Here is a 127,500-nt window from a genome sequence, read left to right as displayed (position 1 = left end):
AAAGTTCAGCTCCAGAAAAGTTCAACTCAACCTTATAATCACCTCTCTTCTAACAGCCTCTGGACACTCTTCCCTCCAGCTCTCCAACTCCACCGGGTCTGCCCGGTACAATCAAAACCAGGCTCAGAAACTGTGTGTTTGTGTGTATACTGCCTGTGTTACTGCCTTAGTGTTTCAGCAGAAGTCTGTCTGTCCATTTGGGTAGAGCCATAGACCTAGAAAGATAAGAAGAGGGACTTAGTCATGGTGACATGTTGTGGACTGCCGCCTTGAGTTCACCGATTTCACCGTTGCCATCTTGGATTACGTTTGTAGCCATGTTGTTCTTTTTTGCAACCAATGAATAGAAGTTACCATATTTGGAATGTGGAGGAGTGACATAGAGATGCGGATTTGGCTCTGGTAGCGGCAGATTGAGACCATAAACTCATGTTTACAATGTTTACTGAGGTAATAAATCAAGTGAAGTAGAATACTTTTTTCATAGACTTCATAGATAACACTGCTGGTCAGTAGAGAGAATGCAAGTTTTAAGACACTTAAAGAGGTTCTGCTTCACGCGGCAGAACCAAAGGATGCCGCTTGGGGTGTGCAGGTCCAAACTATCAGCTTTTGGTCTGACGTCAGATAAGCCGCTGGTAGTAAGAGGCTATGTTTCTTGTGTAGCATTAAAGCATAAAAATTAAAGCAGTAAAATTAAAGCATTCAATTACACTCAAACTTGCAGTATCCTGGACTTGTTTGTAGAAAAAAAGATCCATATCGCAAACTTGGGACTCAGGCCTGAGGCCCAATTTCCCCTGTTGCCCACAAATATACAGAATGGTTGAAACGGTATCAAGGTGATGTGAGAGCCAAGAACCTCTCTGCTGCTCACACACACACACACACACACACACACACACACACACACACACACACACACACACACACACACACACACACACACACACACACACACACACAAATTATCCACTAGCTGTGTGTAGCAATGACCTCACAGCTTTTCACTGCCTTAAGTGCTTTCATTATTTCCCTCATAAAAACTCTTTTAAATGCATAATATTGTAAAACCCAATGGCCACCAACTGCTACATGAGGTGTTTGTGTTTTTTTTAAGTGACTTCAAACTTCAAGAAGCAAATGATTATGACTAAGTTTAGGGGTATTAAGGTCAGGTTCACTGTTGCTTTGAAGTGTTCCTCGCTGTTTCTTTTCCCACTTCAACACATTTGAAAACTAGTAAAGCCAGTGTGGTTTAGGAATACAGCTGTTATCAGTTAGTTGTATTGACTTACGGAATGCCCACTGCCATTAAACAGCTAATCACAGACATGTGAATTATGTTGACAGAAGCAACATTCATCCATGTCCTCAGAACTAGAGGAATTATTGTGGTTATGGTTGATAAACTGGTATGACTAGATTAGGGCAGAGGCGGCCGGCCAATATAGGGCCACGGGGCCTGGCCCCACCCACCTTGAGCCACCAAAAAAGAATATATATATATATATATATAGTTATAAAATTATTTTTAAAAATATCATAATATTAATAAATGATGTCAATATTTGTGTTATTGAGCTATGGAATATATCCAGTAATATTTGTAAAATATGATATCTGCGCAAAATATATGCTTTTCCTGCTTGTACCTCCGCCTCTACTGCTGTGCACGGCTGGGGCTAGATCCATTTTGCCCAAGAAAGACGGGTCTAATAAGCAGTTTAGCCGATCACTAATTAAAGATATAATTGAGTGACATACACGGGGCCATTCTCATTTGGCCCCGTTCCCGTGTCTCGTTCTCGTCAGGGCTAGTCTCTCGAGGCACCAACAACATGACAGTGGCGAGTGCGAGCACCGCTCGTTCTCAACAGGCCTAACGACGCCCCTGGGCACAAGGTTAGTTAAAGTTGTAATAGCTATATATACACACATTATAATATACTGGTTGAGAAACTACAGGTAAAACACAAAAAAAATATATTTAAAAATTAAGAAAACATGAGAACACCAGGAGGACATACATGGATAACTCTGTCAAGCTACTAAGCTAGCAAATCAAGCTGTGGCGAAGAAACACAATGAGGTGGTTAAAAAAATAAATTTTATCTAAAACAATTGATTGTGTTAAGTTTTGTGGCGCTTTTGAGTTGGCCTTGCATGACGAGACTGACTCCTGAGTGCTGGTGGAGCACCGTAACAGACAGCGCTTTTAAAGACACATTAAAAACGGCACAAAAGGAGCTGTTGGAAGGCATGCTTTCGGTATATGATATGTAAGTAACCCAATTTGTGGCTTAAGAAACTGTTTGTCAATCAATGTTGTTGTTTTTGTTGCATCATGTGTTTTTGCTGTGTTAAGATGAGATGCTTTCATTTTTAAGGCGGCTTGTGAAGATAAAAAGGAAGTCTCATTGTATGTCAAAAGCTATGGAAAATATGGTCTTTTTTAATACAAATTAGAAACAGTAATGTATTAACGCTCCGTGGAAGAGGCACAAGGTTAGTTAAAGTTGTCATAACTGTGTGTGTGTGTGTGTGTGTGTGTGTGTGTGTGTGTGTGTGTGTGTGTGTGTGTGTGTGTGTGTGTGTGTGTGTGTGTGTGTGCTATTAATTTAAACGAGGAGTAAGCAAACATAATTATCGTTTTTGTGCCTTTTGTACACAGGTCTTACGTTGGTTTTGGGAATTTATCAATACTGTATTAATAAGATGTCCTTATTATGTCAAAGTGTTGGAATAAATGTTAAATATTTAACTGCAAAGTAGTAATGTGTCTTTGGTCACAAGTCAAAGTCAAGTCTCAAGTCTTTGGTTCCAAGTCTTTGAGTTTGAGACCAAGTCCAAGACTTGTGACAAAAGCCTAGAGACTTGGCTGGACTGTAACTCAATTGAGTCAAGTCCCAAGTTTCTTACGGTTGTGATATACGGTGCATCATCTGCTGCATGCCAGCCAGTCTGCTTCGAACATATCTAAGGAATTCAAAGCATGTAGGCCACTGTATTATCATCACTCCTTTATCTATTTGCATACAGTATTGATTAGTATATGAACACATTAAAGACACCATTCAAGTAAATAAGTGTATTTTTAAAACATCTCTTTGTTGAATTTTCAAAATATTTTGGTATATATATATAAATAACAGATAACAACATGAAATATAGAAGAAGAAGAAGAAAAAAACTCCCATTCCTCAAGACTGGTCTCTCCTACTCATTCTGATCCTATCACCAGTCCCGCCTCAGAATGCCACAACTGTCAATATCTGACATAAAACAAATAATAAAAAAAATAACAATGGCATTATTAAGGAAATTATGTAAAGGTGAAAAAAGAAAACTTACACACACACAAATACAGCTACACTTATTGAGCCACCTATTCTTTCATTACTACATAATGGCAATAATACAATAGCACCTTGAGGCATTCCAATCTGTTATCCCAGAGACAGTAATGAATTAAGATATAAATCGGGTCCAGGTTTGACCCCCTTTGGATAAACCGTTCTAGTTTTAAATGGAACATAACATCACTCAGCCTCGTGAATGTGGTTTTATTTGTGGGTATTTATCATTCATTGTATTATTATTAACTATAGTCTCCATGTTTTTATGGCTGAATGGAGTCTTTGTGTATGTGTATGAAATGTGATCTTTGCAAAAATCTTACAGCCACAACGTAGCGCCACAACGTAGCGCCACAACGTAGCGCCACAACGTAGCGCCCCAACGGAGCGCCACAACGGAGCGCCACAACGTAGCGCCACAACGTAGCGCCACAACGTAGCGCCACAACGTAGCGCCACAACGTAGCGCCACAACGTAGCGCCACAACGTAGCGCCACAACGTAGCGCCACAACGGAGCGCCCCAACGGAGCGCCACAACGTAGCGCCACAACGGAGCGCCACAACGGAGCGCCACAACGGAGCGCCACAACGGAGCGCCACAACGGAGCGCCACAACGTAGCGCCACAACGTAGCGTAGCAATTTAACTAGTGCAATAGCACTGCCCATTATGGACTTTCTTATGTTACTTTAGAAACAAGCATAACAATTTAACATATTTTCAAACAACGGTTCGTATGACTTCTTACAAAACGTTACTCCTCATTTTTCTTGAGTTTTCATCCGAAACCTTGCCACGTGTCAATTTCCGCTTATTACATACATAGTCTTCTGCAGGAAAAGATCCTTGTTTGGGAAAAAATGTGTCATAACCAAAAGTGATGTGACAAATATATCAACACGGACTTCTCGTTTCAAATGGGGAACAAACAGCAGTCTCCTGGCTGAAAGATCACTGGTTGTTTTCTATGAATTACGGCGCATTATTTTTTGTACGTACAGCGAAGAATTAGTTAGTAAGCCAACGTTGACTTTACGCTTGTTACGTATAATTGTTCAGCTGAAAGTCAACGTTGGCTTTCAGTTTCACACGGGACACTAGCGGTCTCCTGGGTGAAAGCCCCCTTCTGGGGGATAAAAACGCTCTGGCTTATTTGTATTTCTTTAACCGATAACGGTTGGTGGCGCTAAGCACAGGATGCAGCGACATTGCTAAATGGATAGCACAGATGGCAGAAAGGGAAGAGAATGCAACTATACCCACACTCTACTGTGTCGGATTAGGTTGCTCCTATCTGATTACTGATGTGTTTTCAGCAGTCAGTTAAACTCAAAGTCAATATTTATTAAAAAAAAAGTATGCCTCTTTATGTTTGTTTATGTTTAACTGTGCTGTTTTCTCCAGGTTCCATATAAGTACCAGCTCTCATTGTTACAATGGTGCAACTTGGTCCAACTAGGCCCACAGCTATGCATGGAATCCTCCCCCTCCTTTTCTCACCAGAGTTCCTCTGAATTCTGTTTTCTTCTTTATTCCATATTCAGCTATGGTGTACACTCTCACTCATCACTTGACATTCTGCTCACTAAAGGTGTTGCAATCTTCCCTTATGACTGTTTTATCATCACCATTGTCGAGTACCATGGTGGACTATGTGAAAATGACAACAGTATCATGATGCATCAGTATCAGATTCCCGCTATTATTCAGGCTTTCTGTTGATGTGATCCAAGAAGTATGATGTAATAACATGCAAAAGTGTACACTCTATGTAAATGACAAGGCTGTGGTACTTTATGGCGCATTGTGGATGCACTTTACATTCCATGTTGCCACAGAGGATAGTTGAACAAGGCAGCTTCTCAGTGATTCCTATGGATGTATGCGTATTCATAAGCAGGGTGCTGCTGGAAAAGCAATTAACAGTTACATTATCAATTTGTACACCCATAACAAAGCTAATCAAAGGTGGAGATTAGGAGCATTTCTACTCCAAAGGCTCTCAACATGGCTACAGCTGAGCGGTTAACGGCGATAACAGTGCAAACCAGCAACATCGCTGTCAGAGCTAACAGTGTTTACCTGAGAGGGAACCGGGGGATTCGTACTGGGCTTCCACCGCGTCAGTCGTGACAGCGTTATCAGCTGTAACCAGTGGGGCCAGTGGGGCACGCTCACGTACACTAACATCCCCTACAGGCCCATGCAGCCTCCATATTAACACTAGAAGGTGTCTCATAATTGCTCTCTATAATTAACTCCCAAATCACACCTAATCATGATTAATAACCAAAATATAAAAATGACAAACTTAGCTACATATGGAACAAGAGTGTTATTTTTGCTTTACAACACATTTCATTAAAATACAAACAAATATTTTTCAGTAATATTTGTCATGGTACATATATTTAGTTACAAGACTTTTTCTCATTGTCACGAACAATCCTGTAAATCTGTCGAATTCATCATATGTAGAATGTAAGTATCCATCTGTTAAAGTCACATATTGCCAGCATCTCCGGTATGCATTAGAATAAGTTAAGAGATAGTGAGCGTTCTAATGGAATAATTAAAGAAATGCAAAATGAAAATGGCCAACATGGGAAGATAGCTTTCTCTCATTTACTAACAACATTTTGGGGAGTTGCAATATGGGAAGTCTTTTGTGCCACATTTTGCAGATCTAATTATTTTATGTGCCAGATATAGACCAGAATTGTACTTAAGTTCCTTGTTCAACAGGCAGCTGAATAACAACACTGATATAAAATATAACATCAGTGTCACAGGGGTGAAGACAAGGCAACAAGGAATAGAACCCAAATGATATCAAGAGAATAGAAAGTATATAGCAGGAACGTGGCAAAGAGAAGTTGACAATCGGTCGGCGAACAAGTGGAAATGGGCCATTTATATACTGACGAGGGAAAGTGGAAACAGGTGAGCAGGTGGACGAGGGAGTCGGGTGACTGGCGCAGGTGGAAAACTCTGAGGGCATCTGGTGGTCCAGCAGAGAATGGCAACTAGCGAGCTAGGGGGATGTGGGAATGTGGCTGGGAGGAGAGGTTAACTTTATCTTAAATGTTTCAGTTTTAAAAAAAGATTTAAAACTTTAATGTCAGCAGGTTGGTCCAAAAATCTATAAATCGAGTCATTGTTTTGTCACTGCATATTACATCTCTCTCTCTCTCTCAGGTATTCCAGAGGGATATTTTAACAAGGGCTGGAAGAGGCCCAGGCCTTCGCATGTCAGATTTCGAGAGAGAGACGGGGAGAAAAGAGAGAAGCCTCCGCCCCCAGTGCCTGACCCTCTCAGTGCTGCTATCACTCCCTTGGTTCCCTCCGAGTCGGCACGGTTTGCTGGCAGGAAATTCGGCCAAGTGGGCTTCCTGAGCGAGCGGGAGAGGAAGTACAGTAATAAGGAATAAAGGAAGGGGGTGTGGGGTTTAAAAATAACCCGCCTATATAAGCCGAGGCAGGAGCCCACTCTCTGTCTCAAACTCAAACTCTCCCTCTCTGTTCCAACACAGCTCTGCTGTGGTCAGAGGCTTGCTCTCTTCGTTCTCTCTCTCTCTCCCTCTCTCTCTCACACACACACACACACACACACACACACACACACACACACACACACCATTGCTTGTGGAGAAGTCAAAGCAGGTGTTTCCAAGAGGTTTAACAAAGACATAAACTATGTGCACCGAGGAGAGCCACTTTATCCCCAAAACGGGCTGCAATAACTTTGACAGAGGGAAAAAGTCCCGTCTGTTTCCAATAAGAAATCGAGGCAGAAACGCATTACTCGGATAAGCCTCAGACAACTGATACTTTTCCTCGGCACATCATGAGCCGGGCTGAATTGATTCCGCGCTGATATTGGATGTGTACAGTGCTGGTGTGCAGCATGAAGTTTTTAAAGGTGTTTTAGCCAGGCTTAAAGACTGTGGCATTTGAACCGAGTATTACTGCCTTCAGCATGTTTTTAACCCCTTTCACAAGACCAGCTTTGCACTCAGTGTGAAGAGCATTTGTAGAGAATCTGAAAATGGATCATTTGCTCTTTGTGACTAGTGAATGATCTTCTTGTTACTGCAAAAACTTTACTCAACATTACCCTTTGATTAAGTCAAGAACTTGACAAAACCAGATCTTATGCAGCATTGTGTTGTGTTTTGTTTTTTTGTCGTGGTCATTTCATATATTTCTGTGAGATCAGGCGGCAAGGCTTCTCTAAATGTCCATATTCTAGTTTGAGAAATCAACAAAAGCCCCGAGCCCTCTGACAAACTCCGTTTTCAGACCTCTGTATCTCTAAAACCCTGTGTACTTCTTGGAAGAATGCTTCCAGAAAACCTGACATCATGCCAACACACGCTTATAACAGCTTTATACAGTTTGTTCTGTCATTTGATCACAAACTCTGTCAAAGCACATATCTACATAATCGCAGGGTAGAGTATGCACCTGACATCGCATTACACAATTAGCACAAACCATTTAGTGTGTTGGCAGACAATATAGTCAAATGGGAAAGGCCAACATCATGAGACACTGTCAATCCAAAAATGTGATTTTGGTGAAGGCAAGTATGTACTTGCTTTGCTGTGACCTAGTCATTGTATCAGGGCTGGACAGGTTTATAATTTAATTAAAAGACATCTAAAAGGCTTAAAATCCCTAATGGCATCCAGGTAGTGGTGCTCAAAGTGCCAAACAAATATACATTTGAAAAACTCTACAGCAATGTCTCTTTACAGAAATAATGACCTGGTTAAATCCGTAGACCTTGGTGTAGTCATGACCCGGTTGCTGTTGAGTTTTTCAAATGTATTTTTTTTGCACCACAAGCCGTATCATCATTTTCACCCGACTGAAATGGAGAGGAGAACATCTCTATGGCTGATATCTATGAAACTAGGCCCTTGATCGCTAAAAAGCCTTTCAAATGTCTGTATCTATATATGCCCACTCAGAAGTGAATGTTTTCATTTGGGAATGTATCTCAAAGAGTCGCAACCTTTGTGTACAGTGAGGTTTGGAATCCTCTAATGGGTCACGTGTTTGCAGCCCATCAGCCTTCATTTTGCCATGATGTAAATCTAAGCCCAAACAATGACACTGAGCCAGATGAGCACATGTGAGAAAATCTCCGAGGCTCGCACAGAGAAACACCCAGCCAGCCAGGACTCACTTCCACATGGAAATGTACACCATGGTGTGACAACAGGCCAACACACACACACACACACACACACACACACACACACACACACACACACACACACACACACACACACACACACACAGAGATTCATCCCCTCAAACACAAATGCGTGCGTACATTTCCATGTGAGATCTAATACTTTCGGCATGTGGAGTAGAGCTGCCACTGCTCGCTGAGGGAGCGCAAACAACAAGCGGCGCAGGTGCACTGTATGCTGTTCACGTCTCAATTAAAGGATCAGATTGCCTAAAACAGTGTGTAAAAACAATTGGGGGCGACGGAGTAAACAGTGCCGCCATGTGTACGAGTCTAACATTCATTGAGTTGTCGCCACGGACACAGGTGACTCCAAGCATCCATGATAAGTGCCGGTTGAATGGTCCAAACGCAAAGGAAAGGAGCTTTATGCTTCCTAACTTAGCTCCTTTAGCAAAGGAACCACTGGACCTTCCTTTACGAAAGGAAAGGAGATACTGCCGACCCACAATTCTTTACGGCGGCAACATTTAAAGTGACGTATCATTCGGCCGTTCACGAGAACATCATCATGTTCATGAAGACAAACGCAGATCATGTTGCTATAACTTGGAAATACTTTCAATAATCTGTTAAACCGGCTGGAAAACTATGAACGTTACGTTTCTGAAAACTGCTGTAAAGTGATGAAACTGACATATTTGATATTCTCTCTGGTGTTGAACTGCAGCTTCAGCCCTCACTCTTTTATTTTATTTGACTTCAGAAGCTTTAATGACAGAGTTAAACTGGACGCACCGGGTTGTTTTTATGTCATTATGACACAACACTGTAAGAAGACGGACGAAGTATCTAAGCTGCGCTTTTTGTAGTCCATCTTTCGAACATTGTAGTTTCACCGCTGCCTGCAGACTGACGTCACTAACATGCGCCTGCAGTCGCGTCATAACTATGTCGCTTAGGAAAGTGGAGTCGGATTTGCCAAACACCGTGGTTGTCTTCTCCTAACTCCTCATGAACTCTCGTTCCCATCTTTTCCTTAACCCCGTGACGTTTTCCACAGAGGTTAAGGAAAAGTGCGTAGGGTTAGACGTTAGGAGGTAATTATTTGACTGTTTGACCGCAGCCCTAAACTATATGTAGAGCACGGACCAATCAGCGTCCTGGAGGAGCTACTGGAAGCTGTGAACTTAAGTGTCTGAGACAACAAAAGAGAGGAGACGGTTTGTTCTAAACATCAATGGTGGCACCTGGAGAAGTTAGCGTAGATGCTACATTAGCATCAGTTATTTTAGAAAAAGAATGACACTGAATCCTTTTCCCTTGTGTAAGAGTTTGATTGATTGATCTCATCAGCTGAAAATACATTTGTGAAGGGCTTGCTCTTTTCCAATAAGTTCCAACCCTCTTCTCAGATGGTTCTGTCAAACAAACCATCTTGTTGTTCAGGTTTGAGGGTTGTAGCGTACTTATAACATTGAATCTAATATGAAAGTTACTCTGCTAAATGCTTCTATTTGGGTTTGTTTACAACATTTTTTACATAAAGCAAAGTTGTGATTGTATATCTCTTCTAGCTGGTTTACCTATTCAAGATCATATGAGGTGATCTGGAAATGGTGGTAAAAATGGTCAGGAATGTTCACTTACGCTCAAATTTGCTAAAAAAAATTCAAACTTACAAATAAGGCCAATTGTGAACTGGGTTCAGTGTTTTGTCACTTTTTAAAGGCAGGCACCCTGAAAGAAATGTTTTAGGAAATACTGCTGTCATACATCCACGGCCACTCTGGGTAAGATAGAACATCCGGCAGTGGTTCCTCCAGTCTGATAAGAGCAGATCACCACGGGGACATCAACCCACTGATAGTTGTTAGTGAACCGCTGGAAGGATCAATGGACCACTCGATCAAAAAGGTCAAAAATCAAAAATTAATCCTTTTCCAGCACCATCAACACAATACTGGGAATGCAGGCTGTCAGTCATACTACTCACTGTGTGACTTGTTCAGCTTTGTCTCGACTGCTTGTAATATGAATCACTGAATACTTTGTGATTATACTTACAAATTGCGACATAGTAAGATATGTTTGGTGCTACATACAACCCCACAGAACAAGGAGTCACTTAGGAGCACATCTAGTCAGAAAATTTGCCACACTGACTACAACACATCACTAGTATACGGATGCACACACTAATACGCTAATGCGCTCTTGCACATATCTACTTCCTGGAAAATATGAATCAGTGATTCACTCAGAATAAGAGGATGGGTTACCGTATTCACTTTTTCTCATTACTTCCATGTTTTCACGACCGCCTCCAAACTCTTGTCAAGCAACATCCTATGGGATGTCTATAGATTTTACTTGCGAAACGTCTTAAAAATCAGGTGCGTCTAAAAATCAAGAAAATGCAGCCCATAGGAATAGTCAAAATTCCCATATATGAGTTTTCCCCCTGTTGTTTCTCAGATGAGGGAGATGTCAATTTAATTTTTGTTTGAGGCTCTTTTAGAGTCAAAACTGACATTTCAATTCAAACCCAGACCTTGTAAATAGCTTTAATAAGGACGGCTTTGTACTGAAAGGATAACCAATACCTGTAAACTGTAAAGGTGTGTACAGAGGCTGGCTTGCACGCGCTTAGTATGCTCAATGGAATGTCATCAAATCCTCAAATGGTGCCAAGCCTTCGAAAGTAATTGGCTGACGATCACAGGCCAGTCAGCCTTTAATTAGCATCTCAAATCGGTGTTCACCAGTGTGCAAAACAATGTGAAAGTACAATATGTTCTTTTTGGCTTCCAACTGGCTCCAACATGGGCGATTTAATACGGTGTTGATTGTTATTTTAAATGTTCGACATCTCTCTTTTCATGTGTTATTGAAGAACTTGAGGAAGCTATTGCACTGGAGAAACACTTTCTGAAATTGTATGCAAATAGGACAAATTTGATCAGTCAATACCTTCTTTGCATATTTAAAAATGACTTTGGGTGGCTTCTCTTAATTCAACAACCAGATTAACAACAACAATCACAAAAAATGTGTAAATATGAATACACTATCCGTATTGAATTATTACCATCTGTGTCCAAATGTACATGCGGTATATCTTGAGTATTATTGTTAGTTGCATTGCTATAAGTATTGCCAATACCATTACTGCTTTTGCTATTATTCTACTACATCCACTATTGCTGTTATTTTTGGTAACTTTTTCATCATGCTGAATTCTCAGCATTCTCACTTTATGAATCAGAGTATATAATATATGGTCAGAGGGATCCTCCTCTGTTGCTCTCCCGAAGGTTTCTTCCCTTTTTCTCCCCATGAAAAGTTTTTTGCAAAACCTATGGCACATGGAATACACAGTCTGCTTGTTTGTATTTTTGCTTGTACTTCAACATGTTGCTGATTATTGCTTTTACGCATGTGATATTTTCAGTTCTACCTTTAAAACCTGTTCAACACCGCCCCGTTTCGCCTCTTTTTCTGCGAAAAAAAGTATGTTTTTAAAAACAGCACCTTGCACATCTCCGCAACCACATTGTTGATTAAATTCATTTAAATTGCTAAAATACATCATCCTTGTGAGATGAGGGCTGTGGTTTAAAAAATAAATCAAATGATCATTAGGTTTAATTATTTACGCAAACTCCCTAACTTGCTGTGGTGATTTTATCGCTTCACTAAAATTAAAATGTATAAGTACCCCTTACAACGTTGGATTTCAGTCAAAGACACATCCCTGTATGCGTACGGGCTTGGGGGAGTCTAATAAAGCAATCAAATCCATAGCTGACCCATATTAGTATCTCTACATTTACAAACACGGCAAGAATTCTCTACGCGGGCGATTCAAAATCCTACTGCCTCATTGTTCCATTATTGCTGCACAGACATGCGAAACAGCTGATCGTTTTGATAGTCGACTGGATCAGACACTAGGCTCGTTCGTTAGAGCTGCGCCTCGCCTGGAATCCAGACATGAGCAGGCGTCCGCAGCAGGAGGCCTTGTCAATAAACTGCGATCAAGTCGGACAGTTTTCAGCTGCCTTCAAAGTATACACAGGAAGTCACAGAACAAATGACTTCCTGTTAGTTCTGAACTTTTGTCTACTTGCAGTTTACAGATCACATTTGGATTTATTCATGTGTTTATAGGATGTTTAAAGGATGCAGCTACACACTCATTTCTACATGTAGAAATGTTCTTTGTATGTCTGCCTGTGAAATACATTACTACTGGTTTTGATGTGTGTTATGTAAGTAAGATTTTGTATTATCAACCACACAAGATGTGTTTTTAGATTAAACATGAGACGAATAGTCAACAATCGAGCGTTAAGTATTACAACTAAGAGCCAATCGGCTCTCTGATGTGGCGACAGCCAGGCGTTTCCCATCATGCGCCATCATGCGCCTGACTCTGAAATTTATCGGCTTGGTCTCATGGGATTATCGTTGACCACGTGTGCATGACGTCAGAGCAAGTCGGGATCAAGTCGGAAACAAATCCAACTAGCATGCATTGCGCGCCGATCGCCACCGGTCGATTCTGCACAGAACTGGCACATCTCAAATTGAGTCTACTTGTCAATTTTTGAACCGAAAAACACGTTTTTTTGACTGAATATGCTTTCAATGCTTTCCTGGATTGTGTTTATTGTTGCAGATGCTTTAGATCATAATCTTTCTAAAAAGGTGCACTATTCGTCTGTGGGATGTTGTTAAAGCACCGAACAATACTTTTTTTTAAACTCGGGAACTCTCGAGGACTCCTTTTTGATACGCCATGCTCACACTCATGCTGGATGTTTATGATCAAAATATTTTTTTAAGTGATTTTTGCAGATATAATTTTTTTCCCCCAAGACTTTGCTGAACAAATAAATCCAATAAACACAAGTATTGGAATTAATTTGGGGTTCCTACGACGACTCGAACACAGGGGGAAAGAGGTCTGCAGTTTATCAGGTTTTAACAGATTTCTTTTCTTTTTTTTTTACATACACAAGTTTTAATTTGATGTGGACACTTCTTCCACTCCTAGGATAATGTTATCTCACTTGTTTAATCGACACTTTGAAGGTTTAATATGGTTGGGCACGGCCCCTTACATTGGCCATGTACTCATGTTCAGATTGGATCCAGCAACTCTCACTGTTCACAAGTTCCATGCAGCCAGATTATATATTAATGAATGGAGGCTTTATTGATGTTCCCGGAGTGTTGTGAAGAAGAAGGAGAGCCGTGGTGTAGCTGGCGCCTGGTGGCGGAAGCCTGCAGCACTAAAACGCGCTGCTCGGGCATGACAGCCTGGAAAGAAGCGAGTCGGAGGCATACTCTCTCGCTCTCTTTCTGCTCATGTTCTGTCAGAAACACACTCCTCTCTCTGACAGAATATGTGTTACATGTAAGTATCAGCAGTTGTGTTGATCAACAACATGCATGTGTTATCAGCAAACCGCTTTTCTTTCTTTGTGCATGCATAAAAGCGCACCGTACCCTGACGCGTATTACCCATGGCAACTGTGGCACCCTCTTTCTGTGTGCTATCTGGGTTCTTTTCGTTGCTCTTTTGACAACAACGTGTTTATTGCTTATTAGTTTTTTAGAGGTGCATGGTCTAGGGGCGGTCTCGTCATGCCAGTTGTTGGCCAGGTTTGTCGGAGGAGGGCGGGCTCTTCCCCGGGAAGGTTAAGTAGCTGCCCGCGTCGGAGCAGAGAGAGCATTCCGCGTCAGTCCTCCTCTCTCGCCACCTCTCTGTCTCTGACTCGCAGGGAAACTCTGACTTTTATACCGAGGCTAAATTTAGGGGGCTTGGCCGGTGCTCCTCATCCTGAACGCGCTTCCTTCCCCCAGCCGCGCATTGGTCTGACTTCTGCTGCGAACAATATTTATAAGAAACGCTGCTCCCTCCAGAAGGCACAGCTTGCGCATGAGTGCAGAGAGCAGCAGCTCATCGGACCGCACTCTGAAGCTTCTTTTTTCCGACTTTTTCTGGAGACTCAGCGGACTCTGGTGATATACTTTTGAAACAGAGAAGTTGCATTTTCTCAATATTTCAGGACTTTTAAAACTTTTTTTTAAAGAACGCATGGAAATGGCCTTGAGTGGGACCATTCTACCATCAATCTCTACATTTGCCACCCAAAAGGAGAAATGTTGGGAAGATGTAAGTTGTGCTTTTCTACATATTTACACGTGTATTTAGTCACAGAGCGTAATACCTCTCTGCTGCTGCGGTCAGTCTGGCATATCAGAAATCACGGTGTTTGATGGCATTTAAAGCTAACTTTGGATGTTTGTATAGTCTTGGTCGTATTCAGCCCGTTCTCTCCACTTGTTTAGCTGTTTTCGAGCTACTGTTTTATTGATTCTCTTTACTCTCCGTTCCAGAGGTGGAAGTGTGACATGAGCGGCGTTGCGCTCAACATGGACAGCAGCTGCCTCGGCAGAAAAGACGAAGAGGACCTGGATAAGTTCTTGGATCTTGAGTTTATTCTCGCTAACACCACCGTGTCCGACAGCGCGCCGGCCGTGGGGACTGGGGGAGAGTCCTACCGGCTCCAGGAGTCCGGGGTGTCCATTTATCACCAGCAGCCGACCACCTACACCTCTGTCCCGGACATGAACAGCCCTCCTCCGCCCTACAACAGCCTGATGGCGGAGCTCCTTCGCTCCGACGTGGATACCAGCTTTCTCCCCGGGAACGGCCCCAGCATCCACGGCAGATTCCAAATCAGCTCCGCGCCTTTCCCGACCACTCAGGATTTATTCCCGGAGCATCTGAACATTAAAGTGGAGCCCGCCTCCATGGACACGTACGGACCCGCCATGGGTCTGGTGCCTCAGAGCTGCGCCAAAGTCAAGCACGAGGGCAGCGTCTCCTGCATGATGTCGTACGAGCAGCAGCCGCGGCTGGCCAACTCCCCGCAGGCCGCGCTGGGCAGCATGACACCGCCGCTGAGCCCGGACGACCTGATGAACTCCGAGTGCCACCAGCCCCAGATGTGCAACTCCGCCTCGCTGACGTTCCCGCAGAGTTTCCACCACGCTCACCACCGCTGCGCTTCCGGGGGATTCCCTCACGCGCACACGGGGATGCAGATACCTTTCCCCGTGGTGGCGCACCACCACCACCAGTTCCCCGGCATGTTCGCGGAGGACGCAGCCATGGGCATGCAGCAGCAGCCGGCGGCCGGTCAGCGGGTCCTGCTCACCCCGCCGTCCTCCCCGCTGGATGTGATGGACGCCAAGCCGAAGAGGGGTCGCCGGTCCTGGCCGAGGAAACGGACGGCGACGCACACCTGCACGTTTGCCGGCTGTGGGAAGACCTACACCAAGAGCTCCCACCTGAAGGCGCATCACAGGACGCACACAGGTAAGAGCCGCACGTTGAATGTAGGCACGCATGCTCTAATAACAAAATATGTATTTAATATTTTTTTTATTTTATTAAAATGTGTACATATCTAATGTTAGTTTTATTGACATTTTATTGACAACATTTAACAAAAAAAAGAAGAAAAACTCTGCTGCATGTAGGCTACTATAATGCACAATACACGACTGTGACGTCACTCACGGCTGTTGTTGTTTTTCACAGGAGAGAAACCGTACCACTGCAGCTGGGAGGGCTGCGGCTGGAAGTTCGCCCGTTCCGACGAGCTGACGCGTCACTTCCGGAAGCACACCGGACACCGGCCGTTCCAGTGCCACCTGTGTGAGCGTGCCTTTTCCCGCTCCGACCACCTCGCCCTGCACATGAAGAGGCACATGTGAGGAACGACAAGGACTCCTGTGCACCTGCAGGGACCCGATTCAAAGAGCTGCAACCATCCTATGATGAGAGACATAGACTCTATGATACACTGCCATACAGCATGATGACTAAACTGTAATACCGAGAGGAATATTAGAGTGATTTGTATTCCAATAGGGCAAAAGGAGCGTCAAGATGAGATGCTCTGAAATTATATTTTTTTGTGAAAAGATTTATTTAAATGTTATTTTTTTTGAGAGAAACAACAAACAAACCACAAAGCAAGGAAGAAAAACAGCCAAATACGACAGAAACGGATGAATTCTGTTCGAATCTTTTTAAACTATGTAGCTGGTACTACTTTGTTTTTGTTTTTTTGTAGGGAATGCTGTTATATAGACGACAGATTAAAGGAACATTCCACTGAACATGTCAGGCACATGCCACTGAAGCAACTGGAAGCAGACAATCCTTTTTGAAGAACATTGATTATATTTTTGTTTTCTTTGTACTTTCACCTATAGTGCCTTTTATAAGACGTTATTACACATCCTTACGAGCGCCATGTTCTCCACTGGCTAAGAAGACAAAGTCTGATCCTGTGTGTTATATCGTGAGTGTACGTGTGCGTGTGCATGTGAGATGAGCTTTTAGACAATGTTTTATTCTGAAACTGCCATTCATTCTGTCTTCCTTGAAGGCTTGAGTAGGATGTCTGTGATTCTGTAGGAAGGCTCACAGAAGTGCAATGCCATCTCAGCGCCACCTGATTGACAAAGGGCTACCCAGTCTTTAGCAACAACAAAAAAACAACCCAAAAATATTTGTTTGTTTGTGTCTTGAAGAAATGTACTGCCTTGTAAATTTTATCTTTTTTTCTAATATAATGTAAATAGTTTATTTTAATGTACATATTAAACTAAATGAATATGATGTCTGAGTCCTGAGTGTGATTGTCAAAGATGATGAAAGAACATGCTTTTGATGGGAAGGCTACACATTACACAAGTTTTAAAAGAACAGCTTTCCCAGGTTCCCAACCTGGAGGCCTGGACCCAAGACAAAACCTTGGGAGTCACATGAGTTTTTTCTTCTTCTCTTCCAAGACTAAAAAGTGTTACATCATCGTAGTGGTGCTGGTTGACCTGTCATGCCATCTCACACATGCATGGGTCTGCTTTACTTAAAACAAAGCTATGTCTACTTTGTTTCCAAATCAACCTGATATTGATTATATTCTGTCTCATAGTTTTATTTGAATAATTTGACATGCCTTCGGAAGTACAGTTATGAAGAAAAAAGACAAACATATATATTTTTCGGCCTACCTCAGAAGTGCAAACCAAAATCGTGAGCAAAATTGAGTGGCTTGTATATAAAATTATGGTTCAGTCCCGGAGGTGACGGTGTGGAGGGTCAGCCAGGTAAGCCGACCTCAGAAGCCGCTTCCATCCAGGGCCCCCGAGACGATGCTTCCCAGCTGGGACAGAGCAACTGCCAGAGCACTGCGGCAACCGCCTATAAATACAAACATTACATTGACATAATTACAGGGGCCTGATATAGAAGGAGGCTGCATCGGGGCAATGCAGGCAAACCGCAATGAGTGGGAGGGATGGAGGGGCGAAAGGAAAAGAGAAAACCCGGTCTCAAATCAACTGACCAGACCCGACTGGGACAAGTGTTGTCAGGCCGCTCATAGGGATGAAGATGTTATCGCTGTTGCATGCAAAGGAGGATTTTGTATCCTGCCTTTATTTTGAACAGTCACAGTTTACAGTTTTTAGACTATGCCACCATGAAACGTGGCATTTCTGCTCAGCAATCTATTAATTCCACATGCATATATCCCACAGGATAGCCATGAAACATATGATTCCTGTAAGCCAGGGGGGGTGTTTGTTGTTTTTACCCTTCTAGAAAGCAAATGTTTAGATGACAAAGATATGGTCGGGTTATGCTGTTGTTACATCAGGAGAGCCACAATATGGAGATTTATATGAAAATGACGTCCATCGGGGCATGACAGAGGCACTCAAGGGGGGAGATGGAATTTGATCAAAAGCTGACAATCCATTTTACTGATACAAATCATAGGAAAAAATAGGAAAAGGCCAATTCTAAGAAACTCGACCGTTTTAACAACAAATTTGTATGCAGGTAAGCCAAGTAGTTAATTTGTGTTGACTAACAAACACAAAGATGAAAGCTGTACATGAAACTCTTTCCCCACCTCGCTGTTTCACACTTGCACTGGTGCAGCAGTCGGAGGCTCTGTGTCTATTTTTGGGTTGTGAAAGGCCTCACATCTCAGAGCCATCTCCAGGGTGGCTCCGTGCCTGAGTAAAAGAGGAACCCCCCACTATCACAGTGCATGTACTCAAGTGAAAAATCAAGCAATTTCATTTCACTTTTCCAGCTGGGTATACAGGGTGGCTGCTGCTGCAGAGCGTGGGAAGCTTCGACCCAAGGGGGGGTCCGATGGTAGACACGTTGACAGCTGGCAGTGTGCGTATGACGGTTCCTAAACACTCCTGTGCACACTGGTCTGGCGGTTTGGCCTGTTGTCAGTCAAAGCCTTACCTGACCTCATTCGACCCCAACGTTTCTGAAGATACTAAATATGTCAGATTGAATTTGGAGAGTGTGTGTATTAAATTATGCACAAGGCATCCAAAACATTTCCATTTGCAGGAAAGGTGCTTTAGATCAGAAGAATTCAAACAAGCTGTTACAGCTGGCGTCAGGATTTCGTCACAGTGTTAGCTGGAGGCAAGCCCGGATCGCCTGAGAGTTGCAATTTGCCGTGTTGTTGGGTGCTGGATTTGATGTTGCATATATTTGAGATGATAACCTGTGAATCTAATTCCACCATGATGTTAACTGAAAAGGTGTTATAAAAAACAAGCCAATAAAACTAGCTCGTCAGCATTAACTAACATGTTCAGAGTATCATTTTGCCTCCATCTATGCTCTGCCCACAAAAACATGTTATCATGCTTAACAGAAAAGAGGTCAAATATATCCAATGAAATCATAATGTACATTTCAAAGACTTTGTTCATCTAAATCACACAAAACATATTTTCAATTGTATCTCACCATGTCGACACTTCAAGTTTATACATCCAGGTTTTGAGACATCTGTCTCTGACATTTCTGCCTCCAGTCCAATGCATTATAAAGTTTTTTATTAATTTCTAGAACACGCTCCCTCACTGTTTTCCCACTTGACAGGTTGATGGGCTTTTATATGGTTCATGAACCGTTTCACACACTTCTAGTGACAGCCACACCAAAAGCTCAGCTCAGCAACGCCTCTACCTCGAGTCTATAAACCTGAGGGATAAAACTCAAACATGTGACATTCTTGAAGCATTCCTCCCGATGACTGTTTCTCCCACCGACCTCGCTATTCAATGATAATATTTTCAGTTGGCAAGGGGCTGTAAACAAGCTCTTGTGCAACAGATCATCTCAGAGTAACTCCCCTCTGGAGTGTTTAACGCCATATTCTTCCCTAACTCCAACATAACACACTTATAAAAGTGTGTAGAATACTTATACCACAGATGTGGAGATAAACAGTGTTTTCCTGTCGCTGGCCACTGGATCAAAAGGCTACAGAGAATCCTCAGTAAAAAAAAAAATCTGGTGAAATTCAGTGGATTGGGGAACTTCATCAGCTGTTGGTATTTTATCTGAATGGATTCCCAGAGCCAAGAGTGTCCAGCACTTTGTGAAGAAAAATGGGAATGTTATTTATGGGAAGAGGATGCCCTCTACTGGGACAGCAGCACCACATGAGGAGCAGGACACACCTGCCGCCGGAATCCAAGTTCCAGAACACCTCCTCATAACTCTACTGGCCGCAGCAATTTCTCAATTAGGAGGTGGATTTTTCTATTTCATCTACTCATTTTTTTCTCTCATTCGGGGTGTTAGGGTGAAAAAGGAGTGAAATGGGGGCGAGGGAACACAGACAGAGGAAAGGTATTTGGCTTCTGTCCCAGGTAAACTAGTTCATTTAGCACCATGGGACATGCATCTTAATTTTCAAATTAGTATTTCTTAAATTTTTGCACTTGAATAGACAGAGTATTATTTCTGTATGGAATTTGAATATATATGTGCCTCGATAGAAATCCCTCTCAGGACAACACAATATAATTCAACAGCAGCATTCCAAACTGCCTCAAAAATGAACACCAGAATCACCAGAAACACTTTCGATTCAAACCTCCTTTATGAAGTTATTATTTATGCATATCTTGGCTGTAAAGGTGTAGAGTGTAAATTATCCTTCATGCAGCCTATCAATATAAATTCTTAAAACCAGTATATTATATATTTTTTTTCTACAAACCCCACAGTAGTCTTGTTTAAAAGAATTCAGTGCACTGTGATTTGTGAACACAGCCTCATACATCCCCACATGGAAGCATCTCTGGAGAAAACCGAAGAAGGGCGTTATGGGTTGTCGTTCACAAAGGCTTGAAGCTGAGACAATGCCGGGACCGGGGAGTTGATGAGGAGATTGCTAACAAGCCTGTGAGTGAGGTGACGAGAAATGGAATATTGATTGCCAGAAATGATTGGAGCAGCTCAGAACACAAGGAAATTCCACCACGCACACACACACTTCTGCATCTGTTGACTGTCCGTCAGTATATCTGTCCTCCTATCACAAGGTCCCTCCCTCCAAGCCGATCACATCCTCCAGGCTGTGATCCCAACTGCTTTCAATCAGCTCAGGTCAGGAAAGATTTCATCCTGTTGTGTGTATGTGACTTCAAGTGAATACCCACCGTCTATTCTGATTTCACCTCACTTGACAAACTGGTTTCTCTCTGTATGCAAATTGCTAACAGACGTATTGCTTCCAACCAGTTCGTTCTCTCTCTCTCTCTCTCTCTCTCTCTCTCTCTCGTGTGTGTGTGTGTGTGTGTGTGTGTGTGTGTGTGTGTGTGTGTGTGTGTGTGTGTGTGTGTGTGTGTGTGTGTGTGTGTGTGTGTGTGTGTGTGTGTGTGTGTGCGCGCGCGCGTATGTCAAATGAAATAATATTTTGTGCAGCCTGCCTGCGTGAAAGGTTTTTATTCACACTCTTGTTACAAAAACAGTGGGATTCTGCTCATTCCATTTTCTGTGCAAACAGATGAAATCAGATATATTTCCAGTGAGTTCTGCACGAGTCTCACATCTCAAACAGATCGGCTGTTTGGGCAGCTGATATCTGTTTGGACAGCCAGATCGGATTTTCGCAGACGTTGCAGAAAAAAGCAGGACTGGTGTTAGAAAGAACAAGAGTCTGCAGCCGTGCGAGCAGCTCCGTGAGGTAAACCCTACTGACAGAATGCCAGCAGGCTCACGGTGACAATAGTAACATGCTGAGGATTTGAAGATACAAGGAGAGTATACATTAAAGGTAACAGCCACTTCACAAGTAATCTTCTTTTAAATACTGAAAAGCCTTTGAAAAGGTGAGGAAATACTTGTATGAGAATACTTGTCTTCAGACTAAAACGTTTCTTTGTTAATAATTTTGCTGGAAAGGAGGCTCCAACCGTTTTTCAAACCTCAGATTCAAGAGGATCAGTGCAGATTTTGTCCCGGTCGTGGAACCAGTGGACCAGTAATGGGACATCCGGAGATGGAGCGGGAAATCGAAAGGCGGATCGGTGCGGCTGCAGCAGTAAAACCCGCTGCCACTGCGACCTGACCCGGGATAAGCGGCTGATAATGAATCTTCCTCCAGATTACAGTTCAGTAAACCTTCTCGGAAATATACATGTTTTTAGGCCTAAATCTAATCAGCTTAAGAATTCTCAGGAAAAAACAGGTGGGTACTTGCAGAATGTGAAGAATAGAAGTTTCAAATGTTTGCTGCAGCAGTAGGTGAGAATAGCCACGGACGGACATAGAGATGCACACTCACTCAGACACACGCGACCGATCACATGATCCTCCCTGCGGAGATAATACATAAGATGTAACACATAACTACAATAAAACACATTGTTTCATCATTATTTATTCTCTGTTCTAGTCATCAGATTGCTTTGGTGCAGCACCTGAGCTCATGTTCAGCAGGGATGGTGGTGGCTCATACTGACGGACATGACAAACACAGACTAACTAAACTGCTCAGCAGCTGGCATTACTTTCAGCAGAGTCTGTATGGTCATGGTCCTCGGGCAGTAAGGGATATTCCACTACTTCCAGAATTTTTTTTTGTAGCAGTGCTGATGAGGCTGAAAAGTGAAAGCCCACTGGTCAGAGGATAGAAGCAGAAGAGCTACAGAACTATTGTGAGGGAAAACCAACATTTATCCTCCAATTCTCTCTGACCCACATTCCCAGTTAAAAAGCCAATAGGCTTTTCATTTCCTACTCTCCATTACCATAGGGTAAACACAAACCTAGCGAGGAATTTCCTGTTATTCCATACGGAGACAGTTAGCATTCGCTAACATAGCAGATTGCTTGGGTTTCAGCTAATATGTCCAGAAATGGCCACTGTGTTTGCACAGCATTCATTTCACACTTCACAGCTGTATCCTTGAAAACGTGGCGGAGCATAATTCACTGCACATTGTGGCCAACTGGGAGGGATGGAGTCGTTACTGCAGGTTGTGTTTAAGCTCTTTGCAAGGCCCTGTCTGCAAGAAGTCCACCAGAGAACACATAAATACAATGTTATGTTGCTAAATTGGGAGACCAGACGAGTTAAGAGTAATACATACATTAAAAACTAACAAAACACATCAGTAATGAAAGCATGTGTGTGAACCAAACAAAACAGCACTTTTCAGAAAAGTCCATCACAGAAAACATTTTTCACATGAACAATTTAAAAAAAAACGTAATAACTAACTGGAATTCAGTCGTCATTTATTTGATTTGTTACACCTGTACATTTCCTACTGTGACATGTCAGTGCTTTCAATCGACTGCATATAAGGAAGTCACTGGGACATCCCCCATCAGTTTGTGGATTGACGTTTTGAAGCCTCCAGTTCAGTATTTCGGTCAGTTGTCTTTTTTTTTTTTTTGGAACAAGAAGTGTCACACAAGGGTGGTTAAAGTTGTACGATTAAAAACACAGACAACTCCCAGCCTGAGTGCGACCTGTCAATCACAAGGTGATGTGACCATTTAAGATGCGTGACAGTCAGTGCCATTGTGTTTGATTGTCCTTTAAATTGTCTACGGTAAGCGTATTGCCTCACTTCTGTTGCCGCAGTGTCTGCTATCCGATAACATACTTTCTCAACCTGCTAAACCAAGCTAATTGTGTGATATTGTTCAGTACATTGTTTGCATCTTGCAATACATAGATATGTTCTTTATCACTTTGTGTCTTTTTTTTCTTCTTTTCTGTTGAGAAGATAACCGAGACTTTTGTTAGCTTTGAGGCACTGCTGGCCTTTTCATGTCATTTATAAATGCTTTGTAAGGCATAGATAGTTCTCACTTTAGATGAGGTCACACAAAATACAATTAGTACATATCTAAATCAATATATGTATGTAATGCATGAATAATTGACATTTAAATCATTTTTTTTATAATTTACTGACACGTTATAAATTATCTTATTAATCATCTATAAGTCCTTAAAAATTGGTTTGTAATATATTACTTAATTTACAAATGGGGAATCCATCATTTATAAAGTATGAAAACCCAATCATGAAAAGTATAATAGTCAAGCTTATTAATAAAAAATAAAACATGTATAACTGTGTATATGAATTGCATACTAAGGAGTGTTAATGTTGGAACAATGCTTTATACATAATGAAGTAAGTGTTTACTCATACTTAACTAATGCTAAATAGCATGTAGTTATTATAAAGTGTTAGCAATAACTCTGATGGTGCTTTTGGAGATTCCCAAAAAATATAGAATTGCAATGTTAAATTACGGAAGTACTCGACTCAAAAACCGTCACGTCTTTTTTTTTTTTTTTTTTTTTTAAAGTTGAGCCTTCTGGTCTAACAGTCTTCAACTTGTCACCTGTAACAAATCAAGCGGAAGTCCATTCTCATTTAACTGAAATGTTTTATTCTAGTAAACAGCACAGACCAGAGAGGATCATCGTTCACTACAAACCAGCGTCTTCTGTCTGCTCTCAGCTATTAGTGTAACTGTAAGCAATCCTCGCAATGGTTCCTCATCAAGTTTACTTTTTCTTCTTCATCTTCACTTTTTTTTTTAATACGACAAATATAACAGACATGATACTATACAGACTGTATACACATCGTATGCATCTTGATAAAGACAGCTCAGAGTAGTTTGCCTACATGGGAGGAAGGGCAGTTCAAGGCAAAAAAAAAAAATAATAATTCGAATGAAGACTGAAACAAGTCCCCTCAAAATCAGTCTGACAGAATTCAAAGGATTTTTGTCCCAAATGAAATATCCAACATTCAGAGAGAAAGAAAATGTGTATTAAAACTGAAGAATATTTAAGTTGTACATTTTTACATTTCTTTAGCCGGAATCCTATACATACCTATTCAACATAGCTGAGAGTTAAAACATATTGAGTAATGAAAATTGCGTGACCATTTTCTTTCCCCAAAATAGATAAAAAGTATTTTGAACTGAAAGGCTTGTAGATTGCAATCAAAGCAGGAACCTCCTACCTAAAGTAGGTGCAGAGGAGTGGGCGGTGACTGGTGCATAAATAAACATATTAAAAACATACGCTAGGTATCTCAAAAAAAAATCTGGTTTCACAGGATACATAAAACAACAATAAAAAGTAAACATCATCTATTGCACAATGGAGGTATCAGACGACAGTATAAATGACGGTACCGGTCTGGAATTGGCCAGTCTCAGCAGTACACTACAGACGGGCTGAGGTCAGAGGCGAGGTTGGACAGAAACACATGAAGAACAGATGGAGAGTCACAGTTTGCGGTAGGCTTGGCGTCAAGTATCAATATATTTTGGTACCAACTGAAATGTGCAAGTGTGGAGAAAAAAAACCATAAGAAGCCATCAGACATCTGGTCAGATTTGTAATGCTGTTACTTACTCTTTGATAATAATATAAATTTGAAAAAGTACATAATTCCATTTCGCCAATTTTAGATAAATTTACAATTGTACATACATTAAACATTTCAGAGCTTTGTCTTTTGTTTCGATTGCTGTTTTGGTGTCTGTACCAAGACTTGGGAATCTTATCGCCACTAGAATCAAAAAGGTCCAAATGACATCCAGCGCTAGTTCTCAGTGAGTGTTGAGCAAAAAATAAATTCCTGAGCTTTCAAACGTGAGATGTGGTTGAAAGCGGCAGAAAAGCCAGTAAGTCCACCTAAAATTACTAGTTTTTTTTTCTAATCAAGTACTGTTTTTTTCTTCTGGGAGGTGGGCAGCATTTGGCATCTTCACATGAAGACTGAACATTTTCTATGAAGCCCTCTGCTTCCTGGATGTTGCCATTTATACCGTGTGAAAATATCACAACGTGTCATATAGGAATAGCCACAAACTGGGCACAGAATGCGAGTCGAGACAGAATTGCCCTATCACCTCCTCCCAGACCAGTGGGTACCATTGCATCCTGCGACACCCTGATCTTTTCTACATTATATATTTCTGTTCCTGATCACAAAAAGGGATTTGTGTCCAACGGAGCATGTCACATTGTTGTAAACAAGTTCAGACCACTGAAAAGCACGTTGTTTTGGTGGCTAATCCATATTTAACTAAGGGTTAACGAATAGGCTACGAGCTAGCTTGTTAGCCGGCAACTAGTGCATGTTACAGTAACAGACACATTTTCTACATAAAAAATGAACTAGTTGGAGCCCCTGTATTTCGGCGAACTAAAATACCTTGTTAGCGAGACATTCCTCATCCAAATGAATGGGTAGTAGCTGACAACAAGCTAGCCTGGTAGCTTGTTGTCAGCTAACAGCACCATTTGGTTCCAATGAGGAATGAAAACAGGCATATGTTACAATATGAGTAACATTTTCACTACAGTGTGACAGCAACGAGGTAAAGACAATGAGTTGTTATGGCTCAGAGGTAGAAAGAAGCTCTTCGGGAGGTGTTAGCCGTGTACAGCATAGAGAAGCTCACTATCCAGGGACACTCCTACAGGTACACACTGTGTAACAGCTACAGCAAAGGAAACATTCATGATATGTAAACAAAACACACACACACAAAAATGGCAAGGGAGAGGCTGTTCACATTTCTATCTGGCAGAAATTGGTGGCTGCACATTAACTTCAGCATTTCTGTCCAATTTGGGTGAATTCACATTATTAGCATTTTTACCCCCCAAGAGAGCACTTCAACACTTGCATAAATAATCTCAGGGGAGAAAAAAAATAAAAAGCTGTTCGATATTTTATCATGCTTCCATCATCTTGTTGAATGTGATGACTGGAGAGGCAAATGTAACACGAAATAACACAAGGGCAGTGCAAAGCCTTCTTCAACACCAAGACTAAATCTACATACTATCTTAGTAGTTACAAATTATGTTTCATTCCAATGTGTTTGTCCCAACTGTTGGATTAAAAGTGACTTAGTTTGTCCTGGAGATCCATTAAAATTACAGTGGGTTAGCATTGCACAGAGGACCTTGCCCTGAAGACCATCATATTACGTATCACAATCCTTGGATGGGTATCCGACAGAACCGAGACACGTCTGTCAACTAGACATTCATAAAGTTGGTTTTAAGAAGGATATTGAAATGATGAACTCCCCCAAACATCAGGCAATCAATTCAGCCACATTTAAAGGAACAGTATGTAGAGTTTAGCAGGATCCGCTAGCTTAAAATTAGCCATGTTTGATCTACTTCTTGGAGATGATGTTTCTACAGTAGTCCAGAGGTCACGTTTTGGCTTCACATGCTTGGCATGCAGAAGAAGTTTCAGTTGGTTGGCAACCTCACCGCTAGATCCTACACACTGCACCTTTAAAAAGGTAAAATACAATTAATTTGACCGGTGCAAAATAAGAAAAAACTGCAATGGAAAGAGGTTAAGTCCTTTGAAGTCAATTCAAACCAAATTATAAAATCAATCATCATTCTGCGGCTCCGGCAGAAATCTACTCAGCAGCAGTAAACTCAGTGCTGCCCTGAGTGCCTGGAAACTATATTTAAAAAAGTGACTAAAACGGTACTATATTTGTCCACCAACACTGGTCACACTGTTGCCCAGAATTTGTCAAATCTAACACTGTTGACAGTTGACAAAATTATGATACTTTTAGAAGTCGTTAAGGGGTGTCCATAATTCAAAATTCTTCCATTCCTCTTAACATAATGAACATCCTACTAATTGAAATGTTCGAGCTCCATCAGAAGACATCCAGCGCTGTATTACCGCGATCCCCAGACCAAAGTACTGCTAATGGTTCCAACTAGTCTCAACGGACACAAACAATGTCAACAAGCTTTAACTAAAGCCTCTTTCTCCTTATTTAAAAAAAAAAAGTTAAAGTAATGAAAAATTAGAAACTTCATGTGTCATCCCTTAAAATTAACGTTTAGGAAAACTTAAGTGCCCTGAACAGAATCTGCCTGCAGAGCACACACAGCAAAACACTGACTGAATGAAGCATATGATTGGTCATGGACACAAAGCGAATACAGACTGACATGTGTAAATATGAAACACTATGCGATATTTGAAACTGCAACAGAGGAGCTCTCAGTGAGACCTAAAGTCTTTAGTGACTTAGTTCAGCGGAATCTTTTCTACTTTAAAGTTGACTTCCGTCCGTCTCACTTGAACATGAGTCACCGCTTCAAGTTAAAAGGGACAATTCAGAGAAAGATAGAGTGGGTTGTTAAGTCCACGATGCAACATCAGAGCATGACATAAGAAATAGCAAATATTTCCCAATTATACCTGATCCAAACCTGTCCAAACTATTTGCAGCTTTTGCTCACTGGTCTGTGGAGCACTGGAGTGACAAAACAACGAGATTCATTTGGATGTTCTTTAAAAAAAAAAAAATCGGTTTGTGAAAATCGCATTAAAAATCCTCAATCTCTAAAAAGATTCAAACAGAAAAAAGGTGATTCCCTCATCTTGCCTTTCATGTGTTGAATATGGTGTGACATCACAGCATCGGGATCAAAAGTACAGCATAGTTAACTTTGTTAATATAATATATACATTTGATAGAGGGTGGCGAGTACTGCACAGTACAGTCTCAAACTACGGACAAAGAAAATAGATCTATTCAATTTGTTTGTCCTTCAAAAGAAAATGTTGACATCGGAAGCTGTTATTTCTATTCATCAGGGATTTATCACATTATAGGGAAACGGTGTAATGGATCTTTATCAGGGTTTTTCCTCGGTGGGTTTTTCTGTGAGTATAGTTCATACACGCAGATGAAAAGTAGTTCCTTTTTCTTTCCTCCAATTATGTGACAAGACTGACATTGATGGTTCAAAGTGTTCCCTTTTTCACACAGGAGGAGCCACTGAGCCAGAGGAGGGAGACTCTCCTGAAAGAGAAAAAGCAGATGCACTGGACTCTGAGGGGTGAGATTAACCCACTAGGGGTCTTTAGGACCTGAAGCGTTTATTATTCAAGCCTATATTTTCATCAATTTACGTGTTAAGGAGAGAGTGACGCCCATTAAAAACATATGGACTAACTGCAGCAATGCACTCCAAATTGTCTGTAGTTTTCAGCTGTGTGTATACTGGTAGGTCTGTTAGTCAAACACACTGTCCAAAAGAAAAAACAGTGAGGGGTGGGCGCGCACACACTCACTCGTTCGTTCACAGCCAATCTCATTATCTCGGCTGGGAGATAGCCGCAAATAATAGAGGCTTTAAAGGAACACGGTCAGTATTGCTCAGCCTGTAAGAAGAAGCGGTATAATGTCTTCTGATTCTTTACAGCACATTACCTCATACCTATGGGTAACGATGCATGCAGTGCTGCGAGGCCCTCATCATATCAGTTTATGATGGTAGGTGCATAGCATATTCCTTAACAAATGTGCAATTGAATAATGGACCACAGTCTAAGTGCCACATAGTGAACCTGGGAATTGGGTCGATAATCCAATCCAAAATCTGGATTTGAGGCGTAAATCCCTAATCTAGTTATAGTACACCCCGGTGTGGTATCAGATAAAAGGGTAAGGTGATATTTGGAGAAATATGCTTCAACTCATCCAGCATCAGATCAAAAGCCTATTTTAGCACAAAGCAGCGGGGAACAAAAAAAAACAAAAAAACATGGAGCTTTTCACTTCTCAACTCAGTCTGGCTTGCTGACAGAAGTTCCTGAGAAAAATAAAACATGAGAAAAGAGATTGAGGAGCGTCATATCCAGTCTTCTCTTTAGAAACAAATTATTATGCATCACCGCATATCCGTAGGGTTTCCATGCCAGCAACACAAATTCAACACTAAACGCTCATACTATCAGCAGCTCAATGATAAAACCACGTTGCTCCTATATATCAGAAAGAAACGAAATCCCTTTAAGAAAACACCCCGGCAGTCTGAATTGTAGTGTTTTTTTCCTGCGCAGCTGCTTGTTGCTACTGGCATTATCCATACCCCCACAGTGTGAGGGGAGCTGGAGGAGGAAAACAACACGCAGAAATTCAAACCGCTGAGGTGTTCTGCCAGCAATAATCAGCTCGGGCCCAGTGAACGGATCCGTCTCATCACTGTCCAGCCACTTTAGTGCATTTACACAGTGCATCTGTTTGTTTCCATCAGGCCCCTCTTCCTCTTTCCTCCTTCAGTCCTCCGTCTCTTCATGTCAGCAGGAGAGTTGCTCTATTTAAATGCAGGGTCAGAGGCCAGACTCGCCTGGAAGTTCTTTCTGTTCCATTCATTGAGTCATTGCGTTGGGGGGAATGTAAATCAGTGAAGGTGCAGATCCTGTGTATGTGTGTGGACCAGAATTTGTATGAACACTTGGTAGAGTTAGTCCAGTGAGTTGCTTCCTGTCTGCATGTTTAGATGTCAGTCATGTTAGCTTGTCTACGCGCTGTGTGTGTGTGAGTATGTGTGTGTGCGGTCGGGGTTCCAAGTCATGCGTTGGACATCTCGGCCTTGCTTAGGGCGATGGCCAGCTCCAGGTCTTCCTGCTCCTGCTGCCTGAGCCTCTTCAGCCGCTCGCGCTCGGCTCGCTCGCTCTCTCGCTTCGCCCACTCCAGCTGCTGAGCCTCGTTCCCAAACTACACACACACACAGAGACAGAGACAGAGAGAGAGGACTATTAAATAAATGTCTGATATGGCTTTATTCACATTGATCCCCAACGGTTCGGTGTGCATGTGAACTGCAGATTAATTACACAGTTTATAGTTAACCATCAGTATAAAATAAAGTTTTACAGGAGAACGTTACGCTGGTAATGTTAGCAGCACTGCTAATGAAAGAAGGATCTGCACGCTTACGGGATGATACCGTCAGGCTCTGTTCAGTGAAAATGAGTGCTGGGCAAAGGTAAATCATAATGTGTTCATATGTTATCTCGTAAAATGTAGTTGTTTGAAAAGATGTTTTCATAGCAACATAAATAGATATTAGAGATGAATTATGAGCTGTTTACGGCTGTTTACAGCTTATAATAAATAATTAAAACTACTAATGACAATTAATTTTTAAATTAAATCAAAATATAAGCTTTTAATTCCGTAACATTTGAATAGTTAGTTTTTAAGAAGAAAAGTAAAAGGAAAACATTTAGATTTGTTGATGGTTTACTGACTTCAGAGCGTTGAAATTATTTTTGCGGCAGTGGATTCTTGTAGACCAGCTGCTATAATGAAACAACAAAGGGATCTGTATCTGCCAATATGGATCATCAATGATCGGATATTATTATCCGCGGCAAACAAACGTGATGGTGATCTCTAAAATGTATATTTACTCCCTTTTTTGTGCTGATCCGATCCGAACCTTGAGTTTTATGTATGTGTACAGATTGTAAAGCCCTCTGAGGCATGCGATTTTGGGCTATACAAAATAAATTAAACTGAATTGATCCGTTGCACCACTACCATGTTCCTCCCAGTGTTGTTTTCGTTAACGAAAACTATGACGAAATATGTGTGCCAACAACCTCACCATCTCCCCGAGATGATGATGAGACGGCACTGACTCCATCTTATGTAATTGACGAACAAAGACGAGACTAAAAGTGGTTTAAAAAAGAAAAACTTTACCAAAATCTCTTTCTCTCCTTTTTCCCCGCCGTCCTCTTCCACTTCCTGTTCCCCTCTCTCGCGCTATAGCAATGCTAAATCTCTGTCCTGGTCTTAGACCTCAGTCCTCAGTCCTGACAATTATGCTACTAAAATTCATCAAGTTGGCGGTTTGAGGGTCCGGTTAGGTTGGTTGGTGGCGGATTGGCACTAATAACGGGCCAGTGGATGCGACTGACCCGCGCATCTCTAATGCGAAAAGTCAGGAGTAAAGCTGTAATCTTAATCATCCAGCCTGCGTTATCATCAGATCATTATAAGATAACATTTTATGTATGTATGTATGTATGTATGTATGTATGTATGTATATATATATATATATATATATATACACACACAATATATATATATATATATATATATATATATATATATATATATATATATATATATAGATTAATCGCGATCAATCGCTTGCTTTGTTCTGCAGTTTCTGTCCTCCGCAAGCAGTGGGTGCTGCCGCGAGCCGCTCCACCTCACAGAGCGCTCAGTCTGCCTTGCTCGCCGCATCCAGAGTGAACATTAATCGCGCATGCGCAAAGCCGCCACTGAGATACCTGTTGGCTGTCTTTCACATCTCCACCTCATTCAACCAGACTTCAGTGCACTTGTTCAAGCCAACACAGACTGGACTTTTCTTACTGAGTAAGAACAACTGAACTGAACAAGATCAAAAGCACTTATTGCTTTTTTAATCAATTGCTGGTCTTTAACATACATCTTTAAAAAAGTAAGCAACATACTGTACATGACAAAAGAAGGAGTGGCTTGTCCCTCACAGGGACCCTTACTACTGAACGGACTGTTTATGTTGTTCCCTGATTAAAGACAAATGTTTCTTCTTCAGCATGATATTAAGCTGTTTTACATTAGAATAAAATAGTCTATAACATCTGAAAATAAATACAATATTTAATTGAATGACCAGTCATATAGAAGCATTAAAAAAATAAATACATCAAATAATACATACAAATAATACATCTTTCTGGGATTAATCGCATTGAGCGCGCTTTGTTCTGTAGTTTCCGTCAGATGTGTGTGTATGTATGCATACATACATAAAAATAAAAAAAATAAAAAAACACAAAAAAAAAAAAAAACACACTAGGAAGTTTTGCCCCATGCAAAAAGACAAAAACAGATCCTCATTTGAAATGTCTTTTTTTACATGTGTATTTTGGTAAAATCCTGATATTGTTAGTGTCCTTATCGTATGGGTGGGTACATAATATGATGACAGTAACGAGCCAGAGGGACACCAGCAACCACTATGTAAAGCATGTTGCCCTTCATTGTGTGCTTGTGTGATTGGCAAGGAATAACGTTGAAAATCGAGGATTTTTACTGGTCTTTTTTTCTTCTTACTTAAACAAAGTGTATTCTGAGTGGCAAAACAAATGTATTCGGTGTTAAAAAAAAAGCACCTGAACAACTTCAGACAAGACTGATGGTTGTGACGTGGCTTATTCATGAGACCCATATTTAAGATTCCCAAAGCATTTACGTAACCTCGCAACAGTGAGGACGAAATGGGATTTCCCATATTCGTACAGATTGAGATTATAAATATATTGCCAACATATCTTTATGTGTCACTTCTTTAAAGCTTTGAGCTCCATTTCCTGTTTCAGCCACACATGATGGAACATCTATCGAACAAATGCTTCAACCTACCCATCTAAAACCTTCCGCCTTAACGGTCTCTCATTATTATTATAAATTGTTTTATGTGAAGTTCACTGCTTGTTCAATCTCTTACCTTGACTTTGTCCGGTCCTGTCAGAGAGGTGGATTACAGAACAGAGGTATTATAAACCAGACGTCCCTGAACTAGGCGTCTGCACAGGACATCACACCACACAGACACTATGAAGGGGACACCTGCACCGGTTCTGCTCAGTCCACTGTCTTCAGCTACTCTTTTTATATTGTTAGCAAGTGATTCTGCTAGCTTCAAACTGCAGGCTAGTTAGCGTTGACTGAAATGACTTACGATGCTAATGTGCTACTGAAGGCGAAGTAGACACTTGTTGCCGATAAGTGTCACAGGTGGGACAAATGGACTGAGGTGAAACAGACTGTTCAGGGAATCCCTTCACATGGGGACAAACAACACCGGGAGGAAAAGGAAGGAGCAGCTAAACAGGAGATATGACATGCAGAGTAAAAATAAAAAGATGTCATCAAACTGCAGAATGAAGAAGCCGAAGAAATCCTGCCATTCAAGGACAAGCCTCGGGCTCCTCCTTTACGCCATGAGGACAAGGTTGTACTCATAGCAGATGGAATTATTGTTTCATCAAAGCTATTTCAATGTATGTAACTAGTCAGATTGTTGTTGGGCTGCTGGGAAAACTGCTAATGAAGCCTAGATCTAAATGTTAAAATGTCACATAATTTCAGCAAGAACCAGTTCACATTATATCAAGTCTGTTTTGGATTTTGTCCCCCATCAATTCCACTGGAAAGCAATTTGAATACCACATCTCAGTGTATTAGACGGTTTAAAGGCCATGAGCTTAAAATAATAAAATGTCTGTTTGAGTGAATGGCTGGAATGAGATGGTTTTGTGTGAGTAGCCTTAGATTTAGCAGCTGATTAAATACATGTATTATTACAAAAGCTAGTTAAAGCTTTTAAAGCTGCAAGAACCTTAAACTGGTAATGCAGAATTGTGTTAATGCTTCATGGTTCAAAAGACGTCTTTGAATGGCTGGCATGTTTTAAATTACATGCTTATTAATTTTTATGTAAAATTATTTAATTTATAGACAGTAAAGCGGTCACTTTATATTTATATAGGAAGCTTGAGAGTGTACTCTTCAAAATAAGGATTCCAAAGGGTTGTTCCTGAAGGGCTTCTGAAGAGGTCTTTGTAAGACTTAGGGTTCCAGTAAGAACCCTTTTCATCCCAAAACCCCCTTTTAGAATAAAGAGTGTCCAAGTGTTCTTTATAAGACTAAGGGTTCCATTAAGAATACTTTTCATAAAGGACCCATTGTGGAAGAAATAATTAATCAAGGATTGTTAAAAGAGGGTGGAGAGCGATCTATGGGATAGAGAAGGGTTCCTCGGTAGAACCCACTACACCATAGAAGGGTTCTCTGGAGAACTGTTTATTGGGGGTTCCGGATGAAACCTTTCAAAGATGGTTCTAGATACAACCCTTTATGTTGGTTTCTAGGTGTGACGATCTGAAAAATGATTATGATTAAATAAATAAATAATTATCAAAAAGGGTTCTCCTGTGAGAACAAGTCAAAAAACCCTATCAGGGTTCTTGTCAGCCCCTTTATTTCTAAGAGTGTGGTGGTGAGAAAACGCAAACCACAGTGACTTAAGACATGCAGAACAAGAACAGAATTAAAGCACCGATCAAAGGAACATCGTAACACACACACACACACACACACACACACACACACACACACACACACACACACACACACACACACACACACACACACACACACAAACAAAGGTCATGCAGGGCAGACAGACTCAAGAGCTAGGAGTTGAGCGGTGATACTGCTGTGTCTCATGTAAATTAAATCAGACTAACAGTTGAACTGAGTAGCACCAGCCAGACAGAAGCCTTATTCTCTCCACCCATCTCTACTGATCCAGACTGTGACCACTATGCCAACGCACTGCTGATATTAGCCCTCAGTCTTTGTGAAACCCTGACAAATGTATGATATTCTTCCCGGCAAAAAAAATAAAAAACTTTACATAGCTTTAAATAAATTAATAATTAAAGGTCATTTCAGACGCAGTCACAGCATCAGGCTGTTGTTAATCAATAAATAGTCCCAGCACATAACCCCTCCACACACACTTTAATACTCTACCTACACGATTGTGTGAATATGAGACACATTTTTGTGAGAACTCCCTGTTTCAGAGCTGTGATGGGGTATTAACAGTGTGAAATGTGTGTGGGTTGTTCACAAACAGGGGAGCTTGTTAGCATGGAGAACAGATACTGGTGGGAGAAGCTAAAGCAGAGGTTGCCTTTTGTGTTGTCCTGCCCTATTAAGTACTTCCATTGTGACACTAATTTTGTAGCTCAGTGAACTGAGCTGTGTGAGCTTATTGTACTATATTGTACTTTTCTCAACTTTACCACGACATATGAAATATTAATGGTGCTGCTGTGTTACGTAAATGGGATTGAACGCAGCGTACTGCCTTGGACACAGGGCTGAAATCACAGTGTTAACTGTCTAATGTATACTGTATATATTTGTGGGCATTAAAGTAAAAAAAGAAAAGATTATTTTCTGGTTGTCTCAGAAAATAGGTAATTCATCATAAATTTGAATTGATAATTTAAACAATTGATAGTTGCAGCCTTAATCTGGACATCTGATTGTGGTCCTCTGCATTTGTTAATAAGAATTCTCCTTCTCCCAACTCTCAATATGCAAACAACAAACATGTCTTTCTTAACTGATTCAGATACCAAGTAGGGAGATGAGATCACTGTTGTAAAATCTGTAATTAGATTCAAACCCCATAAACATGTTTAAAGACCTACAGTCTCGACTGAGATGCATTCATACTACTCCGATATATCCCATGAGCACTTTCAGCCCTTAAAAAGTGACCTTGTCGCATGCTCAGTTCACTAGTGAATGTGCTAGTGTCGGTGTCTAGACGAGGCCACACTGCTCTACGCAGACAGTTTTAACAGTATCACCCATCTCAACTTACAGAACTGAAGTCTGCAAAACCTGAGGCGGGCTCTTTAGGGTCTTTACTTGATGCAGAGGGCGGGGCGAAGGGGTCTTTCCCACTGAACGGGTCTCCCAGGCCCTTTTTACTCTGAAACGGGTCAATGGCGTCGCCGCCGAATGGCTGGAAGGGGTCGCATGGTTTGGAAGGGTCCGCTGTGCCAGACGTACTCACTGGTGTGCTCTTACCTGAAGACATAAAAGACAAGAGGTAAGCATCGTCCCAGGGGAAGAGCGTTTTCATCTGTTTTTTTTTGTTTTGTTTTTTCCAATCATACCGACAGATGCTTGCTGAATAAAACAGCAACTTGTTAAGAGTACTCATCTGACAAACCAATAGAAAACAACACAAATTCGGAAATGCTAATGATCTGTTCGCATGCTGCATTTTTTGCGCCCTAAAATGTATTGTTGTCCATGGAAACGGTGAGAGACACCCTAATGGTGTGCAAGCGCCTATTTTTTTTAATAGCACGAGGGCTGCACCCCAAGATAAAAATATTCAGCCTTTGGAATGCTACAGAACGCACTGCACGTCATGTGACGGGGGAACAACCAATCACAGCCGGCCGATATATTTTGTTTCATCTGTAAATATCCAAAATATATGAAGGAGATGTTAATTATTTTAGTGCAGGGCTACCCGGAGCTTTATGACCAGTCCAACGGACTATTTCACCCTCTTCCCCTTTTCTGTCCAACGACATCACATCCAGTTGAAAGGTCGGCCAGTGGGACAACAGACAAATGGAGCAGTAAAGCTACCGTGAGGGAATTAAAAACTGTATATAAGAAGTGGACGTAGACATAAGTTTTGAAGCCTCGAGCTCTGCGATTTTGCCGTCGCCATCTTGGATTACGTCCGTCGCCATGCTGTTTTTTGCAACCAATGACGGAAGTTATTATATTTGGAATGCAAAAGAGTGACGTAGTGTACAGTGGATAAAATAAGTATTGAACACGTCACCATTTTTCTCAGTAAATATATTTCTAAAAGAGCTATTGACATTTTCACCAGATGTCGGTAACAACCAAAGTAATCCATACATCCAAATAAATTCAGAAATTAAGTTACGCGTAATAAAATGGAATGACACAGGGAAAAAGTATTGAATGTGCTGACTGAAATTTATTTAATACTTTGTACAAAAGCCTTTGTTGGTTCAAGACATCTCCTGTATAGAGAAACTAGTCTTATGCATTGCTTAGGTGTGATTTGGGCCCATTCTTCCACACAAAAAGTCTTCAAATCTTGAAGCTTACGTGGGGACTCTGGAATCAAATAGAAAATCTATGGAAAGAACTAAAGATCAGTCAGAAAAAAAGTAAATGTTATATATATGGTAACATATATATGGTTTATAAGGTTTTGAGCTGCTACTGGTAAAAATATATGTTACAATAAGACTATGAAAATATGTAAAAAATTCCTTTTTTGCTTTTTTAACATACCTTTAAACCTTCACAAAAATACATAAGATGTATGTTAAAGACCAGCAATTGACTAACTTTATATAAAAGCAGTGTGGTGGAAATGTATCAATGTTCTTCTAAATGTAACTATATTGCTGAACTCTGAAAGCAGAGACAGCTCATCTTGACCTAGTCAGATCAGCGCCATCGAAATGGGACAATAACAGAATTTATCTTATTATTGTTTAGGCTACGTTTGTCTTTCTGTCCCTCACTCTTTCCTCTCAGGGCCGCATTCAAACATCTTCCAAACATACAGCCAAGGCCTGCTGTGTGAGGGGAGGAAGGAGGACACTGCAAGGAGGAGCAGGGGGGAGGGGCAAACATTTCCAAAATAATTGTGTGTAAAACTCTGGACTATTTTTCTGGGTCAAACCTCCTCACCATCTGTGGTGAAAGAGCTCTGTATATTCAATTTCATTATTCCAAGTATCTGTTTAATAAATGCTGAAGGACATTTAAGTGTTTCACATCGCATTTGTTTTCTCTAAAGGAGATTGAAAAGGTTAATTTCCATTACAGTCAGTAGCGATAATAAAAGTTTTAAGACACTTCCGCATCGTCTTCACGCAACAGAACTGGAGGTTTCCGTCTGGAGGGAATTTAGGTGCTGGAAATCAATCTATCTTTGTGTTGACTATGTTTAGTTTAGTCAGTGAGGCTCGCAGCTAAATTTCCGTAACTTTATCATCATCATCGCAGCGTCCAGGTTTTAGTTGCTTGGTGACTGCAAGCGAGACAGGAGCGCAAAAAAAAAGAAGAAAGCGCCACGGCTGGTGTTTTCACACCCAACATGTGAACAGCCTCCTAAAGCATTCTTTTAAAATAAATCATTGGTGGGAATATGGACACACAGAGAAGATGCTTCTGGGATAGCAGAGAAATACTCGGCTTTGTGGTGAGGAAGACGTGCTGAGAGAAAAACAAAAACATGTAATATCAAAGGCTTCAGGTCTCGCCGTATCTCAAGAGGAGGAAGTAAAGCAAGTAAAGTGCATGTGTTCACTGATAGCTGAGATATAATGACTCGGCACTGCAGCGTACATGAGTAATTCTCACCTCAGTGAACTAAATTGATAACGCAGCATCTGATTTGATCTGTTGTGGATCTCTCACACACACACACACACACACACACACACACACACACACACACACACACACACACACACACACTCTTTTCATAGCTGTGCCCACGCCCTTCTTCCCTGCCGCTGTCACCTCAAAAGATAGCTACCAGCTTTTGAAAGTCACACGAGTTTCGCCCCCACCCCAAAGCAATGCACATCGAGTTCCAACGAAACGTCACATGCTGAAATACTTGGCTGGTGTAGGAAATAACACGTAGCGAAAAACAGCAGCCAGAGGACGCAAATCAACAGAGATATCCCACAACACACGGAGCATTCTCAACGGTTTCCTGGTGAAACACTTGGTTGGGTTTTGCCCACATTACCAACTGTTGGTTCACCAGTTTACCAACGAGACAAATAAACTTCTGTTGTTCATGTTCTTCGACCACACGTTCACATTCATGGTAATAGTCCACAATGCTAAATTTGCAATTCTGTCAGGATTTATGCATATAAAACTAGATCCCTTGGTCTCTAGAGTTTTTTTTTTTTAAATGAAAAAATAAAAATAGTGCTAAATGACAATCACAATTTCCCAAACCTCAAAGCAACCCCAAACCATACGTTTACAATTATCAGGGTTCATACACATTTTGACCAATGGATTTCCATGATTTTTTCATGACTTTTAACCAAATTTCCATGACCAAACATTTAGGGAAATCTTGGTGTATACATAAATTGCCTTAAAGAGGGGAAAATATGTACAATTGTATGTCAAATTAAAAACCAATTTTAAGTCTTGAGTTTATTTATTTATTCATTCTTCAGGTTGGGATTAGAAATAAGGGTTTCAAACTGTTTTTTTACTGAAGAGTTGCTTTTGATGAACCCTTAAAAAAAAACCTTTTCATCTTAAGAGCACTTCAGTTCTCCAAGTAAAGTTGAAAGCATGGATATTAATAGAGAACGCTCAAAATCCAGACCACAGCCCCCCCAGAAACTGTATTAGTGAACCATGAGCTTTGTGGGTTGCCCCAGCCCTTTGGAGTTCGAGAGGAAACCATTGGATTATAAAATGGTTCTCAGTGGAACCCCCTGGGTCGGTACCAGATGAAACCCATAGAAAAAAAGGGTTCTCTATACAACCTCCTGGGTGTGTTCTTGATAGCACCCTTAGATGGTGGAACGGTTCTGTATAGAACCTCCAGAGAGGGTCTTAGTGGGAACCCTTACATCCTAGAAGGGCTGTCTGTAGAATCTCTCGCAGGGGGTTCTGGATTCTAGATAGCGCCTATAGAGTGTATGTGTGACAAATAATATCAACTGAAAAGAACCATGCTCTGAAAACTAGACAGTCGAGTATTTCCAGGAACACAATAAGAACATGCATTATATAATTCTGTCCTGGTTATCAGCGTCGGTGATGTTGTGCAAAAATTACACATAAAAGACAACAGTTGTCATGGTAATGACAGTAATTATGGAGAGTTGAAGCTTGCCCTGGCAGAGGATCGTGGGAACGTTAAGAGCACACCATGCTGCTTGTATAGGTGTTAAAACCACAGAGCCAATCAAACCGTTGTCATACAACACACACATGCTCATTTAGTTCTATTACCCAAATACCTCGGCCGATCGGGGTGAGCAGTTCATTTCACACACTGAGCAAAACTGCATGCCTGGCAATCAGTTTTTTTCTCTTTCGGTAAACTGCATACGCGCACACACACTTAAGAAACCACAAACGAGCTCCACCCTGTTTTAAAATAATCAACGACATCAGTGGCATCCAATTTTAATGTCTATCACAGGATTGTACCTGCATTATTTGAAGTGGTAGAGCATGCATATCATACACACGTGTGTACTTAAAAGACAAAGAATATAATTGAATAAATTAAGACAATTTGTACAGTGGTTACAATGCTGGCATTCGGCCGCTGCACACAGCCTAACCTTCTATGAACCCGTCAGCCTTGTACACACGTACACACACACCACACACACACACACACACACACACACACACACACACACACACACACACACACACACACGAGAGGAAGCAAGTTTGGGTGTGTCTGCAAACAGGCCAAGCAAACCGCATATCATCGCTCTTACAACATCACCTTCACGTGTGCCTACACATAAACATCAGAGCAGCAGTTTGTGAACAATCATGATATGAAAATAAATAGAAAAACCTGGCATCCACGCTGTAACGGACTTATTTCTCTCTAGCTCAATTCCACAACCACTGACTCAGCAAAGCGTGTGGAGTAGTGTAATAGCAGCACCCGTGGCCACAGCTTATGGTTGGAAAGCGAGATTCTGGAACTATAAGCACCAAGTCCCAAGGGGCCGTGTTGTGCTGTCCCCAAAGATACTGTTTTGATCCTTTGTGATCGTGACATCCATCTGTAAAGGAATCCGCACAATTGGAAGCATTACATCCAACATTTTCCTCAAAGCCCTCCAGTTTGGTCGGACTTCCCTCTTAAGCCTCTGGAGTTCTTTGCATTTGTATCTTAAAAAACTGGAAACACCGTAGTTGCATCCCTCCACCACCAAGTTTAAATCCACGTCTTTTCAAAATGTCATTGCGTCATCATTTTATCCTATTATGTTTCATTCTAGTGTGGCGATAAGAGAGCCTTGTGCAGCAAGCACACTGCATGGACTCCTGCGGGCTTAATAATAATAATTCCTCATTTGATTCATTTTGCGATATACCGCACCCGAGCAGCCCAGGCGTTCGTATATTTTTCTGTTTGTGGCCCTCGGTGAAAAAAGTTTGGACACCCCTGCTCTGATGCCGTGTTCACACCAAAATAGTTATGAAATATTTGCGCGTCCAGATTACATGTTAAGTCAATGCACAGACGCGTTAGGTTGCGAAAAAGCGGATTTTTCGCCGGGCGTCGCGATAGAGGCGAAACGGCGTTGCGAATATTCGCAACTCCGCTTTTCCGCCGGCGTTCAAATATTTCAACTCCAGCGAATAATTCAAGCCAATCAGTGTTGAGAAGCTCCGCCCAGCATCACCGCCGTTACTGAATCAAACTGCTGGTCCGCTGAAGGAGCGCTGGAAGCGGCTTCATTCAGACACTCGTCCTGGAGGAGTCGAGCTGTGTGCGACTACGGATAATATTATGAACCCAGACACGGGGGCGGTTGATGTTCCGACGTCTATGAGACTTCCTCAACAAGTATAAAGCAGAACTAGTGGTTATTTCAATGCTGAATGGCGGAAATAGTAAATACTTTCACAAACACGGAGATAGAAGCTCCGCCCGGCATCACCGCCGTCCTGCCATTACTGAATGAAACTGCTGGTCCGCTGAAGGACCGCTGGAAGCGGCTTCATTCAGACACTCGTCCTGGAGGAGTCGGAGCTGTGTGTGACTACGGATAATATTATGAACCCAGACACGGGGGTGGTTGATGTTCCGACGTGTGTGGGACTTTCTCAACAAGTATAAAGCAGAACTAGTGGTTATTTACCTGGTGGATGAAGGAAATAGTAAATGTTTTCAAGACACAGAGATAAGCCCCGCCCCCTTTCCCCAGCGATGGTTGTGAAAAAAACAGATTAACCACAGAGCGAATTTTTCACCTGCGATAAAGGCGAAGTGGCGTTGCGAAAATTCGCAACTGTTTTGGTGTGAACACGGCATAAGGATTCCAAAACTGTATGGTAATCCTGTGTAGCTTCATGCTATCGATATGAAAAGTCATATTTTCAAAAATCGGGGGGTGCTCTCCCAAGTCACTGTCATGGTTTATGTTCATATTTATTGTGGAATAGTGTCATAAACATGAACAATTTACTTATATTGACTTGTAAGGCCATGATGTACCGTTTTTTTTTGCTGCATCACACCCATTTTGGGGGGCTGTGGGGTTCAGTTAACACAACATGACATCATTCACACACTGATGGGAGGGACTAAGGTGCCACCTGCCCATCAGGACTAGAACATTCACACACTCTCTCTCTCTCTCTCACACACACACACTCACACACACACACACACACAGTAGGCACACCTACGTGAGTCTTGCCCAAGGACACGTCGACCTGGACTAGCGGAGGATGAAGGACGACCCTGCTTACCACTGAGCCACAGTCGCCCCGCAGTTGTAGTACAAGTATTATTAGTAGTATAGGTATTAGTAGCAGTAGTGGTAATTGTAGTAGTAGTAGCAGTAGTAGTAATAATATAAATATTAGCAGAAGTAGTCACAGTATTAGTATTAATTAAAAAAGTTTAAAAGTTAGAAACAGGAAAAGTCTCCTGAAAGAGCTGAACATTTTGGTGTACTTCCAACAAATCAGACCCATTAGAAGTGTGTGTCTACTGCAGAGGCTTTGCCCTCTGCCTGAATTTTATATATATTTTGCTGTTGGGGAGTTTATACAAATGCAGCATCCAAGTGACAGATCGCAAGCTGCAAAAATGGCGGACACAGGAAATCTAAAAAAAAAAAAAAAAATACACAAATATAGTGACGCAAAATGCAGAGCACCGTGGCCATGGGCTTCTTGTGTCATCGAGCCGGGGCCAACTTTGAATGTTGGTTTACAAACTACAATTGTCATTTTGATTTTAAAAAGGGCCCATATTTAAAATATATATATATATTTGTGTACAGACTTTTGTGTTATGCATCTAGTAAGTGCGTTATTAAGATTTTAGTTATACGTGTGCAAATCTAATTTTGACAACGTCAGACAAATCCTGGAGCACCCCTGTGATTTAGACCGTACAGAAGACATTCAAAGCCGATCACCTCGTTATTTAAGACAGATTCTAAAGCCTCTATGTGACACTCACCACTGGGTGGTTTGGGCCTTGGGGGAACACTTTTCTTCGGTGGTAGAGCTGGTGTGTCATTGTTCCTGCTGAAAGGGTCATCCACAAACACCGACTAAAGAAAGCGTGAGAGGAAGAACATGTGGTTGATTAGCAGTCAGCTGTAATTTCAATATACTAGAATCTGGCAGGAAGTGACACAACTCAAGAAATGATGGCATCAGGAAACACTTCAACTTATCAGTTAAAAAAACTAAACAGTTTGTGCCAATTATGCATTTTACAGGTAATATCTGGCCTAAAAAGTGATTTCAGGATGAGTGCTGGCCTCTGGTACCTTCTGGTAGTCTGGCAGCCAGCTGGCCCTGCCTTCAAAAGGGTCTCGGGGCTTCGACATGAGGCTGAAGTCTGCAAATCCAGCGGAGCTGTTGCTGCTGCTGTTGCTGTTGAACGAACTACTGCCGAACGGGTCCAGTGTGCCAAATAGGTCTGAAACAAGTAACAATGAATTCACGTCAACAAGCACATTTACATTCCACAAGCTAAACTCTCACTTGGACTAATTATATCGTTCGCACTATCAACATAGTGTATGGCTAAAAAAGAGACCAAAACAAATCTCAAATGACATCGCGATACCCCAATTTTTAATAACTGTCTATTACCCACTGTCTGGCCCATTTTCTTCATCAACATGGGCAAGCAAAAAGATACACAAACTAGCAGATATCTTTAATGAGAATGGTTTGAGGTCATGTAATGATATACGTACTACCTATTACATAACTGCCTCATCTTTTTTTCTATATCTACAACTAAGATCTTCACTTAAAGCATACGCGTACCATGGAATGACCCATTCTATTTTGCATACACAAGGCCAAACCAAGGGATTAGTATCCAAACTAAACTCACTCTTTTCTATATCATCTTACAAACCCCGACATATTGAACAGGTCTGGGCCAAAGACCTCGAACACATGACGGAGAATGTGCAGCTGGACTGGGATTATATTTGGAAAGGTATACCTGGAACCTCGAAAAACCCCAACCATCAGCAGATTCACCTACATTTTACAACAATATGTACCCTGTGTACAGGAGGACTTTGTGGGCTCTTTCATGCACATGTTTTGGTTTTGTAAAGATGTAAATCTTTTTTGGAAAATGGTACGTTTCTTTTTGACAACGATCCTGAACTATGTGTAGTTCCATGCACTCCTGCCGTGCTGCTTCTAAATGACTTTCCCGCACTGGAATGATCACAGCATCAAAAACGCATCTTACTAACCGACCTGACAGCCGCAAAAGAAATGCTAGCAATGCGTTGGAGTCCACCTCATACCCTTACAAAACCCCAGTGGTTAGCTAGTTATCTTGATGTGGTGAACATGGAACTCTGAATAGCTAGAATACACTGTGCTGAAAGAAAAAACAATTTTATGCTGGTCTACGGCTTTAAGCAAAATTCAACAATGTATGTAAATGTATCATAATATAATACATTCCCTTGTATAATATTTGTAATGTATGAAGGGTGGAGGGGGGTAATTAACACTGTGTGTGTGTGTGTGTGTGTGTGTGTGTGTGCATATATGCATTTGTGTGTGTATATGCAGGTATACCCCTATGTATTTTACATTTTTTGTATGATTATGTGCATCGTTATGTACATGTATTGTACACATCTTTTCTTTACATGCATATCTAGAAAATCAATAAAATTGTGATAAAAAAAAAAGGCACATTTACACGTAGTGACCACAATCACCAGTATTGTTGAGACCACTATTCTTCTACTCCGGCATGTTGGACACTAAAGCTGACTAACATCTTTTTGTTTTTAAATTCAGCCAGGTTAATGTTCCCAGGAATTTGAAGCAAGTGGGAGTTGCACCCAAATGAAGGAGCGGGTCGCAAAGTCAATTCTTCTTGTGCTATAAAAAAATATGAATATGAAATAGTTCCCTTTCAATGAAACCTACTTACTTTGGTGCTTAGGTTGAGATTTGTGTCTATGAACAATTCTCTCAACAAGCATTAGATGGATTGCCAGGAAATCTGGTGCACTTTAGGAATAAGCGATATTAGCTCTTCTAGTACGGATCCTAAAGTAACATGGAACATTCTAATTACCGTAACTCTTCGAAAATTCACGCTATTGACTTAATTCCAACGGCTTCTGAACATTACGGTAATGGTGAAAAACAGTTGCGAGCTTGCCTGTGGGGGAGGGGTGAAAGTTTTGCCACTAGCTGGCCCACCTAAATCCCCCACTAACGGCCACTTTCCTGTCCCCACAAACAAGAAGGACACTGGGAAAAGAACAGACAGAAGGCCAGCCTGGGGTGAAAACAATGTACTCTCTTCCATAAAAGCACTCCCTGGATGTGTGGGGAGTGCAAGACTGGGTTCTGTCTTCAGCTGGACAGGAATTGCTTCAGGGAGCTAAAACTATCACTAGAACGCCTGTAACATGGACACTGACAGCTCTACGCAAAAACAACTGTTTGAAATAATGTAAAATAGGATAAATTTCATTTTTGTAATCTCAAAAGTTTTCTTCATGTTCATTTACAATTGTTTATGAAGAGAAACCTGATGACAATTCAAATATGTTTTTTTTAATGTTTTTGTTATTAAACACTGTTTTAAGCATTTATAACATAATAATGACAAATATTTGCCAGATTTTGAATGTTACATTTCTCCTGAAAAAAGGAGCAAAATAATATAGCCAAAATACATTTTTGGAAACATTTATTGATAAAAGACAAAGGACTAGGCGGACTGTCATAATTACAGATGTAAAAGGACACATTTTAATTTAAACACATTAAACTAAGATGGTAAATATAGTTAACAATAAGCCTGCTAGGGTACGAAATATTTAAATTATTGTGTCATAAATGCCAGACTGCACCACAGCTAGTGTGGGTGCTGTGTAGCTGTATTTGAATCGGGAGGCGAGTAAGCAAACAGGATACCTTCCCTCTCCAGACATCGTTTTAATAGGCAAACCAACATGGTAACCTCAGGCTGAGCAAAAACAGTGGCCCCGCCGTGGTGACAGGCTCCAGTTACCTCCAATCACTGAGGCATTCAGGCCGATCCACACCGTGTACGTGTTTGCACCGACTACATTGATATCTTGGAGGAAATGAAAGAGCTTTTCGCCTGCCAAGGTGAACAAACAGCTGACTGAGAAGCTGACGTCAGATATTAATTCGTACAAGGGTTATGCCACTACAAAACAGACTAAACCCCTCTGAGACAGACTGAAGGATGTCACAGAACTGACTCCAATCTAACCCCAAAATAGGGGTGGGAAAAGTGTCTAGTTCTCTAAACTGTTGTGCCAAGGTTTACCACGGTCACTATCGCTTCAATATCTATGATTGCATTAAGACATTCTAGAAAATGCTATAAATAAATGAGCAATGTTGGATATTGGAGAGCCCAAAGATTGACAGATTCCATTAATTCTTTTGAATTTCAAAGAAAAGCCATGATATTCACTGTGGATGTGAGGGAATACAGAAAACTACCATACCAGGTCCTTTGGGTTTTGGGTTGCTTGAAGAGAATGGGTCATTGCTTGTGAAGTGACTGGCTTGCTGCTGGAAGCAGAAGAAGATTGAATAAATTAATGGTACCCACATTTCGATTTTACACTGTTTTGAGTGAACTCCTGAACAGGTGATACCAAAACTCTCAAGACATTCTCGGAGAACCCCAAAGAAAAACCTGAACTCAGCGGGTGTGACTTAGTGCTTTCAAATAAGCAAACAATGAGCAGTCATCTTAAAATCTGAAGGAATTTCATATAAAATGCCATGTTCTGGTCTTCAATCTTGAACAGGTACCTTGGAAGGTAACGTGGCGCTTTTACTGAAGGGGTCTGGTGTGGAGAAGGGATCCATCTTTGTGGTCTTCTTGAAGAAATCTTCCGACGAAGCCTTGAACGGATCGGTCTCTTTGAACGGGTCGCCTCCAAAAGGATCTGCAGCGGAAAATGACGGACAACTTCAGTTATCGGAGACTCTCACTGTGGCGTTTTCTTAAACTCTTTTAGTAACCAGAGAACAGGATCAGGCCTTGCTTTGTGACAGCGTGAGAAATACTGCAGTAGCTCCACATTGGTTTCAACTTTGTCAACGCAATTTTAATGTGCAATCAATGAGAATCAGCTGTTTGTTGCGGAAGGTAAAAAACAGAAATTTTGTATTTTGTATTTTTATGTTTTACAGTGGCGGGCCGTCAGGGCCTGCTAAGCCTTCTCTGCTGGCCTAAACAGAATCACAAAGTTATAGCTATTTTATAATTTAATTTTAAAATTCTTAATTTTTTTTATAATTAAAAGTGATATCTATTATATAATTTAATTGTTTTTCTCAAATACACTACATGTATTATAATTCTTTTCCCCTAATAGCTTATTTTCTCATTGCACAAGCTCCTGTCTTGTTCCTCAGCTTCTGGCTGCTCAGGCAGCTTTGCAGCTGGGTAAGCAGATTTCGTATCCAATCAGATTTCACCACCCAGCTGTTAAACAGCTGATCCACTGAAGGCACAGGTAGAAAATCCACGGCCCGCCACTGTTGTTTCGTAAAGTCTGGAGTTCACATCCACCTATGGATTGTGGGAGATTTGATTGAGTGGGCCAAAAAGAAGTCACCAATTAAAAACTTGTAAGCAGCACTTAATTCAATTCAGTTTATTTTATATAGCCCAACATCACAAATACAAGTTTGCCTCGGAGGCCTTTACAATCTGTACACCGGACATCCCGGTCCCGGGACCTCCCATCGGATCGGAACTTAATAACTTGAATAACTAACGATTGTATTCCAGTGACAGCACACAATCTCCTGTTCTGCCAATAACCATCGCAAAAGATTTTTTTGCGGAGAGTAAAATAAATACAATTATTGTATCACGACATGTACAGCTTTTTTTTTTATCTGCTGATGTTATGGATGTGCTTCGGAATGCTTTTGTTTTGACATAAAAGTACTATTTTTTTCTTCTTTTTATACCTTGAGTGACCAGACTAAAACATTTCGGAAAAAAATGTGTCACATGAAAGAAGTTAAAAACACTTTTCTCGAGACATCAGAAATGTTCTATTTTCACGAGCAATAACAGGCTTTATACAGTGGAGTAGTTTCACTGCTGTGTGAAAAAGGGTGATTTCTATCACTGATCTCCATCTACCGAGCTGAGAAGTGAAACTCCACAATATCGCTGAAGGGGGAAGTGTAACTGAAGTCACGGTTGCACACACTGCCGTTTCACATATGTGGAGTGACGTTGGCTAAAGACACAGCAGCCACCACAAGCATGGGTCTTTGGGAGCATTATTTGAGAGTTAAGGCACAATTTGTCAAAGAACTGTACCGAACTGTGCGATTGTTTTTTTTACAGTAAACCACCAAAATATGACTTAAAAAAACAACTTAAAAAAAGCATCATCATATCATAAAATATAACATGCATTGTATTTTTTTCATGACTTTATCTTATGCCCTTCACAGTCACAAATGGGAATTAGAAAACTCCTGATGAGTACATGTATTTTCAAAGGGCAGGGGAGAATATCCCACAGCATATAACAAAGCATGGTACAATCTTTGTTATATGCACAATCATGTATAAAAAAGGTGGATTGATAGAGCAGAGAAATAATACTAAAACCAGGTTTTGATTTATGGAATACTAATATTAAAACATATTATGCACTGAACCCTGTTTGCAGCAGCAGTCAACATCGTTACTAATCTGTTTATGTGAAACAATATAATCTCAACTCAAGGGCCACTTACTAACTTTACTTTGTTCAAGCGAGTCAACAGACTGACTGCCGTTAAAATGAAGTAATCTTTAAATGCTGGATTGATGGCATCCGAAAGCAATAAATCTGAGCCCCCTGAGCAAATACCTGTAGATGTCGCTGGCTGCTTTGCAAAAGGGTCATTTTGGAAAGGGTCACCTACAGGAGAGGAATGCAGCAGAGACGGAGGAGCAGGAGGAAAACAAAGAGGAAGACATAGAAGACCGTTAGAGAGCAACTCAAGCTAAAAACAACATAAGCTGCCTGGAGTTGAAAGAAAGACATTAATAAATGAAGGATGGCGAATCAAGAACGGGAAGAGAACATTATTCTGAAGGGGGAGGTCACCTTTGAAGGGGTCTGTTTTGAAGGGGTCTTCGGAGTGGAAAGGGTCAGTGTGGAGCTCCTCAGGCTGGCTGTTGAACACTAATGGCTTCACTTTGAATGGATCCTCCTGTGGTAAGGAGATAATATTTGACTCAGTCTTATAAAACACACACACACAAAACATCAGCCAGAAGTCATCACATTGAATTCACACACAGAGCCAGAATCTCCCAGACTTTTGGGCCCATTTTAAGGCATTCTGATACAGAGAATACAGAGTATGTCCATTTAGTGACTATTTGCTCTTTTTTGCAAGTGCGTGAAATAATAAAAATTAAGCAGTAAAATTATTATTACAACAATAACAACAATAAACAGGGGTTGCTGTGGTCTGTGTATTGAAATGAAGTAAACTATTTGGGTGCATGCACCTCAGTATTCTAGTCTAATCTGACTGACTCCTCAACCTACACGGCTTTAGCGTGCTGATGTCCTTCTGTTCCCAGAACAGCAGCAGTTCATCTGGCGAATATCATGATATCCTAACTGGTAGAAAAAAGATGGACTCAACTACAAGTTGACCAAAGTTGAAACAAACCACAATTATCCTTTAATAATTTTCCACAGCAAGACGTGCTGGAATTAACCTCAAGAGCTCTTTTATAAGAATGTCTAGCAAGAGCTCTAGTTACACACACACACACACACACACACACACACACACACACACACACACACACACACACACACACACACACACACACACACACACACACACACACACACACACACACGATTGAATTTCACTTTGAAAACAAAGGAAATTTAATTTTTCTTGTGGAGAGGAAGCCCAAGTCTGGACTGCAACATTCCTCAGAGTGTAAGTGTGTGTTTTAATACATTTCCTCACGTGCCATCCTGACTACCCTGTTCATAAAAACAACCTGCACCAGCGTTTTGTAGGCCACCGTTGATCACGAGAGTGGTCCGCCAGGTGTGAACGGGACCAGACCGAGGTCAATGTATTATTACAAGTTTAAGTGAACGTATTGTGGGATGGGATCAGTGCGGCCTCCAGGGAACGCCATGGCGAGTTGGGGAGAGAGAAAAGAATTCAGAGTGTGTATTTTTCTTTTTTAAATATTTCTCCATCGCCGTTCTTCACCACAACCTAATCCTAAAGTAATTATTGCACTACCTACAGCCACCGACTGGCATGAAAGAGTATGTAATTACTCGGCCAGCCCCTATTGCAGGCTCAGATGCTCAACAATGGCAAATTATTTGCGGCAACTAAATAATATTTTTGGGACCAATTAAGTGAAATTGGACATTTTCCCACGGCACACCTGACGATCTCTGAGAGGGGCACAGTAGTTGAAAATCACTGGTCTAGATGATAATAGGCCTGGGCAAAGAGGAGGAGGAGGAGTGGAACAACGTTTCTGGGAGAAACGTTGTTAGGAGCTGTACAACATGCACCTCGGCATGTTGTATAGCTGAGGAGCATGCTGTACAACATTTCAGGAGAGGAGAATTCACCGTACAATAAAAAACGTGACTTGTGAAATTTCTTTTTCACAGATTCCTTTTTCAGCTCCTGTCCTCAGTGTATGTATGGGTGAATGATGACATGTAGAGTTAAAGAGCTTTGAGTAGAGTTATTAAATCCAACTGCCATTTTGTTTAGAATTTCCCATCGGACCACATTGATCGGGTGACAACAGAGCTCAACTGGAGATCCTGACCTGTGGAGTTCTCACCATAGCCGGGAATCCTCCATTCTCTCTGTCGCTGAAGCCCTCACTCATGTCGGCCAGGTTGGTCATGCTGCCTCCGTGGGTTCCGTTCAAGGTGCTGTTGTACTGCTCGATGCTTTTGGATACTTCTTGTTGGCTGTCCTGAATCTGAGACAACTTGCTGCGAGCCTATAGGACGGACGCACACGCGGACGCGGACGCGCACACACACACACACACACACACACACACACACACACACACACACACACACACACACACACACACACACACACACACACACACACACACACACACACACACACACTTCAGCGGGCGTTTGGATACTACGCTGCATGGTCTTTTGAATAGGGCAGCTTGCTTCTTTAACACCTGCTGGAGTTGAACTTGAGCTTTTCATGCAAGTTTAATGAATTTAAGGTTAAGTTAAGGTATGTAGTCCGTTATAAATTCCGTATTTATCACAGTGCCATGTTAGTTCTTCTTCTAACTTTGTTCGGTGTTTCACTATGGGAAGCGCTCAGCGTGACCAACTAAGGAAGCTCCAATGACACCAAGTCTGTCAGTGACAGACAGGTCGAACTGGTCTGGTTCGACAGGTCGAACTGCTAGTCGAGCCGAGTGCCCGGAGTTCTGCTAACGTGTCACAACGAGCGAACTCTCATGGTACACTATTAGTGGGCTAAACCCCCGTTTGCTAGTGCAATTCACCGTCAGGCTAACGCTAAGTGCAGCTAATCGTTCATATATTTCCCTTCCTTCTCAGTTGCCATGTTGGCCGCTACCCCCACCAAAGGGTCGGAACCGAAGATTAAAGAGGCTACATCCCACCTGTGCCCCACGTCATGCGGGGCATCCATCTCAGGCAGGGACCCTCACCCGACGTGCATAGCATGCATGGGCGCTAAACACGCTAAGACGTCGCTGGCTGACCCACAGTCATGTCTGCACTGTGCGTCAATGCCGGAGAAGGTCCTGGAAAGGAGGCTCAGAGTAGCGGTATCCCCTAAGCAGGACCCGTGCCTGTCGGGAACCGCCCCAAGAGCCACGACCAGCACACATCTGCCGCAAGCCTCTTTGAGCTGGGCGGACATGATGGACGCTGAGTCCCCGGATATGCCTCCAATTTTCGAGGAGCTCCTCGAACTGGAGCCGGGTGGTGAGGACGCAGAGGGCGATGCCAACTCTGACCTCCTCAACATGGACGACATGCATGATGAGGAGGATGACTCCACATTTCCTGTCCAGCTGTCCAGACCCCCTTAGTGCATCCAAAGTTGCTACCTCAGGGGACAACAACTTGTATGATGTCTGCAAGCGAGCCGCGTCCAAATTGGGCATACAATGGCCAGCAGCCCAAGATGCTACAGAGGGAATGACAGTATGACGGTAAAAGGCTGCCACCAGCCCAACCGCCATCAAAACAACTTCTGCCAGCAGTGCCTATCTGCATGAAGGCAATGGCCAGGTTCTGGTCCAGTCCATTTAAAAGCAAGCTTCCCACCAAGGGCTAATCTAAACTGGAAGTCGAAGGGATGGGAGAGCTGGGTCTGGCTGGACCACCAGGAGTGGAGCCATCTGTGGTTTATCATCTCCACCCGGACCACCGCTCTCTCTCTCAGCTTCCTCAAACATTTCTTTGCCTAATAAAACGGAGCGCCTGACCGCCTCCATTTTGCAGAGAATGTACCGCTATGCAGCACAGTCAGTGTTGCTAAACGCGATGACTCTGCTGTCCGCGTACCAGGGAGAAATCGTGGAGGAGATGGGCAGGCAGCTGGACTCAGGTTCACCTAATCCAGCCCTATGGGATGAGATTTGTGTGGTGAATGATCTCATCCTCCGCTCCTCACGCGGTGCAGTGCAAGGCTGCGGTCTCAGGTGAGAGGGCCCTGTGGCTAAATCTCTCAGGCCTCAGTGACATGCAGAGAACAGAGGTGATGGATGCGGCGTATGACCCAACCAAAGGTCTGTTCGGTCCTGCTCTGGAAAAAATGAGGGAACGCCTACAGGGGGAGCTCACATGTACTCAGGGGAGGCCGCTCCCTCCAGGTGAGGGAGATGACGTCACCCCACGGTGTCGTCAGCTCGGTGGTCGCATGCGCAGTGCATCCATAGGTTCTGTTCACTATTTCTCAAGGGTACAGACTACAATTTGCTATGAAACCACCCAGATTCAATGGTGTGTTAGTTTCAGTAGCAACAGGCGATTCAGCCAGAGTCATAAAGGACGAAAAAGGGTCGCTGTTAAACAAACAGGCGATCAGAGCTGTCCCGAGCGAGGAAGCTCAGTTTTTACTCCCGTTACTTCCTCATTCCAAAAAAGGGAAGCGCATTCCTGCACCCCATTTTAGACCTACGTTTGTTAAACAGACATCTTCGCAAATACACATTCAGGATGTTAACACACAAAGGGCTCTGTCGCTCGATTCGTCCGGGGGATCGGTTTACAACAATTGATCTCGCGGACACTTATTTTCATATCGCCATTTATCCGGCGCACCGGACGTTTCTCAGGTTTGCCTATCAGGGCAGAGCCTACGAGTACCAAGCCATTCCGTTTGGGCTCTCATTAGCCCCTAGGGTGTTCAGCAAGTGTGTAGAGGCCGCTCCGTCTCCGTTACGGAACAGCGGCATCAGGATATTCTCGTACATAGACGACTATCTGATATGCTTCCACTCACGGGAGCAGGCGGTCAAAGACTCCGCTACGGTGATAAATCATCTCACGGATCTTGGGTTCAATGTAAACTGGACAAAGAGTCGTGTCGAACCGGCTCAATGTACAGATTACTTGGGTCTCAACGTAAACTCCCTCTCTTATCGCGTCACGGTATCGGAGTGTCTCGCACTCTTCCGGCTGGGGGAAGCGGAGTCGTTCAGACTATGCCTTCGCCTGCTCGGCCTAATGGCGTCAGTGATATCTGTGGTACATTTGGGGCTTCTACGGATGAGGAATTTTCAGTGCTGGGTCGCCGCATTACGCCTATGCTCACGCCGTCACCTCAACCGCAGAGTGAAAGTATCACCGGCGTGGGAGGACGCGACGGCTCTCGCGTCAGTTGTCCCGCTGGGGACGGTGTCATCCAGGGTAACCTTGACAACGGATGCCTCCCTATCAGGGTGGGGGGCAGCCATGTTGGGCAGAACAGTAAACGGCACCTGGGACCCGAGGCTGGCTCAGAGTCACATAAACATATTGGAACTCTGGGCAGTGTTTTATGCACTAAAGCATTTTCTGGCATTTCTCCAGGGACGCCACGTCCCGGTGAAAACAGACAACACCACTGTGGCAGCGTACATCAACCGCCAAGGAGGCACTCGCTCACTACAGTTACACAGGTTGGCTCAAAAGTTGATCATGTGGAGCAGCACCAGGCTCCTGTCCCTTCGAGCAACACACGTGTTGAACAGGGGTGCAGATCTTCTGTCCGGATGAAACCCTCTGTACGGAGAGTGGACTCTTCACCCGCAGGTGGTGAAGCAAGTCTGGCAGAAATACGGCTAAGCAGACGTAGATCTCTTCGTCTCACGAGAAAACACTCACTGTCCACTGTTTTTCTCCCTGTTGGACAAGAATGCACCACTGGGGATAGATGCGCTGACCCACTCGTGGCCAAATGTGCTGCTCCATGCATTCCCCCCGCTCAGCCTGATCTCCCCGACTCTAGACAGGGTGAGAGAACAGGGCTTGTCGCTAATCCTGATAGTGCCACGGTGGCCGTCCAAGCATTGGGTGGTAGAAATAATACAGCTCCTGGCGGACGAGCCGTGGCCTCTCCCCTTATGCAGGGACCTTCTTTCCCAAGCAGGCGGGGATATCTACCACCCTCACCCAGACCGAATAGCGCTCTGGGCTTGGCCTGTGAGAGGTGGAACCTGAACGCAGCAGGCCTGCCTGAACGGGTCATCGACACCATTCAGAGTGCAAGGGCCGCCTCCACTCGCTCTCTTTACAGTTGTAAATGGCGAGTTTTTGAGGAATGGTGCCGTTTGAGGCACACCATTGCTTTCCAGTGCTCAGTAGTGGACCTACTGTGTTTCTTGCAAGATTTAGTAGACAAGGGTAAGGCCTTTTCTACTATTAAAGTGTATTTAGCGGCTATCTCAGCCTGTCATTTAGGCTTTGAGAGAAGCCGGTAGGGCAGCCTTTTAATATGTCGTTTCATGAAAGGTGCTCGTCGTAAACTCCCAGTTTCAAGGCCCCTGGTTCCTCTGTGGGATATATTGGTGGTGTTGGAGGCCCTCTCTCAACACCCATTTGAGCCTATGGAGGCGGTGGAGATGAAGTTTATTTCACTCGAAACAGTGTTGCTGTTGGCTTTAAGTGACTTACAGGCTTTATCCATTCGCCCTTCCTGCTTGCAGTTTGCTCCAGGGCTTGCCAAGGTCTGTATGCGGCCCAACCCGGCCTTTGTGCCTAAGGTGGTGGAGTCAGCGTACAGATGTCCCACGGTGGAGCTCGCAGCTTTTCACCCACCTCCTTTTTCCTCCGCAGAGGAGCAAAGGCTTAACACATTATGTCCGGTGCGAGCACTGCATATTTATGTGAGTAGATCAGCAGTTTTCAGGAAAGCAGATCAACTGTTCGTGTCCTGGGCCACTCCTCACAAAGGTAAGCCATTGTTCCGCCAAAAGCTGTCCCACTGGATTGTAGAGGCCATATCTCTAGCCTATAGTTGTAGGGGTCTGCAGCCGCCCAAGGGTTTGAGGGCTCATTCCACAAGGAGTATGGCCACTTCATGGGCCCTGTTCAAGGGTGTTCCAGTGCAGGATATTTGTGCTGCAGCGAGCTGGGCTACGCCTCACACTTTTGTAAGGTTTTACAGGCTCGATGTCTTAGGGCCGTCCTTTGCACATGCTGTGCTAGAGGCCAACGCGCGAGAGTCCCTGTGATAGTCATTACCGGGCTAAACAATTTTGGCTTCGGGAATTTCATGCAATCCGGGAGCGGTCTATATCTCCCATAGTGAAACACCAAACGAAGTTAGAAGAAGAACTTTGGGTTGCTTAACGTAACCCCCGTTCTTTGATAACAGAGTGAGGTGTTTCACCAACACACCCTTCCTTGCATTGACATGGAAATAAATCGGTCTAGAATGATTTACGAGGGGCGGTCGACTGAGAGGGGGCGGGGCCCCAGCACAGTTCGACCTGTCTGTCACTGACAGACGTGGTGTCATTGGAGCTTCCTTAGTTGGTCACGCCGAGCGCTTCCCATAGTGAAACACCTCAGTCTGTTATCAAAGAATGGGGGTTACGTTAAGTAACCCAAAGTTCTTTTGTCATCTATTTAAGTTAATTTAAAAAATCATTTTCATTCAGCTCCATTTGTATTGGAAGTGGAGGCAGAAATCTGGGAGACATATGTAAATAAATAAATCCAAAACTATCTACATGGACAGACACCACTAGAGGAAAGTGGGAAAATAAGTTGTTTTAGTAATTTGGGGGAAACAATGCTTTTTCACATGAATGATGTTTTTGGGATATGGCATGAACTACTGGTACTTCCCTGGGCGGCAAAATGTATGTGTTTTTATACGTGCTTTATAATAAAAAAAAAGGTGAAAGGGTACTGTGTCAAAACCAACACGACTGTTATTAGAAGCAATGATTATTGCAGGTCAGTGAGGAAATGATACAGTGCTGAGACTCCTCAATTCTCCATGTGACCTTCTGACAAGAGTAGGGCGAAGCAGAGAACAGATGAAAAGCTGAGATTAAATGGAACTCCAGTTCCTCAAGTGGTGCAAGGAGGAGCAAGTACTGGCTTCAATAGCAATACATAAGTAGATTATACAGTGCAATGATGCCCTCTGCTGACCCTTTTCTCACTCTCTCACACCAACCCACACGCAAGCACGCACCCTACCTGGTTGATCTCGTCCTGCGTGGCCTTAAGAGACTTGATGATAGTCTCCAGTTGGATCTTGCCGGCGGACAGGCTCTGCTCCAGCTGGTTCTCCTCCTGCTGTAGCCGGCCCAGGTCGGCCTTTGCCCGGCTGAGCTCCTCCTCCTGGGTCAGCAGATCAGACTCCTGTGAGTGGATCTGACTCTGGAGGGTTGAGATCTGGAGGCAGATGAGAGCGAAATGAACGAGTGACAATGGCCCAATGCATCTGGTGACTTATTAAAAACTAAACACCACACTTGGACACTGTAGTGTAGCTACCGTAATGTGACAGCAATGCGCTTTTTGAAGGTACACCCATTGTTTTAAAACGGCCGAACGCGCAGCAGAAGAGTAAGAAGAAGAAGAGGAGTAAGCTTAAGAAGAGTAAGAAGAAGAGTAATTCTGTGTTCACACCGAACGCGACACGATTTTGTCGCGCGACCAGATTACATGCAATCAATGTACAGACGTGACAGGTTCCGCCGGGCGACGTGACTGACGCGTTTGAGGCGGCGCAAACAGAACGTTTGACGTGGGGCAAATGGAGCAAAGGACGCGGTGCGACGCGACAAGAGTTGAAATTTCCCAACTCCGCCGACAAAATCGCGCGAGTCATAGTTGCGTCAGCCAAACAGCGTTGAGAATCAGCGTTGAGAAGCTCCGTCCATCACCACCGCCGTCTTGCCGTTGCTGAATCAAACTGCTGCTGCTACGCCAGAAGTAGCGCTGATAGCGGCTTCATTCAGACGTTGTTGTGAGACTACGGATAATATTATGAACCCAGACACCATGGAGTTTGATGTTTCGACGTATGTGGAGTTTACACAACAAGTATAAAGCAGAACTAGTGGTTATTTCCATGGTGGATGGCAGAATCGGTATCCGTTTTACGGAGATAAGCCAGACACAGTTCCTGGAGGAGTCTGTGTGCGGCTACGGATGATGTTATGAACCCAAACACGAGGGCGTTTGATGTTCCAACATTTTTGGGACTTCCATAACAAGTATAAAGTGGTTATTTATTCCATAGTCGATACCGGAAAATATAACTATTTCATGGAGAGAAGCGACGGTGATAAGCCACGCCCCCTTTGTCGCGGCACGATTTGTCTTTGTCGTGTTTGGTGTGAACATCCTCTTTTCACTCGCACGACGAATCTGAAGCGGTCAGCGTGACGCGACAAATAGTGTCGCGTTCAGTGTAAACACAGCATAAGGCTAGTAAGAAGAGGAAGAGGAAGTAGAAGAAGAAGAAGAAGAAGAAGAAGAAGCGTTTTCGCCTCCGGTTCCTCACTCTCCCTCTGTCCCTCTCCTCTTTTATTACTGATAGCAGCACTGATTTCAGTGCGTTTGGCCTGCTCACCATCTGAGACTCCTCCTGACACTTTATCCGGACTTCGTTCAGCATGTCCTCTAATTTGTGTTTCTGCTGGTCCATCTCCTCCAGGCGGTCCTGGGCATCTTGTTTCTGAGCCTCCAGCTCCTGCAGGCTGGCTGTCTCTCTGTCTAGGTCATTCTGCATCTCCTGAGGGGACGAAAAAATAAAAATAAAGTATCATGTGGTAAATGAACCCGTATTTGTGTAGCGCTTTTCTAGTCCGACCACTCAAAGCGCTTTAACACTACATAACATCATTCACCCATTCATCAGATAATCAACCATTCATACACCGTAGGTGCAGCTACGGGAGCAACTTAGGGTTCAGTGTCTTGCTCAAGGACACATCGACATGGACTAGCGGAGCCGGGGATCAAACCGCCGATCCTCTGATTGAAGGACAACCCTGCTCACCACTAAGACGCCCTCTGTGCCAAAGCCATGACTGACCAGCGAGCAAGTTGCCCTCACCTGCACCTCTGCACTCTTGTGTCTGATCGCCTCCTCCGTCTCCCTGATGTCCTGCTCCAGGGTGTACTTCTCCCTGAGACACAAAAAAAACATAGAAATAATCATGATCAACCAGCCCCCTGCTGTGTACACACATGGACATGTCAAGAGTAACTATACACTGGACTGAGTTTCTATCAAGTCCACAATGTCCACAACCTTATATGGAAATAAGACTCCCTTTCTAATATATTTTAAATTAATTATTTGTATTTTTATTTCATTTTTCAAGGTCTGTGCGTTGGTTGGCAGGGGGGGACGTTTACATTTTCTTTTCTTTGTAATTAACTGTCCCGACATTGTGATGGTCCCAAAGTAAATACTGATTTTTGTTTCATGCTATAGGAATGAGACATTTATCAATCTATTCACAGCATTTGATTCCATCTGAGGACAATCCTGTTCCTTTGTTATGACTCAGTGAGATGACCTAAGATCCCTCCAACTATCCTCTACACACACATTAAAGATGGATTAAATCATCTTTTTTTGAATGTTAGGCAGATTTATTTTAGGAAGGTTTTTATCATTTTTGAAGTTTGTCTAAAAAATAAAAATAGGCAGGTGCTCAAATGAATATTCATAAAAAGGGAATTTTGGACCAAACTTTGTTAGACATGCACTTGGTTGATCTAACAGACCACAAGAGCCTCATAATAGCTTCAAATAAACTGTGGGATGTTTATAACACAGAACAAGGACTGTAAATTGTGTTTTCCCATCACTTGATTTGAGAACTGATCTTGTTTAGTGCCAGCATGGAAATGAGGAACGATAACAGCAAATCAATTTTGTTTCATCCTGGTGATACAAATAGAACAATCAGAACATATGTGAATCCCGCTGGTAACCTCAACGCGAGAAGAAAAAAAAGTAGGAGGCAGCGCCTGTGCTCCTTGTGTGTGTGTGTCACAGTAGATTAGACAGAAGGCCAGCCCAGCAGCTGGGGTGTTTACCTGAGAGTATTCCACTGGGTAAAGGCAAGAGTGCTGACGCAGCATGGAGAATAAGTGGTGGACAAACAAAAAGTTGATAAAATACACACATCAAAAGAAGAGTGGACGGTTGGCTGGATGGATGGAGGAAGAGAGCAAGTAGGATGAGACAAAGCCAAAAGGTAAGATGTGAAGCTCATACATGGCAATATATATATATATATATATATATATATATATATATATATATATATATATATATATATATATATAAATAATATCACTTTTTTTTTTCATTTATTTTTTTGGTGACACTATTATATCACGGTATTACAAAATGATTTTCCACTCTAAACATGATTTTAAATCAATTTTCACTCTATGGCAATGTAAAGGAACATATCTTAAGAAAGAAAATACATATTTTTTAAAAACATGTGCGTTTATTGGCTCCAAATAAGAATAAAAATGAGGTTTAGACCTACACGGGTTTTGGGAGGAGGTGGAGCCTGCCCCATGATCTAAATGTCATGTGATTCAGTTGTTTTGAGTTGTGACCATAAATCTTAGCAATAAAGAAAATTGTTATATACCATTTTTATATCTTAACCCACATGAAGAAACATGTAGACGTTGTTGGACCAGAATTGTACAAAAGACACGTGGACCGTGAGCCGCACGGCTCGGCTGCAGGCGGCTGATCTAGAGAAGCGACGGGAATCACCTATTTTTTCTGAGCAAATGTCTACATAACCAAAGACAGTATAAATTGTGTGAAAAATCAGCAAACTCGAGGCTTCAAAACATCAGTCCACACACCAATGGGTGATGTCACGATGAAAATGTCCACTTATAAACAGTCTATGTGTGGGAGTGACGTAGTTCATAGGGAGTTGTTTCTCCATTGTCCTTGTGTGTGCGTGCTAAAACCAAAAAGGGTATTTATCGCAGTAAAAAAAAAAGACTGTATGCAAATCCACCGAACGTGATCCCCTAGTGCCGGTGATGACACTGGTACACAACCCACCCCTAGCTCATCAGCATTTATTACTGTGCATTTCCTTTTCAAATGTGCATTTTATCACAGACTAGTGATGTGTCCTTTCGTGTCGAGGCTTCGATGCGCGTGTCGAGTAATCCAGGTAGATTTTGGTGAAGCGCATATCGAGGCTTGTGTTGATGACGTATGTGGTGACGTTCGAAGCCTCGCGAGCCGGCCGTACCACGTGACTGATTCAGAAAATGGTTCGTGGGTTTGCCGTGCGATTTGAAATATAAGGGGCAGGGAAACTCAATGGATTTCCCCCCTTCCTCTCTGTACGCAGTTTCATGTGTGCCTGTGAAAGGGTATTTTATAAAGCAGGCGAAATAGTCTCAAAAAGCCCAGCACTGTGGAAAAGTTCTTATTTTTACTTAAATTGGACACATCAACATGGACTAACGAAGCCGAGGCTCGAAACACCGATCCTCTGACTGAAAGTCGGACATTCTAACCTCTGACCCACAGTCACATCACAACCCTCTCCTAATTTGTTTCGAGTTTTGATTTTGACCCCGCCATTATATCATAAAGATAGACACAATATTAATAAGTTAATAATTGATGTATTGGCGTCACAAACATAATTTATTCAATTTAAAGCTTCACACACCAAAGCCATGGTGTCGTTATGATCACTGCCTGTTTTACATGTATTGTCCACTTGGTGGCGCAGTAGAGCAAATGAAGCTCCATGAAGCTTCGGCACATGAGCGAACCAATTGGATGGAAAGCTTCAATGCTTCAGGAAGCTTCATCTCGCCATTACTATCACAGACCATAGTCTATTCAGTGCTACGTCTGTAGCTGTGTCCACACAATTTGCATGACAACACCCTTTAATAAAAGAAACATTCCACTTAAATGCAAACAATTCTGACAGTTAATCCGCCAGTTTCATCAGTGTAACAGACACTGAGGTTTCACTAAAGACACACTGGTTAATGAGATTTCAAAAGAACACATGTTGAAAGACTCTGGGGATCTTGCTAGTTTGCAAAAAGAACAACTTCATAATGAAAAAAAAAAACAGTGAACTATTTAAATAATAATAATAATAATAATAATAATAATAATAATAATACACAGATAGTATATGCAGAGGCAGGATAACAAATTAAGTGTGCCCTGTAGTTTTGGATATTGCATTATCAAATGCTTTTAAGGTTAATGAATCTTTCTTAATGAAAGCCTCTCTATATAATATTCAGAGCGTTAATGTATAACATATATGTAAAGATTTAGAGGAGTAATGTCTACAGGAGAGCATGAAGTCTCTCACCATCTGTGTGTGTTCTAATCCAAGCTTCTCCTTGATTTGTATACATGGTCGGGCCGTGCACGCTTTTAATGCACGTGAGCGTGCCACTCTTGCTCGCTCACAGCCGCACTGCTCTCATATTTCGTTAGTTGTTTTTTTTACGTTTGAAAAGACATGACAAAGAAAATTCAGGGTGCAATAAACCAGGATTGTGCTTATATTGGTGTCTCATTATTACTTGAGAAGAGAAGCCTGGACATGGATGAAGATGATGGATGGAGAGAAAGCTCACGTTAAAAGGTTAACAGAGAAGGTGTGTAGGCTGCTTACAAGTGAAAGTTTTGGCAGAACTCAAAGCTTTGAAACAGCGTCACTCGTCGAGAAGCTGACAAACTATGATCATTATGGGTTTTATTTCTTCTTTTGACAATACACAAACACACACATGTATATGTACACACACACACACACACACACACACACACACACACACACACACAGGTTTGGGGTCACCCAGACAAATGTTCAGTTTCTTCTCAGTTTCCTGCATGGAATAGCCTTCATTTCTAAGAACAAGAACAGACTGGCGAGTTTCACATGAAAGTTCTCTATTTCTGGCCATTTTGAGAGTATAATGAACCCACAAATGTGATGCTATGCATAGGAAGGCCAGTTGTAAAGCTTCTCTCACCAGCATAACTGTTTTAAGTTGTGCTAACATAATTGCACAAGGGTTTTCTAATCATCCATTAGTCTTCTATGCGATGAGCAAACACAATGTACCACTGAGTGATAGTTGCTGGAAATGGGCCTCTATACACCTATGTAGATATTTCATTAAAAACCAGACGTTTCACCTAGACGTCATTTACCACATTAACAATGTATAGTGTATTACTGATTAATTTAACGTTATCTTCATTGAAAAAAACAGTGCTTTTCTTTGAAAAATAAGGAAATTTCAAAGTGTCCCCAAACTGTTGAACGGTAGTGTGTGTGTGTGTGTGTGTGTGTGTGTGTGTGTGTGTGTATGTATATATATATATATATATATATATATATATATATATATATATATATATATATTTTTTAGCCTTAATACTTACAATATGCAATACTACTGTACTATACTGAATATTGTTTTGCTACTACTACATTTCACTTCATAATATTACACTTATATGCAATAATATGTATAATGTACCAGCCTTTTTATTTTATTTGACCATGTTATGGCATACTGTTATACCACTTTACTCTGAGGAGACAGCACTGTTAGTCTAGAACAGGGATTCCCAAAGTGTGGTGACAAGGGGTGCGCGAGCTGCCTCTAGGGGGTGCGCGAGAAGAAAAATGTAATGGTGGTCTAATGGTGTAATAATTAATATTAAACATAATTTTAAAAAAATTAAGTAGGATTTTTTAATTATAAAAATTCCCTTTGTAAGATTTAAATTTCAAATTAAAAACGTACAATTTAATAAATAAATGCACTTCCGGTCCGGCCGCCAGACTGTCTTTTACGTACACACTAGCTAGCCTAGCTTGTGCACCTAACGTCATTTCATTCATTCAGCAACATCCATGAAAATATGTTAAACTGGCTGAAATCTGGGAAGCTGTCAGGTGGGACATCTGAAGCTATCAGTAATAAAAGAGGAGAGGGACAGAGGGAGAGTGAGGAACTGGAGGCGAGAGAAACGGAGAGGTGCGTTGGGGAGAGACCGGGAGAAGAAATCAACCGGGAGTCGGAGAAAGAGGAGACGGAGGAGACCGAGAAGGAGGAAGGGATATCACAGACAAACCGGGAGCACAGAGGCCCATCGCGGAGTCAAGGTGAAAAAAGAGGAAATGAGAGTGAGCATCAGACAAAAAAGAGGAAATATGACGACAATTATCTGGGTCTGGGCTTCACTTGAATTGGCAATGCAGATTGCCCGAAGCCACAGTGCGTGTTGTGCAGTGAGGTTCTGGCTAATAGCTGTCTGAAGCCCTCTTATTTGCGCCGCCACCTGAACACCAAGCATGCCAGTGCAAGTCAGAAGCCCCAAATTGGAAGTTACAAAACAGCCAAAAACAATTGCAGTCTCATTCACGTGAGTCTCTCACTTTCTCCCCCTTCCTCGCTATCTCTCTTGCTGCAGGCTGAGCCACCTGCGCGGCATGTGAAAATCCTCATATGGACTCCCCTTTTTTTATTTATATCTATTTCTGAGCCTATGCATGTGCGACTCTTTGTTCTTTACGTGATTACTGTGTTTAACCCTTGTGTTGTCTTGGGGGTCAAAATGACCCGTGTACGAGTGTATATGTATGTGTGTTGATGGGTCATTTTGACCCCAAGACAACACGAGGGTTAAGTAAATAAATGTGAAATGCAATCTGCCTCTGAGCCTGTGCGTGTGTCCTCGCCATCCTTATTGCTCTTTAAAAGTGACGCCTTGTGTAACTGAAATGTATACAGCGGACTAAATCTTGTAACAAACGCCACTCGCGAGCAAACAGTTCTCGCACTGGTCCGATTTTATGCGGCTATAAATAGGCTCTGTTGCATTTTTTTTTAAGGTGTGGGGGATTAGGGGTGCGTGAACCCGGTCGGGATGCAGAAGGGGGTGCGTGGCCTAAAAAGTTTGGGAACCGCTGGTCTAGAACACTGAATAATGTTTCCACCAGTAAACCAGAACATCTCTCTATCTCGAGTGTGACAGCGATTATAACCGCATAACTATATAAATTATAATTAACTGGAGGACACACTTTTTTCTACACATAGATCTTAAACTCTTAAATATAAACAGTAGCCCGGCCACCCTAAAATAAATAAAATGTCCTCTCCTTATATGTAGTGAGGTGTCGGTAGGTAGAACTTATATGTAGTGAAGTGCCGGTAGGTAGAACTTATATGTAGTGAGGTGCCGGTAGGTAGAACTTATATGTAGTCAGGTGTCGGTAGGTAGAACTTATATGTAGTGAAGTGTCGGTAGGTAGAACTGCAGTGCCGCTGACTCGCCACTCTCCTAGATGACGTCACACGCTGCCACGGACTCTCCGCTGCCAGTAATCTCACTCGCTGTCTCTCCAACAAGGTTAGCTAACGTGTTAGCAAGGTGACTAGCTTGCTATTAAAAAACTGGTGGGAGGGAAATAAAGCCGCAGTAGACATCTTAATGCTGATTGGTCAAGACTCGACACGTCAAAGATCTTCTATTGCTAAGATGATCACGACCTCAGTTTTTTTCCGTGTCCCACTCCAATCTCAGAAACGCCGGTCAGTTGACCCCCTCCCAAAAACAAAAACTCTTCGGATCTACACGATTCACGTGGATGACATATTTTCATTTCAAAACGACGAATTTCGCCGAAAGGTGACAAGTTTGCAGGTATGTTAATGAGATGTTCTATGAAATGAAAGCTTTACATAAAGATAAGCGTTACTCTGATGCTTAAAATAAAGTAGTTTTTGTGTTTATCACCCATTCGTGTTTCTATTAAAGCAGCAGACGGTGCTGCCGATATTGTTGGTTACCTCTGCAGCTGTGCTATCTCCTGGCTAATATCGTCCAGCTCCTTGATACCAGTGAACTCCCCTGAACCCACTGAGCTCGAGCTGTCCTGTAAAGAGAGAGAGAGAGAGAGAGAGAGAGAGACACGGAGAGAGGGAAGACAAGAAAGAAAAAAAAAGAGGTTGGCAAAGTTAACTTTATTTTGGTGGGAGAAGTGAAGTGGGATAAGGAATTGGTACCAATGGAGCTGTGGCAGAACCAGGACGAAGATAGGAGGAGAAAGAGAAGGAAAAGAGAGGAGTGGAGAGAAACTGGTGCTCGATGAGAGGAGCAGCACAGAGGTTGAATCAGTGGGTGGGGGCGGGGTCAGTCACTAACATGTGGAGGAGGAGGGGCCTCACCACCTGACAAACTGTATAGAAAAGGAAAGATTCCAGATTTTGCTACTGCATGTATAAAATGGAGCCCTCTGAGAACATTTTGAATGTTTTCATGAAGGTGGTTTTCAGTGAGGAGACAAAAAAACAACAAACAAAAAACACAACCTTCCACAAGCTATTCCCTGTGACGATTTGAAAAGAACCTTGATTGCCAACTACAAGCGAGCAATCTCGAATCTTCCCTTGATCAGCAGACAGTTGACAGGGTGAGACAATGTCACTTGCACTGGAATGGAGAGAAAAGTCAAATGCTTTCCAGTCATCAGCCTGAACGGCCAGCCCACTGAAAGCATTTAAAGTTGAATACACTGGAGGTCCATGTTACCTACCCACAACTTCAACATTAGGGCCTGAGAGAGGAGGAAGAGGGGGAAGTTAGAAACATCAGCAGTAAAAAATTAAGTTGGGATGAGAGAAGAACAATGGGCAGTAAATCTCTTTGATAAGGTTACGTGCAAAGGGTTTTACTCCCCGTTGGTGATCTTCCTGTTTTGTTGCATTACAACATGGAATTGAAATGGATTTATATTTCATGGGATGGCCCTGCTCAAAATAATCAAAATTGGTGAAGGGAAATTAAAAAAGAAATTGTGTGTTAAAAAAATACAATGCATCACTTTTACACATTTAATTTTTCTTAAATGTTTGAATTGCTTCACCTCTCCTCAATCTTTACATTTTCAAGTTGTCTTCCATCAAATACGCAGATTTTTGCAGATTGGGAAATCTGTACAGCTCAAGGAACAGGCCGTCTCGCAGACAAATCTGAACTCCTTTATGTGCAAATATGCCAAGAGCAGGAGAATCGTGAGGAGAGAAGAGAAGTATTGACTCACCCGTCTCATCTCCGACAGAGCCGCCATCTCTGATCCCACTGGGGTCATGTATCCTGACAAGCTCTGCAGCCATAGAGAAAACACTTAGTCAATGACGATGATGATAAAAAAGCTGTTTTAAATAAGGTCAAAAGAGATTGTACATTTTGAAAAACTAAAATGCCTTGTTACTTGTTCTTTTTCTCTGTTATCTAATATTAGTATTATGCTATGCTGTGAAGACCAACAGTTTATCATAGTGGTCAAATATAATATATACAGTTTATAGTCATATCTGGTTGCATTTGGCAAATGCCAACCCAAAGATTAGTGTGTGTGGGACCTACAGGTACAGGAGTGCTTCTCTCTGAGGGGGGGATCATGTCGGCGGTCAGCGCCTGTGGGGGGTCGATGCCCTTGCTGACTTTCTGCTGAATGAGATACATGGCGAGGGCGAACTGCTCCCTAGTCAGCTTGCCTATTTGCCTGGTGTCTGCAAGAGCCCTGCGGGGAGGAACAGACATTCAGCAGACGTACATTCGGTTAACTCGAGAAAAGAAGCGGAAGAAGAAATGAAGAACGTTTTCACTCCACCAAGTGAAACATGCAGAAGATTTTGTGGCTGAAATATATTGCACACCACAAGTTTACCAAAAGTGTCCGTCATACATGTATTTTAATGAATATCCTATATAAAAGCAACAAACTAAACTAAAAATCCCCTTGTCTGACTCAAAAAATACCAAATGACCACTTACTTTCGGCAAAGAGCAAATTTGTTTTCATTATTGGTTTATAACTGATCTATGATTTATCACCCACTTATAAAGCCATTAGTCATAATGTATGAGCCATCAATAAAGACTGACTTTTTAGAAAGTGGTACCCATCCAATAATAAGCTTAGCCAAGAAATAAATATTAGCATTAACTGTTGAGCATGAAACATGCGTTGGAGACTACCATATGTGGGCCAGGGCGTTTTGAGAAAGTCCAGAATGCATGAAGATCTCCTTCACTTCATGTCCGCTGACAAAACCGTCCAGATCAGCGTCGGTCTTCAGAAAGATGTCGTCGTAGCGACCGCGGTCTGACAATGGGACCACCCAGTTCAACGAATACTGAGAGCGAGAAAGAAAGAGAGAGAGAGATTTTCCCACTTAAAAATATTTCGATGGGTGTTCTACAAAAAGTTACTTTAACAGAGATCTATTCAGTATCCCATTGCTAGGTAGATGGTGCTGTCTATAGGTTCAGTTTAGTACTAATATGTGAATCACTCAATAAAATCAAAATGTTGCCCATTTGGTATTTTACCCACAGTGTAAAAATCCACTTCTATCAAGAGTTTAGACACCTTCCAGCTACAGTGTGTCTATCTGTCCACGCCTAAGTATATTATTATTATTATAAACATGTCCGGACAAGTTCACAAGTGCGAGCTCCACCTGAAACCTTTTAGCTGTACACTGTTAGCAACTTGGATTAGGTTTTACAAAACCGATACTGATCGATAACACGTAAAACATTATACAGTGTATTTGCTCCAGTGTGATTTCTAGTTATGGATTATTGTGGGCTGTACTGTCCGCAGTGTGTGTGTGTGCATATACGCTCAAAACTACGCCGAACAGTGATCAAAGTGATCAATAACTTGCATGTGACACGGGGAGCACGATGTTTTGAAGGGTCAGTTCATCCAAACTGCAAAACATCCCACCTGGTTGGATAGTTTCACATTAATCGTGATCGTGAAACATCGTGATATATATATATATATATATATATATATATATATATCACGATGTTTCACGAAGTGCCGTGCATTACCTGTCCAGACTTGAGTGTGTGTTTGGGCGACAGGCTGCCGGTGCTGTTGAGTGAGTTCATGCTGCCGTGGGAGGGTGTGGAGCGTAGCGAGTCTTTTGGTGGTGGAGGGCTTGTTGCGGGGAGTCCGGGCATAGACCCGGCCACTGAGCCCAGACTCTTCTTCCTCTTAGACGGAGGGATGAGGGCAGAGGGGAGGAGTGCAGGAACAGGCTCCTTCTCCAGGGCCCGGTACACCAGGTGCATGGCCTAAGGGAGCACATCCTGCTGTTAATGCACACTTTGGCTGCCTTTAGAAAAGTGATCATGTCAGACACAAGTTCTTGTATTGAGCACTGAGACCAATCCATCTTTTTTATTAATGCTCTTAAATGTCGGCTTGTGACCGATATATCATATTCATATCGGAAAAAAACACTCAATGGTCACTTTATCAGGTATATCTGCACAGCTACTAGTTAATGCAAATATTTAAACCAGCCAGAAACATCAAAGCCTGCAGATATGCTCAAGAGATTCAGTTTTTCAGATAAAACATTGAAATGGGGAAGAAATGTGATTTAAGTGACGTTAAACGTGGAATGATTGTTTGAGGATCTCAGAAATTGCTGATCTCTTGGGATTTCGGCGCATAGCAGTCTTTAGAGAGCTGACAAAGCCAGGTGCTCAGATAATTAGGCTTTAAGAGTCCTATGTGCAAGAGCATCTCTAACGCACAACCCGTCAAACCTTGACTTGTCTGAGCTACAGCAGCAGAAGACCACACGGTCTTCTTTGCCACTCGTGTTGGCTAAGGACAGGAAACTGAAGGGGCAGTTTGGATAAACGTTTCCTTGTCTAGAAAATATCAATGTCTGCTGACACAGGCAGACTACATATTCAGAATATGACGTCAACATCATGAATCCATGAATCCAGCCTGTTCAGGCTGCTGCTACAGGTGGTGAAATGGTGAGAGGAATACCAATACCACCTGAGCATGGTTTAAATGCCCAAGCCTATCTGTGTATTGTTAATGACCATGTGGAATTTATTTTATTGCCAGTCTACTCATCTTCTAATGGCTTCCACAGCCGTATAACACACATTTAGCAAAGACCAAGTTACGTCAAGCTGGTTCCACCAACATGACAATGAGTTCAGTGAACTCCAATAGCCTCAACATTCACCTGATGTCAATCCATCAGACCACCTTTGGGTCGTAGAGTTTGCAGCCGCCAAATCTGCAGCAACTGCGTGATGCTATCATGTATGGCTGTACGGTATACCGGTATACCGGTTTCAGTAAGGTATGAATTTTTCATATACTGTCATACCGGTCGCTGCTGTTTGGCAAGCAACAACATTTAATGTTCACAGCTTGAATCTGAAGGAGCAGCGGACTGAGCTACTTATGTCTCATGTTAACTCATTTGACTCATGGTGTGCACAAAATGACATCGCCAAAAGGCATGCTGGGTAAATGACACCGCCCATACAGGAAGACTTTTCTTGTGCAGGAAGAAGTCTTTTCCTGTGCAGCAAAGTGGGCGGACTTTACCCATCATGCATTTTGGCGATGTCATTTCTTGCACACCATGAGTCAACTTCTATCCATGAGACGTAAGTAGCTCAGACCGCTGTACATGTATCTGTGACTGTAAACATTAAATGTTGCTGCCTGCCGAAGAATGCCAATAGTCGTTACGGCAGCGCGAGAGATTCCCCTGGGTCCATAAATCCTTCCATGTTTATCTCCCTGTGTACCAATCAAAACAGCTGCTGGCCAGTTGCGAGCCAGTGGTGAATAACGATGGCGGTCATTTTCGGCGTCAATAAATTAATGTGTTTAATTTTTGGCCATACCGCCTAGCCCTACTATCATGTCAACATGGAGCAGAATCTCTCAGGAATGTTTCCAGCACCTCGTTAAATCCATGCCACAAACAAGTCAGGATGTTCTGGGGGCAAAGGAGGGGTCCTACCCAGTGTTAAGATGTTGTATGTAACAAATCAGCAACGGAGTGTACAGTTATGTCAGGCAATAGAGTATCAAAAAGACATATGGTAATAAGGGAGAAGATAACACTCACCACTGCAAACTCGTCTCTGTCCAGATGGCCATCTTTATCTATATCACTCAGGTCCCAAACCTAACAGCAAGAAATACACGAGGCCAGTCATAGAAATGAATGTAGTGACTAAACTAGGGTTTGATTATATCACCAAAAAGCCACTTTGGGGAAAAACCTGCCACAATTTTATTCATGTCACTTCATATTTATGTTAAACAAAATGAAGGCTACAAAGGTAGCTACGGTTCTATGAATCCTGGATGACCGCCAGAGGCAGTGTTTCACACTGGATATCTTCCGTCTTGCGCTTGCGCAGTTCGAGTATAACCACAAAGTAACAACAAAGTCTTGTGTGACCTCGGATGACTCCCCCCCACCCCCCCCGGTGTCATCCTCAGTCCTGCGGAATCTTCTTGCGAAATCACGAGATACCGAGTAACCAAGAACTCTGACGGTCATCCAGGATTCATAGAACCGTAGCTACCTTCGGAACTTTTGTTCTATTTCATCCTTACTGACCACCAGAGGCAGTGTTTCATACTGGATGACTTATACCAACAGTCACGAGGAATCCCACGGGAACTACCTCATATGGCTCAAGCAGAGGAATTTGGGTTAAACAGTGAAAGCTGGATCGGCTGGTTGAGATACAAGTGTTCCCACATCATACCCATGGGGGAAAACGCTGCATTAGGCCACAGTGTGGCACCCGAGCTGAGTTCCACCTCAGACAGGATTCACTCACCAACAGGGCGTGTAGGTCACCTACTCTCATGCCGAAGTGATGGCAAGGAGAAAAAACAGTCTTTGCCGACAGCCATCTCAGCTCTGCCAAGGTTTCCAGAGACGAACATAGGGCGTCCAGTACCACGGACAAGTCCCGAGGAGCCTTCAGGTTGCTCGAAGGCACAGTCGCTGAGCCTCCTTTTAAGGAGAGGGACACCAGCCTGTGGCTCAATACCGTGTCATTGTCGACCTTAGTATGCAGTATGCTGAAATAGCAGCTATGTACATCCTCAGGGTAGAGGGAGACTGGCCCTCATCTAGGAGGGACCGCAGAAACTCTAGTACAGTAGGCACGGGTTACTGTACTGAGTCCTCGTTGTGAACCGCACATCAGTCGGAAATCCGCCTTGGTCTACCTTCGTACTGTAGACGGCGCTCTGGCATTTAGAATAGTCCTCCTGACTGGCTCTGTGTAGCCGCTCAGCAGGAGGTCGAGTCCGGCAATGGCCGGATCCATAGTTGACGGCGGCTGGGATCGGAATGCTAGATTCGACCACCTAGCCACAATAGGAGGTTTCTCCTGTGAGGGAGGCACCATGGCGTCCCGCAGCAGACCAGTGGAAACGGGGGGAAAGCATAAAGCAGGCCAGCAAGCCCAAAGGAACGACAGCTAAAGCAGTTTGTCAATTTACGCTACGAGTGACAGGAAGTCCACTCGTAGCGTAAATTGACAAACTGCCGCTGCTCTCACAGCTGTTGCGCAACACACAGGACAACATGCGCGACACGCCGCTGCTCAAAGACTTTAGAAAAAGCATCAAACTGGCTACGGGTCCTCTAGCAGCACTGGAAGCGGCCGCCATTCAGAGGCACTTCCTCGCGTGAAATCCACCGAGCTGTGTGGCTACGGATAATATTATGAGCGCAGACACGAGGGCGCTTGACGCATTGATGTTTTTGGGGATTTCCACAACAATTATAAAGCAGAAAGAGTGGTTATTTCCATGGTGGAAGGAGTAAATGAAAACTGCACAGAGATAAGCTCCGCCCCCTCTTCGGCACATCCAGCTCAATGACAACATCTATGACATGTTGGTCAGTTTGTCTGCTTGACAATCACATTTTGCTGCAATAAAAAAAGATTGAAGTGAGATGAAACTTGATCTTCTTAGATACAATATGTTGACGAAGTTTTCCTTTGGGGACAATTCGCGGTGGAAAAAAGGGAATAAATCGCAATATTCAATATATCGCAGTATAAAATGGAATCGTATCGATTCCATTTTTCGATTCCATTTTATCACGATACTTGGGTCCCGATTCGATACAATCACGATACTGCGATACTATCACGATTCTGCGATATATTGAGTATTGCGATTTTATTCCCTTTTTTTCACCGCAAATTGTCCCCATGGAAAACTTTGTCAACATATTGTATCAAAGAAAATAACGTTTTCAGTCTGTTCATCTCACTTCAACCATGAAAATAACTACTATTTCTGCTTTATATTTGTTGTGGAAATCCCAAAGACGTCGGTGCATTAAACGCCGTTGTGTCTGGGTTCATAATATTACTTCTCCAGGAACTGCGTCGGGATGACGGTGTTACGGATAAACAGGCGGCTGTGTTAACTGCCGACTTTCGGCCGGAAGTCACCAGTTAACACGGCCGTCTGTTAATCCGTAACACCGGCCGCTTCTAGCGCTACGAGAGTACCAGCAGCCAGTTTGATTTATGCTTGAGTTAACGTCTTTGACTAGCACCGTGTCGTGGACTTTGTCCTGTGCGCCGTGCAACAGCGCCGCTTTGAGTGACAGGAAGTCCAGACGTTTGATTTACATGCGGACGGCGCATTTCTCAATGTTTTTCTCTGATGTCCCATCAGGCCACCTGATTGGCCACCGGTATCGTTTTAAAAGTATCGGTTTAGCACCGGTATCGGAAAAAACCCAAACGATACCCATCCCTACTCATGAGACAGTGAGGCGTCCGTTAGTAAAAATGGATCCGTCCTCCGTTTGCGGTGCTCTAGTGAGGAGGACGCTCAGTGTAAACGTAGCAAAAGATATGCGTTTAAAATGTAAAACTCAGTGAAGAGGACAGGTATTGAACCTGCTACCTTGCAGTTTCAGGGCAAACACTCTACCACATGAGCCACAAATATAGATAGTACTGAAGGTCTGCATAGTTGTGTTTTTAATTAACCTTAATGTAGCCGACACATGACTATTTTTTGTTTGATAGTTATGAACAGGTAAAATAGCAATACAATGTAAAAAAATGTCTTTATTCTTGTTCTATAATTTCATAAATACAACAAACTATAGTTTTTTGTATATATAATATGACTATATATAAAACTTCAGAAGCTGTGATATCAAATCATTTTTGCGGCTCCAGACAATTTTTTTTTGGTGGAAAAAGGTCAAAATGGCTCTTTGGATACGAAAGGTTGCTGACCCCTGGTCTAGTGAGACGGGCGTCTATAGCGAAGGCACTCTTCACTAGTCTGGTAGCTGTCAGAATTAGCGTGGTCTCAGTTAGCCTGAGTGGGGACACGCCGCTACCTATAACAGCCGCGATGTTTACCGACGTTGACGTACACGCTGTCAGTACAGTCATCGCTGTTAATACCGTCATCGACGTAACCTCGGTAGCGTCCCACCAGTTAGCCTGCGTGGGGAAACTCCGCTACCTATAACAGCCGAAATGTTTACCTGACGTCGCTCTCGTTAGCGTCCCCTCAGTCAGCCTCAACGGGACGCTGCTCACTGAAAGCCGGCCGCGACAGTAGCGATGTAGCCACGCCGAGCAGTGCGCTTCCGTTAGCACTCCACTTAGTTAGCAGAGAGAGAGCGCTGCCCGCCGTGGAATCTGCTGTTGCAGAAACAATATTAGTCAATCTCACCCGGTGATGCTTCACGGTGTGAAGATAGCCGACCTGGTGATGACCGAAGATAGGTACGCCGTCCGGCTCGATATGGTCTGGACGTAGAAAGCGCACCATCTCCTCCTCAGAAGGTACAGCTTGTCGCAGCCTTTGGAGGGCGAGAGACCTGCGACTCCGACCGGAGGTCACAAAGCTACAGGCGACGAGCTCTTTTTACACAAGTTCAGCTTTAGCTGATGCTAACATACTAGTTTGCCTGCATAGCGAGAAGATGAAAAAGGACTGATCTCAGGATGACGCAAGCGCGAGACGGAAGATATCCAGTGTGAAACACTGCCTCTGGTCGGTCAGTAAGGATGAAATAGAACACATTCTTTTCAGCTAGACCAAAATTGAAGTCAATACCTTCCCAAGGATATCCAGAGGTAGCTTTGAGTTGATGAGGACTGGTCTGACCTTCTCTCCCGACAGCAGGCCGTTGACTGGAGCCAAACTCTCAAAAATCCCATCAAACTTACTCTTCTCCTCATGCTGCAAAGGAAAACACACAGGAGTAATGTAAAAAGCCTGATTTGAAAATGACAATAGGTCTGAGCCTGACTGTCTGGAAGAGCCAAAATGAAAGGTTTACTCAACTGCAATCTGGGAGAGCGAACAACACCAGATTTTTGAGGCAATATCAATATTTGAGAATTAAAAACATTTCATGTAGTGAGCGGGACATTTTACAATGTAAAAAAATAAAGTTTGTTGAGCTTTCTGCTGGACTAATACTAATAGATCAGTGAAAACCTTAAACAATGTGTTAGTAACAAGGGCGTAGGTTTGCATAGGGTCCATAGGGACTAGTCACGACCAAAGTTTGGAAAAGACACAATTGTCCCCACCAATACGAAAAAAATATCTTGCATAATATATTTGGACACGTATTTTTATTATTATCTATACCATGTTCGTCGCCCAGAAGAGAGAAAAAAACATTTCCACGTTTTCCAATGCGCCTTCGAGCCTCGAGACAAGATGCTGTCATTTAATTGGCTGAAGTGGCGAGTCAGAAACACTACGTGATTCTTGACATGCAGAAAGAGATGCAGCAGGTTGAGAAAGCGGGGTCGGCAACCCGCGACTCCGGAGCCGCAAACTCCACTCCTGCTGCTGGGTCTGTGGCAGCTCATGAGACACTGAGGCGTCCGCTAGTAAAAACGGATCCGTCCTCCTCCGTTTGCGGTGCTCTAAAAGTCCGGCGTAGTGTGGACGCTCAGTATAAACGTAGCAAAAGATATGCGTTTAAAATATAAACCTCAAGTGGGGATCGAACCTCCTACCTTGCAGTCCAAGGATGAGCACCCTACCAGAATAGCCACAAATATTGATAGGACTTTGGCTCCGCATAGTTTTGTGTACTCTCATAAGTCAACACATGACAGTATTTTTGTTCTCCTCTTTCTAAGGATTTGATAATTATAACAGGTAAAATAGCAATACAATGTCAATAATTGTCTTTATTCTTGTTATGATTTCATAAATACAACAAACTATATTTTGTGTATATATAATATGACTTTATATACACAACTTTATAAGCTGTGATATCAAATAGCTTTTGGCGGCTCCAGACACATTTTTGGGGTGTAAAAAGGGGGGTCCTACCAATGCTGAGAACAAACCTACGCCCTTGGTTAGTAAGCCTCTATGCAATATCTCTGTTTATATGTTGTCATCAAACTAACAAAAATAAAATGCATTTGTGTTTTAATAGATACACGTCAGTGGCCGATGTCCTCTGGAAATATAAGGTCAATAATTGTTAAAATGGTCTTTTGGACTCTAAAAACAAACAGAGGTTGGGTAATTTAATTTATTTCTTTTTTTTCTCTCCGAGTCAGTGACAGACATCTGTAATGATGGCTTTATTGTGGTGTGTGTGTGTGTGTGTGTGTGTGTGTGTGTGTGTGTGTGTGTTTCAACACACCCTGACAGCCCAGTGTAATTCGCAGGACGCAGATGCTGTGCTGCTTAGAGATGGACTGCTGGTGTCCTTCTGAAATCAGACAAACAAAGATGGCTGCCACACATTTTCTTTTCTCATAAAGAGCTTTCGATACAAGTTCAATAACGTGGTAACATGACTATAATTACATAAAGTATTCTAAAAAATAATAATAAAGGATTTGAGCTTTCATGATGAAGTCATACTCACAAACTTGGGGGGAGGGATTGTGAGGTTGAGGCTGGAGAGACTAACTTCCTGACCACTCTGGGCACAAGCCACTAGCCGCAGAGCTACGTAAAATCCCTGAGAGCGAAAACACATAGAATCACTCATCCAGTCTGTCTCATTCTCTAGTTGTGATAACTAATACTGATGTAGCGCCCCAAAGGCATGCAACTCTTGTCATACATTAACACTAATACTGAGAAACTAGAAAAGGTAAATAAAGGCAATGTTCACATAAATAAATACACATCTATCTTTGCCTAGAGAGGTTACTGTTGGCTGGTTTACCCGTGTTCTTATTTGAACTGCAAGTATGAGAATATTCTTTACAACCGGGGTTAACTTATAACATCAACTTGTAGAGATTTGGTTTCACTTGTCAGTTTTTGTCATGAATACTTTTGCATAATTACATCCATAGTAATTTTCGCTTCTCTCTATAAAGTACATTCAGCACATCGTCAAAGACAGAGCACTGTTCCAATCCCTACCTGTTTGTCCAGATAGCCTTTGCTATCTGGATCGGCCAAATCCCAGATCTGAAACACAAGACACAAACACACAGCATTAATAAAAGACAGAATGAGATTGATTCTTGTGGCCTGGTGTTTATTGATCTATTTTTATATCAAAATGCCTCTTTTCTTTTCCTGTAAAACAGCAGAAAGATTTCTGATGACTTAACTTCAACTCAAGGGCGGTTATATAAATGTGTCCACTGAAATATGATTTGGGGTATTGCGTGGACAGATGAAGCTACAGCTGCTCTACAGCACTGTTTTGGATGTACTGATTGGTACATGATCTGGGGTGCTACCACCCGGTATAACCACATTAATCTTGAGGAGCAGATGAGTTGATGATGTGGCGATCACAAAGACAATGAAATCATCCCCAAATCAGAAAGCTTGAATAAGTGGATGGTTGAGAGCACTATCCAGAGTATTAGAGTGCACACGTTTTCTGACTGCAAGCACAGGATGTGAATTTTTCCCATTGTCCTTTGTCATTAAATTATAGTATAACAAACATTTTAGGGTTTTGGGACTGTTAGTCAGACAAAACAAAACATCTGATGACATCACCCTGTGCCCTAAATTAATATGATGGACATTTCTCACTGTTTTGTTATGTTTTATGAAAATTGAGAACATGCTCTGCAGATTAATCTACAGTGAAAATAATCATTAGTTGCAGACCTACAATGCATGTTTGATCTATTACAGAACGGTTCTGCAAGTATTTCATGGAGGGAGGAAATGCATTTGCTTGTCCAACTGGGATTAAATTGAATTTTGCATTATTTGTTTTAAACATACATCTGTAGATAGGAAAAAATGATCGGAAACCAAAAGAGAAAATGCATTCATTTTGGATGACGACGGGTAAATCGAACCTTTCACCCAAAAGACAAACTGATTTTGCATCGCATCGTTTTTCTGTTAAAAAGTAGTTGCCACAGATAGCAAACCAAAGCCGAGAATTGGTTGCCAATTTAAAAAATGTTTTGCCACAGTCCCTTAGTCACAATCTCACTGTAACTGCATCAACAGTAATCTGTCCATCTTCTCCCCAAGAGCAATCACAACAACAGAAGCAGCTAGCGCTTATAGCTGTTACAAACCAAAGCATGTGAGAGACAAGTTATGAAGATGCAACACAGGTTCATCCACAGGCAGTAAACTACAGTGAAAATGCACAGCTGACACTTCAGTTATCAGGCACACAAGACGGACGATAAAAGAAAACAAAAGATAAAAAAAAAGTGCGGGTGGGGACACAAACACTTAAAGCAGTGGTTCTCAAACTTTTTCTGTTAATAACATAATTTTGTGAATCCATCTGTGCTTTTATAAATAATAGAATAAAGAAATTTACAATCACTTTCAAGTAAACCAGCTTGCTCCATCAGACCACAAATAAATAAATTGCAATCACGTAGAACAATGAAAATCAAGATCTATCTCTGCCAAAAATGACTAATATTTAGTGGTGGAGCATTCACTATTTTTATAATTAAATTGTTTTTCACAAATACACTACATGTATTATAATTATTTTCCCTATCAGCTTATTTTCTCATTGCACAGATCCTGTCTTCCTCTGACTCCAGCCTTGAGCCTGCAGCACTGCTTTTCAGGGCAGCAGGCTTTCATTCAATCCGATTTTTTCTCTCCGGTGTCTATGTCAGCAAAGCAGTTTAAGCAGGCCTTTGCAGTTTAAGTACACAGAGTGGACGTTGTGGTTGATTTTCATGGTCTTCAACAAATCAGATCTTTAGTTTGACAAGCTGGGTGTATTCTTTGATGTGTAGGGCCTGCAAAATGGCGTGGATGTATATGATTGGTCAGTGGCCCAGCGTGACCATTAACATGCGTTGTGATTGGTCAGTAGGGTACGAAGCTACTAGAAACTTCTAGCTTCTACCTAGAACCAAAAAGCTACCTTGCTGGTGGATTAACTGATGACGCCTTTCGCACAGAGGATTATGGGCATGTGGTAAGTGAAATGATGTCGGTGTAACTTTCTTTTTACATCTGCAGTCGTATTTAATCATACACAGCGCTGTTGATGCTGCTGGTCAGCCAGGACTGGGGCCGCGCCTCTCCCCTCCACTGTGCAGCAGCTTCTGGAGATGTGGTTGTGCACTGTGCAAGGTTTTAATTTAGTTAGATTGTTTTGTTATTACTAAATGTGACTGGTTGTTTGGTGGTTATTTGGACAGCATGCAGTGTTGTTGTTGACCTGACGGGTTTGGGCTGGGCAAGTCAGTCAGTCAGCTAGGATGCACAACATCGCGAGCGCTGCGTAATTGAACATTGCTCCATGAGTGGCTGCACCTTTTCCCCCAAGGAGTCCAGACACTGCATCTGCGCTGTTGACGGACGGACGGACATGTGGCGCTTTTAAACAGCTGATAGAGTGATTAGGTTTTTCAGCTGTAGAGATGCATTGAAGGTGCACGGCCCGCCACTGATAATATTTAGTCTGATTGAAGGACGACCCTGCTCACCACTGAGCCACAGTCACCCAGTTCACTTTATTTTTATTTTTTTTTAACTTCTGGACAGTTTAAAACCATGTTGGCAGCAGACTGGCATAACCACAAACCAGAGGTTGACCTTCAGTCCACTATAAACGCAGTGCGCCCAATTAAGATCCATCAGCAGCCAGTACATATAATTAAAACAAACTAACTAATAACTTATTCTACCTACCTTTCCTAATGTAATGTCAGGGAGTCCAGACTTCTTTAAGAACAAGGCAGCTTCCGTTGGTCCCACTCTCCCTGTATTCCCAGGGTCCACCTTGTGTAACACACACACACACACACACACACACACACACACACACACACACATTACAATAGTTGCATCATTCATGCTTCCGTGTCGTGTAATTAGCAATAAAAAGGAACATACCTGTCTGTAATAGTTCTCATAAACAGGATTCCCACTCGACAGCTGTGGCAGAGAGAGGATGTCATTGCACTATAAATCAACCCCCCGTCCACGTCTCTCCATACGCGAGCTTCCTTCTAGGAAAACTTTAGCTCAAAATAACCCGCGTCGGGCGAAGCCTAATAAATGCCCGTTTCACGCTAATGTCGGTTCCTAAGTTCACAGCAAGGGAGCCAGCCGCATTTCCACAGTATTTGACGGTTGCGCAACCACAGGTGACAAGAACCGCTACCGTGGGTGCTCTTCAGCCTTAATGTGTTGGGAGACGTGGGTCTCCGTAGAACATGGTAGACGAGGGTGGCAACGCACCGCAACGGCATTAATCGAGGCTTAGCCCAGGTTAAACCTGCCTTCCAGCCTCACGAGCAGAGTCTATAAGAAGCTCACGAGCGTGTTTATCTCCATCCTCGTTCTGCCTGGCATCACGGCTAGGCTAGCTACGGGTTTGCTAGCTAAAGGGCTGAGCGTTATAATAGTTTGTAGTGCTTTCTTAAATACACACACTCGTGCCAGCCTGTCCATAACTTTAGATACAGGTACCGCGGCTCTTGTTGCGTTTCAAGGTATAATTAAATGGAAATGAGAATGTTGCGTCGGAGGTAAATAGCTAGCGTACACGGCTAGCTTTCCTCCAGCTGAGGCTAACAAGCCCGCTACCTAACGGTACCGTTAGAAGGCCCTGGTCGACCGACTGGTCTTATTTCTAGCGGCTTTTCAAAGCGAGCTCGTGTTTTGTTTAAACTTGTATTAAAATACAATGCCACGTGTAAGACACGCTGTGCCGTGCTATTACAAGAGCTTAGACTCGAGATGAAGTGAGGACTCGTAAATCGCTGTATCTTTACCTGGGTGAGAGATGCGAGAGCTGCCATCTTCCCTGTTGCTGCGGGAACGCGCCCACCCTGCTTTGCTCTCTCTCCAAGGCAACACTCCCCTTAGCGGACAAACCCAGGCTTCACACTCCAATAGGTTTAGAACGGCTCATTTTACATTGCCAGCGTTGTTCTGCAAAATTGTGAATTTCTTCAGTCACAAAATGTGACACTTGTTTTGTCGTCATGGTAAGCTCTTTAATTCGACAGCTATAGTTGTGTGCAAACAACCAAGCAATCGCAGTTTAACCAATCCCACCCTAGGGGGGGAGACAGCGATTGTTATATAGCTTGTTTTTAGAAGAAAAAAAGGCCAAAACTCCTGTATTTGGATGTAGTGAACACCATAAGTAATATACAAGTGAAATATATAGTTTGGTACATGAAAAAATTCAAATGCCACAGATGTGCGCAAATATGCGCCAATACCAATTTTGGAGACCTCGTTCTCTGTACTAAACCCTCTCTAACTTTGTTCTGCTTCACTTTATCAAAGTCAACCTTTGCAGAGAGAATGTTCATATATTGTGCTATGATTTGGGAGAGGTTTAGACCTTACTGCTGCATAATTTCAAAGAAATACTCATCCTGAAAGTGATTTATTTTCTAGGCGGACCTGAAACCGTTTAATTTTGTGTGTCATCTTCATTTACTCTTAACCAGTAATATATAGACTGATATTTACACATCTGAACAAAATCTCACATGTGTACCTTTTATCATAACACCAAAAGTATTCAAATAGCCCTAATGGTTTCAGAGATACTCTTTTTAGTTTGGGTATGCAATTTTCGAGGAAAGGGCATAACAATAGGTTGGTTTTTAAGAGGTTAAATTGGTTTCTATTTAATTGATGTTGTGCTGGGGACCACGTTGCGGTCTGTAGAATCACAAATCCCTGTGGCTGCACCGAAATTATTTTAAATAATGATAATTATAATCATAATAATAATGAATAGGATACATCCAATGAACAATTGTTTTCATAAAGTTGCAAGTGTTGTCAAGAAATGAAGATAATTAGAATTAACAAAAATTATATTAATTTTAAAAGTTTAAAAAAATATATTCCTGGCTTGTAAATTGTAAATATCTCTGATGTTTATGTAAATCTGTAATCTACAACAGTAAATATGGCGCTATTCCACTGCTTCATATCATCGTCTTAAACTAACCACATAGGTGCACCCAACAGTGAAATACGAGGTCTGCATTCACTCAGATAAATCATGATGAAAGACCACATTTTATCACCCACTTTGTAAAGCAAATTCATTTTTACACAAAGCTTTAATAAAAAAATGTCCACAACAATTTGGCAAAACCTTAACTGATGTATTCGAAGTTGTATTATATGTTTTTTATGAATCCAAAAGAAAAGATTGGTAAAATACCACAACACCCCACTGGTGGTTTCATCATTCTAACCCACTGCCATGCTAAAAATAACTATGTAACAATTGCATGCAACCAACAAGCCCTCACAGCTAAGGAATAGCATTTGTAACAGTAAAGTGCCTTTTTTTCACCACGAAGTGTGTATACCACATTTACATTATAATACCAAACTTCCAGTCGTTTCCAGTTCAAACACAATAAAGAGAAGTAAAAGAAGACCACAAAGTACATGCTAAAAGATGATATATATATATAGCCTTTTTTTGGCTTCAAGTACTTATTCAAATTCCCTCTAAACCACTTAAAAAAAATGTAATTTATAGATATCACTCGGAAGCTTCCCCAGTTGATGACTTACATTAAGGTTGTTATTTTTTGTATTCAATGTCTTCAGAAATGTTTTATTTAAATATGCCAAATAGGTATTATCTAGTCAAATATGTGCTAATTTTCATAAATAAGGAAAATAACTAAAGTCTGCCTAAAAAGAATAGTTTTAAAAATAAAATGTTGTATAAATCAGGCTATGAATGATATACAAACAAACCCCTCTTAAAAACCTTTTAGAATATAGTGAGAAATGAAACTGGAGAGTGTGGTGTATAGTGCTGCTGAAGTGGAGATTTCTGGATAATTTAGAGAAACAGCCCTTTGAGATATGTATCAAAAAATACTTTTTGAAGATACCTCAGGCGAATAAAAAAAAATTAAAAAAATCAATAGATATCACCATGACACTTCCTCAGTTGATTACTGACATCAAGAGAAGATTTTTTTGTATTTTTGGTGCTTCCCCATTAGTAAAAAATAATGACACAAAGAAAAAAATACACGATAGTAAGTCAAAATGATAGTCATTTTGAAAATTAGGAGTTATTATCGTAACATTTCCTCCTGTTTTTCTGCATGCTTTTCTTCATTCTTTCACCATGCAATGTTGTGTTTTATCTGATAGAACCACACAGAACCACATCTGCTCATTAAATAAAATGTAAGAATACCACCAGGTTTTGTGCCATGTGTTAGCTAAGCGTTTGATATTTTACCAAGGCTAAAACAAGCAGAATAACTGAAATGATCCGACCTGAACTTTAATATAAAGCGGTGCTAGCTCTCAGACAGCAAAGTCAATAGTTTGCATCACATTTATCAGGTGAACCCAACATGGAGGGGTTTTTGGAGGGGTTTTTGCCTTTATCTCATATCTATGATTTTATATCTCATAATTTAGACTTCGTATTTTGTAATTTATATTTTAAAATTTCATAATTTAGTTTTTTTCCATCTAATAATTATGATTTTTTTTGCCATAATTATGACTTTATATCTCATAATTTTGACATCATGTCGACTAGACTTTTTGATCTATGTTTAAAGTATGACTTGGCAAGGGGTATTGTTATTATCAAGGCTAGGTTCCCATCTCTTTTTTTTTGACTGGCGAAAATGGGCTTCCTCATAGAGCCAGCTCGGCGGGATCACTCGGCACAAGCAGCGGCAGTAATGATATAGCAGCAGTGAGGCGCAGCTCGCTCGAGGTGCTATGACGATCATCACGGCTGTATGGAGGGGCTGTATAGTCGCCTGCTCTGCAGCCCACTGGTGAACGGCGACACGTCAGGCGATGCTTGGCTACTCGTCATCCCATGTTTGCTGCAGCAGGAAGTTAGCGGCTAGATTCTCGTTCTTCTCGCAGGCGAAGTAGGCCTGGATGACCAAGCCTTCAGGGAAGCCCAGTGCTTTTAACTGGAACATAACACACATGTTCAAAACTCTCAAAAGATATCTCTCTCTCTCTCTCTCTCTCTCTCTCTCTCTCTCTCTCTCTCTCTCTCTCTCTCTCTCTCTCTCTCTCTCTCTCTCTCTCTCTCTCTCTCTCTCTCTCTCTCTCTCTCTCTCTCTCTCTCTCTCTCTCTCTCTGCTCGGAGTGAATTTGAGCTCCCTCTGGTAAACAGTTATACAGTGGATATAACTGGTCTGCGTTGCCTTTCGTCAAGGTTAAAAGAATTAATAAAGTTTGCCACCTTAGTTCAGTTCTTAAACGTGCATTCTCTCTACTGACCAGCAAGGGGCGACTCCTTGTTGTAAAGAAGTCTATGAGAAAATAACTCTTCTTCTCTTAATTTTTTTTCCCTCAGTAAACATTGTAAACATGAGTTTATGGTCTCAATCTCTAGTTTCAATTCTTTTTCAATACAGCATAATGTTCAGTAGTAAATTATTGTTGTTGTACACTATAGTGTATGTCTTGAACAGGTCTGTGCTGCACAACACAATTGGTTGATGCCTTTATGAACCTTGTTTTAAACATGCAAACACAACGCAACAAGAAATAGGTATACAGCAGATTTTTTACAAATAAATCCCAGGGCTCAGTTCACTCATTACAGTTATGTGTCGCAAAGCTCCGTGACTGCCCACCATACCCTACAACCAAAATAAAAGGAGGTAACTGACCCTCTCAATAGCCTCCTTCTCCTGTGGGGTGACCTGGATGTAGTTTGTCTGAGGGGTCCGCTCAGCCTCGGCCCCCTCCCCTGCCGTGTCTCCACCTCGTGGGTCATTCAGCATCTGCACAAAACGCTCCTGGTGCTGCGTGATTTGCTGTAAGTCATACATCCAATGTTAATACTACAAATAGCTAATATACAGGTTCTCAGTCCCGACGCTCTAAGAAATAAAAGTTACAAACGGGTTCTTCCTGAACGACTGAGGTCTACCCAGAACCATTTGCTTCCAAAGATCCTTTTTTTAAAGAAAGGTTTTTTTAAGAGTTCTTTGTAAGGGTTCAACAAATAACCATTTTCATAAGAAAACCCCTTTTTGGAAGAGTGAGTTCTTCAAGGATTTTTGAAAGCATGGGTATTAAAAGGGAACGCCCACAATCCAGCCCACACAACATTAGAAACTGTGATTGGGATTGGGAACCCCGTGAGCCAAAAATTAAAATGTCTCTGTTACTACGACATAAATCCATTTAATTTAGGGTTAAGAAACCAACATTACTCTATCAAAGATTAACTTTGTTCAAAGCTTTTTTGTCACAGTTGAGAAGGACATAACTCTAAGAACATGCATGTGGTCTGGGGCAGTGGTTTAACTGATCTGGCTGCAGGACCCACCATCACCCTGAATGACAAGCCGCGACCAAAGCGAGGAACATTTTCAACTTCTCAATTTGATTTAATGAAAATATGGCACCTAGGTTTGAACCTGAGATAGTATCACAGTATGCCAAACAGAAATATTCCCTTTCACACTCAATTAAAAACCCCAAAGTGCTTCTTAAGGATACAAGGTAATACAACACACATAATAATGTTATAACTTCAGCCTTTTTGAACATAACAAAAAAAAGGTTGGGAATGAAGCAAACTATCACAAATAGTCCGATGTGTAAACTCACGCAAGTAAAGTGTGTTGTGAACGCAGCATTGAGGAGTGTGTGAATATTCAATTCAATTCAGTTTATTTTATATAGGCCAAAATCACAAATTAAAATGTGCAATCTGTACAAATAACATCCTGTCCCGGGACCTCACATCAGATCAGGAAAAACTCCCCAAATAAAGATAGTAAAAACCATTTCACAGGGAAAACAGGAAGAACCCTTCAGGAGAGCAACAGAGGAGGATCCCTCTCCCCGGATGGACAGAAGCAATAGATGTCATGTGACCATAATGAACAACGTAACAGAGTTAGAACACATGACATCAATATGACTGAAATTGAATAAATTGCACTCTGCCGCATTAAAAAATCCCTTCAAAATAAAAGCACAGGATTTTTTATTTTTTTTTGCCCATGTAAAATGACCGTCCTGACGGACTGAAAACGTGTCCGCGAAAGACTGAAAACGGGTCCGTGAATGACTAAAAACGGGTCCGCGAATGACTGAAAACGGGTCCGCGAATGACTGAAAACGGGTCCGCGAATGACTGAAAACGGGTCCGCGAATGACTGAAAACGGGTCCGCAAATGACTGAAAACGGGTCCGCGATTTCATGGCTTTCAAGCCGTCGCGCCTTGATTTCGACACCAGTGGTCTAAAGTATTTGCAAAATCAATAATCCGATATGAACGCAAGAGCCGCATGAAACCAGGCAAAGAGCCGGGAGCCGCGGGTTGGCCAGGCCTGCCCTAGAATATAGCATGGTTCTTAGTATTCTGGGTGGATTCTAGATGAAAATCTTGGACTATAGAAGGGTTCTCGGTAGAAGCCCTGGGTGGGTTCTTCTTCGCATGTTTAGAATGTGGAAAGGCTCTGAATAGAACCGTCAGAAAGGGTTCTGGGCAGAACCATTACAGCAGAAGGTTCCACCATTTTGTGAAACCTTTCACAGATGGCTCAAGGTACAACCCTTTCCGTTGGGTTCCAGGTAGAAGCCAAAGGGATCAATTGCAACCTCTATTGCTAAGAGTGTAGCACAAATGATACAGAACAGCTGATTACTATTATAGATCAACGAACTATTCAAACAGTAGACATGGCTAACAGGATAAGATCATTTTGTCAAATGTTTTATATCAGACTTCAGCAGGGGTGGAACAAGTATTCCGGTCCTTTGCTGAAGTAAAAGTATGAATACCACACAGTACAAGAATTATTAAATTAAATTATGTGGAAAAATGTTCCCTGTCAGTGTTTTCTAACTATATATGTTTCTGGATTAATATTACTGCTGCATTATTGTGCATGTTGCATTTTAACTCCTTTATATCCTGTTGGCTGGTTGTCATCATATTTTCCTGGGAGAACCACTTGTCTCTACAAAGAAAAACAGCCTGTTTTTTGTCCTGATGCAAGAGTCTTTTTAAATACTTTATTTAGCTGAAGAAGTAGGAGGACTTTCTCAACAAACAAGGGCCTCAAATTTGTCCTCTAGTGAAAAATAGTCATTTAAATAAAATAGATAGCGGCGAGTATGCCGGTGTGGTACCTGCAGCAGCTGCGGGTTGTCTCTGCCGAGCTGCTGCAGAAGGGCCGGTAGGAGGGCCGGGTTCTGCTGGATGATCTGTCTCATCTGCTGGAACTGAGGCTGGTTCCTCAGAAACTCCAGAGGGTTCCCTGTGGAGACAAAGCCGCCGCCACCACCGCCAGAAGGAGGCTGGCTGCCGGACACTGGCACTGCTGGAGAGGGGGCGCACTGGTTACTGCCGGTGTCGTTTAGTGTGACAGAGAGCATTTGTCTGGGAGACCGATTGCAAATACAAAATAGCCAGATGGGAAAGTCTGTCACTGAATAGCTCAGTGCATTAAGTAAAAACCCACTGTTGCCATGAAGCAGTCCTGCGCACTGATCTGCAACATCGCCCACAATTGGGAATGATCCAACTGCAGCCATCTCTTGTGGGGACCCGAGTTCTGAGAGCCAATAGGGAGAGCCCATCGTCCCCAGGAGGGACGTATAGCAGCCCTTTTTAATTGTTTGGCTGTTCACACATTGTTTATTAAATGTGGCCAATATCACATTCCAGCATGAACTGATCAGTTTTTTCTTTTACTAACTATGAAAAAAGTTAGCCGGACCATAACGCCAACCATCTACTCCCTTCTAGCATGTTATCTTTCTAACGTTGGCGACAATGCGTCCACTACTGTTTAAACTTTTTATAACTATTAGGTTATTCCAATTACAGCATGCATTGTCCAACCGATGTTACTGTACTTTTGCCCCTTAATGAAAAACAAAATGACAGTGACGACTGCAAAGACACTTGAGAGCCCTGAGGTAGTAAACAGGCCTAATCCCTAACCCCAGGCCCCGGATTGAGATTATTTTGTCAGACCACAAGGAATGTCTGTCCATCTACCTCCAAGTGACAGTGAAAGGACTGTTTACTGTGTGAATGTACTTGCAGCAGCCTGAGATTCATTGTAGACCAGTGAGCAGAGTCCACCCCGACAGTTCCTGGACCATGTGCGAGTACTAGATCCAGAGTAGGGGTCCATGTGGCCGAGTATGGATGGGTATCGCTTTAATCAATACTACTACTCCTACCAATACTCTTATCTAGGGCTGCAACAACGAATCAATAAAATTCGATTATTAAAAGAGTTGGCAACGAATTTCATTATCGATTCGTTATGTCGCGCGACTATTACCCCACTTAATAAATCGAGGAGATGATTGAGTATAATTTTTTTTTTATCCTTCCCACTGCGTGGTCGAATTGCTTGCTACAATAACTTAGCAGCTAGGCTAACCATTGTCGTTAGCTTGCTAACTAGTCATTCATTCCCTGTGTTTGAGCCAGGCTGTTGGGTTAGATAACGACTTATTGAAACCACGTTTCTTCGTTTAAAAACACTGCGGGGGCAATGTGTAAATAAAGCCTCTGAGGTACGGTGCAGAACGCCTAACTGCGTTCAACAAGTCCAGTATTATGTGGCTTTATAACATGCAGAGTAATTGTTGCTTGGATCTACAGAATGTAAGTATTTAGTTAACCCCTTCAATTTATGCTGATTTGTTTTGTATGATATATGGTTAAACTGGAATTCTCATCTCTCGTTCTCTGAGTTCTCAGTGTGTGTGTCTGTGAGTGTAATGTAGAGAACAAGTTCTGATGTTCAAACAAATCCTGTTAAGTTTTCTGATTTGTATTTTTCTTTATTTTTTATAAATTATTAATATTGTTGGGTAAAGTTAAGTTAATCGTCCATACATAGCATCAATAGAGGTGATAATGGTGTGCTCTTACTGTTTGAGGTTGCTGGGGGCTGTTGGGGTTCTTGCGTAGCCTGGGGGTTGGACGGAGCACTGGGTCCAACTGGCTCCTGGTGTGGTGGATCACTGGCCTCTGCTGGAATACCCTGCAGTTCATAAACATTCACTTCACACCTCTGGAATACAGCAGGAATGGACCCCAACCCGGGCTGGTTAAACCCTCACTGTGAGTAGATACTCCACTGCTCGGTCGGGGTTGTTGTAACTGGCTCTTAGCGCGGCGACAACCTGCTCCCGCTCGTAACCCATGGACATGATCTCCGACACCAGGTTCTCGTAGGCTGGACCCGTCACTGTGGAGACCACAGGGGAGGGAGGGGCAGGGGCAAATGAGGTACAATCAGTGAGAAACGTGTCCTATATTATGGGAAATGTCCCATAAGGCTATGAAAACAGTGAGATCATTTGAGCCCTGTTAACATTTTGGTAAATTTGTCGCACGAAAGCTCACGCTGCATTAGCTGCTAGTACTTCCCATAACAACCCGAGTTATTGTGACACTAAATATGACATCTGATATGAACGACGTAAACATACGCCAGGTTATTCTTTAAAACCAGGTAACGCAGGTTAAAGAATACTTCTACATGCCCTGTAGTGACCTAGTTACTGTAAGTCCCCATATACATGCAACAGATCCACAATCAGGGTCACCTCTGCCCTTTACCAGAAACCACGGCCTACGGATTGTAACGGCTTTTAACGGCATTAGTGATAGAAGACTATGGCGTGAAAGAGCTCGGCTTATTTTTTTACTGCGCAAATATATCTGAATTTCACGATCAGTCAAAGATCTCTTGTCGGATCATGAATGGAATCGCTTTTAACGCACGGACGTCATTATCTTTCCTTTCATCCAGCTGCTCTGCTGCCAGTGATACTTTCCCTCTCTGCTCACATGTAAAAATATAAAAAATTTAAATAATTTTGTAAAGCGGTCACATACTGTATTAACATTGTCCAACAAAAACCTAGATGGAGAACTCCTGTTTCATTAATGCTCTACCCCCTCTAAAAAAAAAAAAAAACTGCCGGACATCTCCCTTGTCCATTGGTGACATTTAAGACTCCTTTCCGACTGTGTGCTTTGTCCTTCCACGTGGTCGGACAACATGTCCTACTGGCAAGTTCTTTTACACTTTATAAACCAAACAATATTCTGTTAAGACAGAAGAGCATAAAATCACAGAGGCGTTACCCAGTATAGACGCTGCTTCTTCAAGGAGACCCAGTTCATCGACGAGGCTTTGAGAGAAATAAGACACATACGGTTACAGTGAGCATTCTTTTTTTTGTCGACAAGAAGTCGATTGTAAAAAAATTCGACAGCAAGTTTTGTTTTTGCAGGTATTTCGTGCTAAACCAAAGTATTTCTCAAATAATGATAATTAAAGAAATATCCGTTGAAGACACACACACACACACACCAATCTCTCTCTGTAGAAAGCTGCATTTAAGTCCAGCTAACCGGACTACCAGATAACATAGTGTACGTAAACATAGGTTTCCTCTCAACCTGGCAGCAGTGGAAAGGACTTCGGAAGTGGCGCATGGTTCGTTCTCGGGGTCATTCTTCGGCTTTTTTTCTGGCTGGGTAGTAAGGGCGGGCGGGTCCGCAACGGCCGAGGCCGGGGACGTCTGGGCAGCCTTGGGAGCTTGGGCTGGGGCAGAGGCCGAGGTGGCAGCTGAAGTCGAGGCCGAGGCCGGGGCCAAGTCCGGGTCCGGAGCTGCTGTTGCTTTGACAGTAGCCGTGGGGATGTTGTCTGGGACTGAGGGCGGAGGCTCGGAGCAAGGTACTGACTGTGGGGCGGGCGTGGGTACAGACACCGCACGTGACGCCATGGAGGGCCCTTGTGTTGACGGTGGTGCTGGAGCTGCTGCAGCCGGCTGTGGCGTTGGCTGTGGGGCTGCTTGAGGAGAAGGGGCTGGTTTAGGCTGCGAAGACATTTGAGAACTGATCACTGTAGTGCTGACACGACAAGACCAATGGTGGAAGCACGGCATTGTTTATTTCACTCAACTTGACCGGGCTGTTAAGTTTGAAAAATCCCAAGTAATATTTCCAATGCAATGGTTGTTAATGCAGCAGCTGACAAGGAACTGTAACAAGAAATAAACTGGGACACTTTAGAATGTTTATGTTCACAGCTTTGAAACACGTTGTGGCCTGTCGGTACAGCCGGAATTCAATCCCCATCCATACGTTTTACAAGTACTACCAACAGTACCTGTGCTGTGACATTACACATCACTGTGTTTCTCTTTTCAAACACAAACAATAAGATAATAAATTAATATAGTTGAGAGTTGAGTGACACTAACCTTGGTAACCATGACCACCATAAAGTTTTTCTCATCGATTTTGTACTCTTTTAGCAGGGTGTTGTCGTTCAGGATTTTGCCTTTGGCATTAGAGGAGAAATCAGAAATGAGAAAAGATTCATGACACAATTTTTTATTAGGACAATAGTCCTCTATATGGGAAAACGTACGTAAATATACGTATGAGGGGCGTATTGTAAGGTAAAAAAGACAAAACATTTTGTGTGAGGTGATTATCCCCTTATGAAAACAGTTGTGAATATTATAGTCCATTTCTAAAAATAAATCCTCCATCCTACAAACTGGAACATAATGTGCTGCAATGACTTGAATGGTATTTTTTTTTAAACAATGTATTTATTGATTTTCAGTCTGCAAGTCACATCAAATTGAATATCAACAAAACAATACACAGCAAACATTTTCACCCTGTTCCCCCTCCCATAATAATAAAGTAACTAAATAATAGTTAAATTAAATTAAAAACAGATAATAAAAAGAAACATAAAAATATACTTTACAAACTGAATAATGGGTGTTTTTTGTTGTTGTTTTTCCTACTAGTCAATGTACATAATCAGACAGTTGTCCTGCTCCCCCTGAGCCTGTTCTTGCTGAAGCAAGTCACCAACATTAGTATTATGCCTTAAGAAATACCTAAAAGGTCCCCAGATATTATCAAAAACATTTTGTTTACGTCTAACAATATACATCATCTTTTCCATTGACATGTTTGAGGCCATTTCTTTAACCCACATACCAATTCTTGGGCCATCAACACTTCTCCAATTAAGGGCAATTATACGTTTAGCTTGTAATATACACATATCTATGAATCTGAACTCTTTGCTTTGTAGAAGTGGCATGATAGGATATACACGAAGAATAAAAAGCTTGGGAGTCAATGGTAATTTCTTTGATAAAATTTGATCAATCATATTAACAACATCTTCAAAGGTTTTCACTTTCCCACATTCCCATATACAGTGAAACAGTGTCCCCCTTGCCTCATCACACTTAATACAGGTATAAGGAATATTATCATTAAACTTATGCAATTTCACAGGAGTTATATATGTACGCATCAGCCATTTATACTGTAGAAGTTTTAGGTTGCTGCTGACTGTCTGCCTCTGTGCACTTGAATGGTATTTACTATAATGCACATCGTGACAACAAATGTGACACAAACTCCTGTCCAAAGAAGGTTGGGTGTTATGGGGAACATCACCAACAACTGTGGACTATTAATAACCCAATACTGCAGTGAGTATTCTCAACAATAATATTTTTTTTAAAAGCATTTGGTAATCCAGTCCATCATTTAATTTTGAAGTGCTTTGAAAGTTAAAAGTAAACGAGTAAAAAGTTTAAGGTAATGTGTGTTGAGCTGTCCCCATATATCATTTTAACAAATACTATGCAATAGAACAAACGAGGCATTTTGTGGGGCCTCGATGTAACAGAATATGATAATACTGTACTAATAATAAGTCTGTATCTCTTTCAAAGTCATCCTACGGCTCACCTGCATAGATTAGTTTTTGTCCTGCAGCAGGAAATTCATCTTTTCCTCTGTCCTTCTCTATTTTCTCCTTCAGGGCTTCCACCTGACAAACATTGATATTACATTAAACATTGATATTACCATATATTGATATTGGCAAAAAGTTGAGATTCTGTTCTTTTCTAACATCAGATTTTTTGTGAATCCATTTGTGTCCATTCAGTGCCCGACGCAAATAGACTAACCTTATATTTTCATTTTGTATACATTCTCTTTTGTGTGCAAGTTGTTTTATTTTTTGTTTTACAATTTTATTTTTTCCAAAATCTGAGGTCCAATGTTTTAAGACTAGAGTTAAAATATTACACATTGAGGATTCTATAACGTGTCCAGCTAAGATCCTATATGCCTGTACCTGTTTGGGGTTATTATGAGTCAAGTGATACCACTTCCCATGGTGCATTATTAGATCGATACGCCTAATATTAAGGACTGTATGGTATTTACTTTGTGATAAGAAAAATCCTAAAAAGTCTTAGCTCTTTACTAACTAGCATTAATATAGTTAAAAATATTGCATAGTCATTCAAGGTGAGACTGAAAGAAGTCAAACATTGTCATGCTCAAAGAAAGTACAAAGGACATTTCCGGTCGATGTTTTCAATATAAACCCGCATTGTAAAATGTAAAACCAATAAGAAGAGCTAGGCAACCAGTGGAATACAGACTATATATTTCATGTCTCTTATGTAAAATTAAAGCATAGGTTTGGTTACAATTTTCTTTCTAGAGAGTGTATGGCGTGCTTTGGTATACGTGTCATTACATGACAGGTGTTACGCTTTTACTTTGAAGGGACACTTGCTCCAGTCCGCTCCTACTACCTCCGACTACGCTCCCCACATGAATTCAGTGAGACCCTGCAGAATTTCTTACGTCTCAGACCGCCACACATATTTGTGTCACATATACATCACGCTATTTTAATTAGCTGAATAAGTCGCCTCTCTCTTTTAAAGAGTATGCTACGGTCTCTGTGCCCGCCTCCCCCAGCCTCACCGTGTTTACTTCATTCCCGTTAACTTCTACCGTTACTCACCGTCAGTTCTGGGTCTATCTCTACTTTGAATGTCTGCTGTTGGAGGGTCTTCAGCGTTATCGTCAGCATCTTTCGACGCAGTGTCAGAGGCAGCTGGGGGCAGAAACGAGAGGACTGACGGCAATTTGTCGCATGTATCCGCTCTTTTTTTTCGCACAGGACTGACTCAAATGAACGTGTGACTCAGCTGTCTCTGAGCCGCGGAACAGAGCGTAGAGGGGCGCCATCTACTGCCGGAAGCGAGGCACGCCACGCTGCCGCCTTCATGCGGAAATACCCCAACGCGGAGAAATCTTAGCAAATAAAACAGTGTCTTTTCTGTCCGTTTGTATCTCTTCGTGTCTCGGTTTATCTTACCCCATTTGCTTTCAACGTCTTTCAAAAAGAGGTACCAGGTTTTCAAGGATATTCTGACTTTTGGTCCCTTGTATGTTTTTTATTTTTTATTGAGCAAATGAAATGACCCCCATCTAAAACAAAACACAGAATGCCCATGCCGTATGCCCACAGACCAGCTCCCCTCCTCTCCATATTATTATTAGCTTTATTTTCATTGGTTGCTGGATTACATTTCATCCAGATACAACAGATACGTTTTTCTGATTGGCTATTCGTGTAGCCCATTTATTTTTTTTGATTGGCTGATGAGTGGCACCTCGCGGCAAGACCTCCAGGGAATTCGGGGGAGACGTGCTTGATTCCTCCATGGTGAGTGCAGCGCGACCAGGTCATGTTTGCGCGCTGCAGCACATTAAATAGCCTAGAGTTTTTTTTCAGCGTGAGAATACGATGTGTGGCGGGAGGGCGTGACTTAAGACCGAAATGCGTGACAGTCACGCTCAATGCGTGACACTTGAGAGCCCTGTCAATAGCATATTTTTTTATCGGATTTATATTTTTACAGAAGTACCGATTACTGACAGATAGCGTCAAATCCAGTTATCCGACTTATTTTACATATCTTAACACTGAAATATCAGTGAACAGGGGTGCTGATAAAAATAAATAAACTGGGCCTTTCAAGGGCTACCCACCTTGGATTATGGCATCATCCTAGACATGTGCTAAACGGCAAAATCCTGCATTTAACTCGTTTATCCCCCCCGCCATTTTTCAAAAGAATTCCGAATGGTTTGCATACCCATACTAAATACACACAAGGGCTATTTGAATACTTTCAAAAGGTTTAATATACAGGAAACACTTTTGAGACCAGTTAAGAGGCCCATATAGCAGTATATGTGTTACTGGTTTATTGGTTGCTGATAGAACACAGAAAAGAAAAAACGTCAAAAAAAAAGAAGCTTCCAGGATGTATTTCCTCTTTTTAATTATGCATATCATCTCTTTTTTCTGCTATAAAATAACACTGTGTTAACAGTATCTCTGCAAAGTTTGACTTTGATTACCTAAAGTTAAATATGTCTAGTAATTACTTTAGTGCAGATTTCATGAACTGTAGGTTTAGGTCCGCTGAAAGCAAAAAAATCCTAACTTTCCTCCTGTTATCTGGATCGTGGTCGTGGACCATGCCTACTACTTATTATATGAATAATTTCTGTCATATTCATTGAATGTGCTGTAACTCCGTTACGTTATTCATTCTGGTCACATGACATCTATTGCCTCTGTCCATCCGGGGAGAGGGATCCTCCTCTGTTGCTCTCTTTGTGATGTTGGGCTATGCAAAATAAACTGAATTGAATTGAATATTTTGCTTAGGCTTTGTCTGTCAGTGTTTTTTGGCAATTGGTGGATTCTGTAGGTCCAGGTTGCTATGTCACATCATTGTGTGTTTGGTATCGATTCATGGGAGTACGAGGACTTGGAGAGTGAGGAAGAGCTCCTGATGGAGAATTCTGCCCCCATTTTGGGGGCACCTGGGGTTAGGCACCGGAGAAAATACACCACCCAAGACTGAAGCATTCAAGCGCTTCTTTGTGCGTCTGCATCAGGAATGAAGGAATTCATACAAAGGGAACCATTTTCTCATCTAAGGCGTGACTCATTTGTTGGTTTCACATTAAACTTGTGCTTTGTTCTCGCTCCACAGACATGATGCTTCACTGTATCTCGTTAAAAGGTAAAAATGTAACCTCAATACTTTTATTGAGTACTGATCAAAATATATTTGCACCATAAATGATGAAAAAGTGTCAAGTATTAGAAAGTTGACATCAAATGCTTGGGCTGATTCAAAGGATTACGTGATTATCGTTGGATCAGACATTTCCCCGATCTCAATTCAGAAACACTTCTATGACTTGATTGGGAAAGATTTTCTTTTTTCTCAACGCAGTTTAAAAACAAAGTGCTATACAAAAGATTCAGAGCATATCTAACAGAGGCTAACAGTGCTGACAGAGCTAACAGTATAGGGGGACTTCTTTGTCTGCTTACCCCACTATATCTTTACAGAGGCAATAGTCGTTTCCTGCCATCAACACTCCAGATCTTGTATATTGCACCTTTAAATAAAGAAGCCGGTTTAGGTGGGTGAACGGCTGGAGAAAGATTAAGACATCTGAGACCATTTTCATACCGAGACAGGAGTGACCACCTTCCCCGATACAAAAATACCTGTTATCATGTGACCAACGTCCAATACTATGATCATGTGACAAAAACTGAGCCAAATTGGGATATGGTTAAAAGTCCCAAGATCACAAATACATGTATTCAACGGTATACAAGTAGTTTACAGTGCATTAACTAAAATAAGGTATTGGAAAAATATTGTTTCGGTGCACTGAAGCTCGGGTATCATGTGGTACGGATACCGAAAATGTAGAAACAAGGCTGGACAGTGCACATTTGAGTCTGCCACGATTCTATTGCTTGTAAAATGTGTCCTTTAATAAAAACAGACCAAAATCATTGAAAAACAGGCATCAGATTGTAGAGCGGCTTCAATTTTATTCACTGAAACTGAGCAGTGTGAGCCCACAGGACAGTCACTCATTCAGAACAATGAGGAAAATGGCAATAGTAAGAATCACAGTTTGTTTAATGCAGTCTCACTCTCACACACAAAACACACAGAGTTGGAGGAAGGAGTACGGCCCAAAATCAGAGCTTTAGAAACTGATGTGTTTTCAGGGAATCAATGTAACGATTGAATAAATTATGAAGGGGGTCAATAAAAAATAAAAGTATTAAATCACACAGGAGGAATAAAAAGTGCATGAACCAGACATCACAGACCCTCGATTTACTGGACATCCCAACAAAGGCAATAATAAGAATGGATTGAGTAACCCGCAGGATGCACACGCGCATACACACACACACACACCGCGAGACCGTACAGTGAGTCACATTAAATTAGAACATTCTCAACCAAAGCAGACCCACAAAAAGGGAAATAAACAACATGTCAACCCTTCTCTAATTTGAAAGCTAAAAAAAAATATAAATCTGACCTGACCCCACCTTCCATCCCTCCCCCACCCCTACACCTGAATAAAAGGCTGCTGTATTAAAGGCCAGAGTCCATAGGGTTTTCACTGATTTTCTGTCGGTTTAGAAGCGCACAGCAGTCCGCCAACCGGCTCCTCTCCTTTACAACTCGTCCTTCTTTTTGGCGTCGCTGTCCTCTCCCTCTGTCTCTGCGTCCTCATCCGTCTCCTCATTGTGCTCGCCCTCTTCCTCATCATTGCCGTCGTCTTCTTCTTCTTCTTCTTCCTCCTCCTCCTCTTCCTCTTCCTCCTCAGCGCCACCATCAGTGTCCTTCTTCTTGCTCTTGTCCTCCTCCTCCCTCAGTTTCCTCTCAATGTCCTCCTGCTCCTCCTTCATCTTCTTCTCTGGTCCCTGGTGGGCAAAGAAGAAAAGTTGGGTTTGAGTTGACAACGCAGAATACTCTTTGATGGCTCATCTCAAAACACGTGCAGGTAATTCAAAACACTTTATTCAAGTCACTGTCGAACTTATTTGGGATTCCATAAAGGAATATGTCTTCTTCATGTCCAACATAATGCATTTCTTTCACTCAAAAATACTATTCTGTCTAGCCTGTCAGCTAGGCCCATCTTAATCCCTCTAGGACAGGGGTGTCCAAACTACGGCCCGCGGGCCAACTGTGGCCCATGTTTTATTGGCCCGCGGCAAGTTCTACAAATATAATGAAGTGAAAGTCAAGCAAATGGCAGCTAGCTCAATCGTATTTTTGCCGTCCAAACAAAAAACACAATAAAATGCCTCACGAGCATCTGTGAGGTCGCTCAGCTCACAGCGCGACACGAAAACCTCTCAGTTGAGACTTCATAACACAGAGCCTCACTGAAGCCGCAGGAATAATGTGCCCGAAAAAGATGCCTGATGTTGAAGCTGAACATGGGACCTGCTCTCTCACCCTGAGGTGCCCTGCTCAGTCGCGGCTCCAGCTGCAGCGGATTTATTCCCTGAGGTCAGAATTGACCAGTTTTTGAAAGAGGACCGACCTCTTCATGAGCTGAGTGACCCTCTATGGTTGGCAGACCTGGCATTTCTAGTCTATATCTTATTCATCACCTCAACACACTGAGCAAGAGCCTGCAGGACAAAGAGCAGGTACCCAAACCTCACGTACACATGAAGGCCTTCTGTGTGAAGCTTCGTCTCTATGGAGGCACAACTACACAACGTCAGCGCTGCGCTCTTCCTAATGCTGTCGGACATCAAATGAGCTTTTCCAGAGGTCATCACTAAAAGGGGAAATATGTGTTTGTCATCACAGAACTCAGTGCTTCCTTTTTTTAAAATCAAGCTATTCTCGACTCCCTTCCTGATGGATGCAGAAGAAATGAAGAGAGTCTGAACTAGAACTGATGGAGATGCAGTGTGATGATTCTCTGAAATAATTGACCTCATTGGATTAATTTTGCGATATACCTCACCCGAGCGGCCCAGGCGTTCGTATATTTTTCTGTTTGTGGCCCTCGGTGAAAAAGGTTTGGACACCCCTGCTCTAGGAGCTAGCTAGGACTGGCTTCACCCTCTAGGACAGGGGTATTCAACTAAAATTCAGCGAGGTCCAGTTAGAGAGAATTTCCTCATGCAAAGGTCCGGAACATCACAATAATGTCAAATTTGCGCAATATGATTTTGTGTCAAATGTATTGAAGTAGCCAAAAATTAAAGAAAGTTCAATTGAATAACATCTAAACAATATTAATTACAGATTTACAATTGAATTAATTATAAATAATACATACTCTAATAATAAATACATTGAAAAATGTGACTTAAAATAAAGTACTTAATTTTAGAATAATGAAATTAACCGAATTGTCCTGCAGCTTTAAATTCAGTTCGGGCGTCAAGCAATGTCAATCAAAAGAGCCAAGATCAGTGTTGGGGGTAACGAGTTACGGTAACGATATTACTATTATAGGTAATGAAGTAAAATAACGCATTACACTCAAAATATTGGTAACTACACTACTTTACTAGACCTCAGGAACGCGCGTTCTTGCGTTACTCAAGCCATTTTTACCAGTCCAAAAAGTTCTCTTTTAGTTGCGCGCGAGTCACACTTCCTGCATGAACAATCTATCACAGAACTCCGATTTGAGTGACGTAGCTGCTGCTGGTGCATAGAAAGAGGGAAGCGGAAAATGGATGAGATGGAGACAGGAGGGTTCAGTGTCTTTCAACTGTCCAGTCACACTGACTTTTTTGATTTTGAAGAGGAGTTTTCCTACACGGCAGAAACAGAAGTCATGGAGTACTTAATAATGCCCGTATCCAACTGGGAGGTTCTCTCCAGGTTCCCTAGGATTAAGGATATTGCAAAGCAATACAACATTCCAATACCATCAAGTGCACCTGTCTGTAATGAAGTGGAGCTTCTAATGAGGAAAAAGACACGTCTGGTATGAACGAAATCACTTTACTGGTGAACTGCAGTATTACAACTGTTAAAGCGATTGAGAACGCGCTCTTGCACCCGACATGTATATTTTTTCCACACGTAACATCAACATTAGTTAGCGTCAACAAGCACGTATCATTGTACTTTCAGCCTTCAAAGTAAAAGCACTTCCTGTTTACATGCTCTTCACAATAAGAGTAAATCATGTAATAAAACAAGTTACACTGTCAAAAGGCTTTTCAGCCTGGGCAGTATTGTTCTGACCCCAAGGAGGAACAGGCTGTCGGTAAAAGATTCGAGAGACTTTTACTCATGCGATACAGTCGCTATTTTGAAGAATAGAGAAAACTGATAAACTTCATAGGATATAGTGCACTTTCTGTTCATTTAGGCAATGATGAAGTGGATTTTCTGTTTCTATTTTAATGAGAAAAAAAGTGCCATTTATGTTTCTATTTTTCTTAAACCACTACAATGATTCCTATAACAAGCTGGTTTTGTTCTTAGGAGTAGGCCCCCATTTGGCTTAGTGGGGTCTCATATTTCCAAAAGCCTGTTTTTGGCCTGTTTTTAATGTGTTACTGCTGTTTGACCGACCTGAATGTCCCCACCATACTAGCCTCATGTATCCTGTTTGGATTTTAAAGTGAGGCATATTTCTTTGGTCAGACAGTGTGAACAGGGTTAATGTTCGTTCAAGTTAGTGGCTGAGTTTTATATGCCATTTTGTTTTACATGTTTACAATACACTATGTGGAAAGGCTAAGAGATGCCCTTTCTTGAAAATTGAAAATAAAGGGATGAAAGTGATGTTTGGCCATGTATCTTTGCGGTTAATTTGGACATTTGCTTAAAAAAAAAGTAAAGTAAAGTAACTAGTAGTGAAGTTACTTTTCAAATACAGTAACTAGTAAAGTAATCTATTTACGATTTTCAGAAGTAACTAGTAACTTTTTCTGAGTAACTACCCCAACACTGGCCAAGATATTATAATCTTGTCATCTAAAAAAATAAGTGTGCAGGGACTTTATCTGTGGTTAAAACACAAGTTTAATTTTTCTGTGCCTTAATTTCAGATAAGAGTCGGTACGTTTGCTCAAAAGATCTGTGCTTTGCTTTTGAACTGGTTGTGGGAATAATAAACATACAAGAGTCTGTCCATTCTTGGTTCTGGTTAAGCGGTCTATATTTCTCTTTTTGGAGCACCAAGTGAAATAACTTCTGACTCATTTACTTTCTTCCAACTACCGGGTCCCTCTCCTGTCGCTCCCGTGTGGTGTGAATACGGCAATCGAGTCGAGGGCGACGCTCATCGGAATAAACACATGTGATTGGTGATTAGTCAAATCATGCAAGATGATTTACAACGCATGCAATTGGTCGGTGTGTTTCCTGACAGGTAAACGAGAGCCGTAAAGCCAGAAAATCTGCGCCGGTTAAATAGAAGTGATCCATGAACATTATAATTCTCAATTACCTATCGGTTTACGGTCCAGAGACAACGGCGTCTGGGTCCGGACCTGGACTGTGGTCCGCCTGTTAGTGACCCCCTGCTCGCGAAGCTAGCATGTGAGCTTGGACTGGTTGTCACCCTCCATTAGCTAGCCTGCCAGCTAGGACAGGCTTCACCCTCCATTAGCTAGCCTGCGAGCTAGGACAGGCTTCACCCTCCATTAGCTGGCCTGTGAACTAGGATTACCTTAACGTTCTATGATCTAGTTTGAGACTAGGAATAGCTCAACCCGCTAGGGCAGGGGTCGGCAACCCGCGGCTCCGGAGCCGCATGCAGCTCTTTAGCCCCTCTGTTGTGGCTCCCTGAGGCTTTGACGAAACAAAAACAAAAGAATTCACATCCTGTCAAGTCGCTGTCAAGCCTCTTCCCCTGCAGGTGGCTACTCGTGATTCACAGACCTCCGCCCTTGCTAAACTATCAACGGATAAGTAAAAAATATAAAAAAGTCGCGGAGAAAAGTAGTTTGAGGCTGACCAGTCTGCTGATATGTGGGGAGAAGTTAGCAAACGATAAAACATTTCATGTTGAAAGACTCTTCCAAAACAAACACAAAGCATTTGATGAAAAAGCATCAAGCTGCAGAAGAGCGATTCCTCAACTGCTGCAGCAAACTGAGCAAAGTAGATATACTCTCAGGAAGTGGATCAAGTCTCCAAACTCAACTACTGCTGCTGGTTCTGTGGCAGCTCGTGAGAGAGTGAGGTGTCCGCTAGTAAAGACGGATCCGTCCTCCTCCGTTTGCGGTGCTCTAAAAGTCTGTAGTGAGGACGCTCAGTGTAAACGTAGCAAAAGATATGCGTTTTAAAAAAGGAAACCTCACGTGAGGAGGACAGGTATCGAACCTGCTACCTTGTGATTACAGGACGAACACCAGACACATTTGTGGGTGGAAAAAAGGGCAAAATGTCTCATTGGATATGAAAGGTTGCTGACCCCTGCGCTAAGGGCTTGCCTGTGAGCTAGAACTAGCTCAACATGTTATGCTAGGAGGCCATCCCATCCCTGAAATCAGAGCAATTTTCAAGATGGCAATTATTTTTTTTATTATGATCACCTTTTTATATGTAAAATCTGGAATGTCAGTTCCTACACACGGCTCTACTCGTCACACCCAACAATTACTGCTTCGCAATGTACTTTACCAGGCAACCCTACAGGTACAAGTTGGTAGCGCAAAATCAACCGAGCAGGGAGTAGTGCTACTGGGAATTAAACCCACACTGCATTCTAAAGTGCATACATTTTTCTTTATGCTTTTTAGTACATACTGTACACTGTAAATGCACTGTTAAATTTGGACAAACTGCTTCCTCATAACACCTTAAACGTTGAGCATCTTGCTTGTTGGGTCAGAATATACAGAGCAGCCAGATGGATGCAGTTGGACATCCTGGTATTTTTGGCATGCTACACTAAACATACTAAGTATTAGGACACACCAAATCTAAACAGTATGGTGGTATTGAGTATTGGAACACGGCCCAGTGTCGTTTTAGTGGTTGGCGAGAACTTTGGACTGCTTTTCTTCACTTTTAACAGAATAGCTCCGGGTACTTACAAAGAGTCATTGGTTTTATAAGCATTAGTCATTATTTTTGACATTTGAAAATAACTAAGTCAACAAAAATCCAAAGATAAATTGTTCATGAAAATGTTGCGTTTTCTGTCTAGAATACACAGTATAGTGTATAATAGGCTCTACATACAGCATTGATATACAGTCCTACCATAGTAGCTCCCCAGGTTTCCTTCCCGAACTCTTCTGCCTCTTTGACGTCGTCAGTGATCAGGAAGTTGTCAAAGATGGTGCCAGATTTAACCTGAACAAAGACAATCACATGAGCGTTAATTCCTCAACGAGTCCATATACAAAACAAGTCTTTGTTTTATACATGCGTTTGGTGATTCAGTTATTACAACTCTCATTGGGCGAGTATAATCCTTACCTGCCACAGATCCAGGCCCAGTACGCCAATGTTATTGAACTTGTACATTGCGGCGTCCTGAGTGTACTCTGGGTTGTCAATCTCAGGGTGGACCCAGGTTCCTTTGTAGTCAGGGTTGTCAATCTGCTTGGGTTTCCACTCGCCCTGCAAAGGCAACACAAGAGAGGTTAGGACTAGTGATGGTACAGATTATTAGACCAATTCTATCACTAAAGTCTAAAAAATACAAACACTACTAAAAGGATTTTAATTGGTGAGCAAATTTTTTTTCTATTAAAGGCTCCAGCCCTGCCTCCTCCTGTGTCCTCAGCTATGAGAGCGGACCTTGTACTCTGGGTTGGTGATCATGGGAGGTTCCCAATCGCCGTCCATGTCCACGTCCCAGTCATCAGGCTTCGTGGCATCAGGGTCAGGGATGGTCTCTGGCTTGTCCCATTCCTGGGAAGGGACCAGAAATAGAGTTACCACTCAAGTCCTAAATTGTAAAAAATAAATAAAAATGCTATAACAGTGTGCACATCATGAAGCAGGGATGTGACCTGAGCCCTGTACATGAAAAGCCCAATTAGCATAATTTGATTGTTGATTATTTGACACAAGCCTGGATTTCCTGGAACTCTTCAAAAGGTGGGTTGAAATGTATTTGGAACTACTGCCATCCCTCAGCCAAACAGTCGAGTGCTGATCATGGGTATGCCCTTCTACTCAAGCTGCATTTTTTTTTCTAAATAAGGGCACACTGATTAAGAAAATTAAAACAGCCAACTATGTTAAAAAAAAAAAAACTTAAGACTTTCAATCTACAATATGCGGAGTGACTAACTAAAAGGCTAAGCAAACTATTAGCAATATTTTCTCGAATCAGTTTATTATCTCAAATGAAGACGATATTGATTCGGCCTCCTAACACAGCTAAATAATATTTTTTGTATGTACAACTTTAGCGTGATTTGTGTTTCCCCTCAAGATAACAATGTGATGTGATCATGACAAAAGCTTAGATTTTGGAGAACTTTCTCCATCTGCCTCAGCGAAGTGTAAGCTGGGTCTGGAAAGTAACCAAGAATCCTCTTCATGGAGTTATTGGGATAACTTTAGGGCAACAGAGAACGGGGGTCTGATTTTCTACCTCAGACTTGGTGTCGTTGGGGTCGTCGATCTTGGCCCTGTCGTCCCAGTCACTGGGTTTCTTGGCATCTGGGTCTTTGATCTTCTTCGCAGGCAGCATGTCCCAGTCGTCCTCCAGGGAGCCGGACTCCACCTTCTCGTTGTTGATCCTCACCTCGTATGTCTGGTCCGGATTCAGGATCAGCGTGTACATGTGGGTTAGCTCGTCATCCTTGCATTTGATGTCTTTCTTGACGAGGTGGTTCTGGCCCTTGTAGTTGAAGATCACGTGAACCTTCTTTGTGCTGTATCCACAGATGTCAGGCCCTGGAGACAATACAGTATTTATTTAATTCCTTTATTCAACACTAGCTCACGCCCTGCGCTACATTTCAAAACAGCCGTGTGAAAATGCCTTGAGCATCCTTTCAAGTTCACGCCTTAAACAGTTGTGTTCCGTGGTCGGGGCCTCTAGCGTGACTCACCGAACATGATGTAATACTGAGAGTCTCCATGCATGTTGCTCTGGTCGAGGTCAGAGGGGAAGATCTTGACGTAGCCGCCGCCGCAGTCGATCTTCTGCTCGTGCTTGATGGTGAACTGGATGACCAGGGGCTTCCCCTCGTTACTAAAGGGCTCAAAGCGGGCCGACGTGGCGTAAAAGTGGGCGTCCTGGCTGGTCTGGAGACCTGGAAAAATAGGCGCAAACCGGCGTTAGAGACAAGCGCTCAAAGCTTTTCGTGGCTTTTGTATTCTTGACCAGGTTTTTATACGGTTCTATAGGTATTATAAAATCAGATGAATCATGATTTTTTTGTAAGCCAGATACTGTCTTACTGTAGTGCTTACAGTCATAACCAAGGAGCCCAAAACATTCCAGGATTACTTAAAATGTAAATGAGTAAACCTGGGGCCAGCACAGAAAACAGGAAGAGTCGGGGGTGTTAACTTTTGCCACAGGTTATTCCAGTTTGGGATCTAATCTCAGCACATACAAGTCCTTGTCTTTGTAGTGGCTGTACCTGGAGCAGGTCATATACACAAACCTCTTTTGCCTACATTTGCACAATGCAAATAATTTGCATGGATATGCACATTTGCATGGATATGCAATTGATGCATATCTCTGCTAGTGACAGATGATGATCTGTCACTAGCAGATATGCATCAATTGTCTGCATGACAATAGAAGAAGAAAAAATAATTACCTTTATCAGCCTCCGCGTCCCCATAGAACTTCCCAGCGGTCAGTTTCCACTGACCGTAGTCTGACTTGTGCTTGGACTCGGCCCACCGGCTCTGCCATCCATCTGAAACGCAGCAATCAAACTCAACTGGTTACTGATAGGCTCTTCCTGTTGGCCAATACATTGCAATACTACAACACACATCCATTATGCTGCTGGATCCAGACACACACTTGCGTTACTGAGTTTGAAGAGGACTTCACAATAAAACCACACATTTTCAACCAATACCGTTTTACTGCACATTTTAATAGTTTATAATACTTAAATATGTTTCCAATGCCAGGGGCTACAGCCTCTCATTTCCATCGAAGTTCAGCTTTTATTTCAACTGGTTCGACACGTTGAGGACATTTACTAATTTGAACAGAAAAGGGGTTAAACAGCACAGCGACCTAGTTGAAGTCCTCAATACGGCTCAGTGCAATATCAAAAGTGAAAGAATATGTGGACTATACGAGGGCAACAGATAGGTTAACGCACTCATCTGGTATTCCCATTCCAGTTGGACTATAATATTGCAGCATTTACGTTGCTGTACTGCGCTAAAGTCACTTTCGTTTGACGTTTTATTCGTTTAAAAAGCCAGGTAATTAAAGAAACTATACCGAGCGACGCAGTTTAAAAAGGCAGTTGAGGCAGCCACTTCCACAAAACGACCATTCACACATAGAACAAGAAAGACGTGGAATTGTTGAGTTACCGCACCTCCGTCCAAAAACTGCTCCTTGAAGTACACGGTAGCATCAACGGTGACAGCTATCGATGCAAACACTGCGAGAATAGCCGCTGGCAGCTTCATGTTGGCAGCTTCTCACCGGCGCCCAGGAGGTTGAAGAGAGCAGGATTGAGAGTGAAAACGGCTAATAAAGGCTCGAGGAGATGTAACCTGAGTATTTCAACAGTGACAAGCCCTGCACAGATGGCCGCGGCTCATTGGACGAGCGTCTCGCCAATGAAATGAGACCACGAGTTTCTTTTCGGAGAGGCTCGGCTCGCGTCGGACGAGGATCGGAAAAGGGGGCGGAGGCAGGAGACGACTTGGTTTATGTGACAAGTTAGAAAATCACTCTCTGGGTGAGGTAGAAGTGACGTTGGTGATCCACGGAAACCCCGGCGGGGAGAGTGACGCTGTCGGTGTGCGACGAATCCAGAGAACGGCTGCGGTAGAATAGTCAAAAAATTACCTCCTAACGTCTAACCCTACGCACTTTTCCTTAACCTCGATGGAAAACGTCACGGGGTTAAGGAAAGATGGGAAGGAGAATTCATGAGGAGTTAGGAGAAGACAACCGCAGTGTTTGGCAAATCCGACTCCACTTTCCCTAAGCGACGTAGTTATGACGAGACGGCAGGCGCATGTTAGTGACGTCGGTCTGCAGCCAGCGGTGAAACTGCAATATTCCGAAGATGGACTACATAGTTCATAGTATTACTTTAATAACGCGGTTGGAATATAAATGAACGAAGGAATATGAAAGTGAATCCAAGGTATTTTTCACAGAGTACAAAGCTACGAAACTGTCTCTTAAATTTGTTCAGTTTCAAACATGCTGAATTAAATACGTTATCCCACTAACGATGTGTGTCATATATGTGTGTCTCATATCCCTTTTTGTTGTTATAGTTTATATGCAGATTATAATCTGATCATAAAAATATGCAGACAACAGTTTATTAAACACCACACAACTCGTGTTGACTTGATATGTTTTATTGTAATGTAACAAAATAGTTGACTAGATGATAATCAGAAACGTGACTCAGACTCAAGAGCTCGTCCAGTTGAACTCTTTCATGAAAGCTTCTGTAACTGAAGTCAAATAAAATAAAATAATGAGGGTTGAAGCTGCAGTTCCACACCAGAGAGAATATCAAATACGTCAGTTTCATCACTTTACAGCAGTTTTCAGCAACGTAACTTTCGTAGTTTGCCAGCCGGTTTAACAGATTATTGAAAGTATTTCCAAGTTATAGCAACGGTTATTTACATGATCTGCGTTTGTCTTCATGATCGCTTGTTCTCGTGAACGGCCGAATGATACGCCACTTTAATGTTGCCGCCGCAAGAAATGTGGGTCGGCATTATCTCCTTTCCTTTCGCAAAGGCAGGTCCAAGTGGTTCCTATGCCAAAGGAGCTAAGTTAGGAAGCATTGAAGCTCCTTTCCTTTGCGTTTGGACAATTCGACCGGCACTTATCATGTCGGCCACTTAGGTACTTACGGGTCATTTCACTCAGTTAGGAAGGTTTCTAACCAAAGAGGACTATTCGACCGCAGCCAAAGTTTATTGGAAAGTTTGTGGGCTTCGAGAGGAGAGCAGAATTTTGCGGTTGAGCAACAACTGTACCGTGAATGCAGAAAGCATGGGTGACAGTATAGATGGTGAGAGAGATGATATGCAATGGCAATAAGTTTCCAGAAAGAGGAGAGACTGGAGCGAGAGTTCTGGCCACTCCGGAAATGAGTTCAGCAAGGAGAGTAAAAAAGTCTAATGGAGCAAGCATGAGGAAAGTGGATGATAAGTGCATTTTGTTGTCGAACACTTAGATTCTATGATTTCCTGCATTTAATGCATGATAGAATACCAGACATTCATGTTTCATTGTAATATTGTACCTGATGCTCTCATCACGTTTTACTGCTTTAAGTTGAATTTATAACTTTTTATGCTCCGAAAAGACGTTTCAGCCTCAACAGAGTCCAAAAGTGCATTTTGTTGTCAAACACTTAGATTCCATGATTTCCTGCATTTAATGCATCATAGAATACCAGACATTAATGTTTCATTGTAATATAAGAGAACCTGATGCTCTCATCACGTTTTACTGCTTTAAGTTGCATTTCCAACTTTTATGCTCCGAAAAGACGTTTCAGCCTCAACAGAGTCCAAAAGTGCATTTTGTTGTCAAACACTTAGATTCTATGATTTCCTGCATTTAATGCATCATAGAATACCAGACATTCAAGTTGTACTATAGAGTAAGAGTCCCTGATGCTCTCATCACGTTTTACTGCTTTAAGTTGCATTTCCATCTTTTATGCTCCGAAAAGACGTTTCAGCCTCAACAGAGTCCAAAAGTGCTTTTTGTTGTCGAACACTTAGATTCTATGATTTCCTGCATTTAATGCATCATAGAATACGAGACATTCATGTTTCATTGTAACATTAATGCAACTTAAAGCAGTAAAACGTGATGAGAGCATCAGGTACTCTTACACTAAAGTACAACTTGAATGTCTGGTATTCAATGATGCACTAAATGCAGGAAATCATAGAATTTAAATGTTTGACAACAAAATGCACTTTTGGACTCTGGTGAGGCTGAAACGTCTTTTCGGAGCATAAAAAGTTATAAACGCAACTTAAAGCAGTAAAACGTGATGAGAGCATCAGGGACTCTTACACTATAGTCCAACTTGAATGTCTGGTATTCTATGATGCATTAAATGCAGGAAATCATAGAATCTAAGTGTTTGACAACAAAATTCACTTTTGGACTCTGTTGAGGCTGAAACGTCTTTTCGGAGCATAAAAGTTGGAAATGCAACTTAAAGCAGTAAAACGTGATAAGAGCATCAGGTACTCTTATATTACAATGAAACATGAATGGCTGGTATTCTATGATGCATTAAATGCAGGAAATAATAGAACCTAAGTGTTTGACAACAAAATGCACTTTTGGACTCTGTTAAGGCTGAAACGTCTTTTCGGAGCATAAAAGTTGAAAATGCAACTTAAAGCAGTAAAACGTGATGAGAGCATCAGGGATTCTTACACTATAGTTCAACTTGAATGGCTGGTATTCTATCATGCATTAAATGCAGGAAATCATAGAATCTAAGTTTTTGACAACAAAATGCACTTTTGGACTCTGTTAAGGTTGAAACGTCTTTTCGGAGCATAAAAGTTGAAAATGCAACTTAAAGCAGTAAAACGTGATGAGAGCATCAGGGACTCTTACACTATAGTACAACTTGAATGGCTGGTATTCTATCATGCATTAAATGCAGGAAATCATAGAATCTAAGTGTTTGACAACAAAATGCACTTTTGGACTCTGTTGAGGCTGAAACGTCTTTTCGGAGCATAAAAGTTGGAAATGCAACTTAAAGCAGTAAAACGTGATGAGAGCATCAGGGACTCTTACTCTATAGTACAACTTGAATGTCTGGTATTCTATGATGCATTAAATGCAGGAAATCATAGAATCTAAGTGTTTGACAACAAAATGCACTTTTGGACTCTGTTGAGGCTGAAACGTCTTTTCGGAGCATAAAAGTTGAAAATGCAACTTAAAGCAGTAAAACGTGATGAGAGCATCAGGGACTCTTACACTATAGTATAACTTGAATGGCTGGTATTCTATCATGCATTAAATGCAGGAAATCATAGAATCTAAGTGTTTGACAACAAAATGCACTTTTGGACTCTGTTGAGGCTGAAACGTCTTTTCGGAGCATACAAGTTGGAAATGTAACTTAAAGCAGGAAAACTTGATGAGATTATCAGGGACTCTTACACTATAGTACAACTTGAATGGCTGGTATTCTATCATGCATTAAATGCAGGAAATCATAGAATCTAAGTGTTTGACAACAAAATGCACTTTTGGACTCTGTTGAGGCTGAAACGTCTTTTCGGAGCATAAAAGTTGGAAATGCAACTTAAAGCAGTAAAACGTGATGAGAGCATCAGGTACTCTTATATTACAATGAAACATAACTGGCTGGTATTCTATGATGCATTAAATGCAGTAAATCATAGAATCTAAGTGTTTGACAACAAAATGCACTTTTGGACTCTGTTGAGGCTGAAACGTCTTTTCGGAGCATACAAGTTGGAAATGTAACTTAAAGCAGTAAAACGTGATGATAGCATCAGGGACTCTTACACTATAGTACAATTTGAATGGATGGTATTCTATCATGCATTAAATGCAGGAAATCATAGAATCTAAGTGTTTGACAACAAAATACACTTTTGGACTCTGTTGAGGCTGAAACGTCTTTTCGGAGCATAAAAGTTGGAAATGCAACTTAAAGCAGTAAAACGTGATAAGAGCATCAGGTACTCTTATATTACAATGAAACATGAATGGCTGGTATTCTATGATGCATTAAATGCAGGAAATAATAGAACCTAAGTGTTTGACAACAAAATGCACTTTTGGACTCTGTTAAGGCTGAAACGTCTTTTCGGAGCATAAAAGTTGAAAATGCAACTTAAAGCAGTAAAACGTGATGAGAGCATCAGGGATTCTTACACTATAGTTCAACTTGAATGGCTGGTATTCTATCATGCATTAAATGCAGGAAATCATAGAATCTAAGTGTTTGACAACAAAATGCACTTTTGGACTCTGTTGAGGCTAAAACGTCTTTTCGGAGCATAAAAGTTGGAAATGCAACTTAAAGCAGTAAAACGTGATGAGAGCACCAGGTACTCTTATATTACAATGAAACATAAATGGCTGGTATTCTATGATGCATTAAATGCAGTAAATCATAGAATCTAAGTGTTTGACAACAAAATGCACTTTTGAACTCTGTTGAGGCTGAAACGTCTTTTCGGAGCATAAAAGTCGGAAATGTAACTTAAAGCAGTAAAACGTGATGAGAGCATCAGGTACTCTTACACTATAGTACAACTTGAATGTCTGGTATTCTATGATGAATTAAATGCAGGAAATCATAGAATCTAAGTGTTTGACAACAAAATGCACTTTTGGACTCTGTTGAGGCTGAAATGTCTTTTCGGAGCATACAAGTTGGAAATGCAACTTAAAGCAGTAAAACGTGATGAGAGCATCAGGTACTCTTATATTACAATGAAACATGAATGGTTGGTATTCTATGATGCATTAAATGCAGTAAATCATAGAATCTAAGTGTTTGACAACAAAATGCACTTTTGGACTCTGTTGAGGCTGAAATGTCTTTTCGGAGCATACAAGTTGGAAATGTAACTTAAAGAAGTAAAACGTGATGAGAGCATCAGGTACTCTTACACTATAGTACAACTTGAATGTCTGGTATTCTATCATGCATTAAATGCAGGAAATCATAGAATCTAAGTGTTTGACAACAAAATGCACTTTTGGACTCTGTTGAGGCTGAAATGTCTTTTCGGATCATACAAGTTGGAAATGTAACTTAAAGCAGTAAAACGTGATGAGAGCATCAGGGACTCTTATATTACAATTAAACATGAATGACTGGTATTCTATGATGCATTAAATGCAGTAAATCATAGAATCTAAGTGTTTGACAACAAAATGCACTTTTGGACTCTGTTGAGGCTGAAACGTCTTTTCGGAGCATACAAGTTGGAAATGTAACTTAAAGCAGTAAAACGTGATGAGAGCATCAGGGACTCTTACACTATAGTACAACTTGAATGGCTGGTATTCTATCATGCATTAAATGCAGGAAATCATACAATCTAAGTGTTTGACAACAAAATGCACTTTTGGACTCTGTTGAGGCTGAAACGTCTTTTCGGAGCATAAAAGTTGGAAATGCAACTTAAAGCAGTAAAACGTGATGAGAGCATCAGGTACTCTTATATTACAATGAAACATGAATGGTTGGTTTTCTATGATGCATTAAATGCAGTAAATCATAGAATCTAAGTGTTTGACAACAAAATGCACTTTTGGACTCTGTTGAGGCTGAAATGTCTTTTCGGAGCATACAAGTTGGAAATGTAACTTAAAGCAGTAAAACGTGATGAGAGCATCAGGGACTCTTACACTATAGTACAACTTGAATGGCTGGTATTCTATCATGCATTAAATGCAGGAAATCATACAATCTAAGTGTTTGACAACAAAATGCACTTTTGGACTCTGTTGAGGCTGAAACGTCTTTTCGGAGCAGAAAAGTTGGAAATGCAACTTAAAGCAGTAAAACGTGATGAGAGCATCAGGGACTCTTACACTATAGTACAACTTGAATGGCTGGTATTCTATCATGCATTAAATGCAGGAAATCATAGAATCTAAGTGTTTGACAACAAAATGCACTTTTGGACTCTGTTGAGGCTGAAACGTCTTTTCGGAGCATAAAAGTTGGAAATGCAACTTAAAGCAGTAAAACGTGATGAGAGCACCAGGTACTCTTATATTACAATGAAACATGAATGGTTGGTATTCTATGATGCATTAAATGCAGTAAATCATAGAATCTAAGTGTTTGACAACAAAATGCACTTTTGGACTCTGTTGAGGCTGAAATGTCTTTTCGGAGCATACAAGTTGGAAATGTAACTTAAAGAAGTAAAACGTGATGAGAGCATCAGGTACTCTTACACTATAGTACAACTTGAATGTCTGGTATTCTATCATGCATTAAATGCAGTAAATCATAGAATCTAAGTGTTTGACAACAAAATGCACTTTTGGACTCTGTTGAGGCTGAAATGTCTTTTCGGAGCATACAAGTTGGAAATGTAACTTAAAGAAGTAAAACGTGATGAGAGCATCAGGTACTCTTACACTATAGTACAACTTGAATGTCTGGTATTCTATCATGCATTAAATGCAGGAAATCATAGAATCTAAGTGTTTGACAACAAAATGCACTTTTGGACTCTGTTGAGTCTGAAACGTCTTTTCGGAGCATAAAAGTTGGAAATGCAACTTAAAGCAGTAAAACGTGATGAGAGCATCAGGGACTCTTACACTATAGTACAACTTGAATGGCTGGTATTCTATCATGCAATAAATGCAGGAAATCATACAATCTAAGTGTTTGACAACAAAATGCACTTTTGGACTCTGTTGAGGCTAAAACGTCTTTTCGGAGCATAAAAGTTGGAAATGCAACTTAAAGCAGTAAAACGTGATGAGAGCATCAGGTACTCTTATATTACAATGAAACATGAATGGCTGGTATTCTATGATGCATTAAATGCAGTAAATCATAGAATCTAAGTGTTTGACAACAAAATGCACTTTTGGACTCTGTTGAGGCTGAAATGTCTTTTCGGATCATACAAGTTGGAAATGTAACTTAAAGCAGTAAAACGTGATGAGAGCATCAGGTACTCTTATATTACAATGAAACATGAATGGTTGGTATTCTATGATGCATTAAATGCAGTAAATCATAGAATCTAAGTGTTTGACAACAAAATGCACTTTTGGACTCTGTTGAGGCTGAAACGTCTTTTCGGAGCATACAAGTTGGAAATGTAACTTAAAGCAGTAAAACGTGATGAGAGCATCAGGGACTCTTACACTATAGTACAACTTGAATGTCTGGTATTCTATCATGCATTAAATGCAGGAAATCATACAATCTAAGTGTTTGACAACAAAATGCACTTTTGGACTCTGTTGAGGCTGAAACGTCTTTTCGGAGCATAAAAGTTGGAAATGCAACTTAAAGCAGTAAAACGTGATGAGAGCATCAGGGACTCTTACACTATAGTACAACTTGAATGGCTGGTATTCTATCATGCAATAAATGCAGGAAATCATACAATCTAAGTGTTTAAAACAAAATGCACTTTTGGACTCTGTTGAGGCTAAAACGTCTTTTCGGAGCATAAAAGTTGGAAATGCAACTTAAAGCAGTAAAACGTGATGAGAGCACCAGGTACTCTTATATTACAATGAAACATAAATGGCTGGTATTCTATGATGCAATAAATGCAGTAAATCATAGAATCTAAGTGTTTGACAACAAAATGCACTTTTGGACTCTGTTGAGGCTGAAATGTCTTTTCGGAGCATACAAGTTGGAAATGTAACTTAAAGCAGTAAAACGTGATGAGAGCATCAGGGACTCTTACACTATAGTACAACTTGAATGGCTGGTATTCTATCATGCATTAAATGCAGGAAATCATAGAATCTAAGTGTTTGACAACAAAATGCACTTTTGGACTCTGTTGAGGCTGAAACGTCTTTTCGGAGCATAAAAGTTGGAAATGCAACTTAAAGCAGTAAAACGTGATGAGAGCATCAGGTACTCTTATATTACAATGAAACATGAATGGTTGGTATTCTATGATGCATTAAATGCAGTAAATCATAGAATCTAAGTGTTTGACAACAAAATGCACTTTTGGACTCTGTTGAGGCTGAAACGTCTTTTCGGAGCATAAAAGTCGGAAATGTAACTTAAAGCAGTAAAACGTGATGAGAGCATCAGGGACTCTTACACTATAGTACAACTTGAATGGCTGGTATTCTATCATGCATTAAATGCAGGAAATCATAGAATCTAAGTGTTTGACAACAAAATGCACTTTTGGACTCTGTTGAGGCTGAAACGTCTTTTCGGAGCATAAAAGTTGGAAATGCAACTTAAAGCAGTAAAACGTGATGAGAGCATCAGGGACTCTTACACTATAGTACAACTTGAATGGCTGGTATTCTATCATGCAATAAATGCAGGAAATCATACAATCTAAGTGTTTGACAACAAAATGCACTTTTGGACTCTGTGGAGGCTAAAACGTCTTTTCGGAGCATAAAAGTTGGAAATGCAACTTAAAGCAGTAAAACGTGATGAGAGCACCAGGTACTCTTATATTACAATGAAACATAAATGGCTGGTATTCTATGATGCATTAAATGCAGTAAATCATAGAATCTAAGTGTTTGACAACAAAATGCACTTTTGGACTCTGTTGAGGCTGAAACGTCTTTTCGGAGCATAAAAGTTGGAAATGCAACTTAAAGCAGTAAAACGTGATGAGAGCATCAGGGACTCTTACACTATAGTACAACTTGAATGGCTGGTATTCTATCATGCATTAAATGCAGGAAATCATAGAATCTAAGTGTTTGACAACAAAATGCACTTTTGGACTCTGTTGAGGCTGAAACGTCTTTTCGGAGCATAAAAGTTGGAAATGCAACTTAAAGCAGTAAAACGTGATGAGAGCATCAGGGACTCTTACACTATAGTACAACTTGAATGGCTGGTATTCTATCATGCAATAAATGCAGTAAATCATACAATCTAAGTGTTTGACAACAAAATGCACTTTTGGACTCTGTTGAGGCTAAAACGTCTTTTCGGAGCATAAAAGTTGGAAATGCAACTTAAAGCAGTAAAACGTGATGAGAGCACCAGGTACTCTTATATTACAATGAAACATAAATGGCTGGTATTCTATGATGCATTAAATGCAGTAAATCATAGAATCTAAGTGTTTGACAACAAAATGCACTTTTGGACTCTGTTGAGGCTGAAACGTCTTTTCGGAGCATAAAAGTTGGAAATGCAACTTAAAGCAGTAAAACGTGATGAGAGCATCAGGGACTCTTACACTATAGTACAACTTGAATGGCTGGTATTCTATCATGCATTAAATGCAGGAAATCATAGAATCTAAGTGTTTGACAACAACATGCACTTTTGGACTCTGTTAAGGCTGAAACGTCTTTTCGGAGCATAAAAGTTGAAAATGCAACTTAAAGCAGTAAAACGTGATGAGAGCATCAGGGACTCTTACACTATAGTACAACTTGAATGTCTGGTATTATATCATGCATTAAATGCAGGAAATCATAGAATCTAAGTGTTTGACAACAAAATGCACTTTTGGACTCTGTTGAGGCTGAAACGTCTTTTCGGAGCATAAAAGTTGGAAATGCAACTTAAAGCAGTAAAACGTGATGAGAGCATCAGGGACTCTTACACTATAGTACAACTTGAATGGCTGGTATTCTATCATAAATTAAATGCAGGAAATCATAGAACCTAAGTGTTTGACAACAAAATGCACTTTTGGACTCTGTTAAGGCTGAAACGTCTTTTCGGAGCATAAAAGTTGAAAATGCAACTTAAAGCAGTAAAACGTGATGAGAGCATCAGGGACTCTTACACTATAGTACAACTTGAATGTCTGGTATTATATCATGCATTAAATGCAGGAAATTATAGAATCTAAGTGTTTGACAACAAAATGCACTTTTGGACTCTGTTGAGGCTGAAACGTCTTTTCGGAGCATAAAAGTCGGAAATGTAACTTAAAGCAGTAAAACGTGATGAGAGCATCAGGTACTCTTACACTATAGTACAACTTGAATGTCTGGTATTCTATGATGAATTAAATGCAGGAAATCATAGAATCTAAGTGTTTGACAACAAAATGTAATTTTGTACTCTGTTGAGGCTGAAACGTCTTTTCGGAGCATACAAGTTGGAAATGTAACTTAAAGCAGTAAAACGTTATGAGATTATCAGGGACTCTTACAATATAGTACAACTTGAATGTCTGGTATTCTATCATGCATTAAATGCAGGAAATCATACAATCTAAGTGTTTGACAACAAAATGCACTTTTGGACTCTGTTGAGGCTGAAACGTCTTTTCGGAGGATAAAAGTTGGAAATGCAACTTAAAGCAGTAAAACGTGATGAGAGCATCAGGGACTCTTACACTATAGTACAACTTGAATGTCTGGTATTATATCATGCATTAAATGCAGGAAATCATAGAATCTAAGTGTTTGACAACAAAATGCACTTTTGGACTCTGTTGAGGCTGAAACGTCTTTTCGGAGCATAAAAGTTGGAAATGCAACTTAAAGCAGTAAAACGTGATGAGAGCATCAGGTACTCTTATATTACAATGAAACATGAATGGCTGGTATTCTATGATGCATTAAATGCAGGAAATCATAGAACCTAAGTGTTTGACAACAAAATGCACTTTTGGACTCTGTTAAGGCTGAAACGTCTTTTCGGAGCATAAAAGTTGAAAATGCAACTTAAAGCAGTAAAACGTGATGAGAGCATCAGGGACTCTTACACTATAGTACAACTTGAATGTCTGGTATTATATAATGCATTAAATGCAGGAAATCATAGAATCTAAGTGTTTGACAACAAAATGCACTTTTGGACTCTGTTGAGGCTGAAACGTGTTTTCGGAGCATAAAAGTTGGAAATGCAACTTAAAGCAGTAAAACGTGATGAGAGCATCAGGGACTCTTACACTATAGTACAACTTGAATGGCTGGTATTCTATCATGCAATAAATGCAGGAAATCATAGAACCTAAGTGTTTGACAACAAAATGCACTTTTGGACTCTGTTAAGGCTGAAACGTCTTTTCGAAGCATAAAAGTTGAAAATGCAACTTAAAGCAGTAAAACGTGATGAGAGCATCAGGGACTCTTACACTATAGTACAACTTGAATGTCTGGTATTCTATCATGCATTAAATGCAGGAAATCATAGAATCTAAGTGTTTGACAACAAAATGCACTTTTGGACTCTGTTGAGGCTGAAACGTCTTTTCGGAGCATAAAAGTTGGAAATGTAACTCAAAGCAGTAAAACGTGATGAGAGCACCAGGTACTCTTATATTACAATGAAACATAAATGGCTGGTATTCTATGATGCATTAAATGCAGTAAATCATAGAATCTAAGTGTTTGACAACAAAATGCACTTTTGGACTCTGTTGAGGCTGAAACGTCTTTTCGGAGCATACAAGTTGGAAATGTAACTTAAAGCAGTAAAACGTGATGAGAGCATCAGGGACTCTTACACTATAGTACAACTTGAATGGCTGGTATTCTATCATGCATTAAATGCAGGAAATCATACAATCTAAGTGTTTGACAACAAAATGCACTTTTGGACTCTGTCGAGGCTGAAACGTCTTTTCGGAGCATAAAAGTTGGAAATGCAACTTAAAGCAGTAAAACGTGATGAGAGCATCAGGGACTCTTACACTATAGTACAACTTGAATGTCTGGTACTATATCATGGATTAAATGTAGGAAATCATAGAATCTAAGTGTTTGACAACAAAATGCACTTTTGGACTCTGTTGAGGCTGAAACTTCTTTTCGGAGCATAAAAGTCGGAAATGTAACTTAAAGCAGTAAAACGTGATGAGAGCATCAGGTACTCTTACACTATAGTACAACTTGAATGTCTGGTATTCTATGATGAATTAAATGCAGGAAATCATAGAATCTAAGTGTTTGACAACAAAATGCACTTTTGACTCTGTTAAGGCTGAAACGTCTTTTCGGAGCATAAAAGTTGAAAATGCAACTTAAAGCAGTAAAACGTGATGAGAGCATCAGGGACTCTTACACTATAGTACAACTTGAATGTCTGGTATTCTATCATGCATTAAATGCAGGAAATCATAGAATCTAAGTGTTTGACAACAAAATGCACTTTTGGACTCTGTTGAGGCTGAAACGTCTTTTCGGAGCATACGAGTTGGAAATGTAACTTAAAGCAGTAAAACGTGATGAGATTATCAGGGACTCTTACACTATAGTACAACTTGAATGGCTGGTATTCTGTCATGCATTAAATGCAGGAAATCATAGAATCTAAGTGTTTGACAACAAAATGCACTTTTGGACTCTGTTGAGGCTGAAACGTCTTTTCGGAGCATAAAAGTTGGAAATGCAACTTAAAGCAGTAAAACGTGATGAGAGCATCAGGTACTCTTATATTACAATGAAACATGAATGGTTGGTATTCTATGATGCATTAAATGCAGTAAATCATAGAATCTAAGTGTTTGACAACAAAATGCACTTTTGGACTCTGTTGAGGCTGAAATGTCTTTTCGGAGCATACAAGTTGGAAATGTAACTTAAAGAAGTAAAACGTGATGAGAGCATCAGGGACTCTTACACTATAGTACAACTTGAATGTCTGGTATTCTATCATGCATTAAATGCAGGAAATCCTACAATCTAAGTGTTTGACAACAAAATGCACTTTTGGACTCTGTTGAGGCTGAAACGTCTTTTCGGAGCATAAAAGTTGGAAATGCAACTTAAAGCAGTAAAACGTGATGAGAGCATCAGGGACTCTTACACTATAGTACAACTTGAATGGCTTGTATTCTATCATGCAATAAATGCAGGAAATCATACAATCTAAGTGTTTGACAACAAAATGCACTTTTGGACTCTGTTGAGGCTAAAACGTCTTTTCGGAGCATAAAAGTTGGAAATGCAACTTAAAGCAGTAAAACGTGATGAGAGCATCAGGTACTCTTATATTACAATGAAACATGAATGGCTGGTATTCTATGATGCATTAAATGCAGTAAATCATAGAATCTAAGTGTTTGACAACAAAATGCACTTTTGGACTCTGTTGAGGCTGAAACGTCTTTTCGGAGCATAAAAGTTGGAAATGCAACTTAAAGCAGTAAAACGTGATGAGAGCATCAGGGACTCTTACACTATAGTACAACTTGAATGTCTGGTATTCTATCATGCATTAAATGCAGGAAATCATAGAATCTAAGTGTTTGACAACAAAATGCACTTTTGGACTCTGTTGAGGCTGAAACGTCTTTTCGGAGCATAAAAGTTGGAAATGTAACTCAAAGCAGTAAAACGTGATGAGAGCACCAGGTACTCTTATATTACAATGAAACATAAATGGCTGGTATTCTATGATGCATTAAATGCAGTAAATCATAGAATCTAAGTGTTTGACAACAAAATGCACTTTTGGACTCTGTTGAGGCTGAAACGTCTTTTCGGAGCATACAAGTTGGAAATGTAACTTAAAGCAGTAAAACGTGATGAGAGCATCAGGGACTCTTACACTATAGTACAACTTGAATGTCTGGTATTATATCATGGATTAAATGTAGGAAATCATAGAATCTAAGTGTTTGACAACAAAATGCACTTTTGGACTCTGTTGAGGCTGAAACTTCTTTTCGGAGCATAAAAGTCGGAAATGTAACTTAAAGCAGTAAAACGTGATGAGAGCATCAGGGACTCTTACACTATAGTACAACTTGAATGTCTGGTATTCTATCATGCATTAAATGCAGGAAATCATACAATCTAAGTGTTTGACAACAAAATGCACTTTTGGACTCTGTTGAGGCTGAAACGTCTTTTCGGAGCATAAAAGTTGGAAATGCAACTTAAAGCAGTAAAACGTGATGAGAGCATCAGGGACTCTTACACTATAGTACAACTTGAATGGCTGGTATTCTATCATGCATTAAATGCAGGAAATCATAGAATCTAAGTGTTTAACAACAAAATGCACTTTTGGACTCTGTTGAGGCTGAAACGTCTTTTCGGAGCATAAAAGTTGGAAATGCAACTTAAAGCAGTAAAACGTGATGAGAGCACCAGGTACTCTTATATTACAATGAAACATAAATGGCTGGTATTCTATGATGCATTAAATGCAGTAAATCATAGAATCTAAGTGTTTGACAACAAAATGCACTTTTGGACTCTGTTGAGGCTGAAACGTCTTTTCGGAGCATAAAAGTTGGAAATGCAACTTAAAGCAGTAAAACGTGATGAGAGCATCAGGGACTCTTACACTATAGTACAACTTGAATGTCTGGTATTCTATCATGCATTAAATGCAGGAAATCATAGAATCTAAGTGTTTGACAACAAAATGCACTTTTGGACTCTGTTGAGGCTGAAACGTCTTTTCGGAGCATAAAAGTTGGAAATGTAACTCAAAGCAGTAAAACGTGATGAGAGCACCAGGTACTCTTATATTACAATGAAACATAAATGGCTGGTATTCTATGATGCATTAAATGCAGTAAATCATAGAATCTAAGTGTTTGACAACAAAATGCACTTTTGGACTCTGTTGAGGCTGAAACGTCTTTTCGGAGCATACAAGTTGGAAATGTAACTTAAAGCAGTAAAACGTGATGAGAGCATCAGGGACTCTTACACTATAGTACAACTTGAATGGCTGGTATTCTATCATGCATTAAATGCAGGAAATCATACAATCTAAGTGTTTGACAACAAAATGCACTTTTGGACTCTGTTGAGGCTGAAACGTCTTTTCGGAGCATAAAAGTTGGAAATGCAACTTAAAGCAGTAAAACGTGATGAGAGCATCAGGGACTCTTACACTATAGTACAACTTGAATGTCTGGTATTATATCATGGATTAAATGTAGGAAATCATAGAATCTAAGTGTTTGACAACAAAATGCACTTTTGGACTCTGTTGAGGCTGAAACTTCTTTTCGGAGCATAAAAGTCGGAAATGTAACTTAAATCAGTAAAACGTGATGAGAGCATCAGGTACTCTTACACTATAGTACAACTTGAATGTCTGGTATTCTATGATGAATTAAATGCAGGAAATCATAGAATCTAAGTGTTTGACAACAAAATGCACTTTTGACTCTGTTAAGGCTGAAACGTCTTTTCGGAGCATAAAAGTTGAAAATGCAACTTAAAGCAGTAAAACGTGATGAGAGCATCAGGGACTCTTACACTATAGTACAACTTGAATGTCTGGTAATCTATCATGCATTAAATGCAGGAAATCATACAATCTAAGTGTTTGACAACAAAATGCACTTTTGGACTCTGTTGAGGCTGAAACGTCTTTTCGGAGCATAAAAGTTGGAAATGCAACTTAAAGCAGTAAAACGTGATGAGAGCATCAGGTACTCTTATATTACAATGAAACATGAATGGCTGGTATTCTATGATGCATTAAATGCAGTAAATCATAGAATCTAAGTGTTTGACAACAAAATGCACTTTTGGACTCTGTTGAGGCTGAAACGTCTTTTCGGAGCATACAAGTTGGAAATGTAACTTAAAGCAGTAAAACGTGATGAGAGCATCAGGGACTCTTACACTATAGTACAACTTGAATGGCTGGTATTCTATCATGCATTAAATGCAGGAAATCATACAATCTAAGTGTTTGACAACAAAATGCACTTTTGGACTCTGTTGAGGCTGAAACGTCTTTTCGGAGCATAAAAGTTGGAAATGCAACTTAAAGCAGTAAAACGTGATGAGAGCATCAGGGACTCTTACACTATAGTACAACTTGAATGTCTGGTATTATATCATGGATTAAATGTAGGAAATCATAGAATCTAAGTGTTTGACAACAAAATGCACTTTTGGACTCTGTTGAGGCTGAAACTTCTTTTCGGAGCATAAAAGTCGGAAATGTAACTTAAAGCAGTAAAACGTGATGAGAGCATCAGGTACTCTTACACTATAGTACAACTTGAATGTCTGGTATTCTATGATGAATTAAATGCAGGAAGTCATAGAATCTAAGTGTTTGACAACAAAATGCACTTTTGACTCTGTTAAGGCTGAAACGTCTTTTCGGAGCATAAAAGTTGAAAATGCAACTTAAAGCAGTAAAACGTGATGAGAGCATCAGGGACTCTTACACTATAGTACAACTTGAATGTCTGGTATTCTATCATGCATTAAATGCAGGAAATCATAGAATCTAAGTGTTTGACAACAAAATGCACTTTTGGACTCTGTTGAGGCTGAAACGTCTTTTCGGAGCATACGAGTTGGAAATGTAACTTAAAGCAGTAAAACGTGATGAGATTATCAGGGACTCTTACACTATAGTACAACTTGAATGGCTGGTATTCTGTCATGCATTAAATGCAGGAAATCATAGAATCTAAGTGTTTGACAACAAAATGCACTTTTGGACTCTGTTGAGGCTGAAACGTCTTTCGGAGCATAAAAGTTGGAAATGCAACTTAAAGCAGTAAAACGTGATGAGAGCATCAGGTACTCTTATATTACAATGAAACATGAATGGTTGGTATTCTATGATGCATTAAATGCAGTAAATCATAGAATCTAAGTGTTTGACAACAAAATGCACTTTTGGACTCTGTTGAGGCTGAAACGTCTTTTCGGAGCATAAAAGTTGGAAATGCAACTTAAAGCAGTAAAACGTGATGAGAGCATCAGGGACTCTTACACTATAGTACAACTTGAATGGCTTGTATTCTATCATGCAATAAATGCAGGAAATCATACAATCTAAGTGTTTGACAACAAAATGCACTTTTGGACTCTGTTGAGGCTAAAACGTCTTTTCGGAGCATAAAAGTTGGAAATGCAACTTAAAGCAGTAAAACGTGATGAGAGCACCAGGTACTCTTATATTACAATGAAACATAAATGGCTGGTATTCTATGATGCATTAAATGCAGTAAATCATAGAATCTAAGTGTTTGACAACAAAATGCACTTTTGGACTCTGTTGAGGCTGAAACGTCTTTTCGGAGCATAAAAGTTGGAAATGCAACTTAAAGCAGTAAAACGTGATGAGAGCATCAGGGACTCTTACACTATAGTACAACTTGAATGTCTGGTATTCTATCATGCATTAAATGCAGGAAATCATAGAATCTAAGTGTTTGACAACAAAATGCACTTTTGGACTCTGTTGAGGCTGAAACGTCTTTTCGGAGCATAAAAGTTGGAAATGCAACTTAAAGCAGTAAAACGTGATGAGAGCATCAGGTACTCTTATATTACAATGAAACATGAATGGCTGGTATTCTATGATGCATTAAATGCAGGAAATCATAGAACCTAAGTGTTTGACAACAAAATGCACTTTTGGACTCTGTTGAGGCTGAAACGTCTTTTCGGAGCATAAAAGTTGGAAATGCAACTTAAAGCAGTAAAACGTGATGAGAGCATCAGGGACTCTTACACTATAGTACAACTTGAATGTCTGGTATTATATAATGGATTAAATGTAGGAAATCATAGAATCTAAGTGTTTGACAACAAAATGCACTTTTGGACTCTGTTGAGGCTGAAACGTCTTTTTCGGAGCATAAAAGTTGAAAATGCAACTTAAAGCAGTAAAAACGTGATGAGAGCATCAGGGACTCTTACAATATAGTACAACTTGAATGTCTGGTATTATATCATGCATTAAATGCAGGAAATCATAGAATCTAAGTGTTTGACAACAAAATGCACTTTTGGACTCTGTTGAGGCTGAAACGTCTTTTCGGAGCATAAAAGTTGGAAATGCAACTTAAAGCAGTAAAACGTGATGAGAGCATCAGGGACTCTTACACTATAGTACAACTTGAATGGCTGGTATTCTATCATGCATTAAATGCAGGAAATCATAGAATCTAAGTGTTTGACAACAAAATGCACTTTTGGACTCTGTTGAGGCTGAAATGTCTTTTCGGAGCATGAAAGTTGGAAATGCAACTTAAAGCAGTAAAACGTGATGAGAGCATCAGGTACTCTTATATTACAATGAAACATGAATGGCTGGTATTCTATGATGCATTAAATGCAGGAAATCATAGAACCTAAGTGTTTGACAACAAAATGCACTTTTGGACTCTGTTGAGGCTGAAACGTCTTTTCGGAGCATAAAAGTTGGAAATGCAACTTAAAGCAGTAAAACGTGATGAGAGCATCAGGGACTCTTACACTATAGTACAACTTGAATGTCTGGTATTATATAATGGATTAAATGTAGGAAATCATAGAATCTAAGTGTTTGACAACAAAATGCACTTTTGGACTCTGTTGAGGCTGAAACGTCTTTTCGGAGCATAAAAGTTGAAAATGCAACTTAAAGCAGTAAAACGTGATGAGAGCATCAGGGACTCTTACAATATAGTACAACTTGAATGTCTGGTATTATATCATGCATTAAATGCAGGAAATCATAGAATCTAAGTGTTTGACAACAAAATGCACTTTTGGACTCTGTTAAGGCTGAAACGTCTTTTCGGAGCATAAAAGTTGGAAATGCAACTTAAAGCAGTAAAACGTGATGAGAGCATCAGGGACTCTTACACTATAGTACAACTTGAATGTCTGGTATTCTATCATGCATTAAATGCAGGAAATCATACAATCTAAGTGTTTGACAACAAAATGCACTTTTGGACTCTGTTGAGGCTGAAACGTCTTTTCGGAGCATAAAAGTTGGAAATGCAACTTAAAGCAGCAAAACGTGATGAGAGCATCAGGGACTCTTACACTATAGTACAACTTGAATGGCTGGTATTCTATCATGCAATAAATGCAGGAAATCATACAATCTAAGTGTTTGACAACAAAATGCACTTTTGGACTCTGTTGAGGCTGAAATGTCTTTTCGGAGCATACAAGTTGGAAATGTAACTTAAAGCAGTAAAACGTGATGAGAGCATCAGGGACTCTTACACTATAGTACAACTTGAATGGCTGGTATTCTATCATGCATTAAATGCAGGAAATCATAGAACCTAAGTGTTTGACAACAAAATGCACTTTTGGACTCTGTTAAGGCTGAAACGTCTTTTCGGAGCATAAAAGTTAAAAATGCAACTTAAAGCAGTAAAACGTGATGAGAGCATCAGGGACTCTTACACTATAGTACAACTTGAATGTCTGGTATTATATCATGGATTAAATGCAGGAAATCATAGAATCTAAGTGTTTGACAACAAAATGCACTTTTGGACTCTGTTGAGGCTGAAACGTCTTTTCGGAGCATAAAAGTTGGAAATGCAACTTAAAGCAGTAAAACGTGATGAGAGCATCAGGTACTCTTATATTACAATGAAACATGAATGGTTGCTATTCTATGATGCATTAAATGCAGGAAATCATAGAATCTAAGTGTTTGACAACAAAATGCACTTTTGGACTCTGTTGAGGCTTAAATGTCTTTTCGGAGCATACAAGTTGGAAATGTAACTTAAAGCAGTAAAACGTGATGAGAGCATCAGGGACTCTTACACTATAGTACAACTTGAATGTCTGGTATTCTATCATGCATTAAATGCAGGAAATCATACAATCTAAGTGTTTGACAACAAAATGCACTTTTGGACTCTGTTAAGGCTGAAACGTCTTTTCGGAGCATAAAAGTTGAAAATGCAACTTAAAGCAGTAAAACGTGATGAGAGCATCAGGGACTCTTACACTATAGTACAACTTGAATGGCTGGTATTCTATCATGCATTAAATGCAGGAAATCATAGAACCTAAGTGTTTGACAACAAAATGCACTTTTGGACTCTGTTAAGGCTGAAACGTCTTTTCGGAGCATAAAAGTTGGAAATGCAACTTAAAGCAGTAAAACGTGATGAGAGCATCAGGGACTCTTACACTATAGTACAACTTGAATGTCTGGTATTATATCATGCATTAAATGCAGGAAATCATAGAACCTAAGTGTTTGACAACAAAATGCACTTTTGACTCTGTTAAGGCTGAAACGTCTTTTCGGAGCATAAAAGTTGAAAATGCAACTTAAAGCAGTAAAACGTGATGAGAGCATCAGGGACTCTTACACTGTAGTACAACTTGAATGTCTGGTATTGTATCATGCATTCAATGCAGGAAATCATACAATCTAAGTGTTTGACAACAAAATGCACTTTTGGACTCTGTTGAGGCTGAAACGTCTTTTCGGAGCATAAAAGTTGGAAATGCAACTTAAAGCAGTAAAACGTGATGAGAGCATCAGGGACTCTTACACTATAGTACAACTTGAATGGCTGGTATTCTATCATGCAATAAATGCAGGAAATCATACAATCTAAGTGTTTGACAACAAAATG

The 127,500-nt window shown here is 41.3% G+C and overlaps 4 protein-coding genes across 4 annotated transcripts; 1 reads left to right on the top strand and 3 right to left on the bottom strand.

The window, feature by feature from the left end:
- Window positions 1–14,481: 14,481 nt before the first annotated feature.
- LOC306738984 (Krueppel-like factor 2) lies at window positions 14,482–17,274 on the top strand. Its single transcript, XM_079220919.1, has 3 exons — window positions 14,482–14,751; window positions 14,976–15,960; window positions 16,186–17,274. The coding sequence occupies exons 1-3, from the start codon at window positions 14,674–14,676 to the stop codon at window positions 16,359–16,361; spliced, it is 1,239 nt and encodes a 412-aa protein (XP_079077045.1). The 5' UTR covers window positions 14,482–14,673; the 3' UTR covers window positions 16,362–17,274.
- A 13,128-nt stretch (window positions 17,275–30,402) lies between these two features.
- Window positions 30,403–81,436, bottom strand: eps15l1a (epidermal growth factor receptor pathway substrate 15-like 1a; the record flags this gene model as incomplete). Its single annotated transcript, XM_079220998.1, has 24 exons — window positions 30,403–30,549; window positions 36,303–36,511; window positions 43,710–43,803; window positions 44,026–44,177; window positions 47,242–47,308; window positions 47,555–47,691; window positions 49,630–49,680; window positions 49,849–49,975; window positions 51,612–51,776; window positions 57,484–57,681; window positions 58,868–59,029; window positions 59,354–59,426; window positions 66,154–66,239; window positions 67,733–67,889; window positions 68,348–68,505; window positions 69,215–69,460; window positions 71,284–71,343; window positions 75,291–75,416; window positions 76,858–76,926; window positions 77,086–77,181; window positions 77,595–77,642; window positions 80,322–80,411; window positions 80,526–80,567; window positions 81,410–81,436. The coding sequence occupies 24 exons, from the start codon at window positions 81,434–81,436 to the stop codon at window positions 30,403–30,405; spliced, it is 2,787 nt and encodes a 928-aa protein (XP_079077124.1).
- Window positions 81,437–82,707: 1,271 nt separating this feature from the next.
- On the bottom strand, window positions 82,708–94,562 carry rad23ab (RAD23 homolog A, nucleotide excision repair protein b; the record flags this gene model as incomplete). Its single annotated transcript, XM_079221478.1, has 10 exons — window positions 82,708–84,580; window positions 85,292–85,438; window positions 87,775–87,965; window positions 89,540–89,651; window positions 89,731–89,858; window positions 90,764–90,810; window positions 91,082–91,500; window positions 91,888–91,967; window positions 93,416–93,497; window positions 94,494–94,562. 10 exons carry the CDS (start codon window positions 94,560–94,562, stop codon window positions 84,467–84,469), a joined length of 1,389 nt encoding a protein of 462 aa, XP_079077604.1. The 3' UTR covers window positions 82,708–84,466.
- A 2,822-nt stretch (window positions 94,563–97,384) lies between these two features.
- LOC306739284 (calreticulin-like) lies at window positions 97,385–106,987 on the bottom strand. Its single transcript, XM_079221263.1, has 8 exons — window positions 106,866–106,987; window positions 106,119–106,220; window positions 105,396–105,599; window positions 104,933–105,237; window positions 104,128–104,241; window positions 103,804–103,947; window positions 103,585–103,677; window positions 97,385–98,303 (listed from the first exon to the last, which is right to left on the bottom strand). Exons 1-8 carry the CDS (start codon window positions 106,957–106,959, stop codon window positions 98,055–98,057), a joined length of 1,305 nt encoding a protein of 434 aa, XP_079077389.1. The 5' UTR covers window positions 106,960–106,987; the 3' UTR covers window positions 97,385–98,054.
- Window positions 106,988–127,500: the final 20,513 nt, after the last annotated feature.

This window comes from Taurulus bubalis, assembly GCF_910589615.1.
Source record: "Taurulus bubalis genome assembly, chromosome: 7".
NCBI lineage: Eukaryota > Metazoa > Chordata > Actinopteri > Perciformes > Cottidae > Taurulus > Taurulus bubalis.
Note: the sequence above shows the minus strand (reverse complement) of the source record. Positions and strands in the feature narration are given on the sequence as shown.

What these genes read in the sequence shown, in the direction of transcription:
- LOC306738984 (XM_079220919.1), top strand. Translation starts at nt 14,674, where the DNA reads ATGGAAATGGCCTTGAGTGGGACCATTCTACCATCAATCTCTACATTT. An exon ending in AGGAGAAATGTTGGGAAGAT is followed by an intron (nt 14,752 to 14,975) that starts GTAAGTTGTGCT and finishes TCTCCGTTCCAG; the next exon opens with AGGTGGAAGTGTGACATGAG. An exon ending in GCATCACAGGACGCACACAG is followed by an intron (nt 15,961 to 16,185) that starts GTAAGAGCCGCA and finishes TGTTTTTCACAG; the next exon opens with GAGAGAAACCGTACCACTGC.
- LOC306739284 (XM_079221263.1), bottom strand. Translation starts at nt 106,959, where the DNA reads ATGAAGCTGCCAGCGGCTATTCTCGCAGTGTTTGCATCGATAGCTGTC. An exon ending in GGACGCGGAGGCTGATAAAG is followed by an intron (nt 105,600 to 106,118) that starts GTAATTATTTTT and finishes CTATTTTTCCAG; the next exon opens with GTCTCCAGACCAGCCAGGAC. An exon ending in CCAACGACACCAAGTCTGAG is followed by an intron (nt 104,242 to 104,932) that starts GTAGAAAATCAG and finishes GTCCCTTCCCAG; the next exon opens with GAATGGGACAAGCCAGAGAC.